Here is a 139,657-nt window from a genome sequence, read left to right on the forward strand (position 1 = left end):
ACCAGGTCTTGCTAAATAATCCTTAATCTGCCTAGCTCCAGGCCGTACCTTGAAGCAGAACAAAAAAAACCCCAGTTTAACCTCACAGACAGTTATGTTCCAACTTCTCCCCAGCACCACATCTCTTTTAAGCAACTAAGTAGGCAGGTTGAGCAAACTCAGGAAATGCTTTGAAACTTATTCAGAGCCATCTTCTGTGAGGTTCTCTCTACGTTTGGGAACCGTCACGGTTTCTGCTTTCTACGGGAGAGGCCTCCGACCCTGAGCGCCGATTACAAAAACAGCTTCCCACTTTATTATATTCCATTGTACAGCTTTACAAGGCAGGATTTTTTTTTTGGGGGGGGTGTCCCGTGTTCAGGGAGACAGCAGAGTCCCATCAACGCTTTCGAGGTACATTCAGCACTACGCAACGAAGGAAGGTAGAAAAGAGAGGCAGGAGGCACTTTCCCGGTTCAAATAAGTACCCTGTGAGGAAGAAGGATGGGGAGATCCCCACCCCCGGTTAGGCATTGGAGGTTCCCCGGTTTCAGGCAGCATTCAGAATATTCCTGAGAAAGGCCTGGCAAGTGTCCAGAGGTTCTCCTGGTCCCTTCCTGAAGCTCCAGGTAGGTTTCAGAAGGAGCCGTATCTTTCCCCAGAAGTCCCGCTAATGGCACAGAAGACGTGAAGGGTGTTGGGCAACCAGGACGGATGCCCGGAGTCTTCTTGGTAGATCTGAAACGGAGAGATGGGTTAGCATGGGCTTCTGCATCTGCGAGAAGGAGAGAAATATTTGCTCAACCAAAATGAAAAACGGCACGGTGTTACCCAACCTGGTCTTCAGAGCTGTTGTGGCAAGGGCAGCATGGAGGAGGAAAGAAAGACAAGGAAAGAGAAGTTACTGAAGGCACGAGACAGACTCTTCAAGGCCCGGGAGTTGGCTTTCCAAATCCAAAAGAAGAAAAGAGAGAAGTTTCGGCTCGGGTCGCTTTGGGATCCAAAGGAAGGAAAGCCGCCAAACGGAGGTCTCTCCCGGAGGAGCAACCCAGAAGGAACAGCTGCGTTTCAGCCATGAAGCAGCAGCTTCTCCAAGGCTGATTGGTTCCTTCTGGAGGACGTGGCTCGAAAACACATTTCTGCAAAACGTGGGGCTGAACACAGCCCACTCTCTGATTCATCGTGCCTTCTGCGCGCACATAAACACACAGATGGAAATGGCCTGCTACTCGGAGGCTTTGCGTTGGCTTTCCTCCTGCTTCGTTGTTTTTCAGGGGTGGAGATCTTGCAAGGCCAGGAGGAGAAACCTGGAGAGGTTGCAGTCCAACTTCGGCAGCTTTTAAGATCTGTGGACTTCCAACTCCCGAATTCCCCTTCAAAGGAACCGTGCATTGAAGTCCACAAGTCTTATAACTGTCTGGTTTGGCTCTGCAACCCAACAAGACAGACACGGACTTCAGAGGGTAATTAGAACGGCAGAAAAAACAATGGCTGCCAACCTGCCTTCCATGGAGGTCCTGTAAGCTGCACGAGTCAAAAAGAGGGCTGGGAAAATATCTACAGACTCCTCGCATCCTGGACATCAACTGTTTCAACTCCTACCCTCAAAACGAGGCTATAGAGCACTGCACACCAGAACAACTAGACACAAGGACAGTTTTTTCCCCAACGCCATCATTCTGCTAAACAAATAATTCCCTCAACACTGTCAAACTATTCAATAAGTCTGCATTGCTATTATTCTTCTCATCATTCCTATCACCCATCTCCTCCCACTTATGACTGCATGACTGTAACCTTGTTGTTGGTATCCTTACGATTTACATTGATATTGTTTCCTGATTGCTTATTTGTAACCTATGACTATCATTAAGTGTTGTACCTTAGGATTCTTGATGAACGCATCTTTTCTTTTATGTACATCGAGAGCGTATGCACCAAGACAAATCCCTCGTGTGTCCAATCAGACTTGGCCAATAAAGAATTCTGTTCTGTTCTATTCTATTAAAGTGGCCAAGGTTGGACACTGAGATTGGCAGCTTCCCAGCCCTTAAACGGACAGATCCCCCAAAATTCTCACTTGGGCCATGATCTGCAACCCACTTCCTTCTCCTGGGGGGGGGGATCTGATCCTGGCACGCCTGACTGTCAATCACCTTTTCTGTCTCATGCCACAGTTGCCAGCTGCACCCCAAACCTCCCTCAGAATATCAACCCAGCTTCTTCTCTGGTTTGCGGCTCTGTTAGTTCTTAATCTGGCCATCCTGTTTCTACTCCAGTGCCTCCTCCAGAGACAGGGGAGGGCATTGTGCAGAGCAGTGCCGGATGGGGATTATGGGAGGGGGCGGCCTGCTCTAAAGACCCCTCATCCAAGCCTCTGCACAGGGCAGCCCTCAGTTCAACCATGTCCCATTTGGCACCAAGCGGGTTTTTGCAAGGATGGTGGGGCCTGGTTCCCTGGCAGACTGCCACACGCTGGGGTTCAGTCGTGAAAAACAAGAGCTCCTGCAGCACAAGGTTTATTTCATGTTTTTCTTTTTCTTTTTTTAAAAAAAGGTAGTTTCACAGGCAAGAAAGACCTGAAGTTGGACGGTCAAGGCTGATTTCTGTAGTGGGTAATCCCCGGGTGCGGTTTTACTCTCGTTCCGTTTTTTGTTTTTTGCTTTTAATAACGTTCCGCTCCTTCTTTTCGCTCTGAGGGACGGAAGATCCCTTCTAATTTTGCAACCGAGATTTTAGAACGTGGACTCCACTCCCCGTCACACCTAAATTGTTGCAGGTGGCAAAATGGGGCAGTGGTGAAATGTAAAATTTGTTACTACCGGTCCTGTGGGCGTGGTTTGGTGGTGGGGGAAATGTGACTGGGTGGGCCTGGCCAACTTTTTTTAAAAAAACTTTTAAAAGCATTTTTTCTACAACCTCTTCGGCTGAAGTGGTTGTAGAAAAAATGCTTTTAAAAGTAAAAAAAAACAGCCTCTGATGATCGCATGGCTCAGCTGGGCATGGGGCATGGGGGGGGGGCAGGGATTTTTGCTACCGGTTCTCCGAACCACCCGCCACCATCGCTACCGGATTGGGCGATCCGGTCCGAACCGGGAGCATTTCACCCCTGAAATCGGGACTTAAAGAGAACCTCGGTGGGTTTCCTGTAAAGGCCCACCTGTTTCTCAGCAGCTTTTTCCTAGCTAGGACTTCTTGCTGACCGCAGAAGAGTTTGAAAATTAAAAACTCTGCGTGGTGGTGGGATTTCTCCAGCACTCTTATCACCTCCAGATAGTCAAAAACCAGGTTTACCTTGCCAGGTTTTCTCTGGATTTCAGCCCTAGCATTAATCCAGCAGATCTACACAAGATCCAAGATTCCTGTTATGTAAGGTATACATGGCCTGGGAATCTTCTATTGAGGAATACAGCTGACGGTTTGGTTATTTGTTTCGGCTATTTTAAATCTAGTTGGCATAGGGTAGGATTGTAAGCGACTGACAATCAGTGCAGCTGTAAATAAATAAATAAATGACTTATAGGGTCTGGAAGAGGCTCCATCCTGGGTCCCTACGGCAATATTTCTGAAGCTTGGCAACTTTAAAACCGGTGGACTTCTCCAGTTATGCTGGTGGAGGAATTCTGGGAGTTGAAGTTACTGGTCTTAAATTTGTTGAACTTCATAAACACTCTCTGGGGATTTCCATCATCAACAAATAATTGCACAACTTGTTTTTCTAAACCGCCCAGAGTCACTGAGAGTGAGCAGGCAGCCAGATACGGTTTCTTAACTAAATAAAAAAAGCATATGGGGAAGAAATGGAGGTAGTGGCAGATTTTATTTTCTTGGGCTCCAAGATCACCGCAGATGGGGACTGCAGCCAAGGAATTAAAAGACGCTTGATCCTGGGGAGGAAAGCTATGGCAAATCTAGAAAGCATATTAAAAAGTAGAGACATCACCCTGGCAACAAAAGTGTGTATAGTCAAGGCTATATGGTTTTCCCAGTTGCAATGGATGGCTGTGAAAGTTGGACCATAAGGAAGGCTGAGCACCAAAGAATTGGGGCCTTTGAACTCTGGTGCTGGAGAAGACTCCTGCGAGTCCCTTGGACTACAAGGCGATCCAATCGGTCAGTCCTAGAGGAGATCAACCCTGACTGTTCTTTAGAAGGCCAGATCCTGAAGATGAAACTCAAATCCTTTGGCCACCTAATGAGAAGGAAGGACTCCCTGGGGAAGAGCCTAATGCTGGGAAAGATTGAGGGCAAAAGAAGAAGGGGACGGCAGAGAACGAGGTGGCTGGATGGAGTCACTGAAGCAGTCGGCGGGAGCTTAAATGGACTCTGGGGGATGGTAGAGGACAGGAAGGCCTGGAGAAACATTGTCCATGGGGTCACGATGGGTCAGACACGACTTTGAAACTAACGATAAAAAAGGATGTCCAGGCAACAGCGCCCTCCCTGTGCCCCCTCCCCAGGACTTCATCCCATGGTTTCCAACTCAAGACCTCCAAAAGTTTTCTAAAAATGGAAAAAAAATCAAAGGAAGCGATTCTGGCCCTTTGGGATCCTTGGTCATCCCCGGAGCTGCTGTGTGATACCCCGCTGACTTATCACCCCCCACCCCCACCCTTAAGAAAAAAGTGCAAAAGGAAGAAGAGTAGAATTGAAAAACTGTCAACTGTCTTTTCCATTTGAATACGAAGCTGTGGCAGACGGACCTTTGCCCTTTCTGTGCAAATCCAGCTGCAAGGACACAGCTGGCATGTCAATGGGAAGGATTTGGAGGTTCTTCCCCCGCCCCCTTGCAACAGAGAGATAAACTATCCTTGTTTTGATCTATCACCAATGACCTCAAACCCGGCGGCTGTCTGCACAGCACTAAATTCTGAATCCCAGTTTCGTAAGCAGCCGAGTCCTTGACTTACAACGGTGCATATAACATTGTTAGTTGCTAATAAATTTTATAAGCAAACAAATCAACATATTTAGCAACTTTAAATGGCTCTCAGGGATACCCCACCTGGCTCTTACCTGTTCGTGCAGGATTTCTGACAGCTCTTTCACCATCTCCCTGAAGTTGGACTTTAGCTCCTCGTGATATTCAACTTGGTCTTCCTTGATCAGCCTTTCGTTGAACTCCAGGCCAATTCCGCAGGCTTGGATAAATTTCCTGGGGGAAGAAAAATTGACCCCAGCATTTAGCCCATCCTTGGATTTGGTGGAGGGAGGGGGGGAAAGGGGGGAAGTGAAGTTTAAAACCCAGTTTTTTTGTTTTTTTAATTTGATTTATATGCCGCCCTTCTCCGGAGACTCAGGGCGGCTTACAATACGCTAAGCAATAGCCTTCATACTTTTGTATATTTATACAAAGTCAGCTTATTGCCCCCACAAACTGGGTCCTCATTTCACCTACCTTAGAAAGGATGGAAGGCTGAGTCAACCTTGAGCCTGGTCCTCTAATTTAGAAAGAATTCACATCCTTTTTGGTTATCAGTGACATTCCAGGCCCTAGTTCAGTGATGGCTAACCTTTTCGGCACTGAGAGCCAAAAGCGCGCTCATTTGCACGTGCCCCCCCATAATGCAATGTGTGTGCACCTCCTCGCATGCCCGTGCAACACCCTGCGTGCATCCTGTGCATGCCCATGCGCCTACTGCCCACCCCCATGTTCATTTTCTGTCTAGAGTGGCGAGATTGCAGAGGAAGGGATTACAAGAGAATAAGCAGGCATGTAACATCAAAAGGAATGTGCTGAAGGCCACGGAATTCTGGGAGTTGGTCCACCTAATTTCAAGCGGTCAAGGATGAGGAACACTGGTCTATTGACAGGTTGGCAGTCCAAGGGTCTTGAGGAGGGGCCTCGTAGGGTTCCTCGTAGTTGGGTGTGCGCACTTGGCGTCCTGCCTTTCCACGCTCTGTTTTCCTTTGACAAGCACAGTTCTGGGAAGACTGCGGCTCCGTGTTTACCTAATTTGCCTGAGCAAAGTGCAGAAGGGCACTAATGCAGCTGGGTTGATTAGAAGCAAAGGAGAGAGGGGTTTGCTCAGCTGGACAAGAAGTGGCACTTTCTCCTTTCAATTTTCCCTTCCCAGTTTTAAAAATTATGGAGGAACCCAAAAGGGATTTGGCTTGTATGGGTTATATCTATCAATACTTACCATATTAAAAATTAAAATGTGTGCCTTTGTAGAACATTGTTAAAATAATCATAGGAGATTAACATAAGTAAAGTACATTTTGTGGGGGGAAAAAACACCCTACTTCTTTAACAAATAAAAAAATAACGGGAAGAGTGACAGAGGTTTAAAATTTGGCAAATCTCTTCAAAATCTGGCAAATAATTTTGGTTTTGTGGATCCCTGAGAGAATCTCGGGGAGACCTCCAGAGGTCCTGAGACACTCTTGAAGCAATACTGAACCCAAGAAAAGTTTGACCTCCATTCAGCTCCTGTAGTGAAGTTATGTTAGTTTCCTTATCACCGACAGTTCCGGTAGAATCATAAAATTCAAACTTGGCTCATATAAATAATCAACTACATGCAGGGGGTTGCACGGGCATGCGAGGGGGGGAAGGGGGCACGCATGCATTGCATTATGAGTGGGCGTGTGCACATGTGTGCACTTTCGGCACTCAGTGCCGAAAAGTTTAGCCATCACTGATCTAACCAGAGCCAGGAAGGACTTGATTGATGAAGTCCAGCATTTGGATCAGTATCCAGAGATTCAAGGGTTCCCCAGTGCAGCTGGCCTGCTTTTGGTCAGTGCCTGGATGGAAGACCACCTGAGGTTCCATCATACAAGAAAATGGTAAGGCACCCAAGTCCATGATACCAACCTGAACATGTCCTTGAGTTCGGCCACCTTCTTTGCGGGATATTTGCCGGAGAGCTTGTCATCCAAGAAGGCTCGGGCGTAGGCCAGGGGGCCAGCGTTGACCTAATGCCATGTCCCCCACAACAGAGGCACAGTGACAAAGAGATCAGCCAAACAGAGAGAGACAAATTCAGAAGATCTTGGAAGCTGGATCCCAGCACAACGCCCAGGTGACTCTGCACTGCTGGTCATGCTTCAAGGAACCACATCAGTGGTCTTCAAAGCAACCAGGAATTTGAGGAGCACCAGAGCTTAAACATAAGCCACTGGGAACAGAATGCTTAGCTTTGAAAGGCTAAAAGGTAAAGGTAAAGGTTCCCCTTGCACATATGTGTTAGTCGTTCCTGACTCTAAGGGGCGGTGCTCATCTCTGTTTCAAAGCCGAAGAGCCAGCGCTGTCCGAAGACGTCTCCGTGGTCATGTGGCCGGCATGACTCAATGCCAAAGGCGCATGGAACGCTGTTGCCTTCCCACCAAAGGTGGTCCCTATTTTTCTACTTGCCTTTTTTACCTGCTTTCGAACTGCTAGGTTGGCAGAAGCTGGGACAAGTCACAGGAGCTCATCCTGTTACGCGGCACTAGGGATTCGAACGGATGAACTGCCGACCTTTCGATCGAGAAGCTCAGCATCTTAGCCACTGAGCCACCGCGTCCCTCTTGAAAGGCTACATCTAACCTATTTTAGGCCTGACCTTCAAATGGTAGGAATTGACCCTGATTTTAGGCAGCCAAGGAGCTTCCTGCCCATGCAAAGGACAGTTGGGGTTTCATCTAACCTCCTTGCGTCAAACGCATAAAACACCGACACGCAGGGCAAACACCCACAGCTCAACAGATCTGCTACGATTTCTGGAATATCTGGGGAGGGATCCTAGGCCTTTCGGAGGAATGAAAATTATACGGTGGGCTTCTTGCCCATGAAAACCAGAAAGGAAGCTGTTGTACCCCACGATTTATGGCTGTGTGAATCCTTTGTGGCTTATTCAGCAATTGAAGTGTTTCAATTGTTGGTAGAGTTGGTAGAGCAGAACCAGAAGGAGCATTCCAACTAAAATTCCCCTCCCCATTTCCAGCCAGGAAAACATTGACTTGTGGGGCAGATGTGCCCAGCTGCTTACTTGCACCGAAACGGCGCCCTGAAGTTTCAACTGCAGCTGGATCATGTCCACATCCGGCGAAGCACAAAGCTGCTGCAACTCGGAAGTCTTCTCTCTGATTTCGTCTGTTGCCACGTCAATCGGCTTCAGGTTGACCTGCTGTTCGCATCTGACGAGGATCCTTTTCTTAACATACGGGAAAGAGTGGCAGGCTAGGAGAAAAAGAAGGAAGCCGCAGAAGCGCTCATCAAGAGAACGAAGCGTTCCCCACCTACAAGCTCTACCTCAAAATAAATCTCTGCTTCTGAGGAAGGAAGCCCCCCTGAAGTTCTAATCAGCCTCTTCGCTCTATTTTACTCTCGTTTTGTCTTGAAGCAAAGAAGAAAAAAAAAAGCCTGTGTCGACAAGCCACAAATATCACAACAATGCAGACTGGGAAATTCAAAGTCCATGCAAACTTTCCCACAGGGTGCATGAAATGCCTGTAGGAGGTCAAGATTAGGCAACGTTTTGAGCAACAGCTCTCTTTGAGCGTGCAAGATTGCTAAATCTCCTAATTTGGGGGAATCTCACACTCTGGTGTCCAAGATGATGGAAGCCTTGAGAATTTGTGTGAGGGCTTGCTGGGTGTTTACAAAAAATCCTGGGACTATGAGTGATATAAGGGGAAACAAGATCCCAAGAGAGGAGCATGGGAGATTTGTCAAAAAGTCAATAAGAGTTGAGATACTAAAAAGGACAAGAGATGACGGATAGATACAGAATACTTCTTAATATAGGATTTGCTTTATTAAGAGTTAGAAAATAGAGGTAGAAATTCGAAATATACTGCTATATAATATATTACAATTACTATGTAGATGTAAATTTTAGAAGTTGAAAGAGCTTTATCATGTATACCTGAATAGTATTACTATTGTTATTAGTATGGTGTATAAAGTACATTGACCCAGACAACTGTTCACTAAGCACTAAGCACTTACATATGTCAAAGAAAAAACTATAAATAAAATTATTTTTTTTAAAAAGGCTTGGGACGTGACCTCAGTCATGGTCCAAACGGGTCTGTAAGGAGGACTGTTAGTGGTTAGGGTGCCTCCTCTCACATGGGGTCAGAATACCTAGGGGCCAATCAAGGCAGAGGTCTCATTAGAGCAGAAATGACCAGGTTCTAATTGTCCTCCTTTGGAGACATTATATGAAGGCCCAGCTCTGTGGAATAGACTCCAGTGCTGGAAAAGGTAGAAAGAAAGAAGAGGACGACCAGTAGTTGAAGATTGCAGTAGATAAATCTTCATCTTCATCTATTTCCAATGGATCCATTGCAATGGTGGGTTTCCATTTTTTTTACTACCGGTTCTGTGGGTGTGGCTTGGTGGGCGTGGCAGGGGAAGGATACTGTAAAATCTCCATTCCCACCCCACTCCAGGGGAAGGTTACTGCAAAATCCCCATTTCCTCCCGATCAGCTGGGACTTGGGAGGCAGAGAATAGATGAGAGTGGCGCCAGTCAGAATTTTTACTACCAGTTCTCCAAACTACTCAAAATTTCCGCTACCGGTTCTCCAGAACTGGTCAGAACCTGCTGAAACCCACCTCTGATCCATTGTTGGAAGACGTGAAGGGCCAGATTAGGGACAAATCTTCCTGGAGGAAGTCTCTGTAGGTGGACACTAAGAGTTGACAACAACTTGATGATGGACTACAATGAATTTGTAGATTACTGGCTTTGAGATGAAATAAGGACCACCTCTTCTTAAGAAGAGATTGTCTTCTTCTAGATCTGAGTGTTTATCTCTCTTGAGAGAAATAATTTATTTGTTGGCCTCCATTTCAATAAATGGCAGGCGGTCCTTGCCGTTGAGTTTCATCAGTTGCAGATTCTGTTTTTGTATTTGTATAACTAGATGGAGTCTTTATTTTCCTTAAATCAGCCAAAGAATTTGTGAGATGCGCAATCTGTCTCTGAGTTACTTAACATAAAAAATACACACGTACACACACACACTCACTAGTGAGGATAGTCCGTCTCTTGCACTGCTCCTCCACGTTTCCATGTTTCTTGCCAGACAAGGTGTAGGGCGTCTCGAAGACAAACTGGTTGATGTTGTGGTTTCTTTCGAATCCTGTCTTCCTCTCCGAAAGCTCCTTCTCGTCAAAAAATGGCTTCAGGTAAGTCACCTGAATGTGAGCGTACTTGGCGTCTAGATCTTTCGGGTTCACCTGGAGTAAGAAAATGGAAAGTTCTGAATGGCACCAAAAGAAGACCAGCCCAGTTGGATTATTCAGGGACCTCCGGCCAAGAGACCAACTTTTCAGGATCCCAAGCCTACGATGGCCAATTGAGAAGCTCTGGAGATGATGACAACTGAAAGGAAGTTCCCCACCATGACCCTGCAGTAAGGAGGGAGGGGTGTCTCTTTGACTCTACAGGCACCCCAAAGCCAGTCCAATGTTCAGCAGCATCTTCTGAGCAAAATGGACCTTTTATGGATGACAGCTAATGAGAAGGAAGGACTCCCTGGAGAAGAGCCTAATGCTGGGAACGATTGAGGGCAAAAGAAGAAGGGGACGGCAGAGAACGAGGTGGCTGGATGGAGTCACTGAAGCAGTCGGCCTGAGCTTAAATGGACTCCAGAGGATGGTAGAGGACAGGAAGGCCTGGAGGAACGTTGTCCATGGGGTCGCGATGGGTCAGACACGACTTCACAACTAACAACAACAACAGTGGATGACAGCAAGTCAAGAACTCCTTCTAAGCCAAACAGTTTGCCCAGTAAATTTCTTAGATCGAGACTAACCAGATTGTTATTTCACTTTGATCAGATCATGAATAAATTAGAGCGCAGAAGCCCTGGGTTGGAAGTGCCACCTGAGGCCATCTAGTCCAACCCCAGGATAGGAGCCCTGATTAAGCCTCCCAGGCCAATGGCTCTCCAGCTTCTCTTTGAGTACATGAAGCAAGGACTCCTCTTGGTATTGCGGCTCTATTGATCAGAGCTATGCTTTCACATTACCTTGTTGGAATCCTGGATAATTTTGACATTTTCGGCTCCAAATTTCTCTCCATAGAGTTTCAGCAGCCGGAAGGATATCTCCGAGAGGCCAGTTAATTTGGGCTCCTTGTAGATGTACTCTTTCCCATCCTCTTCTTCAAAGAAAGCCTGCAATGAGCCAAGCAGCTGGTTTTTAGAAAAGATTTTGGGGGGGCGAGAACGGCTCACTTCCACGGGGACACATCAGAAGCAGCGAACAAGGAACTCGGTGCAGGAGATTAGCTTTTCTTTTGGGAGAGAGGGGAGGAAAGGGGAAGGGAAATGGGAGGAAAGGAAAGGAAGAAAGGGGAAGGGAAGGAAAGGAAAAGAAAGGAAGAAGGAGAAGAGAAGGAGAAGGAAGGAAAGGAAAAAAGTAAAGTAAATATAAAAGGAAGTAAAGTAAAAGTAGCAATAATAGTAAGTACAGCTCCTATTTTAAGACCAACAAAACACAAGATATCCTCAAGGGAAAAGGCCCTTCAGAATAAAACATTGATCAATGATGCCTCTCAAGAAAATCACCATTTTTGTCTCTCTTACACACATTCAGTCTCAGAAGATGAGAAACATCTGGGAAAGTAGGAGGCACACAGAAATTGCCAGGAAGCTGAAGAATCGGAATGTCCTAACCTCAAGGGAAATGGATTTAAGGCTAAAGAATTATGTCTGGTCCAATGTCATTTCTAATTATGAAACATGAATAATATCCAAGGAGGCTGAGAATGTGGAGTTTTGAGGGTCCTTTGGAGCCACAAAAGATTAAAACCTGAGAACTTCACTGGGGAAACCTCTCCTAGAGGTAGCCCAGAAGGAAAACCTCATACCATTGTTTTTCAGCCTTGAGAACTTGCTTAAGACTTGTGGACTTCAACACCCAGAATTCCCCAGCCAGCAGGAATTCTGGGAATTGAAGTCCACATTTCTCAAAGTTGCCATGTTTGAAAAACCGCTGCCTTAGACAGACCCTCCAACAAAGAAAACAGAGCTGATTGAGCCACACATTCAAGACTGTTGCTCCAGAGAAAGGATGATGCTAGAAGAAAGAGGGGGAGGGAAAGGAACCGGAAGCGTCATGGCGATACTGGCTGGAAAATAGTGAGCTCCGACGAGCTTCGCAAAAATCCAGCCAGACAAACCGCTGTCAGGGGTGGGTGGGTGGTCTCTGGACCGGAACTGTCATGGAGGGACGGGGAAAAAAGAGAGGCACCTCGGAAGATCAAGAGGAACAGGCAAGTTCCTTGAAGGGTCGGAGGCAGCTCTTTGATCCGGCGACAGGGGCGGCGGCCATTAAAATGACTGCTCTAAGCTGGGGCAACCGAAATAAGATTTGTGCAGGAGCAGTGATTGAATGGAGTATTGTTACCAGGTGAGTGATTGGCCAACTCATAGGTAAGAAGAAACATTTTGAAAGCTTAAAAGAGGTCCCAATGTGAAATAAGCGGCTAATTGGCATTTCGGAATTCAAAGTGAAGAGAAAAATAAAAAGGAACCTAAAAGACTAAAGCCCAAAAAGGAAAACTTTCTACCTGGATTTAAAATTGGATTTGCGGAAATTAAAAACAAAATGAGAAAAAAAAAAGAAAAAAGAAAAAAAAAGAGGGAGAGGAAGGAGAAATTAGAAATGCCCCAAAAATGCCCTTGGAGGAGCAACAGACAAAGCAGTACCTGCATAAAGGTGGCAAGGAAGTGGATGCCAACTGAAGCGAATTGAAGAAGAAACCAGGACACATAAAAAGGCTAATTTAAACCAAGACTCCACAGTGGTTTGACTCTCTGTGTCCATCACCCCAGCAATCCGTGGGCTCACCTGTCCGTAGAACGCGACTCGGAAGTAGGTACCCAGGAGTCTCCTTTTGCTCTGCATCACTTCCAGGATTTTACTGTATGCGCCATGGAGCGTTCGGTACACCTGGGTCAGTTTCTGTAATGGGAAAAGGGAATAACCTTGAGGAACAGGAGGAAGAGCGGCGAGCAAGGCCATAGCCAGATAAAAGAAAGTTGAGTCTGGAGCAAATGTGTAATATGAGGAAGTGTCTCAGAACAGACCTAGCACTGATGAGGTTACCTAGGTTGGTAATGAAAAGTCTGCAAGAAAACAAGCAAGTTCAGAGAGCACCAAGGAGCCCTCATTTCAACCCTGAGCTACAAATATTTGCCTTTATTGAGACCTGCTCTAATTCTTGTGAAGATAAAGGCCAAGAGGGGGGAAGCATATTCAGGTTGCAAAATTTTGTTATCATAATCTTATAAAAGTAGGATTGGCATGCATGACTTGGGTTTCCTACTCTGGTCTACCTTAAAAGGCTGACAATTTCTGAAAATAAAAAGAAGGCCGGAATGTTTTGGGGGAACTGGAGGCTGGAAAAGACCCACCCCTGCTGCCCCCAAGCCCCCATGCCTGTCTTCTCTGAGCCTGCTTCGGTGTCTTTGGATCTGGACTGACAACTTTTCCCTTGCTGGCTAATTTGGTTTTGGCTCTTTCTCCCTGCAAGACGTAGCAGAATTGCTGGCGCTTCCAATCGGCTACCTCAAACTCGCGCCGCTTCTCGTAGATGGGGATCATCATCTTGGCCACCTCGGCAATGACCTCGTATCGCTCAGCTTTCCACAAGCCATCGACGCATTGCTCCAGCAGCTCCACCAGCACCTCCTGTGAGTTGCATGGGAAAAAAAGGGGTTCATGAGAACGCCAGTTGGGTCTGGAAGTTGAGGCACCAGGCTAGAGAGCAGAAGACTGTAAGTTCTGGTCCTGCCTTGGCCACGAAAGCCATCTGGGTGACTTTGGGCCAATCACCAGGAGACTGGGAGTTCTAGTCCCGCCTTAGAGTCCCCATCATGGGTACCAAGATGCAGAAGGCTGCCAGAAACAGGTGAAGGGCACATGTCAGAAGCAGTTACAGGAGTTGGGAAGGAAGGAAGGAAGGAAAGAAGATAGAGAAGGAAGCTGATAGAGAAAGAAGGAAGGAAGGAAAAGAAGGGAGGAAGGAAGGGAGGGAGGGAAGGAAGGAAGGAAGGAGATAGAGAAGGAAGCTGATAGAGAAAGAAGGAAAAGATGGAAGGAAGGAAAGATAATGGAGAGCCTCCCCTTCAGGATCTGCCAGAGTGGCTCTTGATCCTTTTATCTCCTCTTTGGACACCTGAACAGCCTTGGATCCACCTGGGCTGGGCGATCCATGAGCTTGCCAAAGAAAAACCGGTTAGGCCGGTTGAGCCCTTTCACCATATTTGTTTACTTAGTAAAATACTGGCTCAGGGCTTTCCCAGCTGCTCAACGCCGCTTATCACAATGGGAAAGTATTCAAGGAAGTCAGGCCTTCGCTTGAATAATGAGTCTGGAGAGATACAGAAGACCTCAAGCAAAAGCCAATTTTTTTTAAAAAAAATGGTTGATATTTCCACTCCCAAAGGAAATGATGAAGCAGCTTTCCATTTTTTTTGAGCCTGTCTCATCCTGACATGGTTTGGTAGAATTCCAGCTCTCCAAGGGTCATGCTTCTGACGTCTACTCCGGCCCTTCAGTAGCTGCCCTTTACCTCAGTGTAATGAACGTCCATCATCCCTGCATCTTCCTTCATGGCACCTTCTTCGTCAATGTTGGGTGTGATTTTCCTGAAAGATGAGCATCCAGTAGGGAATAACTCTACAGACGGGAGCCAAGAAAGAGAAAAGGCCTTGGAGATCAGTTGGCGGTTGAAACGGCTACACACTTTCATTGTTAATCCTTGACAGATTAAACCACTTTATGTCTCCTACGCAATCTTATTCTTTGGGACAGAACCCATGCTAAGGTTTTTTTTACATTCCAAAACTGAGTTCTGGCCCTTATTAGGATGGGAAAATACCACGTAAAACGAGAAGTAGGCATCACCCTAAGGTTTTGGAGACCAGGTTCTAACACCATGGGCAGGCGGTACCTCAACCGAAGGGCGGGCTAAGCTTGGGTTGAGCTTCCTTCAACTCTTGCCTTCTGAATTTCAGCAAGTAGCTTCCCCTTTTGTGCGAACTGTAATGTGCTTGCATTTTTGAGGTGGAAAGTCCTTCCAACTCAATCTGAGGCTTGGGTGAGTGCCTGCCGAAGCAAAACAGACGAGGTGGAAGAGAGAAGGGAGGAGGAGAACTTGAGCGTAAAACTCATCTCCATCTGTTGAACCTCCGTGGAGATTATCTCCCGTTGATAAAACAGCCAGTCTTGCCTCCAGTTGACAGCCCAAGGTTCTCACTTTCTGAGAAAATACCCTGATGTTCAAGAATTCCCAGGCTAATGACTGGGTACATTCAGGAACCTGAACTCCAACTCAATGGTTTGATGCAATCAGATTTCAGCTTATCCGAAAGCTTCTTGGAAGGCAGGAAAATAAACACATAAAAAATGAAGGATGATCGGAGGGTGAAAAATCCAGGTTTCTCTGAACAAAATGAAGCTCGGTTGAAACGAAGCCAGGCTCGGACTTTCTAAGAAGTGGCTTGAAGTTCTTTTATCCACCATCAACAAAAACTTGCTGTCAGATTAAACTGTCCTTGGAAATCCATCTAAATGCAGCATAGCAACCGACCACAAACCACAGCAGGATTTTAGTTCCTTTTTTCAGTTCAGATCTTTGACAAATTGGGCCAGGTCAGCTGATACCAACAAATTCCCACTTCTGGGTTTTAAAAATAAATGCAAAAGATATGAACAATGCTCCCAAAACTGAAATCCCAAGCAAACAACTGGAATAGCCTAATAAATTTCGTACCACGTTCCCATTTCAGTGGTTTCTCTCATTCCTTGGGTCCATAACCTGTGACAACCCCTCCCCTAAAATGTATCAGAATTGTAACTCCCAGTATCCCCATTCAGCCGGTGACCCCATGGACTGGGAATTCTGGTTGTCAAAGAACTTTTGAAAAACCATACCAAGATAGTAAGGCTTAAGTAAGATTTTCTCCTGGTCTCGTGCTGCTCTCTGCAGATAAATTAATTGGTGCAGCTAAATTGTTTCCTGCACATTCTGCCCAAGTTCCTGCTTCCAAGCTACTCAACATGCCTGGTGGCTCAGCAGACTGATAGCATTGTGATTAACACCAGCTGTCTGCAATTACTGTAAGTTCAAATCTCACCAGGCTCAAGGTTGACTCAGCCTTCCATCCTTTCTAAGGTAGGTAAATTGAGGACCCACCCTCAATTTACTAAATAAATAAACTAACTTTGGTGAGCTACCCAAAGGGTTGCGGCATCAGGCCACCGAGACATTTCCCATCAGACAAGCTTTGCAGAACAGGAAGGAAGACTTTCAAAATGAGTTCTCTGCCCCCCCCATCCCGTCTCTCTCCCCCACACCCCCCAGCCTTCCCCACGTCAAACACTCACTTTTTCTGTGAAGAAACTCTGCCACTAACGCTGCAACATGAACGTAGCACATGGCTGCCTGGGAAACGAGAGGAAAGGTGAGCACAAGGCAATTGAGACCTCCTGGAAGTGGTCAAAGGGCCTGGCGTTGGCCAAGGTCATTACCTCCGAGAAATCCCCATTTTTGACGTGGATCTTGGCCATGCTGTCCAGCCAGGTCTTCCGCAGCTCCGGAGTGCTGGCGTAAGACTTGGCTAAGCTGAAGTGCAGATCAACCAACATCTCAGGGTCCTTCTCGTGTTCTTTCATCTGGGCAGTGGCCATTAACACCGTGCGGATCCTCTTGGTCAGATCTTTGACTTCGGAAGGGAACGTGGTTGCCTGTCATAGAAGAGAACATCCTTCTGAAGGCCTTAGAAGAAGACCCCAAGGTCCCTTTCTCCCATCTCCCATCTCCCTTCCCCAAGCTGTTCCTCCAGCAGTTGAACCAGAGAGGAGGGACAACTGGGGGAAGATGAGGCCCAGGTGCTCTTCCCAATGAGCCTTTGTTGGAGTGGGCCATTTGGCAGACCTTCTATCACATCCCAAAGACCATCCTGGACAATTCCAGAAGATGCTGGCCAAGCCAGAAAGCACATAAAAATACAGAAGAGAGGGAGGAATGCCACAAGGGCAGATTCCCTGGTGGCAATCAGGTTGGAAGCCACCTCTGAAGTGCTGGCTGTGGTTGCCAGAGCTCCACAAAAGATGCTATCAAACGGCAACTTCTAATGCTACCCAAGGAGAAAATCAGTAAATGTGGGACTGAGAAGTCTCCATGGGGAATGTAAAGAACACATTTCTGATTCCAGGAGATCTCCGAAGATTCCTCTATATTAAGGCTTCCAAGCAGAACAAGGAGATCTCTTGACAGCTGGGGTCATTGGCATCATGAAACAGATCACAAACTGCAACCTTAGGGAAAGGTGCCAGTGGATCTCACAACATCCTTTACACCTGTTTCCTCTGTCATCTCTTTTGAGCCACAAGGAAGTGGGGAGACATTCCCAAACCCCAGGTGGAATTTGGCTGTGTATCCCTCACTTTGCATCTCAAAGTTGCAATCCAACATGAGCACTGATGTTCTGCACTGAGGGCCTCTCGGCTGCCCTGCCTTTTGTTTATTAATATGATTCCCCCAGCTCCCCCGACAGGTTTCCATTCCTGGAACAGTTCCTTCCAGGTTCTCCTTTTGGCCTGAGCTGCAGAGGCATCTCTGAGCAGGGTGGGCACCCCAACTCACTTCCAGGAGCTTTCCGGGATTCGTGCATGGCTGGCAAGGGCCCCTTTGGACAAAAGAGCCCTTATAAAGAAGCCTCTTCCTTCTCACAGGGAAGCAAGTGTGGCCTTCAACCATCAGGAGCTAAAAAAGTTTCTTCCGCTAAACCAAACCTACCTTCACCGGCCGGTCGCTGTTGGCAAAATTATTGATAATTGAGAGCGATTCCTGGAAACGTGAGCTGCCACTAAGCGCCACGTCGGCTATCAACTGGCTCACCGCAATAATGATCTAGCAGAGAAAGAGAGACATGATTCAGAGTTAGGGAAGTGACTAGCTGGGCTCTGGAAATCCAAAGGATTCTGGTTGACTCATATGGGAACAACTTCGGATACCAAACCTCCTGGGAACCCAAATATTGGTCCACAACCCCTTGTCTGCTGATTGCATCGCCCCACAAACAGTCTCCGATGGAAATCAGACGAACTCAGGGGTGAAATCCACCAGGTTCTGACAGGTTCTGGAGAACCGGTAGCAGAAATTTTGAGTTGTTTGGAGAACCAGCAAATACCACCTCTGGCTGGCCCCAGAGTGGGGTGGAAATGGGGACTTTGCAATATTCTTCCCCCAGGAGTGGGGAGGGAATGGGGATTTTGCAGTATCCTTCCCCTGCCACGCCCACCAAGCCTCACCCACAGAACCGGTAGTAAAAAAATTTGAATTCCACCACTGGACGATCTGATTGGGTTTTGATTCCACAGGGAATCAACTTCAGGGAAGAATCGTTCTTTGTCCCAAGAGGGTCTCACTTGCTTCTGAATGTCTCTGCCTGAGTTGGTGTCCTGGGCTGAACCTGCATTTAGTAAGCATCCCCAAAATACAGTCTTGGTGAAAACTGGCAGTTAAGTTTGGTCCCAGGCAAGAGACGGAAATTCCCATGGACCCATGGCATTTCCTCAGTGATCTCAGCCACCAGTTTTCTTGCTCCCAAATCACAAGGGAGGCATGAAATGAGCCAACTGATGCAGCCCTCAACACTAGAGAAACACCAGGATGAATTCAGAACCCGAGTGAATTCTCAGATCTAGGACATCATTGAAGATGTTTTCAAAAAAAAAAGGAGCCATGTTTCTCAAGAGGATGCAAATTCGGTGAGGTCATATAGACATCACAGGAATAGAAGCAGGATTGTCCAACTTCCCCCCCCCCCCCACTTCCTTATTTCAAAAGATAGGGTGCATTCTGGTGTGTTTTCCCACCAAAAGCAGGGGCGGGGGAAGATCCTGTGCAGTGGGCTTTTAAAGAGGCTGCAAACTGGGTTCAGAGGATTAAATTCAGCCCTGCAGTCTTGTCCTGCATTGTAACGGCATGTGAGAATGACCTTGGGAGAGATGCTGCCTAAAGAATGGTCAGATAAGAGACAGCGTAGCCCAGGGCTGCACACCGAGTGGGGAAGAAACTCAATAGAGACCTTCCCTAGTTTCTCAGGCTGTATAGGAGACAGAAGGAGGTCATGTACTTTCAGACTTGCAAGATTCTGTTACTTAGCCTTACGAGAAAGTGGAATTTGCTCAATGTTTCCTGTCTGATCCACCAGGTAAGGTTGGTGTGCAATCTCTGGGGTCAAGCAGGGGATCCAAGTGAAATTCAGACAATGCCGGGCTCAAGAACCAAATTTCTCCCAACAAAACTTCTGCTTTTCTTCTTCCTCACAATTTCAACCTTCCTCACGTCACAAGTGCGCATTTCCCAGGAAGTTGAAGGTAACACATCCAGCGTCTCTTGAAATAGCTATCCTTACAAACCAGCCTGATCTGATATTTATTAAATCTTTCAGGTAGAGGTCTTCAAACTTGACAGCTTTAAGACTTGTGGATTTCAACTCCCAGAATTCTCCAGCCAGCTATGAAGTCCACAAGTCTTAAAGCTGCCAAGTTTGAAGACCTCTGCTTTAAGGGCATAAGAGAACATGTTTCCCAGTTTCTTTCACTGCGCAAAGGGTTAGGGACAAAGGGAGAAATATTTCTAAGCGCCCCTCTTAGAGTGAGGAAGGAGATTGTGAAGAAACAGGGGCCAAGAGAGCCAGCGAAGGTCTTACAGTTGGGCAAAGCCAACTTCTTTTCTTCCACTTTCACTGACCTGGAGGTGAGTTCTTAAGAAGGTCTTCCGCTTGGTGAACTCAAAGTTGTTCCTCATGAGGAGGTAGAGGAGGGCGGAGGCCTCGCTCCGCGTGGAGCTGAGCTTGGACGTGCAACACTTCAGGACTTCATAGCAGAAGGCAGAACACATGGTCACCCTTCCCTTGAAGAAGGCCGCCGGGAACTGGAAGAGCAAGAGGAGAAGAAGGAAGTGCCACCTGGGGAAGAGGAGGCCCTGCACCATCTTGGAAGGACCTCTCCTTCATGGCCTCATCTTCAGACCTGCATCAGTTACCATCTTCTTGCCATCATGCAAAATGAGGCCTAGAGACCCTGAGAAGCTTCAGGTTTGCAGGATCCAATCTGGGTCGGTCGCCTGGACCAGAGGTTTGGTCTTCTGAATTCTGGACTTGTGCTGGATCCCATCCTCAGGGAAGTTCTTTCTAGCCGAGTCGGCTAAAGAGAAGTAACCTGAAGATGAGCTCCCACACAAGTCCAAAATCTTGGAAGTCCAAGCTTTTGGTGACCGATCAATAATCCTGCAATATTATCTTGGGACACGTAGATTGGCCTGCGTTCGTGAGTGTCAGACTTCACTAAATTGACAAGCTTAATTAATAGCCTCCCAGCCGTAAACAAGGGCAAAAGGGCAGAAGTTGTGGAAGGGAATCAGTTGAACATTTATTTTATTTATTTTATTTTAAATTTGATTTATATGCCGCCCTTCTCCGGAGACTCAGAGCGGCTTACAATGCGTTACAGAGGCATTTTCATAGGCCGGGCCCGGCCTTGCGGTGTGCATCACGAGGAATTAGTAGTCCTCGATTTTCGACCGCAATTGAGGCCAAAACTCCTGTTGCTAAGTGAGAGATTTGTTAAGTGAGTTTGGCCCCATTTTATGAACTTTCTCGCCAAAGTTGTTAAGTGAATCCCTGCAATTATTAAGTTAGTAACACACAGGGGTGAAATCTACTTACCCTCTTTTCCCGTTTGGAAGTGCACGCGCCACGCACACGCGTCTGCTTCACTCACATGCGTGCGCGCATCATGTGCACGCGCTGACCCTCTGTGCATGCACAAACCCTTCTGCGCATGTGCAGAGGGTAAAAAACACGTTACTTCCTGGTTAAAACCAGGAAGTAACGGCGACCGGGCGGGTGGGCGGAGCCTCAAGCTGCCATCGCTACCGGTTCTCCGAATCCCCGGCCGTCATCGCTACCATTTTGGCCGAACCGGGCCAAACCGGGAGCATTTCACCCCTGGTAACACGGTTGTTAAGAGAATCTGACTTCCCCACTGAGTTTGCTAAAAGGGCATCACACAATCCCCAGGATACAACCGTCATCAATATTGCCAAGCATCTGAATTTTGATCAGAAGACCATGGGGATGCTTCAACGGTCGTAAGTGTGAAAAACGGTCATAACGGTCGCTTTTTTCAGTGCCATGGTAACTTTGAATGGTCACTAAATGAGCTGTTGTAAGTCCAGGACTACCATCTGGGAGTCTGTTTTTGGGAAAACAGACGATAAGGACAATTTAAACCAGGATTTTGCGATCTCAGAATGGAGCTATTTGACTCTTCTCCTGTTCTGCTCCCTGGGGTAGAAGGACCCCCCCCCCAAACCCCCAGTGAAAGCACAGAAAAGACCCTGCAGGCGGGACAGAGAGACCAAGCAAAATCAGCTCGGTTGAAATTAGTTTTCTGCACAGTATACAGAACAGTATCTTACGAAGCCAGGCCCAAAATAAATATTTTGCTATCGCTGTTAATAGAGCGGAACGAAGCATCTTTGTCGGGGTGCTTGGAGACTTCCTGCCCCTTTTTCCTACCCTCCGATATGCTTGGTAAAAATCCAGGACATATATATATATATTTAAAAAATGAATAAATAAACCTGACCATAAAGAGGAAACAGGTGCCTCTTGGTTCTTTCCCTAGAATTGGGGAAGTGATTTATTTTGATCCGAGCAGGATGAATGGGGCAGCCATGAGTGACTCTTGAGTTATTCCGCCTCTCGAATTCACTCACCTTGTTGATAAAAGCTCTCAGAGAGGTGAAAATGTGTTTCAGGGCCGCCTCCGACTGCCCGTTCTTGAGGAAGGCGAGATGGACATCAAACACCTTTTTCATCAGCGGGTTATGTCCGTCGTTGTTCGAAAGCTGGTTCTAGGGAGAAATAGATCTAAGTGAACTTTGGCTTGGAAATCCCCAAAGGGGCTCAAGAGACAAGATAATTTGCTGTTTTTTTTTTTTTTTAAATGGTGGGCAAACCGCAAAGCTGGAATGGCCCCATCCAAGCAACCCCAAACAATTGAAGAACGTTTGGGATAGGTAGTCCTCGTTGAGTGACAATTGGGACCGGCAACTCGGTCGTTAAACTGGCCTTACGGTCTGACTGCAGCTCTCAGACCAACAAACATCATAAATGCAAGGATGGCTTGCAAGCAGTGGTGAAATCCTGCTGATTCTGTCCGGCTCGCGGAAACCGGCAGTGGTGGCAGCGCGTGGTTTGGTGAATTTGTAGCGGCGAGAGTGCAAGGCTCCGCCCACCCACCCGGACATCGTTACTTCCTGGTTTTAACTAGGAAGTAGCCCATTTTTGACCCTCTGTGCATGTGCAGAGAGTCAAAAATCGGACGTGACGATGGCGTGCACACTTCCGAACCGGTAGGGAAGGTAAGTAAATTTCACCCCTGCTCGCAAGGTTATACTTTTAATCACCAAAGTAACTGCAAATGGTTGTTAAATGAGGCAGTCGCTGAACAAGGACTAAGACCTCAGGAATAAGAGGGCAAATTCAAATGAAGGTCACAAAGGTGGGTCAAAAGAAAATTCAAAGCTGAAGGCTCGGCTAGCTGAGAATCCAGAAGCATCCAAGCTCAGCTCTTACAAGGAGGAACTTCAACGGAGACGGACCTTGAAGCACTGGGTGAAGAAGGCGATGGTGTCCAGCACCGTCAAGGTCACTTCCGTGGTCAGGTTGCCTTCCAGCAAGGCCTGATGGACAATGTCTGCCTCCGATGTGCCGGCACCTGAGATTAGAAAGCCGAGACTGAGCTCTCTCACCCTCCTCTGATGGACAAGGAAGGGACGGCCAGGCAGAGCTCGTTCAGGGCCTGCAAACTCCCAGGCCATCCCTGCTCGATCGGCCTTGAGCTCCTGTCTGCAAGAGCAGAAGACCATCCATGGAGGCCTTCTGCTGGCCACCTACTGTGATTCAGCGTGAAAGAGCTGTCCAGGCTGCTCAGGTGCTGAAGCCGGGCCTGCATGGTGCTCGCTCGATTACGGAGGACGGGCATCGTTTGGGATTTCCGGTCAATGCTTGCGTGTTTGGAGAGCCACCCATCCTGGACCCTGCAGCGGAGAGATTCAGAGCTCAGTCCCCCATGCACCGGTCCAAATGCACCCCAAACCACGCTGGGGGCCACTGTACCACGCCTAAACGCAGAACCACCCGTGGCCTGCAATTTGGTGGCAGGGCAGCCTCTCCGGTCTCCCTGCTCCTTAGAGGTCTGGGGTCCTGAAGGAGAAGCTGTGGCTGGAGGGGGTTGGTACCCTAACAGAGAAGGCACCCCCCCCCCGGTCCCCTCCAAACCCTTTTTGTAATTTTAATCCATGCTTATGTTTAGAACAGTTGAATGTTTGTTTTATCTTGAGGAAAGCCACTCAGATTCGCTTGGACCATGAGATGGGCAGCAAATAAATTTGATAAATAAATTGGCCAACACTGCCAAATAGGTCCAGCTGCTATATGCACCCCACCCCCCTTTCTCCCCCTCCCCCACCCAAATTCCCCACGGTACCTGGCAATGTTCCTTTTCCCCACATATCGGAAGTGGAAGAGACAGACTCTGCAGCGAGAGAGAGAGAGAGAAAGAAATTCAGGTAATCAAAATTGCGAAAACATCTAGATCTGTGTTTCTCAAACTTGGCAACTTTGAAGATGGGTGGATTCAGTTCCCAGAATTCCCATGTGTGACTGGCTGGGGAGTTCTGGGAGTTGAAGTCCATTCACCTTGTCGAGGTTGAGAAGCACTGATCTGATATTATCTCTTCCCTTGAGCTGTGGCCATCCCACAAACTGGCGAATGCTTAGTGGACATCTGTGGCCCACTAAATCTAGACTTCTTCCTAGAAGTTTCAACAGGTGATCAATCTCTTAAAAAAGTGTAGATGTGCGCAGGTAATCTTACTCTAGCAGAACCAAGACATTCATCAGCTCCTGGGGAGATATTTTGTTCCAGTAGGACAACAAGGTATCTGCAATTTAAAGAAAACTGCTTTAAGACGTCTCTCGTCATCCCTCGAGCTGCCCCAGCCCAGGAAACAGGAACGGAGATGGCTGACCTTCAGACAGCATCTTGACGACGTAAAGGTAGCAGACAAGCAGGCTGCGGATCTCGTACTGGTCCAGCCGCCCAAAATGGGAGAGGCTGCTGCGCGTGGAACTTTTCCGCATCTGTGTTGACCGAGAGGGGGCAAGAGAAGTAAGGAAGGGAGGGGGTCCAGGAAAATAAGCTAATACCCTGATTAAGGTATCTTTACCCTTATTACCCTTTAAATAAAGATATCTAATACTATTATTAAGCTACCTTTAAATATGGCCAGCCAATTCTTTCCCCAGACTAGCTCAGGTAGTCCTTGAGTTATGACTGATCGCTTAATGACCGTTCAAAGTTAAGAAAAAGAGCCTTGGTAGTACAGGGGTTTAAGGCACCCTGTTATTAAGCTGGTTATTAAGACCAGCTGCCTGCAATTACTGCAGGGTTCGAATCTCGCCAAGGCTCAAGGTTGACTCAGCCTTCCATCCTTTCTAAGGTAGGTGAAATGAGGACCCAGTTTGTGGGGGCAATAAGCTGACTTTGTATAAATATACAAAAGGATGAAGGCTATTGCTGAGCACATTGTAAGCCGCCCTGAGTCTCCGGAGAAGGGCGGCATATAAATCAAATTAAAAAAAAAAAAAAAGACAGACACCCTCCCAAAGGTACTTATGACCTGATTCTGAAGTTCTGACAGCTGCCCCTCCTCCCTGTGGTCAAAGGATCACAAGTTGGGTGCTCAACAACTGGCCATGTGTGGCATCCTATAGTCATGTGACCGTGTTTTATGACGTGTTGGCAGAAAACCGACATTTGCTTCCAGTTTTTGGCAAAACCCGCCGCACAGCGAGCGATGGGACTCTCTAGAGCAGTGTTTCTCAACCTTGGTAGCTTGAAGATGGGTGGACTTCAAGTCCACCCATCTTCAAGCTTCCAAGGTTGAGAAACACTGCTCTAGAGCTTATAGAGTTGCGCTCTCTGTTCCCCAATCTCCCTCTCTGGAAATCTGAAAGAGCGACTTTACGTTTTCGCCGGAGGAAGGCTGATCGGGAGAGCCGGCCGTTCCCTCCGAAGCGAGGGACCCCCGCGAATCTTCCCTCTTCATGAAAAGTCCATTCTGGAAGCTGGCGCCATAAACTGCAAGAAAAGAGGCAAGGGCTTGCAACCAGTTGCACCAGGATGGGGGTCCCTGGCCACACCTTGACCCGGAACAGGGACTGCCCCAGTGGTGGGTTTCAAATTTTTTTACTACTGGTTCTGGTGGGCGTGGCATGGCTTGGTGGGCATGGCAGGGGAAGGTTACTGCAAAATTTCCTCCTGATCAGCTGAAACTCGGGAGGCAGAGAATAGATGGGGGCAGGGCCAGCCAGAGGTGGTATTTACCGGTTCTCCGAACAACTCAAAATTTCCGCTACCGGTTCACCAGAACTGGTCAGAACCTGCTAAAACCCACCTCTGGACTGCCCCAATAAGGAGAATCTGTGGGACTCCCTACTGGTCAGTGGGGTCAGCCTTGAGAGCTACCAGCTCTGAATCCCAGTAAGGTCTCCTTCCGGACTCAAATCCCTTCCTGTCAGAGTATGAATACTCATGGACTGGACTAGATCAGCCAATGGGGACTGAATGGAGACATGGTAACAAGGTCAGCCAATGAAGGTTGTTTAGAAACAGAAATTTAAGCTAGAAGTCTGGGCGTGGCTTAGGCAACTGAGTCTGTGCAGAAGCTTAACTGCCCTGTATAGAGGAGGCTCTCTTTGTATTAAGCTCTGTGCTCAGCTCTGAAATGAAACAAGCCTGGGCTTGTCTGCTCTGCTGAAATGAAACTAACTGTTCTCTCCTGCTTTGCGTTTTGCTTGTAACTGCTACTATGTTGAAGAAGAATCTATATGGGTATTGTACATTTATCTTCATGTATTATTATGTATATAAAGAAGTTAATGAATATTGCTACATCAGTCTGCCTGTGTGTGCTTTCTGGATTTGATGTTGCAACAAACTCTGACACTTCCGCTAGATTAGAAGACCTCCAAGGTCCCTTCCGACTCTGTTATTCACCCCTAACCCATGGGCCAAGGTTAGGGAATGGGGGAAGGGGTTTAAACCCAGCATTCCTTACGTGAGTCTTTATCCACAATGAGGCTGGACCTGTTGGAAGGGGAGGCAAAGCTGCACAGGAACTCATCGCGGGAGGCCTGCAGAGAAGATGAAGAAAAGGGTTCAGCAACTTGGCTCAAAGTCAAGTTCAGGAGGATAACTAGAAGACAAGACAAGCTGAAAATCTTGCAGTACTTGGCCTCTGGGGAGTTAAAATCCACCCAGTTTTAAATTCCTTAGCGTGAGAAACATTGGATTAGAACCAAAAGTCTCCAAACTTGCCAACTTTTAAGACTTGTGGATTTCAGCTCCCGGAATTCCCCAGCCAGCAACACCAGTCTTAAAGGTTGCCAAGTTTGGAGGCCCCCTGGACTAGACTAGATGACCTCTCTGGTACTATTGGCCTCATGGGGCAAACCAGATAGGAATCACAACTTGATGAGTTAATTCTGTTTTATTGTGAGGCCACCTGGGCTGAATCTTTGCAGTCTGAGAGAGACGGTTCCTTCTGAGCCTCTTGTCTGGCCTATTATGGATCTATGGCCTCTGACCGTTCCCTTGGCTGCGTCTCTTGGCCCCGTCTCCCAATATGTGTGATCACGTATCATCACAGGCGCGTTCCAGCTTTATGATCCAAGGCTCATTATTTTTCTAAAGTTTTCTCACCCAGCAGGCTCTCTCTCTCCCTCTCTCTCCCTCCCTCCCCCCCCCCCTCTCTCTCTCTCTCTCTGTGTGTGTGTGTGTGTGTGTGTGTGTGTGAACTGAGCTGGGGAGCCTGCCCCACATCTGGAACGATCCAAGTCTCCGCTTCAAAATTACTCACAGAGGTGGACATTGGGGTGCACAAATACAAGTTGTCCTGGCCGGCCAATCGCTGGACATTTTCCAAAAGGATTCCGGCAAGAGGTAAATACAGCTGGGCTATTTTGGCTTGCTGGTTCTGCAAGAGAGGAGAGGGTGGTGGGAGGGGGGGATTGAAGTGAAACTCCCCCCCCCCAGATAGGAGATGATCAGAGGAAAAGGAAGTTTTGAAACAATGGGGGCACCGAGACCAAAGAGGGAGAAATCTGGTCCTTTTCTTCTGCCAGAAAAATCAAACCCCTTCTGGTTTGGCACAGCAAATAACTGCAAAAATAACACCAAGGAAAACAGGGCACACTCCCGAAGGGCACACCTTAAAAGAGAGAAGAATGAAGCACGGTTTTCAAAGCTTCAGTCCTGCCTGGCACTTCCCCAACTCTCGGCCAAGGGAATTTCATCAGAAACCCTTCAAGCAGAGGAAAACCAGGCTTTGGAATGTAATGGACCCCGGGAAGAGGGAGGAGGGGGTGAAAGAAGTTCCCAGAAGTTCAGCTCCACAACGGATGATGAGTCGGATACGTGCAGAACGGCAGGATAACAGCGGAGCCTCAAAGGAGCTGGCCTGGCCTGCAGCCGATCTGTATTAGCCGGCTCCCGACTCTGGTAGTCATGAAAAGGGATCCCAAAATACATTAAAGAATCAAACGAAGAGGATGTTCCAGCTGACCAAGAGGAAGGCCAGATGTTGGCTAAGCAACTGTCGAGCAGAAAGAAGGTCCAGAGCATGAAACCCCGTGGTTATGCTGTCCTCCTCATCAGCCACATTCAGCAAATCCATGGGCAAAAATCAATCAACGTACATCCTATGACTGTTGTGGTCTGCCAGCAGCCCACGGAGCTGGCAGCAGAGTCGGACAGTGAGGAGGCTGGGGAGGATCATGGGTCAGTCCTGGAGTCTGGGGAAGGCCTGGACGAGGGCTCTGCGTCGGAGGCAGAGATGGGGCCATCTGGGAGTGATGTACGGACTCTGGAGCTTCCAGAGTCGGACAGCAAAGAGGCAGAGGAACAGGAGGAGCCCATTCCTAGTGCATGCATGTGCAGAGCTGCCAGAAGGCAAGAGCAGCTAAAGCAAAAAGGACGACTCGGGAGTAAGGCCAGGAGATGGTTGGCCTCTCCCATAAGGCATAAAAGAGCAGCAATGGCACTTGGGCTCTTTGTAGGAAAGCAACGTTGCTAAATCTGTTTTCCAGTTGGCGTCTCTTGTTTCTGAACGTCATGGGGCTTTGCCAAGAAAGGCCTTTGGCAGGGTGTCAAAGAAGATAAAGGTTTGTGATAAGCCCGAAGGACTTATTCTGAAGGACTTGTTTTGCAATTAATTTGGATTAAGCTGGGAATGAAGTAATTCTTAGCTGTTATAATAAAATAGTTTTGTTTGAGATTAATTGTGTCCTGTAATGACTAAGTGAGCCTAGGTCACAACAATGACTTCTAACCCACTGGTCAATTGGTTGAGGGACAAGTTACATAACCATCATGTCATTTTGAACCAAACCCATATCTGTGGCCACACTAATTCAGCTGAGCTAAACCATCATGCGGTTTGCTTCGTTTTGGCTTAGCGTGTGATGGGAACTATCCAACAAGCAAATCCAAGCCAGTCATGCTTGAGTGCAATCTACGACCCAAGTCAATGTTGGCTCAAGTCCTCCTACCTTGTGCTGGTATCTGTTATCAAAGGCATGCTTGATGAGAAGGCTTTTCAAGATGCTGATGGCCAAGTATCGGACGTCAGAGTTGTCCTTCAGGGCGGCGGACGTCTCTCGTAGGAGCACCCCCACTAAGAAGTGGTGGCGGCAATACTCATCGCTTAGACTGTACTCAAGGTTGACATCTGTGGAGGAAAAGGTTGAAAAGGAATCTTCTGATAGGATCACAGGGGCATCCGGTGAGTCTTCACCAAAGAGAAGAAGATGCAGGAGAACTGGCCAACACCATTGGCTGATTTATTTGGTCCTGCTAAATTGGGAGTGGGGGGTTGGGGGGGAGTCAAGGGAATTGAGAAAGGACAGAGGTTTGCAGGAGGGGGCAGAGAGTTGGAGGAAATCTGAAGATACTGGAATAAAACAGAAATCCTAGAGCCGCAGCCCTATATTATTTATATTAACTGTTCAAGACAGTCAAGTATAATTTACTGCTGAGGCTAAATTTCTGCTTCTGGGGATGCCAAACTATTATAAACAGATCAAGATCTTGCAGGGTCAATGGGACATTTTTAGAAACAGAAGGTTTGCAGATGTTCCAAATCAAATCTGTTTGCCTTTTCGGATGGAACAACTGCTAACCTCTGCTGGTCTCAGAAGCAGATCCAGATCAAAGCCCCGGGTGCTGATTTGATGAATGATTCATAGATTGGGAAGCCTTGCGAGAAGCGGTTGGATGGACATCTGAGGCCAAATCCTTGCCTCTTTTAAGAGCCTTTGATTTGGCTCAAAGCATCTTCCAGGCTTTATTCAGAAGAAGAATAGGAATAACTTTATTGTCACTTTGAATGTACCCTGATTGGCATACATTAAAAATGAAATTTCGTTGCATATAGCTGTTAAAGGGTCACCGCGTGTAAACAGAACAAGATACATAAACAAACAAACAAATTTATACCAAATTTATACCCTCCATCTAGCAAACCCTTGCAGAGACATAGAAAAGACGTCTAATTGATGGACCACCATTTGTCTGGAATAGTCTAGGCCAGTGATGGCTAACCTTTTGGCCATCGCGTGCCCACACCCATAATTCTATGCACCCCACCCCGGCGCATGTGCGTGTGACACCCCCCCCCACTCCCGGCATGCAATGGCCCGGTGGGTCCATTTTTCTCTCTCCCCAGGCTCCAGAGCCTTTCTAGGGCCTCTCGGGGAGGGGGGGGAGGCCATTTTTGCCCTCCCCAGGTTCCTAGAAAGGCTCTGGAGCCTGGGGAGAGCAAAAAAAGGGCCATCCAGTCCTACCGGAAGTTGGCAAACGGACTGTTTTCGGCCTTCGGAGGGCCTCCATATGGGTGGGGAAGGCTGTTTTCACCCTCCCCAGACTCTTAGAAAGGCTCTGGAGCCTGGGGAGAGAGAAAAATGGGCCCACCGGGCCATCACGTGCCAGGAGCGGGGGGAGTGGGAGGGGTCACACGCCCAACGGGCACATTTCTGCTTTAAGTGAAGCCAATGCTAAATTATAAAAACTATCTGCTGTACTTAATCCTGCAAATTCTATTTGCAGGCTTTGCTGAATTTCTCAGGAAGTTTTAAAAGGGTGATTGATTCTCTGTTTCGGGCATCGGCTCCAGAAACAGACGGAGAAATAATCGGTCGTTAGGAATAGCCTATGAATCACGGAGCCCCTGAAACAGACCTTGCGTTCGCTGAAACTTTGGCTTGGCAAAATTCATCGGCAAGTTCAGCGGAATGTAGTGCTCGTGGTTACAGATGGTCTGCAGAAATTCAAACTTGTATTCCACCAGGAGCTGGATGTGGAGAAGGAGAAATAAAATAGGATATATAAGAGAGGATATATAAGGATATTCTGCTTTCTATCTTCTGCGGTGGCTCCAGGAAGCTTCATATTTTACCTTTGGGTCTTTGTGACTGAACCCAGAAATGTAGTCGTTGATGAGGTTGAAGATAAACCCTCGGTCCATGAAGGTCAAACATCGCTGTGGAAGAGGATAAAAAGTAAACCAGGGGTGAATAGCAGGTTCTGACAGGTTCTGGAGAACCGGTAGCGGAAATTTTGAGCAGTTCGGAGAACCAGCAAATACCACCTCTGGCTGGCCCCAGAGTGGGGAGGGAATGGGGATTTTGCAGTATCCTTCCCCTGGACTGGACTGGGAATGGAGATTTTGCAGTATCCTTCTCCTGCCACACCCACCAAGCCACACCATGCCCTCCAAGCCACGCCCACAGAACCAGTAGTAGAAAAATTTGGATTTCACCACTGAAGTGAACCTCTTACATCACATTGACTGAGTGCATTTCTGGTGTGTATAAATGCTATTTATGGGGTAACCTTTAGGTATTTGGGGGCTCCCATCAACAGAGTTTCAATCCTAGAAGTGGTTCCCAATGCCGGCAGTCTAAGCCATTCCAAGAGGATGAAATGCTTGGCCTTATTTGCTTTCCCCCCCCGTAAACTAAAGATGGGGAAGAGAGGAGAGAAAGAGGCCAAAGTCTACACCAACCTTCAAGAAGTTGGCCAAGGAGAAGTTGACATTCCTTGACTCTTCTGGGATTTCGCTGTAGCGAATGTTCACGTGTGGAATGATGGAGAGCAGCAAAGAATGCAGTGCGTGACCGTAGGACTCTGGAAACCTCTGTGGCCTGGGAAGCTGAAAGGACGAGGTGTGAAGTCCAGCTCAAGCTCCTTGCATTCCCACAAGATCCACATGGCTTGTCTGTAAAAGCTTCCCCAGGGTGTGCTTCCACCCTTACCTTAATCTTGTTCTCATCCAGAAGATAAAGAGCCATGGACTTCACCAGAATTTCAAAGAAAAACCACGAATACTGCAAGCAAGAGGAAGGAGGAGAGAGATGTGTCCCAGCCAGGACAAAGTCTCCACCTGTTCCCATCTTACAGAAGAAACCAATGAGCAGTGTGTAGCCTTTCTCAACACTCTTGGCTTGATGGGCTTCAAACTCTGCAAGGAGAGGTGGCCTCAAAGGACTTGAGTTTCCATGTTTGGTCTCACCTTCAGCATCTTATTGATGGCCAAGAAATCTGCGGATTGCTTGAGGATTGTTGATATGGCTCCTGCCAAGATTTCGTGCGTCATCTTAGCCTGGGGCCCTCTGGGCTTCTCAGGCTGAAAGCAGAACTGGGGGGAGAAGAGACATTTAGTACTATTGATGTTGGACTCCCTGGATCCAGAGCCTATGACCTAGAATGGAGTCCTTTCTCCAGCTCACCTTGATGAATGTCCGCAAATAGTGGTCAAGATTCTCCTCATGGCATCTGGACACGATGTAGAGAAGAACCCTGCAGGAAGGGGTGGAAAAGAAAGACAGTGAGAGAACACATATTGTTGTTACACCGAAGAGTAATCCCATTTCTAGGATAGCAACTCGCTTTCCTATCAGGGGCCGACTGGCTTGGTGGACATGGAAGGATGCTCTGTTGGGAATGTCACCCGTTTCCTCCTGCCCATCTTGAGTTGCTTCACTCAAGAGTAGCCACCTGGCCTGGTCATGATGGAATCACACAAAGTTACGACTGTGCTGAAAAAAAGTGGCCTTTTTTCCCCCCCAAAGGTTTTTATTTTTATTTCTCATAAACATATTTAAATGTACAATCTTTTAGCCATCATTTTCCATTCATCTTATCTTTTAACTTTCATTTTTAGTTGTTTGGGGCTGCTCCTTTACCATTTACCCTCCTTTATTTTACCACAACCTTTCCTCTTCTCCCCTTCTCTTCCTTTCTCCATCTCTTCCTACTTTCTTCGTTCTTCCTCTCCTTCTTTTGCATCTGAAAAGCCCTCCTGCTTGAGTAGACAGTTGGACTAGAAGACCTCCAAGGTCCCTTCCAACTCTGTTATCCTGTTACTCTGAGCTCACCAGGCGTGTTAGCTTCCGTAACTGACCTGGTTATGCCACTGTGCTGCATTAGTTTGCTAGTGTACTGAAAATATTCCCAAGGCAGAGAGGAAGTCAACCTGGAACAGGTCGCTTGTCTGTGGCCCAAACTCACATAGTACTGTTGATGGCCACCTCTTCCTCTTCTGGGTGGCTGGTGAGGACTCGGAAGAGTTGCGTAAGAATCACCGGCAAAAACTGTATAATGACCTGGATCTCCATGGCGTGCAAACACTGAAACCAAGATAGGTGGTTAGACTTCAAGAGGGTGCAAAGAAGAAGGTCTGGTGGCCTTTCCTTGGTCCTTCTTTCCATAAAGGTGACCGCATTTGCGTTCTCTCCAAAAGATTCCCCCCCTCCCCCCCACCGGTTGTTCAGACTCAGCTCACCTTCAGATATTTCACAAGTTCTCCTGGCACTCCTTTGGCACCACCCTGAATCGTCTGGCAATACTGGAAGAATTTATGCAAGTGACGATCCTGAAATGACAGAACAACAAAATTCAGCAGTCCTTAAGAACAGAGTGAGCTGTTTCCACTCGTGAGTCAGCTGTGTGCGGCGGCAGCAAAAAAAGCCAACACAATCCTAAATTGCATTAACAATCAAGATCAAGGGAGGTACTACTACCACTCTATAAAACCAATTTTGGTCACCATACTATGAAAAAAAAATGTTGAGACTCTAGAAAGAGCAACCAGGATGATGAGGGGACTGGAGGCTAAAACATACGAAGAACGGTTGCAGGAACTGGGCATGGCTAGTCTAGGGAAGAGAAGGACCAGGGGAGACAGGATAGCAGTCTTCCGATATTTGAGGGGCTGCCCCAGAGAGGAGAAAGGGGGTCAAGCTATTTTCCAAGGCACTCGAAGGCCAGACAAGGAATAATAGATGGAAACTGATCAAGGAGAGATTCAACCTGGAAATAAGGAGAAATTTTCTGACAGTGAGAACCATCAACGATGGAACAGAAGTTGCCTTCGGAAGTTGTTGGAGCTTCATCACTGGAAGCTTTCCAGAAGAGACTGGACTGCCATTTGTCAGAAATGGTGTAGGGTCTCCTGCTTGGACTAGATGACCTACAAGGTCCCTTCCAACTCTGTTAATCTAATCATCTAATCTAATCTAATCTAATCTAATCTAATCTAATCTAATCTAATCTAATCTAATCTAATCGTGCCTCATCTGAGTTTATTGAAATCTGAGAGATCCTCAGTGGGAGGAGTTTCGTTTTTGTAAGGAACCAGTTTGGGGTGATGGGGAGAGTCATGGCTGCCCTGTTTTAAAGACTTATTTCTATGGGGGTTGCAAAAGGGCCCCTCTGAAGGCTGGTCGTCCATCCGTGTTTGTTTATTTAAGAAAATGTATATGGTTCCCAACTTATTCTCAATGACCCCAGGTGACTTACAAGGATAAAAGCCCAATGCAAGAACAATAGAACAGCAATAACCTTCCACCCCCTTGGTGACAACAGTCAAAGGAGCCACTTGATGGTCTCCAGCCCACTCTGGGGATCTAGAGGCCCGTTGGCAGAACCAGGTCTTCTGGGCCTAGGGAAAGAGGGTGAAAGTGGGGGACAGTCTTATCTCCTTGGGGATGAGGAGGAGCCACCACGGAAGAGGCCCTTCTTCTGATGGACCTCCTTAGGAGAGGGGATGCGTAACGTACCTGCGTATATATGGTGGACTCCAAGTGCAGCTTCAGCTTGAAGAGGGCCTTGGCTCCATCCACCCACTTGATGTCGCTATTTGGCTGGAGATCCGGAAGAAGAAAAGAGACATTTTTGAAGCTTGGGGGTTTGCCCTAAACTAGTCTGGGCTACCTGACCAGGCAGTTTGACCCAACCGGCGATGAAAAGAGCCATTTAAGTTGACCCCAGAAATGGGCCCATGCAAGAGAGAGAAAACGTTTCTGTCTTACGTGGAGAGAAAAGTATTTCTTTTTTTTTTTAAATAATATTTATTAAATTTCCAAAGATTAAAATACACAGTACAAGAAGAAACATAACACACACACAAAACAGCAAGAAAAACACACACCCAAAACAAAAAATACAAACAACCAAAAACAAACATATAAAAATGTCAATACTAATAACAACCGAGAAAAGTATTTCTAAGTATAGAAAAATCCCAGTTCCTCCAATTCTGCAACCAAGAAGCCATCAGAACAATATCAAGAAAGCTGGCCGGATCTTTGTGGGTTTTGCAAAGCACAACTTGTTTACACAAACCCAGTTTTCCAGCAACTGAGAAAAGGCATGGCCGCCTGGGCATTTGCAACAGGAGGGGCAGTTATACTCCTTGATAATGTGCCAATGGGGCAGGGGCTGGAAACTTGGCTAAGAAACTCTGAAATACCTGCCTGCCTCTGTCAATTTTCTCCGCACTCTGTCTGAAAAATGTACTATCCCAAACCATGCATGGATTGTCCTTCTTATGAGAAACCCACCTCAGAATCCCCTTACCTTTCGTGCCTCGGTATCTCCGGCGCTCAGGTAGCCAGCTGGCAAGTTGGCCGAGACTGGGAGCTGCTGCTCAGAGGTGATAATCAGCCCGTCTTTCAGCAAAGGAAGCCAGGAAAAGCCAACTGTGGGGACAGAAGAGACACGGTGGATCAGCCAAGGCTGGTCTGAAGAGCTGCAGAAGGTTTAGGTGGCACCTGCAGCTCATATGCCCAGCTGAGTCTGCAAGAATCTTAAGTTACGAACGAAGGCCAATCAACGTGTCCCAGGATAATAATGTTGCAGGAGCCAATCTGGGTCAGTCAGCGGGACCTGAAGTTTAGTCTTCTGAGCTTTTGGACTCGTGCTGGAGCCCATCTTCAGGAAACTTCTGGAACATTCCAGCAGAGAGAGGTTCGCTAAGGATGAGTTCCAGCACGAGTCCAAAAGATCAGAAGACTAAACCGCTGGTCCCGCTGACCGACCCAGATTGGATCCTGCAGTCTTGAGTTAGAACCCCAGAGGATAATTCATAGATGTGCCCTAAATCAGTGTTTCTCAACCTTGGAAGCTTGAAGATGCGTGGACTTCAACTCCCAGAATCCCCCAGCCAGCACTGCTGGCTGGGGGATTCTGGGAGTTGAAGTCCATCCATCTTCAAGCTTCCAAGGTTGAGAAACACTGCCCTAAATGATCATTCATTTAGGAACCCAGGCAGTTGGGCAAGTCCAGAACCCTGGGGAAGGAGGGGCTTTGGGTACCTGTGGTCTCCACGGTGTCCTGTTTCTTCGCCGTCCCCTTTGTGTTGATTTCGCAGCTGATGTGATAGAAGGTGAACAGCAAGTGGTGCTTCTGGTGAAGATGGATCGGAAGCTGGATTTTGATCTACGCAACAGGAGGAGAAGGGAGGCTGAATTCTCGCATGATTTCATTTTTTAAAAGAGGATCATCATTTTGTCTTGTCCAGCTGGGGAATTCTGGGAGCCGAAGTCCACCCGTCTTAAAGTTGCCAAGTTTGAAAAACTTGGATCAAAAAATCAAAGGAGGATCCTAAGTTCTATACATAGAAAATAATCTATTCTCTCCTTATTTCCTTGAAACCTCAAGAGAATCCACCAGCTCCTTCTCCTCTGCTGGTTATTTTTTTTTTCTCACCTCATCGTAAAACTCGGGGCTCTGATTGTGGTGCAAGACACAAGCGTAGGCATGCGAGGTGAACAGAGGCCCTCCGGGTTTGCCGTAGAAGCACTGCAAGGACGTAACAAGTGAGGTTGAGAGGAAGAAGAAGACTCAAAAGGCATGATTAACTCCTTGGACCATCAAAAGTCCTTCCCTCACTTCCTCTGCAACGCTGCTCAGTTCAGCCTTATCAGAATTGGGCCCCAAGAAGGGGAGATCTTGTCACACCAAATCCCACTGCCAGATGTTGGTGGAAAAGATCTGATTCCAGGCTGGCCAGGTCTAAGGTTGAAGAGCTCCAACTGGGTCAACTAGCTCCCTCTAGTGGGAACTCTGGACCAGCCGATGGACCTTCTGTCTTCATTCATATGGAACGGAGACCCAATTGGGCCTCTTGACAAAGATCTGAGCCCCCTCTGTGCCAAGCACATGGAAAACTCAAGAAGCCCACCGATCGCCCTGACTAGAGATCAATGGCAGGTGGACAGGACCTTCCAAGGGGAAGGAGATCACTCATCTGGCCCAGAGGTTGGAGCATAAAGGACAGGGAAGTTCTGAAGATGGAATGAACACCAGGTGGCAGCATGAGGAGAAGGGTATCCCAGAACATAGGCCATCAGGAGGCACAAGAGGCTAGAAGAGGAGGATCATCTTGTGAGACAACCTCTTCCTTAGACAGGGCTCTGGAGTACCTTTAAGGCTTTGGTGTCTCCTTCATCAGAGTCCTTGAACTCCACCCGGATGGCGATGTTCCTTGCCTGGAAGAGTAACCCGCAGTGGGCACAAGGGAACATTCAGGCCTCCATTTTTGCCAGAAGGAAGCTCTCCTCGCCCTCCTGTGTGTCTCTGTCAGGTGAGGTCTCCTTACTCACCTTGGCGAAGGTCTTCTGGCCATCGTACTTCAGATGCAAAGGGTAGACGTAGAGCCGGTTTCTGTAGGTGGTGAACGGGCAGCAGTACTTGGCCACCTCGGGCACAAATTCATCGACCTCGAGAGCCACACCGTCACGCCGCTCCTGTCCCTCAAAGGGCTTGATGGGGATGAAAGCAGCCGTGACGCAGTCTGGCAGAGGACAAGAGCCAGAGGCAGCACATGGTGACGGTGCTCCCTCTTTGGACAGGCAAAGCCGATGGGAGAAGTTGGGTTGTCTTAACAACTGGGGCATCAAGGTTGTAAACTATGACACCACTCGCTTAATAACTGCATCACTTAGCGACAGGAGTTCTGGACACAACTGTGATCATAACTTGAGGACTATCTGTATATTGGTTTGATAGCCTGAAGGAGACTGACATCTGTCCCATCTCCAGAATAGGTAACGTGAATTTTATTTCAAACCATCATTTTTGTTCACAACTATGGTTAAGGCCAAAGTGATGGGTGATTTGGTACCTTTCTCTGTCTTTCAGAGCAACCAACCAACCAACCAACAGCTCAGAAACAAGGTTAGACAAGGGAAACTCAAGTTGATGAATGCCAGAAAATAATAGTCTCATGTTCCACCACCTTTCTCCTCTCTCCTTACTTGAGAGCTCCAAGGGGACGCACTCCAACGTCACATTCAGTTGGCCAGGTATCACTTGCAGTTTTGTCTTCTCTGGTCTGCACAGGAAACAAAGAACAACTCAGAAGACCAAGCAGGTAGCCCAACTTAACAATGCTGGGATGAAAAAATCTGGGACATCTATTTTCTCTACACTTTCTGCAGGCCAAAGTTTCTCTTTGGACCCCGTTGGGCAGAAGAACACCTCTCTCCCAGCAGCCTTACTTCTTATACTCAGCCAAGAACTTCAGGAGGTCCTCTGTGGAGAGTTTGCTGCTCTCTTGCTTATAGAGGGGAGAGAACTTCCCATCCAGGTCCAAGGTGCCTTGGGAGTCTTTGAAGACAGACCTGGAAAGAGAAAAGGGTGGACATTTGAGCAACGTTCCCACCTGCTCATGGAAACCTCACAGCCTGCCAGGTAAATATCCAACATTAGAATTTATGGAGCTCCAGGAGTTTTGGCCAGGAAGCAGGCCCTGAAACACAACCAGGAAACAGAATGCAAAGAGTTGGTTGGTACAAAGTGGCTCGGTGCTCTTTACATATAAGCCACCTTCCACCCTTCTTAGCCAGGTTCTTTCATTTTAACAGTTCAAGTCAAAAGATCAAATCAAGTTTGAAGGAGATGCAGCCAAGGAGTGGCATTTTTCATACAACTGCCCTGACAAAATGAATCAAAGATGAATCAAAGTCTTGGACAATCTCAAGATGAATGTGCATTCAACTTTCCGGAGAACATAAAACTAAAAAGGGAGAGATGTTTCCTGGGGAGTCTTCTGGTGTGTCTTTAGATGTGCTGACCAAAGAAAGTTGGTTTATCAAATACCAGTCACAGAGAAAATATTTCTCCAGCATTGTTCAGGGCTATTTCACCCAACCTTGTATCTGGAGATGTATTTGGATGGCAAAAGAAGCCTTACTGGCCTCCTAAAGGCCAGCAAATTTCCAGGGACGGAGTTTTCAACCAGGAAATGTCTTTCTGAGGAAGAGTAGAAGAAACAGACTCCTGGAAGAACAAAGTCAAAATAGAAGGTCTCCCCCCCCCCCCCCATGAAGAACCTTCAAATGCCATCTTCAGATGGCAGGTAGTCCTGGTAGCTGTGGGCAAGCGGCTTGGCTCCTGGCCTCTTCCACTCATGGGAAGGGTGACATGTTGGCATTGGCCTCAGCACAAGAGGCAGCCTCACCTGACCGCCCAAGCAAAGGGCATCCGGTACTGTCCAAGACGGCTGCACACCACCTTCGCCAACTTGTGGACCTTCTGTGCTGTCTGTGGAGGAAGGAAAACAGAGCAGATGTGCACAGCTGGTTGAAGCTGGAAGATGAAAGAGATGCAGGAGTGGGGGCACGAAGGGCAGGCGGAGCAGCCAATCTCAGAGAAGTCAGGTAAGGCAAGTTCTGAGAAAGGGGGAAGTGAGGTTCCCCCACCAGGGTAAGTCCATAAATGCTCTCAGTGAGCATCGAAAACATCTGAAACACCTGCAATTGTTCACCATCATCTTTGACTATTCAGGAAGAGTATACATGGGCCAAAGATGACATATGAAGCTCAGTAAATAAATTCTGCCCCCCGCCCCCCTCTCTATCCCCAATCCAAGAGATGCTGCATGCCTTGTCCATGTCCAACTCTCAATCTCTTCATAACTTGACCTAGGAGTCACATTATTTAGGTGGCACATTCATAACATGCATTCACACACTGTGTTAAGATATGGCTTGTTGTGTTCTGGGTACATCAGCTCAATCACTCTGATTTGTAAACCATAGATGGGTACAACCTCAGAATCCAGCCAGCTATTAGTGCCTCTTATGTGCTCAACCACTCAGCAGGATGTTTCATGATGTAACGTAAACTGGAGGAGCTTTATGAGATGGGAGGCCGCGCCTTAAGACATTCATTGCCTTCTTTCTCATCCCAAAGCACGGTGAATCCATCCCATGAAACCAAATGTACCTTTGCAGGATCTGAATTCTTGACGTACGGCTCCACGCTGTGGGCGATGCTTCCTTGAAGCACCTTCTCCACCCGGGCAACGAGAAAAATTTCCGGGTGTGGGTTGGTCACAGAGAAGACCCCCTTTGTGTCAAAAGAGAAGCAGAGCATCAGACCCTACAAAGCCCCTAAAGACAAGACAATGTCTGAGTCTCAACTAGAAGCTTAGGCCTACACCAAAAGTATTTTAAGCCACATGGGCCTGTCCTTACTTAAGAGAGAATTCCGACTTCAACCAACTCTCTCTTAAAGAAGGACAGAAGGGCTCCCAACAGGTGGGTGCGCTCACCAACAAAGCTGTTGAGCTGTGAAATAGTTCCCTCAACTCTGGCTGACATTATCTGTGTTTCCAAGATGTAATTCACAATCTGCTTCCTGCTGGTTAATCAGGTGTAGAAGTATCCACTGTAACAACCATCCTTGCCCTGCCTTTGCAATAGGATGCCATTATCCTAACGAGCTCAGCATCTGGATCCACCACCCCAAAACATAGACCAGTCGTTGGGGAGCAAGAATAAATCTGTGCTTCAACCTCGTGTTCTGCTGGAAGACTTTCCTCTGGCATGAAGTTGACTATGGAGAACTAAATAGTAGGTTGCTCCATGTTAGGTTTAATCCAGTTCCTATTTCCTTTGGAGGCTTCCTTCCTGTTCCATCTGAGGTCGGGTGGACTCCACAGAATCTCTCACCTGCTTCATGTAGCGCAAACTGGATTCAGCCATGCCGTGGCTGTTGATGGGGCTGTTTCCAGGTTGCTGGTCGGAAGAGTCATGCAGCATCTCCCGCACGGGGCCAGAATTTAAGTCCACGTGGAAATCCGCTGAGATCTTGCAACCGTTTTTCAGATCAAAGAGAGCCAGGCTGAGGAAGAACGGCTCTACCTGGGAACACAAAGAAGACCCTGAGGTTGACATTAACTGGACGTTCTACGGAAGGGAACGTTGGATTTTAAAGGAAAATGATGGTTTGCTTTGAACTTTGGCATTGGAAGAGGCTCCTGAGAAGACCAAGGCAGGGTTGACCAGACTCAAATGATCCTACTTTGGACACATGATGTGTGAAGACCCAGCTCAGTGGAGAAGGCTGTTATGCTGGGAAAGGTAGAAGGAAAGAAATGGAAGACTAGCAGCAAGGTGGAGGGACTGAGTTGCAACACTGATGAGTGCATTGGAAGATCTGAAGGACCAAGTTGGGGCCAGATCATCTGGGTGAAAATCTATCTGTTTGGTTGTTAAGAGTCAACAATGATGGCATATAGTCAATTGAAGTGCCAAAAGTGGGACTGCCTGGGAGGGGGGATCTTCTAGGAGACTGGTGGGCTTCCCCATGCTGTCGGTTGGCCCCTAGGAGAACATCTGGGGCTTGATCCAGCAGGACGTGACTTATGTTCTTATGACAAGTTGTAAGGGTCAGGAAACTGGGAGAGAGTAAATAAAAATTTGGAGAAGGCTCTAGCAACAAAAACATATATGGGCGGCTGCCTACATTGGAAGGGGGGTCCTTGGAGCTGTCATTCAGCTGGGCCAGGAGGTTGAAGGTCAGGGTGTGGCAGTTGAGCAGGAAACGTGGCCGGCCCCTTTCCTCAAAGGGTTGGATGTCCACCTCAAGTCCGGAGAAATCGAGTCTCTAGAAGAGAAAAAGGGGAAGGGGTTTTTCCTCCTCTGGATCAGGTGGAGAGAGGTTGAAGAAAGCCTTTGCGATGATCATGTTTGGAAAGGAAGGGCAGATGGCATATATTTCAAAAGTATCTTCCTTCCTTCCTCCCTCTTTGCTTCTGCTTCTCCTTCCTTCCCTTCTTCTTTCTTTCCTTCCTTCCTTCCCTCTCTCCTTCCTTCTTTCCTTCCTCCCTCCCTCCCTTTGCTTCTGCTTCTCCTTCCTTCCTTCCTTCCTTCCTTCCTTCCTTCCTTCCTTCCTTCCCTCTTTCCTTTTCTTTCCTTCCTTCCTCCCTCCCTCCCTCTTTGCTTCTGCTTCTCCTTCCTTCCTCCCTTCCTCCCTTCCTCCCTACCTACCTACCTACCTACCTGTCAGCCATGCTTTTCCCCTCAGCCAAGCACCTCCATCCACCCCCAGAAGGATTACCTGGACTTCTGGATCAAAGGAGAAGAGATTCTGCCTGCCTTCGCTGCGGCTGAGTTTGCTCAGCTGCTCCGTTTCTCGGCCGTACTGAAAGAGAGCAGAGCCCGTCAGAAGTGAGGCCGAGATCGGTGGAAACCGGGGGAAGCCAAATATTCAGGTACAGGGCAAAGAAGACAGTGAAAACTCTGACAGAGAGAAGCTGGGAAGTGTTGTTGTCCACCAGCAGCCTGCGGAGCTGGCAGCGGAGTTGGACAGTGAGGAGCTGGGGAGGACAATGGGCCAATCCTGGAGGCTGTGGAAGGCTTGGATAAGGGCTCTGCATCGGAGGCAGAAATGGGGCCAGGGCTATCTGGGAGTGATGTGCGGACTCCAGAGCCTCTAGAGGCAGATAGCAGAGAGGCAGAGGAACAGGAGGAGCCAGCTCCTAGTGCACGCATGCGAAGAACTGCCAGAAGGCAAGAGCAGCTGAAGCAAAAAGGATGACTCAGGAGTAAGGCCAGGAGATGATTGGCCCCTCCCAGAAGGCTTAAAAGAGCAGCAACGGCTCTTGGGATCTTTGTAGGAAAGCAACGTTGCTACATTTGTTTCTTGTCAGCATCTCTTGCTTCTGAACCTTTGCCAAGAAAAGCCTTTGGCAGGGTGCCAAAGGAGACAAAGGTTGGTGATAAGGCCGAAGGACTGTTTATAAAGAATTTGTTTTGGAATTAATTTGGACTAAACTGAGAATGAAGTAATTCTCAGCTGTTCTAATAAAATATGTTTGTCTAGGACTGTTTGTGTCTGGTAATAACTACTTGGGCCTAGGTCACAACAGGAAGGAGGGGAGGGTGCACCTGTGTCAGGACTGCCTGATATGAATGCAGAAACAATTTTCTCTCCTTGCAGTTTGAGCCTAAAACAGACCTCGGATTTAGCTCTTACTGCTCAAATGTGCAGTAAGGGAGAGTTTTGCAAAGAGTGAGATGGGCTGATCCAAAATTTGCCCAATCCGGCTGTTTCCCTGCTGAAAAAGCCAAAGTTACCTTCATCAACTCTGGATGCAGGCTTCTTCCTAAGCTTTCCAAGATGTTCTCCAACTTTCCATGGCTGCTGGAGTCATCATCTGCAAAGGCACAAAAAGCAGATGTGGCAGAAGCACCTGGCCAGAAGAGGCGATGGCTTCATCTGGAAGACCTGGGAGGTTGGGATGAAGGGCAGGGAAGCTGGCCAGGAATTTTCTGTCCCACCAGCAAGGCCAGAATTCCAGCCACTCACAGATGCCACGTGGCAACCTGGCTTTTTCCTTCAGCTTCGCCCTTCTCTGTTCCGGGAACTGCTTTGGATGTAGCCCAGCAACGCAACCCCCAAAGAGGATGAGAGCGTGTGTGTATGGGTAGTGGGGAGGGGGAGGACTGATGCCAAAGCAAACCACTTTAAGTCCGGGAGGGGGAACGGTGTGGTTTTTGACACGGTGACTCTGCTGAACTTGAAAGGGTCTTGAGAAAAGCTTGTCTTAAGCAAGCCATAGAGGTGGGGGATTGAAAATAGAACGTGTGTACAAACAGTATCAGATCTGAACCAGCAACGGTGCCTTGGATCCATCAAGAGATCCATCCACCACCATCTTCCTCTCTACTCTGTGTGTGTTGTGTGTGTGTGTCTGTCTGTCTGTGTGTCTGTGGCTGTCTCAAGACCTGTCTCTATCCACCACCATCTCCCTCTCTACTCTGTGTGTGTTGTGTGTGTTTGCATCAAGACTGTCTCCATCGCGGTTCTCACCAGGCATGAACTCCGCCGCCTCCTTCTTCTCCGGCCCCAAGCCTTCCGTGTTGGCCTGTATGACCTTCCGCAGAGTGGCCAGCCAGTCTCCCATCTCCGACTCCGTTTCCGCGGCCAGGTAGTGGCTGTACTTATCCAGCATCTTCAGCTCAAAGGCATTTCGGCGCATCTTGGGGCACTTGGGGAAGAAAGGCAGGGGAGCTTTTGAGGCTGGGGGGTGGGTGACCCATCCCTGCAGCCCACATTCCCCTGAGGTGCTCAGGCAGGGATAAACGTCCTTTTTTATCCCTGCCTGAAGTGCTTAAGTGTGAAAACGATTGTGTCATTTTTTTCAGTGCCGTTGTAACTTCGAACGGGGACGAAATGAACTTTTGTAAAATGAGGACCACCTGTGCTATGCTACTTCCCTCCTGAAAAGTTTTGGGAGCACCAGTGGTGCAGAGGAATCCTGAGCCAGGCTGCAAGGCTGAATGCTGGAAGGCCCCTCAGAAGATCTTGGCTTCGATTCCTGCTTCCCCCAGCAGGGACGTCTCCTTCAGCTCCTCTGGGGCCTGTCCTGCCTTTTCTCTTGGAACAGCTTCCAAGGAGATGAACGTGGAAAGAGGAAAAACATTCGAGATATTCAGGGCAGAGCTGCTTTGAGTTTTGGTCAAGTGGCTGAGCTTATTTTTCAAAATATAAACTTTACAAGCAAAACCCTTTGGTGATTCACAGTCCGAAGTAAAATAAAATTTAAAAAAAATTGAGAAAGGAGAAACAAGTAGCTATACTTTGGGGAAGCCGAGAAGCTACATGATATGGTTCATAAAACCAGCTCAGCGTTGCCAGTATTTTGTTCTTGCTTTCCTTTGCTTGAACTTTGCTTAAAAATATTTCCCAATAACCAGGGAGAAATAAACTGACTGACAGGAGGCAGGCAGGCAGGCAGGCAGGCAGGCAGAGAGTAGATCCATACCAGATCCTCTCTAGCATGAATCTGCCTCTGGCATTACAAAATCTCTAGCAAAACCTTTTGCAAGTCCTTGCACGTACCTGCACAACATCTATGCAAGAATCCAGGAAGATGCATCCTTTGGATTCCTTGGAAATCTTCTCATCTTTATAGGAGTTGAGGATGTAAGAGCCATCTGGAAGTTGTGTCAGGTAGAAGTACCTTCTCTTGAACACCTACTCAGAAAAAGAAGGGGCAAAAAAGCTCACTTGTTGATCGTCCAGTATGAATTCTACTCCATTCTGCTCATTTTTTACTTGAGATACAATTCCAAAATCTTGAACATCATCCAAAGTAAAGTAGGTTAAAATCAGAAACGGTGGCATTTTCTAGACAGTGGGTACAGAAGCAAAACAGCCACAGCTGGTATACAGACCATCAACGATCCACGTCAGTGGTGAAATCCAATTTTTTACTACCAGTTCTGTGGGCGTGGCTTGGTGGGCGTGGCTTGGTGGGCATGGCAAGGGAAGGATACTGCAAAATCTCCATTCCCACCCCACTCTGGGGCCAGCCAAAGTGTTATTTGCCAGTTCTCCGAACTACTCAAAATTTCTGCTACCAATTCTCCAGAACCTGCTGGATTTCACCCCTGATTTATTTATTTATTTATTTATTGGTTCGATTTATATGCCGCCCTTCTCCGGAGACTCAGGGTGGCTTACAATGTGTTAAGCAATAGCCTTCATACTTTTTGTATATATCTGCTTAGTAGGGCTTTCGGGCCCCCCAATCGGTGTTCTTTTTTATACAAAGTCAGCTTATTGCCCCCACAATCCGGGTCCTCATTTTACCTACCTCGGAAGGATGGAAGGCTGAGTCAACCTTGAGCCTGGTGAGATTCGAACTCGCAGTAATTGCAGGCAGCTGGCAGCTAAGTGCTACTTTAACAGCACTTTAGTCCGCTGCTCCACCAAGGCTCTCTTTTTTTTTTTGGTCCATGTTCTGTGCCTCCAACTTCGTCCATTCTCAAGCAGGCAAGCTCCTCCAGGAATTATTGAGGCATCTCTTCCACCCAAAAGAAACCTAGTTCCTTAGAACCCATTTCTCTCTTCTCCCTGCAAAATGAAACCCAAGTGCTCCCTTCTTACTTTCATGGTCACCGTGATGGTGCTGTTGACATTGGCCTTGTACAACCAGCCTTGCCTGATCACACCACCCTTTTGGGAGCAGAGCGAGGAAGTGTCCTGGAAGACAGAAGAGATAAAATTAGGGCAAAGATGGGGTACCAAAGGGAGGGGGGGCCCCGGGGAGGCACTCTCAGGAAGGCTCCAGGGTTCTGGGCAGCAAGGGAGAAAGCAGAGCTGTCTCAAGGAACAGAGCTTTGGGGGTGGCGGTGGTGATCCCCAGAAGAGGAAGGGTTAGGACGTGAATAGAGGGGTGAAGGGGAGGTAGAGCGAATGGAAGGAGCTTCAGCTTCATTCAGGAATGCAGGAAAAGCCAGAGGGAGGACACGTGCCTCACAATCAGGAGAGAATCAGGCGGCTTCAAGAACAGGAGGCAGCAAGGAAGAAAGAACGGTCACGCGGAAGGAAGTTAAGAGGTGGGTTGGACTAGAAGACCTCCAAGGTCCCTTCCAACTCTTCTATTATTCTATTCTATTCTATTCTATTCTATTCTATTCTATTCTATTCTATTCTATTCTATTCTATTCTATTCTATTCTATTCTATTCTCTATTTATTCCAATCTCTCTTCTCTTGTCTTGTCTTCGCCTCTCCTCTATTCTATTCTATTCTATTCTATTCTATTCTATTCTATTCTATTCTATTCTATTCTATTCTATTCCCATTCCTACCCCACTCCTGGGGGAAGGATACTGCAAAATCCCCATTTCCCCCCCCCCACTCCTGGGGGAAGGATACTGCAAAATCCCCATTCCCTCCCCACTCCTGGCAGGAGGATATTGCAAAATCCCCATTCCCTCTCCACTCCAGGGGAAGGATACTGCAAAATCCCCATTCCCTCCCCACTCCTGGGGGGAAGGACATTGCAAAATCTCCATTCCCACCCCACTCCTGGGGCCAGCCAGAGGTGGTATTTGCTGGTTCTCCGAACTACTCAAAATTTCCGCTACCGGTTCTCCAGAACCTGTCAGAACTTGCTGGATTTCACCCCTGGTTAAAACTAAACTTAAGACCAAACAGCAATGCTATTTTCAGGTTTGACTAACTGCCTCTCCTTCTTTCACCACCTCTGCAGGTGAGCTCCATCTTCTCAATGAGGCTCTACATGTATTCTATGCTACAAACATGTAGGAAGAAGGTGGGGGGGACCCCCAAATTAAATGAAGGTAATCGCAATCGCGTGAAGGAGGCTGCGTTGTATCTCCTTGTGGCACCCCGTGGGAGCTCGTGCTGCACCCGGTGGGAATCTCTAGCGTGTCCTCTCACCTCGTCTTTATCAAAGTCTTCATCAGTTTCAAAGACGTGGCTGGGAACCTTCTCTGGCCTGAAGGATTTGCTAAAGTAAAAACAACAAGTTTTACTCAAGTTACACCATAATTTAAAAAAAAAAAAAAGAACACATGATACTAATAATTAACTAACGAAGGGATCCCTGAAGGCTATTCTTAGGGGCCAACTCACTCACAGGGTACCATGACTTTGCCCAAAGTTTCCTCCCCCAAGCTCAATTGTTGGGTGGTCCTCACATTATACGAAACCCTTAATTGTTTAATTAAACCGCTCAGATCCTCAGAGGCCGAGGCAAAACACGCAAGTTTGGCCCTGCAAAACGCGGCGTGGTAAGACGCCGTCCAGGGTTCAAGCCTGGGCATGCCAGAAACACCCATCCCGGGAGGAAGAAAGGAAGGCTTACCATGGTAACATTCGGAAATCGCCAGAATATTCGTCGTATTTGTAGTTCACGACGTGCCAGTCTGAGCTGTAGGCTTTAATGCACTGAAAAGAAAATCAAAGCCCAGCTTAATTGCGTTCCGTGCAAATAGGAGCAGCAGAGAGAGTCAGCCCAAGGGGGAACCAGGAGCAGCTAGGAAATTAGACACATAAAGACTGGCGGGGGGGGAGGGTGGGTTTGGCATTCTCCCTCCCTCGAAGCCCCCTTGCCCAGCCTCTTCAGATGTGGCTGTTTGGGCAGACAATGGCTGGGTCTCTGGGGAAGGGGAGGCAGCTGCCTTGGGTGCCCCCACGGCAAGAGAGGCTCTACTGAGATGGGGGATTCAGCTGGAAGACTTTGCCAAGCTCTGTCCTCTGGTTTATAACCAGTCCTCGATTTACAACAGTCCGTTTAGTGACCGAAGTTACAATGGCACTGAGAGAAGTGGCTTAGGAGCGTTTTTCGCACTTATGACCGTCGCAGCATCCCATGGGCCACATGGCCAGAATTCGGACTCTTGGCCACTGACTCCTCACGTGATTCCTTTTGGTGACATTCTAACAAGCAAAGTCTATGGGGAAGCCAAACTCACTTAACAACCGTGTGACTAACTTAACGACGTTGTCCACAAAGGTTGTAAAATGTGGGAAAAGTCACTTAGCAACTGTCTCACTTAGCAACAGAAATGTTGGGCTCAATTGTTGTCGTAAGTCGGGGACCCCCTAGACCAGGGATGGGTTTCAAATTTTTTTACTACCGGTTCTGTGGGTGTGGCTGGGGAAGGATACTGCAAAATCTCCATTCCCACCTCACTCCAGGGGAAGGTTACTGCAAAATCCTCATTTCCTCCCGATCAGCTGCGACTCGGGAGGCAGAGAATAGATGGGGGGAGGGGGGGCAGTCAGAGATGGTATTTGGTGGTTCTCCGAACTACTCAAAATTTCCGCTACCGGTTCTCCAGAACTGGTCACAACCTGCTGAAACCCAGCTCTGCCCTGGACTATCTTGGGACTTGCAGAAATGATTTAAAACTCTGGATCCCTCCCTATTTATGGGCAGGATTTCCCCCGGCATTTGAATATTCAAGTCTCTTAAATGGGGCAGATTATAAGAATCACTTAAAACGGTAAAAATGACAAGATGCCTTTAAAAGTCGCACAGAAAAGATGATCCTACGATGGTGTAAAAATGCTGCCACACAGAATAGTGGTGGTTATTTGGGTTTGCTTTTGCCTTTAAGGAGTTATGCAAGGAAGGAAGTTTTTAAAGAAATGTGTGACTTGCTTCCTCTTTTGACAATGCTGAAGAGTGGAAGCTGCCCCACCAAAGCTGGTGCTTCCTCTAGAGAGACGGACTACAACTCCCATCATCCTTCTCTAGCCAGGATGGCTGGTAGTTGATGGGAGATTTCAAGCATCACTTCAGGGGGCTCAGGAGTGGAAAGAACCACACAGGAAATGGACTCTAAAACGTACAAGAAGGGCTGTGGATGAAAAAGCTCCTTTATTATTGCTCTGGTCTCATCTCTAACAATTATTTTGGAGACCTCCATCTGAAAATTGCTGGAAGGAGGCTTAACGTAGTCTTGAAAAAAGCAAATAAAATCTCTTCTCAGAAATCAGAATAAAGGAAAACTCTCCACCTCACCCGCAAATTAGAGATGAACCTGCTGATTTAATGTTATTTATTTATCTGATTTAGCTACCGACCATCTCACTCTCAGAGAGCCTCTCATTGTCCCAAGGCCAGCGGTCCTTCTTCCACTCTTCTGGCCATGACCAATGGCTCAATCTAGATTCCCCTCCCCTCCAAGAAGAGAGTCGGGGTCTCACCTCTTGGACAAAGAGACTCTGGGCCTTCTTCAAAGCATCTTCTGGCACTGAGGAACGGAGAGTTCTCCTCTGGCGATTGATAACCGAGAGCTGGAAGGAAAGTTGGTTGGTGATTCCAGAGTGATTGAAGATCCACTGGGTGGAAGGAAAGTTGGGGAGAGGGGGGTCTTCCTTTCCTGCTTGAGCTGGATTATTTTCAGAAGCATCTAACTAGGCTTGGAGGGAGGGCAGATCCAGCTCCTGAACTCGTCTTAGGTTTTGACTGGACAGGGCCTCCTTGGGGGTGGCCCCAAGGCACGAGAACACCTTGTAAAGAAAGGCTGTTGAGAAAAACATCTCTACCCCAAGAGCCTCCTGGGGTTTATCTGTGGGATCCTTCTGAGCTGGTATCTCCACAGCCAAATATGGAACCAAACATGGTCCCAGAACCACCATGTTCCTCCTGGCCCATTTCTTTGGCAGAGGAGGCAAGGTGAGAAGATCACAGCCTGATAGGGCCTCCCAGAAAGGAACTGGGTGGGGAACACATCCCTGACACCCCACAGCGATGGGGAACAACTCACTGAGGCATCTTCCATGGGAAACATGAGCAGGTCCCGGAAGGGATCGCTGTAGATCTGTGCTTTCCGTTGGCTGATCACATTCTCGTAGTCCAAAGGTTGGCTCACCTTCGTTTTTTCCTGGTGGGATAGAAGGAAGACCACGTGCCTTGTTAGACTCACGGGAAAAGCCCAGAGGTGGGCTTCAAAAATTTTAGCAAGGGGTTCTCTGCCCGGTTGCTGGGTGGGCATGGCCATGGTGGGCATGGTCTAGCTGGTCTCCTGCACCATTTTTGCCCTCCTCGGGCTCCGGAGGCTTTCCTTGAGCCTTCGGGAGGGTGAAAACGGCCTCCCCAGGCTCCGGAGGCTGGTCCCAAACTTCCACGTAGGCCCATTTTTCACACTCCCCGAGCCCCTGTGTGCACCCTGCACTTACCTGCATCCAAAATGGGCCGCATGGCGACTCCTGGGAGGGGAGGGGAGGGGTGGGCAGGGCCAGCCAAGAGTGGGATTTGGGGGTTCTCCGAACTGCACAGAATCTTAGCTAGAGGTTCTTCCGAATCCCTGCGAACCCCCAGCAGCCCACCCCTGGAAAGGCCCCTGTGTTGGACGGCACCAACGCCATGAGAGGAGAAAGCAGAAAAGGAGCCAACCCAAAACTATGAGAAGAAATATGAGCTGCACCCAAAGGCCACCAAGGACCATGGGATGCCGTCTTGGTCTGATGAAGCAGGTCCCCAGTCACCTCACCTGATGTAGGAGATGGGAATTGTAGTCCAAACCTTGGGCCAGGAAGCTACAACGGTGGCTACGTTTTCTTTAATTCGATGCCAGGAAGCCCCTTGGTGTCTACTCCAAGTAAATACACATTCTGTCTATAATTGCCCTGCCTCCTTCTACTTTCTTTTCTTCCCTGGTTTCGGCAACTGGATCTTCCTTTGGGCAGAGAGTCCTGCCCTCTTTTCTGTTTTCTGCAAAGTGCCAGGCACTCTGATTAATCCGTGTTAAACCAACAAAGTGCACAGCAATACTATGACACTCAGATGCCTACAATTAAAATTATCTCCCATGGAAAAGAAGGCGGTGTCTTTGGTCTGAAGGTTGCGATGCCAGGCGCAACCCAGGAAGAGGCCACCCCTTTACCACCCGGCTGGTGCCCCTTCTGCTTTTTCCTTCTTGGATGATAAATTTGCCAAAAAGCAGTGGATTTGCCCATCCCGTGCCAACTGCAAGCCAATCCTCTTTCCCTGTTTTTGGGCAGGTGCCAACACCCCTGGCTGCTGTCCACTCCTGGCAAAAGAACAGAGCTGACCATGAGATAAACACGCGCTATTTTAGCCAGAATGTCTTATATGTATTAGCAGTAAAAAGCAAAGGAAAATCTAGAGATAAACAAGAAGGTTTGAAGAAAAGCCATGCTTTTTGCAGCTGGGAGATTTTTGAAAGTCTAGACTGGCGTTTCTCAACCATGGCAACTTTAAGAAAGATGGACTTCAACTCCCAGAATTCCCTATTTCTTAAAGTTCCCAAGGTTGAGAAACACTGGTTCCACCATCACCAGTTACGGTGGCTACTGGTGAAGCTTAAGGTCATCTATTCCAGGGGTCTCCAACCTTGGCAACTTTAAGCCTGGAGGACTTCAACTCCCAGTTTTGCTGGCTGGGAAATTCTGGGAGTTGAAGTCCACCAGGCTTAAAGTTGCCAAGGTTGGAGACCCCTGATCTATTCAACATCCAAGAAATGAGAGCAACCAGATCCCTGTGGATCTTAGCAATAATCCTTGACAGATGATGATTATGCAGGTGTTTTGAAAAGGCTCCCTCCAGATTTGCTCCTGGAACCTTTCACAGTGAGGACTTTTGGGCTTGTCCTGGAGAACTCTCAGCCTGCGGGGACGCCTGCCAGGATCATCTGCAGAGTTGCCTGCTTTCCATTCTCCACACAGCTCTTTGGGAGCCTTCAGGTCCCCTCCCAGGACTAAACCCGTGTTGGTCTAAACCCGTGTTTTTCAACCTGGGCAGCTTTTAAGACGGGTGGATTTCAACTCCCAGAATCCAATTAAAGTGGGCCAGGCTGAAAATACTAACTGGAAATAATAATGATTTCGCTAACCTCCATTTTTCTTGCTCTTGACTGCAAGAAAAACAAAGCGGAAATGCTTCAGGAAGTGGCCAATGACAAAACATCTTCTGTGCCACCAGGAACTGCAGCTCCTCGTTTTTTTCGGCTACAGCTTTGCTTGCATCTGATGCCCCTTCTGAGAGCATCAGCACCGAAAGGTATTTTTAGTTGCCGAACCAAAAGCTTTCCAGCAGCCACTTAGTTCCTATTGGCTGGGGCACGACCCGACGGATCCAATTGCAGACTTCTGAGACAAGAATGCTTTTACCGATCCATAAATGCATCTTTTTTTCCCTTTAAGGAAAGGAAGTTAGCTGATGCATCTGGATCCGAAGAGGGCACCTTCCATTTAATTTTGCAAGGAAGGCTCATCGGTGGCCATTAAGGTGAATCTTAATTAGCCCTTGTGCTGTTATGGAAATCAACTCGCCTCTTCCCCCTGCATCAAAAGTGGCGCCCATCCAAACTCTAAGTGGTGCTTAAGCACCTGAAAAAGGCTCCTTTTGGATGCCTTTTGAGGCCAGGCAAACTTTAAAAAAAAGAAAACAGGTTGCATAGCGAAGTCTCACTTCCATATTTTGCAAAGCTGCTTTGGGTGGGTGGGTAGGTGGGTGGGTAAAGTAGTAGAAATGCAATGTAGAAATAATATACGTATACATAAATAGGGAGGCGCTTTTAGCAGACAATCATTCTCCATAAAAAGGATGCAACTCTGGTTCTTGAGGGGGGCTCAACTAAGTTTCTTTCGCTGCGGTTTAATCCTTGCTACCCTCAAAAGATATTTTTCACGAAGCAGCCTGAAAGGTGGATTACCCCAAAAAACAACAACAGCTGAACAGGTCATCTTCTGTCTCACTTAGCGACTTTGGGCTCAATTGTGGTCGTAAGTCAAGGAGTATCTCTAGACTGAACCTAGCTGGTTCCTACATGAGAGGAGCCATGTGGGCTCCATAGTCTGGGTCAAAAGAACGGCAGCCAGGCAACAGCCAGTGCCCTCCCCACAAATCTTGGGTGGGTCGATCTCCGGAGCCCCTCCAAACCGAGACATTTGGCATGACCAAAAAAGCCGCTTCTTAAATTCCACCGAGAGTTCATCCCATCAACTGCATCTCATGAACTGAACAGTTTCAGTTCGCCTAAATTCACACCTGTTTTGCCATCCCTGTTTGGAACAATTATCCTCTCCCTGAGCCCCAGTCTTCAAAGAACATGAAAGGAGATTCCACCCCGAAGTCATCATGCAGAGGCTCAGGCACCATCCCCACTTCCTGCTCCCCAGACTTTAATTAAAGCAGAGACCAAGCTGAAATTAAAGCGATTAGCAGGCAATGTGGATTTCTCTCCAGAAACAGGGCGGAGAAGGATATTCGAACCAGGGATGAGCAAAAAGGAAACCGGGATCACCAGAGATCCACAACAGTCTCAGTAATTCTGGTCTTCCCCCTTTTTAATAAGGCGTTATATGGGTCACAGCCAAGATTTGAGAGGTTTTGTAAACAGAAAGTCTTGGAGAGCCCAGAAAGCAGGCAGAGCAACTGTTTCTTCTAAAGGGGAGGTGGAAAAGGTGGCCTCAATTTCCCAGGCCTAAAAAAAATATATAAAAAGAGGTTCTTTATGCTGGAAAACCCCAGAAAAGTTTTGATCCTCTGCTCCCGTCTCCAGGGACGGCGTTGTGCAAAGGAGGAAAGCTTTTCATTCAAAAGGCTAATTCCAGGTCAGAAGCGAAAGTTGCAGAGGGATATTCAGGAAGGGCACCGAGCCAGAGAAAGAGAGTCATGGAACGGAAACGTGGGCGTTTTCTTCCTGTTCTAGAAGTACGGTAATGCCAGAAAATGTAATTATTATTTCTGATTTATACAGCTGCCCCTCTCAACAGAACGACTCTCGCTGGCTTACAACACTTAAAAACCGCAAAAAGGAGCAAAAAAACACCTTAAAACACATAAAACCATATAAAAAAGCTAGCAATAAAACCCAAAGCCAAGTATCTACACTCCACACAACTATTGTATAAACTTGATTACACATTCAGGTCCTTGAAACTCTGTCTATAGACATGTGTTGTGTGTGTAAGCTCATCCTAATGTTAACTGTGGCTAATACGGTGCCAACATCTGTTTTCAAACCCTACCACATCTGTTTCACAAGAGGTTATGGGAAAGCAAGACAAACTGCACCCCACATAGGATCTGCCTCCCTGATTCCTCTCCCAAACAAAGCAATGCTTCCCTCCAGCTGCTGGTTATTTCCAAAGGACTCCAAAGCCCATCATTTAAGGCGGAGAAAAGAGCCTAAGGACCTCCCATATCATTCTGGCCTGGGGAGTTCTGCAAGGTTTGAAACACAAAGTTTTAAGGTTGTGCTTTGATTTGATTTCAACTGACTGGCATCCATTCTAAAAAGACCCCCCCTTTTTTTTAAAAAAAAGAAGCATTTTATGCCGCATTGGTGCAAGCAAGCAAGATCCCTCTCTTCATCTGAGTTGCTTTCAGTTTGTTTAAATAAACAACGTTTGAAACCCATCCTCTCTCTTAGGACCGTGCTAGACAGTTCATCTAAAAATACTTGATTCTCTTTGGAAAAGTTGCCCAAAAGACAGATTTATCGATTGCAACTCTCAAGCAGGTAGCTAGCTTGCTTGCTTGGCTACGTTCTTGGCGAGCCATCTGCTGTTTTTAAATGATTTTATCGGAAGGGGAGGGGGAGAGTGACTGAGCGCAAGGCCAAAGGAGCGCCATCTGACCCCCAAGTCAGGTGGAGCAAGCGGCTGCCCCATCAAGACAAGAAACTGGGGTGAAACCTAAGTTTAGCTTTGCTCAAATCCCATTAAATGAAGCCCAAATTTATACAAGCATCCTTCAAGAGGAGTTTCTTTCATAGCATCTGCTGGGCACCCCAGGGGCATGTTACCATCTGCCTCTTGGCTCCTCGGAGCTGAGCCAGGGCCTGACTCTGCCAGACGAAGATGCTAAACCGGGGGGGTCAGCAACCCGCGGCTCTGGAGCCGCATGTGGCTCTTTCATCCCTCTGCTGCGGCTCCCTGTCTCTGGTCGGCTCCACAATTGATAGGACTTTCGGTTAGGATAGGTAGAGGAAAAAGGACGCCGCACTAGGAGGAGACTCTGTGGTGGGAGAACTGCACTTCCGGTCAGCTCCAGAATTGAACGGGGGGGCTTCCGGTTAGGACCTTTGTGGCTCTTTGAGTGTTTAAGGTTGCCGACCCCTGTGCTAAACGCTCTCTGCACATGGTCCCTAGTAGGCTCTCTGGCCCTGAATTTGCACGATCGGAAAAGCTGGCTCTTTCAGAGCAGAAAAAACTGGGGGAGCGCCCAATCCTTGCAGCCACCCAGACTAAGAGCAGAAGCGTCTCTTCCCTGGTTCTTCTGGCAAAGGAAAACAACCACCATCACCACGGCTAGAAAGCGCCAAGACTTCCCCACCCACCTCCTGGCATCCCTATTAGAAAATATTTCCCTGCTGTTCCTGCTCTGAATTCCGCTCTGGATATTTTGGAAAAAAAAGAACCTGCCGCCCTTCCCAAGTGCTTCAGAAGACGGCCGTGGCGATGCCAGCATTGCCAAAAACCAACCCCCGGGGCAGCTGCGGGCTACGTTTTTCATTTCCTGCCTGGCAGAACTGCAGGAGGCTTCGCTTTCGCAGGAGCTCAGCCTAAAGGGAGCCTCGTGACTGGGCCTCCCCTGGCAGCCCTGCAGCTTTGTCGTCTCTGCTCTTAAGGGCCCTTCCAGACAGTTGGCTTAACTGTATATTTGCGGGTTGGGGGCTGCCTCCCCTCCCCAAACCTGCCACGTGTCAGTGAGGAGCGGATGTCCTTCCGGGGTTGAGCTGGTGGCCAAGCCCAGGGCAAGGGGGGGGGGAGGCAGAAGGGGGGGGGGAAGCATGGAGGAAACTGGGCATCCTTGGAAGGACCAGCAGCATCACCTGAGCATTTCTTTGGCCGGCTTCCCAAATGCCTTTTCCCCCCTACTGGAGAGGAAGGTCAGGGGTGGGGAGGCTGCAGGTAGGAGCGAAAGGGAGGGGGGGATTAGCAGGTGCATGAAAGGGATGCCCCGCTGGACCACTCCCCCATCAACTGGGAGGCCAGGATGCTGGGTCCAGCCAGCGGGAGGGCTGGGCTTGCTCCACATTGCCAACCGCTTCCAGGAAAAGTGCGTGTCTGTCTGTCTGTCTGTCTGTCTGTGGGGAGGGGGACCAGTTTCCAGACCCCTCTTGGATGCTCAGCCCTTCCGATCGATGCCAGGCAGGGATCCAACAGCCCGGATGCGGAGGTGGGGCTGGGTGGGCGGAGGCGCTTGGGGGAAGGAGGGAGCCCCGTGGCGGGGAGGGCCGGGGGGCTTCCAACCCGGGGGCGGGAGAGCTGGGGAGGGGACGAAGGGAGCATCCGTGGCTGCCCCTCCCTCCTCCCCGGCTGCGGCGCCTTCCTGGGTCGGGGGGTGGTCACGAGAGGCGGGCAGCCCCCTCCCTCCCTCCCTCCGTCGAGGGCGCCCCTGGGCACGTCCAGAGCGCCGCCTCTCCTGCCTCACCTGCGCCGGGGAGCTCCGCACCGCCTCGGAGACGCTGTGCCGCAGCTCGGCCGCCGTGCCGGGCTTGCTCAGCCGCTTGGTGAACTTGCGCACCTCCGCCGCGGCCATGGCCGGCCAGCCCGCGGGACAAAGGCGGCGGCGGAGAGCCGGGCGGGGCGCGGCGGGGCCGGGAAGCGGCGCGGCTGCTGCGGCCGGAGGGCTCCGAGCGCCCCCTGCCTGCCTGCCTGCCGCCTCGCCCGGCCGGAGCTCCGCTCGCAGCTCGCCCTACTCCGCCCCGCTTGGCGGCTGGGCTCCAGCGGGGCGGGGACGATGGGCGTTGCAGTCCCCGCGGCAGGGCGGGGGTCCCGCGGGGAGGGAGAGGGGAAGGGGCGCCCGGCCAGGGGAGGCTCCGCTCTCTCTCTCTCTCTCTCTCTCTCCGCCGGGGGTCCCGCGCTCAGCCGCCTTGCGGGGTTCGGGAGACCCCCGCCTCGCAGTTAGACGCTCCGCCTCCCCCCCGACGCCCCCAGCCCTCCAAAGCGGGCCGCGCGAAGAGGGTCTCCAAGTGGGAGCGCAGCTTTCGGGGAAGAGCCCGAAAGACCCCCCTCCCCCGCCCGAAAGAGGCTGTCAAGGGGCAGGGGGCTCGACACCCCCGCCCCCCCAAAACGAGGTCTTTCTGCCCAGAGGCCGGAGGGGCTCCTGTTGGGACGACTCTCGCCCTGGTCATCGCTGCTTGACCCCCCTACCCATCGGGAAGGAGGTATAGAAGCCGAGCCAGCCGCACAGACAGGCTGGAGAAGTTTTTTTATCCCTGGGCTGTCAGGCTCCCGAGTGAGAAATAACATCTTCACTACATAGTAAGATGGATTGCAGGGCAACTGGTAACGTCTTCACACTGGTGCAATAGGCCAATAAATCCTATTTGTTAATAGGATTTATTGGGTTGGGGATTTTCTGCCTTCACTGAGTTGCATTGTGTTGGGGGGGGGGTGCACCGAGGGAGCTCAACCAATCTCATTGTACATGTTGTGCACTGACAAGAAATAATAGTAATAATAGTAGTAATAATAAAGCTTCCTGCAATAACACCAGCGGAACTGCAAAAGACTGCGCTACTTGGAACATCGTACATCTTAAGAAGGTCCTTGGTTGATCCCTAGGACGCTGGCAGCAACCCCTATCAACCATTAGCACCAGTCCATGGTATTTGTGGTGCATTTTTGAATGTTCAGTTGACTGAGTTTCATGTTTAATGAATAAAGATAATAATAATATAATAATAATAATGAAGAAGAAAAGAAGAGAAAGAGGAGGAGGAGGAGGAGGAGGAGTAGTAGTAGTAGTTTGGCAGAAAGCAGTGAGGGGCACAAAAAATTCAGGACCAAGCAGGGCATCCCTTCTACTGACACTGGACCACTTAATGCTTCTGGAAAAACTGGCCCCTCCAAAGTTGGGGGGGGGATGGAAAACGCGGGACAAAATGGACCAACTTGGGGCCAAGCAACAACCTTCGTATCGCTCTGTTGTGTGTGTGAGATTAAAAAAAAATAAAATACAAACACCAACATTTCTCAGTGTGACCCATTTTTAATAACACATCCTTTGTTTTCTTAAGCAGCTGCCACCCTCAACAACCTTTCTTGCGGGTTTCACCCCTGCGAAAGGGTTGCGTCATTGGTTACTGTTTTACAAATATTTACAAAGCCTTTTAAATTCAGTTTTTAACTCTAAACAAGGATAACAAAACAAAACAAAACAAAAAACTTAAAACTACAATATTTTTAAAAATATGTAAACAGTTTTATTTTACATCGTTTGTAAAATATAAGAATTGTTCCTAATGCAGCTTAAGTTGCTTTAAAGTGAGCGTAGTATCCCTGTGCCTGGGATTAAGGAATGAGAAACTCTCTTCGTAGAAATATTGTGCTCCAGTGTGCAAAAAAGGGAACAGAACAGAATCGAGTGCACAACAGTGAGAAGATCACAGAAGTCCACGTTATAAAACACCGAAACGAGGTTGCCGCTAATCCATCTGCGGGGTTATGATTTGAAAGGAGGATCAATCTCACGGAACTTAAAAGGTCTGGCCAGAAATGCAGCTCGGTTACGGGAAATTAAAAAATAGATCCGCTTTTGCAGGGGGCAGGATTCTGGGGGCAGAGGGGGCATCGACTTTGTGCAATTGCAAAGAATCGGGCGCCACTGAATCAACTATATTTTCACCTGTGCAAAACCGTTCCTGGGTGACCCCCGAAAGGAACATCTCTGCGCGTGGATATCTCACTGTACTTTTTGTGCAGGATTATTCTGCATCCGGGGCATTACGAAGCAGCAGAATTATTTGGAAATCGCAAAGGCTCATTTTTCTCGTTTTGAGCAAGGCTGCTGGCCGCTCTTCCCTTTCTAATCTAAAAAGCAGTGGGGAAGGGGCGTTACGGGGGGGAGGGGAGAGAGAGAGAGAGACGCTGCTTTTTTGGGAGCTCGAAGTGCAGCAGCCTTAAACGAAGGAATTTAACGATAAGACAACCTCCAGCGCCAGATTATACGCCGCGTCACCAAGCACAAGATTCACACCCGGGTACCATGATCGCCAGGCTACGGAGTTACTGGCGACTTTTCAAGAGAGGTTTTTCTTTTTGTTGATAAAGACTTTGATGGCTCCAGTGAAATCGGCCGAGAGAAGCACCTCGGTGTGGTCTGCCTTCAAGGCTCCTGAAAAGACAGAAGCCGCGGTTTTAGAAAAGAGGAAGGGAGGGGGGCGCTTGCAAAAGACCCTCATTCGGAAGCCTCTACCCCAGTGTTTCTCAACCTTGGCGGCTGGATGATGTGTGGACTTCAACTCCCAGAATTCCCCAGCCAGCAGAGCTTCTGGGAATTGCTGAATTCTGGGAGTCGAAGTCCACACATCATTCAGCGGCCAAGGTTGAGAAACACTGCTCTACCCGAAATCCCTTAATTCTGCTCGGGATCAGAGACGAGGAAAAGGATTTAGGAGAGGAATCCCCCCCTTCCACAGACACTGCAAACCCAGAGAATGGAGGGGATTGTCTAAAAATTCGGGGTGTGTGTGTCTACGTGTGGCCAGGTTTTCTATTTTTCTCCCTGGATTTTGGAGAAGTATTTTGAGATTTTTGTGTTGAATTTATATTTTACCGACAAAGAAATAAAGGGAGACTAGTATAGATCTATTTAAAGCTATTTAACTCTCGTCAGCTAGCCGTACCCTTTCTGGGATTCGAACCCTGGCTACTCCCTTTATTTATTTGTCAGTAAAATATAAATTCAACACAAAAATAGTTTGTCGCGGAAGCGGCTGCCTGCAGAGGCTCCTGGATTGGGGCTGAAAAGCGAAAGCGGAAGCAGTATGCTCTGTCCCATAGTTGGGTAGACCAGGTTGCCCCGATAGACTGAGCCCACCGGGGAGGCCCTGAGCTGTGCTGGTTCTCCTCCTTCCTTTGGGGTCAGTTCCAGTCGGTGTTGAAGGGGGGTTTGGGTTCAGGCTGGGGGGTTCTTTTTGGGGTGCCACAGGACCTGGTCCTCTCCCCTGCCTTGTTTAACATCTCCTGCCCCAGCAGCTAGGAGAGGAGATCAGAAGCTGCAGGGGCTAAAAAAACTGGGGCTCAGTGGCCCTTGTGGGCCCAGATTGTGTTTGTGGGAGCCTCTTCAGGGACTGGGAAGTTGGGGGAAGCTGGAGGAGACCCCAGGCCAGAGAAGGCCACCCTGGACACCTACCAGAAGGAATGGGGTCTGCAGCCTCTGAATCTTCGCTTTTGGTTTCTCCTGGGGGCTTCTCAGCTGTTTCGGAGGAGACCATCAGGCCAGGGTTCGGGGCGAAAATGGCGGAGGTGACCACAGCGTTGTGCGCTAGAAAGAGAAGGAAGCTCGTGAGGCGTATTCTCTGAGGGAAAGCAGGAGAAGAGAGAGAGAGGGTTCTTCCTGCCCAATTGTGCCGTGCGCAGACCAGATCCAAGGTAAGAGGTTTCGGCTGTGTTATTCTTCTGTACGGGGATTTTATTCTGTATTATATCCTCTGGGAAAGCTTTTGACCTTGAGGGCAACTCAAGAGGCGTTTTAAGTGACTATTTAGCTTCTCCAGAAAATTCACAAACATACGGAATAACACTGCAGAGCCTCTTTTCCCAAATATGCCCCCTCTCCCCCCACCAGCTGGTTCCACCTCTGGATTTTACAAGCCGATAGTTGAAACCTGTTTCTTGAGGCTCCTGGACACTCATCGGCCAGCTGCCTCCCGCTGCCCTAGACCAACACCCAGGACACCTAAAACCCACTCTCTTCAGAGCGATTTCAGGGGCCTGAGGGGTGGGCACCTCTGCTTTACCTTTGACCCCCTCCCAGAAGTCATTGCGATCTCTCCTGACGGAGGAGAATTTGCTCAAGTCGTGGTAGGTGCTCCAGATGTAGACGTACTTGTCTTCCGAGCCGCTGACGATGTAGGTGAAGTCGTGGCTGGAGAGGGAGAGAGGAGCCCCCTTTCGCTTCCAGATCAGGTTCACCTATCCGAACCGCCCCCCCCTCAGGGGAAGCCCTGTCAAGGTGAGCAGGTCCCGAGCTCCGAATTTAGGACATGTCTGTCCTGCCCTTCAGCCGGGAGCTCTGAGCCTCCTTTTCTTCCTGGTCCCTCTCCCTCACCTGAAGCTGGCTTTGATCTGGCTGCTGCTGTTGACGTAGCCCTTGTACTTCATGGAAAGGGACAGGTCCCGCAGGTCGTAGAGCCTGATGCGCGAATCGTTAGAGGTTACCAGGATCTAGTGAGGCAAGGAGGTGCTTTCGTTCAAGGGCTGGCCTCTTTTGACCCTGAGTGGCAGATGCTCTCCTGTGCCTCCCCCGGGATTAGCTGTCCATTCTGCTGCTTGCTTCGCACTGCAACTTTTGCCAGCTTGACATCGGCGACGGTGGGAGCGGGAAGAGATTGGAATGAGGGGGATCCAGGGGGCGCTGGGCTTGGCCCTGACTGCGAGGAGCACCCGTCAAGCACGAGGTCCGCAAAAGGCACGCGGGCGGAGATGGGAAAGGCGCGAAGGCAGGGTCCCTTTTCGAAACAACCGGAGGGCTTTTAATTGGGCACTGGCCGATAGCATGGAGGGTGGGGTGGCCAGGGGAAAAGTGGGGAAGTCAATTGCATCGTTTTCGTGCCAAGCCAACAGATTCTGCCTGCTCTAATCTGTAACTGCTTTGATCTCAATATACTCTTTGGGGGGGGGGGGGGGAAATGAACCAGGAGTCTTTCTTAGCTAATTCAACAAGTGAGATGATGCCTTCAGATTGACCTGTGTTTTCAATGCTGGAATGTGTGTCCTCAGATTTATGGCCCAAATTCCTTTGGGAAGTCATGGGCTTTGGTGACTCCCGCTGGTGGCGGTGGGCATATGAGCTGAAATGTGGGCATATGGGCCTGGGCAACTGCATGTGAAGCCCCCCAATCCCCAAGAGGTCAGTGGGCACGCGAAATTGGCAAACGGGCCGTTTTCAGCCTCCACAGGGCTGCCGGGGAGGGGCGGGAGAGGCCGTTTTCACCCTCCCCAGACTCCTAAAGAGGCTCTGGAGGCTTGGGACAGCAAAAAACGGGCCTTCCGGTCCCACTGGAAGTTGGCAAACAGGCCGTTTCTGGCCTCCGGAGGGCCTCCAGAGAGGGGGTGGAACAGGCTGTTTTCGCCCTCCCCAGACTCCTAGAAAGGCTCTGGAGCCAGGTGAGAGAGAGAAAAACGGACCTACTGGGCCATCACGTGCCAGGAATGGGGTGGGGTGGGGGTGTTTGTGAGCGCATGTGCGGGGCGCATAGAATTATGGGTGTGGGCACACATGTGTGCGACCCCCCCTCCCCTGGCCTGGCACGCGATGGCAAAAAGGTTAGCCATCACTGCCCTACCCTGTCGCTACCTTGTTTTCACCCGGCAGGGGCTCGATCCCCGTGATCTTCCTCCCCACTCGATTCCGTCCTCTGGTCGACCGCACGTGGATCTGAGTATGATACTTGAGATGCTAAAGAGAAACACAGGAAAAGAAGGGAGGTTTCACGGGCGCCCCGAGATACAGAAAAGGGGCCACGGCAGACACAGAGGTGGGCCCTGCGGAGACCCCAAGGGGAAAGCCACGGGGTCAGCAGCGGCTCCCGGAGGCTGAAAGTTGGGGTCCCAGGGGCTCACCTCCGTGTCGTAGAAAATACACCGGCCGTCGTAAGTGCCAATCACGGCGTATTTGCCATTTTGGCAAAAGTTTGCAGCGGTGATCAGCTTGGTCTGTCCGTCCACCTCGTTCCAAAGGGCCACTTTTTTGTCAGGGATGTTCCAGAGCCGAAGCTTGCCGTCCAGCGAGCCGCTTAAGAAGTATCTGTCATCCTAAAAAAGGGGCCAAGACGAGCCCTTTCAACTCAGAAACCGGGATATCGACCCAGGGAGAGGCATCGGGGCAGCCTCACCTGGCAGCTGCCAGAGGACAATCCCGGGCCTGTCTGCTCAAAGGCGATGCCCGAAGTGTCCTTCCTCTGCCGTGATTGGATATGCTGGATCTCCCTCCCTCCCTCTCAGGGCGCGCAAACCCGCTTTCCGCACAAAGTAGGGAGCCCAAAATTAAAGACAGGGGCCGCCGCCACTGACCCTGGGATGGAAGGCGATGGCAGTGACAAAGTCGATGTGCTGGAAGCAGCAGAGGCACTCCCGCCGGGATATGTGCCAGAGCCGCACGGTCTTATCCATGGACGAGGAGAGCAGGAAGTAATTCTGCGGAACAGGAAGCAAACGGGGGGTTCGATTTCTGGGGTGCCCCAAACTTTATTTATGCGTTTATCAAACTTCTCCCTCAAAGGAGGAGTGGAGGACTTTTACGGCTCCGGCCAAAGAAATGCAGGAGCGAAATAAGATTTCATCTGCATGAATAACGGGTGACAGATAACTGAGGAAGGGAATATTCAAATCCGGTTTTGGAATCTCCAAATTAATCAGGGTTGGTTGGAGGTAAACCACAGAACATTTTTGATCTCTCCTCCCCCCTTGTTTGGCGAAAAGGGAGGGTGCCTGGTTAGGATTTTATGGCTGTCCAAGCTCTTTGCTGGTTATCTTCAGGAAGGAGCAGGCAATACCTAAGTGCCATTTCCCAGCACACGAGAGATCACAACTGCTTTAAAATGTACCGTATTTTTCGGAGTATAAGACGCACCTACCTTTTTTGGTGAGGAAAAGAAGAAAAAGAAATCTCCCTCTGCCTCTGAGCAATTTTGCCTCATTGCAGCAAACAGCATTTTCGTTTTCAGCATAGCTTGATTAGCACCAAGGGAAAAAAAAATTTGCTCCAGCAATTTTCCTCCTTGCAGCAAGCAGCAGAGCCCTGTGCAAAACAGCTGAGAGCAAATCAGCTGAGAGTCGGGAGGCTGATCCAATCAACTTGTGCTAATTAGGCTGTGCTGAAGCTGAAAGGAGCTGTTTTTTCTTGCTGTTTGCTCGCAAGGAGGTAACTGCTGCGAAGCAGAGGCCAAAGGGTGGGCGGGGCTACATTTGGTGTATAAGACGCAGCTAAATTTTCACCCCCTTTTAGGGGGGGAAAAAGGTGCGTCTTATACTCCAAAAAATACGGTAAACAGAATTTTATTTTTTTAATTGGCCAAGTGTGATTGGACACACAGAGAATTTGTCTTGGTGCATAAGCTCTCAGTGTACATAAAAGAAAAGATTCATTCATCAAGAATCATAAGGTACAACACTTAATGGCAGTCATAGGGTACAAACAAGCAATCAGGAAACAATATCCATATAGCAATATAAAACGTAAACAGCCAGAGGAAATGGGATCCCTTACTTTGGACCAAGACAAATCCAGGAGATCGGCTGTGTGCCCTTTGTATTTGCAGAAGGGCCGCTGCCGAAACGGTGTGCTCTTGTCATCGGGGTCCTCGTCGGTCCCGCTGCACACCTGGAAAGCAGATTTAAAAGGATGACAGGCAGCCCTCCCAACCGGGGTGACATCCCACCTCCGCTTCCTGGATGCAGGCAGGGGGAGCAGCCCCCCCCCCACCTCCAATTCCTGGTCGTTCCCACCAAGGAAAACTGATTTGAGCCCTTTAACAACTAGACGAGGAAAAGCGGTGATGCCTTTTGAAGCCATTCCTCTCTGCAACCCTGTGTTTTCTCAGCCTTGGCCACTTTTAAAGAGGCGTGGACTTCAACTCCCAGAATTCCCCAGCCAGCCTAGCCAAGCTGGCTACTGTGGGGGCTGCAAAGAGCTCTTTTCAAGGGTGAAGGAGAAACACTGAAGGATAGAAAACTCCAGGGAGGCCCCCCCCCCCCCCCCCCGCAACTTTGTAGGCACAGCCGCCCGACTCACCCCCGTATCGTTATCCGACTTGGCCGAGTTCAAACTCTCTTGAGACGGGGAGGGGGAGACGCGGCCTGGAAGGCAAGACAGGACACCAGCTGAAAGGGGCTTCTCTGAAGGACCACCCCCGCTCCCTGCTCCAGGTGAGGTCGGCTGCCCGGCTGCCCAAGCAGAAGGTGGCGTCACCTTCCGAGTTGTACTTCATCCTCATGTTGTTGAAATAATCAAACGCCGTCTTCAGCACCCAGATCCGCACGAGGTTGTCCTGGCCCGCAGAGGCCAGCAGCCGGCCGCAGTGCGAAAACTTCATGGTCCAGACGGCCCCCTGTCCGAAACGGCAGACTTGGTTTAATGAGCCCTGCGCTCAAAGGATGGCACACACACGCAAAGCCCCTCCGGCCGGACCACGGGGGCCGCAGCTCACCATGTGCTCCCCGCTGAGATCCTGCACCACTTTCACTTGCTCGAAGTCGTACGGCCCCTTGAAGCCGTGGGCGGCTTTGAATTTCACCGGGCGCGTGTAGGGCATCCCCTCGTCATCACTGGAAGACGGGTCGTCTTGATCTGTGTGGAAGACTGAGAAGAGAGGGCAGGTGAGGTTCGGAGGCCGTTCCTTCTGGGCTTCTCGCAATGACACGCTCCAGAGGTTGCCAGAAGGCCGACAAGAATGGAACCCCAAACCCTTCCACCGAAAAAAATCTCCACCCCATAAGTCTGCCTTTAAGACAGCACTTTTGGATGCAAAAAAAAAAAATGGCATGGAGATGGGCATGGAAGCTGTTCTGTGCCAAGGAGGGTTTTCCCCTGTCTTGACCCAGGAATGCCAAGGGTGGAACCCAGGGGGAGGTTGGCTTGCAAAACTAGCAGTGGGCTCTTCTGGCAACATTTCAGTCATTCCTACAGACTTTGGGTAAGATGGTCCCATCTGTGCAGCCACTGGAAGTGGTGGGGTCCGCATCACAGCGAGCAAAGGCAGCGGAGCTCATCAATTCAGCCACGCCCCCCCCTTTTAGGATTCAGAAGCCCCCTCCCTCTGAGTGCCTGCCTCACCCACCTTCGTCTCGGACGCTCTTCACTTTGTTGACGGCCCGTTCTCCGTACTCTTCAGCCAGATGCCGAGCCCTCTTGACCGATTTGCCCAAGAATTTTTTCAGCTGCGTCCTTCGAAAGACAAAGAAAAACTCTTTCGCCAACCCGTTTTCGTCAGCAAACATCTCTTGACAGGTATACTAATTTCAGAGACACCCGTGCAGCATTCCCTGCTCAGAACGTTTTATGGACGGGCTCATGGGGCAAAGCTAAATTTGGAGGGATTCGGACTGAAAACCTTGACGTCCGGCTTCTCTGCGCCATGGGACGAGTCCGTGATTGCTTTGAAACCCTGGCCTGTTCGGCTGTTTTGGAAAATGTGGTGTGTGCAGGGAGGGGGAGGCAGGGTTTGGGGAGAGCTCTAGTGGTAGGTCAGACAGGACTCCTTGCATCCTTGAGAAAGTTGGGGGACCTTCCAAAAATCCCTTGGTAGTACAGGGGTTTAAGGCACCCTGTTATTAAGCTGGTTATTAAGACCAGCTGCCTGCAATTACTGCAGGTTCGAATCTCGCCAAGGCTCAAGGTTGACTCAGCCTTCCATCCTTTCTAAGGTAGGTAAATTGAGGACCCAGATTGTGGGGGCAATAAGCTGACTTTGTATAAATATACAAAAGGATGAAGGCTATTGCTTAGCGCCCTGAGTCTCCGGAGAAGGGCGGCATATAAATCAAATTAAAAAAAAAAATCCCTTGAGAAAGACGAAACGGGAGGAGCAAAACATCCCTGAAAACAGATATCCTGGCTTGCAGGCTGAAGCCATTTCGATCAGTCCTGATTTCCCCCCAAACCCCACTATAAATAAAAAGGAAAGAGCAGACACCCCTCCCCCTCACACACACACACTTCACCCTAAGAGCCTCACGTTTTCTGTTTCAAGCGGCCCCCGTCGGTGTCGCTCTGCTGCAGCTGCATTTTGTCTTCATCATCCGACTGGGCCCCGTCGTTACTGTGCAAGGCAACCAGGGAGGAAGTTCAGTGTTAGTGACCGAGGACCCAAATCTCCAGGGCATCAAAGAGGACGACTGCCCTGTAGTGTGCCAGGCTCAGCCTTTGGAGGCACAGATGGCACCAGGGGCTGCAGGAGAGACACTGCTGCGGTAAACGGTACCGGGAGCTCCGAAGAGCACCTCTGGGGCTCAGGCGCCTCCTTGCAGCCTCATTTACGCTTGGGGGGCAGCTGCTGAGTGGCGCAAGCAAGAGAAATGGGCAGGTCTCAGAAGTGGCGTGAGAGCCCCGCGCTGGGCTCCGTACCTGACGTATTCCTTCGTCCGCCGCATGATATGCAACGTCAGGGGATTGATGCCCGTGGGCAGCTTCTCCTCCGCCAAGCTCAGGGGTATCTCCTCGCCCGTGTCCAGGTTCTTGATCATGACGCTGGCCAGGATCTCCTACAGGGAAGGGCGGGAGAGACAGCGGTGAGCTTCATCTTTTTGGATCCTTCCAGGCTGGCAGTCGAGGGCCAGAGACGGAGTCGGCTCAAGATGCATCGAAGGTGCAAACCGGAGGGGCCACTTTGCAGGGGAAGGGCCCCTTCTTCTGCAACCACAAAGAGCCGCTCTCGTTTGCCTAGAGGGGCTCCCAGCTGCTCGGATGACAAACCTCCCAATGGGACACAGCTCTGCAGGAAGCACGGCTGGAAAGAGCTTTGCCTGAAGTTCAGCACCAGCCACCTCCACTCCGCAAAGGCCTACCTCGTCTGTGAGTTCTCGGCCCGAGTTCGATCTGGGTCTCTGGGGTCCGATCACTTCACTTAACACCACCTGACCGTCTGCCGATTTCCCGTTCTCCTGCAACGACAGGAGGCGTGTGAAATGCAAATCAGAAAGAGGCGGAAGACCCCCAGCCCACCCGTCCTGCGGTGCTGCAAACAGGTTGGGGGCAGATCCCAGACTAGAAAACTAGAAAAGGGGCTTCCCTTTTGATGCTTGGGATATGATGGCTACCTATTTTTGCAACCCTTGCTGGGGAGTGAGCACCCTGACCAGATTACAGATTATTAATTAGAGTTGGAAGGGACCTTGTAGGTCATCTAGTCCAACCCTCCACCCAAGCAGGAGACCCCACACCATTTCTGACAAATGGCAGCCCAGTCTCTTCTTGAAAGCCTCCAGTGATGAAGCTCCCACAACTTCTGAAGGCAACTTCTGTTCCATGGGTTGATTGCTCTCACAGTCAGAAAATTCCTCCTTATTTCCAGGTTGAATCTCTCCTTGGTCAGCTTCCATCCATTATTCCTTCTCTGGCCTTCGGGTGCTTTGGAAAACAGCTTGACCCCCTTCCTCCTCTCTCTGGCAGCCCCTCAAATATTGGAAGATGCTCTCCTGTCTCCCCCGGTCCTTCTCTTCACTAGACTAGCCATGTCCAGTTCCTGCAACCGTTTGTCGTACGATTTATCCTCCAGTCCCCTCATCATCCTGGTTGCTCTTCTCTGCAGTCTTTCTAGAGCAGGGGTCTGCAACCTTCAACACTGAAAGAGCCATTTGGACCCGTTTCCCACAGAAAAGAAAACACCGGGAGCCACAAAACCCTTTCCGTGCCTGACTATTTCTTGAGCGACCACAAAACAAGCATATGTAATCGAATTAAACGTTCTGTTTTCTTCTGAAACTTTTCTTTTCTTGGATTTATCCATGGTTGGCCTACTGGAGGGTTGAAAAGCTCAATAAATCGTGCACCGGCAGGTGTCGCACATTGGCGGTTGTGACGCATATTTTGAGTGACAGGGAGCCACAGCAGAGGGTGAAAGAGCCACATGCGGCTCCAGAGCCGCAGGTTGCTGACCCGTTCTAGAGTCTCAACCACCTGACCTCTGACCTGAGAGAGAGCATGTACAGGACTGCAAGACATGACTCTAGATTAGGACCCTGGGGGGGAGGAGGGGGGAGAGAGACCAAGCATGCTGGCCTTCTCACCTCCCTGCCAATCAAATGCAGCCTTTTCCAAACAGCAGCTTCAGCTAGACTGTGGCCAGTTTTTCTCTCTGGAATGCCGGCTTTGTACATGCAAAGAACATCTAATGTTTTTTAAGAGCCCCCCCCCTCCCCTGGGTGTTTGGCGACCTCTCCTAAGCCCACTCTCTGAGGCTGCAGCACATCCGTTTTCCTCAATCCCAACCAGTGTGCTCTGGCCAACCTCCACTCCCCATTTGCTCACCTGAGCGGTCACCACTTTGTCGCCGCTGGTGGCGCTCGCCAAGTCCAGGGAAGGCTGAGAGTCTTTGGCCATGGAATCCAGGGAGGTGTTGGGCGAGAGGAGGCCACCCAGGGAAAAAGGCTCCCGAGGAACTACGGAAGAAACATGGGAGTTGAAAGGGGGGCCGGAGCGACAGGGACCCCTCAGGGAGGATTTGGCTAAGAAAATAAAGACTTGCCTTCCAGGCCGGGAATCTTGCCGGTCTCGATTTCCGAGTCGCTCTTTTTCTTCCTCGGTGGGGGGGCCGGACGGGCAGGGGGTGGTGGCCTGGGGGGCGGGAGTGCCACGGGAGGTGGGGGCCGGGCAGGGCCAGACTTCTTGGTGCTGGCCACGATATCTGGCTCCATGGTCAGCTGTCGGGGGGGGTTTGGCCGGAGGCGGCTCATCGGCGGCCGAGGAGCCTTGGGGGAGTGGGGGATCCGAGGACGGTGCCTGGTCGGAGCCATCTGGCTGCTTCAGGTCGGCGGTCTGGCAGCCTTCCTCCTCCTCCGTCGGGTCTCCTCCATCTGCTTTCCGCTCTCGGCTCTTGCTAGGGCTTCCTGCGGAGGTGACCGCGTCTTCCCCTCTGAGGTGATCTGCTCCCTCCTTGCTGGAAGGCGGTGAGGCCTCCTCCTGGGATGCCACCCCGTTGGCCAGGCCCTCAGGGGCTTCGTGGGGCCCTTGCGGAGTGGCTTCCGCGATGAAGAGTTCGGGAATGTGGTGGTGGAGATCTGCTCCCGAGATCCAAGTGTTTGATTGAGACGAGGGGTTGGTCAGTTCCTTTTCGGGAGGGGCCAAGGGGTCATCCTCAAGCCGGTGGGCTTTCTGGCTTTCTTCTATGATGTTGTCAATGATCTAAAGAGCAAATAAAGGCGTAGCTGCAATTAGACCAGAGTTACCGTATTTTTCGGAGTATAAGACGCACCTATCTTTTGTTGGTGAGGAAAACAGGAAAAAGAAATCTCCCTCTGCCTCTGAGCAATTTTGCCTCCTTGCAGCAAACAGCCTGCTTTACTTTCATTTTTGTTTTCAGCATAGCTTGATTAGCAGCAAGGGAAAAAAAAAACCTGCTCCAGCAATTTACCTCCTTGCAGCAAGTAGCAGAGCTCTGCGCAAAACAGCTGAGAGCAAATCAGCTGAGAGTCGGGAGGCCCATCCAATCAACGTGTGCTAATTAGGCTGTGCTGAAGCTGAAAGGAGCTGTTTTTTTCTTGCTGTTTGCTTGCAAGGAGGTAACTGCTGGGAGGCAGAGGCCAAAGGGTGGGGGCCGGTGGGTGGGCAGGGCTACATTCGGTGTATAAGATGCACTTAAATTTTCATCCCCTTTTAGGAGGGAAAAAGGTGTGTCTTATACTCTGAAAAATATGGTAGCTTAATAACCACTGGGGGGAAAAAAAAGAATGTATAATCCAACCTGTCACATGGGCAGTCCATTTTATCATCATGATTTAGGATGATAATGAGCAGGCTCTAAAATGGCTGTAAGCTGAGGGCTACTTGCGTTGGCTTATAGCAAAGGACTCCAAACTTGCCAACTTTAAGACTTGTGGACTTCAACTCCCAGAATTCCTCAGCTAGCTGGCTAGGGAATTCTGGGAGTTGAAGTCCACAAGTCTTAAAAGCTGCCAAGTTTGGAGAGTCCTAGCATTGGATTTAACCTTGAAAGAAACCGATTATCACGAAGATCCAGTATTGGGGGAAATACAGGAACTTTTCTCTAAATCAGGGGTCTGCAACCTTAAATACTCAAAGAGCCATTTGGACCCGTTTCCCACAGAAAACCAAAAAATCCTTTTCACATATCTCTCTCTCCCCTCCCTCCCTCTCTCCTTCTCTCTCTGTATCTCTCTCTCTCTCTCCCCCTCTCTCTGTATCTCTCTGTCTCTGCCCTGGCTGCTTCTCCATCCCCCACTGTCGCCCTTACCTTCTCAGGCCAGGTGAGGAGTGACTGGGAGGGGAGGGCGAGGGGTGGGGCCAGCCAGTGGTGAGATCACCTGACAGGGAGCCACAGCAGAGGGTCCAAAGAGCCACATGCGGCTCCGGAGCCGCAGGTTGCTGACCCCTGCTCTAAATAGAGCAAATTGTCTTTTTAAAAAACAAATAACCCAAGAGGCACAGTAAGCATAGCCACCGCAGGCTGCAGTCCCTGCTAGCTTTGATCTTGTCACAGGTAAGCAGAATCAGAGCTGTTTGGGACTTGGATGGGGACCACCCTGAAAATGCAGGAGCGCAACGCACCCTTGCTCTAATTCTTTGCTGCTGTTATGCTTGTGTTTTATTCTGCCGATTCCGTTTTGAATGAGGGGCCTCAGGTTTACCTGTCAATATTTATAGGGGAATAATACAGGCACAAAAAGCACAGGCTGCAAACGACGCACTCTGGAGACGTTAAAATCCGAAGAAATCTTGAGCGTTAACAACTGTGCATTGCATAACATCAGCAGCGTAATGATTTTGATCTCCGTACCCATTTCGCAGGCCTCAAAATAAGACACAGATTTAGTCTCCCTAAACACAACCCCCCTTTTTAATCTTTTCTCTCTCTAGCACATCCTATCCTGGAAAAAAAAGATACCGTAAAACTAAAGCACTTCAATCTTGAGGATTAAGAGGTGGTGAAAGCGAGACAGAGCTTTCCCATAAGTTGCTTACGAGAAAAGCCACCCAACAGCACATTTGTCATCCTTTCACTGCCAGTTTTAAGTCGTGTAGAACAAACCTTTTTGGGGTCATCTTGCTTGATGTCCATGTCTTTCCCTCCTTCATGCTCTTCCACCAGAGAACCTCCGTCCGGCTCCTGGAAAACAGGATCGCAGGTAATCAGCCTCGCCATATGAAGGTGGAAGAGTCCAGCGGTTGGGCTTCCACAGGCGAGTGGGAACTGTTGCCTCCGGCCAGATGGAAGGACGAGTTGGAGAAAACTGACCTTGATAATGCTGATATCCAGTGGCAACTAAAATACCTTGGCACTGGCCAGCATTTTCTCACAAAGTTAAGAGCAGCGTCGTGTCTGGGATCCAAGGGCAGATAAGAACGGCGGCACTATAAACGTCTTTCTTAATCTTGGCCGCTTTGCGTCAGGTGGACTTCAACTCCCAGAATTCCCCAGCCAGCATGATGGCTGGGGATTTCTGGGAGTTGAAGTCCACTGGTCTTAAAGCTGGCAACATCGAAGGGAGAGACAACACCCTCGCCCAGCTCTTTTCTCTCTCCATCCCCCCCACATCCCCAGTCAGCAGGCTAGAGGGCATGAATTATATATGCTTTAAGAGAGGGAAGCCCAGGCGTTGCCCTGCCTAGCTAGGTGCTGCAGTTCCTGAGGCCTTCGAAGGGAAAGGACAGGCTTGGTCCTGCATGGCACAAATATTGACACAAAGAGACACACCTTCAGTGCTGACGTCCCCGTGACTTTCGTTGGCGACCTGGTGGAGAAAAACAAAGACACGGACCAGATAAGACCAGGAGGAGGGAACGCCCACCAGCCATTTAAGAATTCTTCTTAAAGAAGAATTCGTTCTTCAGCTCAAGGGAAACGGGCTCCTGCTTGCTCAGCCCCTCTGGAAGATTAATGCAGTGTCCGGTCCATGACATGCCCTCTGTGGTGACCACAAGCCCAAACGTCCCTCGTTAGTCAGTGGATTTTTTTCGGTAAGGGTTTCTCCACTTCAACCAGCTGAAATGGCAATTTCCCACTGGGCCAGTTTTGAATGCCATTTTATTTGCTTCCCTCTTTGGTCTCAAACACTGATTGTGTGAACAGAAGCCCCTGGCTTCCCCAAGTCCCCTGCTGTGTCCATCCCAGTTGGCTGTCACCTCCCAGGCTCACAGACAGAGCCGGCCCCATTGCTTCTGTTGTGGTCCACCAGCAGCCTGCGGAGCTAGCAGCGGAGTCGGACAGTGAGGAGGCTGGGGAGGAACATGGACCAGTCCTGGAGTCCAGGGAAGGCCGGGATGAGGGCTCTGCATCGGAGGCAGAGATGGGGCCAGGGCCATCTGGGAGTGATGTGCGGACTCCGGAGCCCCCAGAGTCAGACAGCAGAGAGGCAGAGGAACAGGAGGAGCCTGTTCTCAGTGTGCGCATGCGCAGAGCTGCCAGAAGGCAAGAGCACCTAAAGCAAAAGGGACGACTCGGGAGTAAGGCCAGGAGATGATTGGCCCCTCCCATAAGGCTTAAAAGATTAGCAAAGGCACTTGGGCTCTCTGTAGGAAAACAACATTGCTAAATCTGTTTCCAGTCGGTGTCTCGTTTCTGAACTTCATGGGGCTTTGCCAAGAAAGGCCTTTGGCAAGGTGCCAAAGAAGATAAAGGTTTGTGCTAAGCCTGAAGGACTTCTTCTGAAGGACTTGTTTTGCAATTAATTTGGACAAAGCTGGGAATGAAGTAATTCTCAGCTGTTACAATAAAACAGATTTGTTTGGGACTAAACGTGTCTTGTAATGACTAAGTGAGCCTAGGTGATAACAGCTTCCTTCCCCTGTTGGGGATAGAACGGTGTGGCCTCCGAAAGTAAAATTTCTACCTTCCTCTGCACTGCATTAAAGAGGACGCGAGACCAGGACTGACTTCTGACCGCCCAATACTGCCGGACCCAAGAGTGACCAGGCCTAATGCCATCCCAGCCTCTGGCAAGAGGCGATGTGGAATAATGCGGTGTTCTGTGAATCACGGATCTCATCTTTGGCATGGATGGATGAAGGCAAAAAGCTATTTCAGAGATTAGATTTCTCTCAGCCTCTTTGGCAAAAACAGCGGTAGGTCATAAAAGCAGCCATAAACCACCCTGGGGGTTTAATTGTGCGCAAGGAGAGGGAAGGGCTACATCTTCCTCCTTTTTTTTCCGGCAGAGAGCACAGCCAAGAGAGGGGAGTTTCTCTGAGAAACGAGGGGGAGCATTGCTGCAGAGCAAGGCAGACAAGTGAGCTGACTTCCTTGTCATCACACAAGGGAAAATCCCCTTCGTCAGATTTATTCTTCAGCTGGCTAAAACTGCAGAAATTAGCCAAGGGACTCCTTCCAAAGACAACAAGGAGGGATGCAGAACGTGCAATTGGAAAAGACACAACCTTGTTGTGAGGAAGGTTGAGCCAGAGACAGACTCAAAAGTTACCTTTTGCATCCATGCATCGGAGTAGACTTAAACCAGAGGCCCTCAATTCCTTGCTCAAGGCTGTCACCATTACACTATAAAGGCTTGTCCGACGAGGAGCTTCTTTAGCAAAACAATACAGCAGTCCAGCCTGCCCACTGTTTTACAAAGCTCTCTTCAACCAAAAACTATCTTGCAAAGGAATCATAAGAATAGTAAAACCTCATCCAACATGGCTTCTCTCTCTCTGCCCATTTCTGAATGTGGGAACATTCAAAAGCTGAATCTGCCTCCTTAACCGCATCTGTTTTTTTATGGTCCAGAGAATTTGTTCTTCAGAGACCGGCCAACTGTGAAAAAGACATCCTGAGAGCTGCTTTTCTGAGTTACAACTGCAGAGGTAGCTCCCCTAAGAAATATACACCCAGCCTGAGATTCCTTCCTCTGGACAAAGTATGAGAGCATATCTCAGCTGAAGATGGAGCCCCAATTGGACTCCATATATAGAATAGAATAACAGAGTGGGAAGGGACCTTGGAGGTCATCTAGTCCAACCCTGTTTAGGCAGGAAACCCTACACCACTTCAGACAAAGGGTTATCCAACATCTTCTTAAAAACCTCCAGTGTTGGAGCATTCATTGCATAAATGAACCCTATTTCTATGGGAGCTTAAGATGCTTTATAAAGTGACGGCCACAAAGAGCCTTGCCCCTCAAGCTCATGATATCATCCGTGATTTTACCCTGTTTTCCTGAAAATAAGACCTCCCCTGATAAGAAGCCCAATTGGGCTTTTGAGCACATGCGCTTATAAGCCCCCCCCCCCCGAAAATAAGACCTCCCCGAAAATAAAGCCAAGTGCTTATTTCGAGGTTCAAAAAAATATGAGACAGGGTCTTATTTTCGAGGAAACACACTATCATTCAGAATTGTAAAGCCAGGGAAGCATGTGTCACGCAAGGGCCATGCATTCGTTCATCCAAAATGTATCCCACCTATTCCAATTAAACACTGAACTCTCTTCACAAGTGACCCATAAAGTTTCTGAATACGTTACCGTACACAAATTCAGCTTTAACAAAAGAAGCCGAAGAGTTTGAAAGAGAGGGTTAAACTGAAGTTACAAGCTATACACCATAAACACACTCCGACATTTTGTAAAACAGTGCTTTCAAGAAAAAAAAAACCCAAGTCTTTTGTTTGTTTTTTGCACCAATGTAGAACCTCCTTCACAAGATCGCAGAAAGGTGGAAATGCTTTCTCGTGTCCTTCCTTTTTCTCTTTGTGCTGTTGGTTTGGATGAGAGAGAAAGAGAGAGAGAGACGTGGCCAGAAATGAGTGGGGCGACTTCTAGAAGGAAGGCAATCAGCAACGCATTAGGTTACAGGTTCCGAAGTCTAAGATAAGGGAAGTCTCGCGAAAGAACCAGCCAGAGCAAAATTGCTTGCAGTTTTTAAAGAAAGGTGCATTTAGCTGCTGCTCTAATTTGGTTGAAGAGCTCTTTGAGAGAGAGAAAACCGCTGACTTCAAATGTGGTTCATGAAAGCAAATATGAATCATCCCTCATCTCCTGCACCCTGGAATTGTTGAGGCTGAAAGCAACAATTGTGTATGGAAGAGGCTTATTCAGCACCTATTCAGCACCATGGGACTTTCCTTTGGACAAGGGCCCGTCTCTGAGCTACCCACATGGGACTTTCCTTTGACAGTCTGGTGATAGAGAAGGGTCCATCTCTGAGCTACCCATAGCTACTCCCTCCACGACTCTTCCAGCAGCAGAGAAAGACTAATTCACTCATCCAAGTCAGGTGACGTGAAGTGTTAATACCACTTTATAATGCCTTGGTAAGGCCACACTTGGAATATTGCATTCAGTTTTGGTCGCCACAATGTAAAAAAGATGTGGAGACTCTAGAAAGAGTGCAGAGAAGAGCAACAAAGAGGATTAGGGGACTGGAGGTTAAAACATATGAGGAACGGTTGCAGGAACTGAGTATTTCTAGTCTTATGAAAAGAAGGACTAGGGGAGACATGATAGCAGTCTTCCAATATCTCAGGGGTTGACACAAAGAAGAGGGAGTCAAGCTATTCTCCAAAGCACCTGAGGGCAGGACAAGAAGCAACGAATCAGGCCTGCCGCAGCCATCTTTCCATGTCTCAGGTTGCCACCCAGTGTGGGAGGGGGGGCAGTCTGGAATGTCAGACGAGACAACAGCAGACCATCCTGTGGGAACCAAGATCATCTCAACAGGTGCTGGCCAGAGACGGAGGGGGATTGCCGAGGAGATGCCAGAACACCTAATTGGACAATATGACCTGTGACCACAAGAGAGGGAGTTATCTTTTCTTTTAACTATATGGAAATATTTAGGGCTGGTTTTATTTCCATCCGTGCAGATATGATGTACTCAATAAAACAGTCCTTGGAGAAAGCCGAAAGTCTCGGAGTGCCGGCTCCTTTCGCGGAGGGAGCTTTGGGGAGGCTGCTGCCAAGTTGGACCCCGAAGGAGAAACAGGGGGAGGGGGCAGAATATCAGTGTGAGCATTCCCCCCCCCCCGGTTTTGAGAGAGGCCAAGAAGAGACGGCCAAGGGCAGCCACAGGTTGAGACCCCCTTGGCAGAGGTGGGGCGGGGGTCAGATGGGGGTGCTACAGATGTGGAGGGTCAGGTGGGCCTGCCAAAGAGGGGGTGTGTGATATGGGGGGGGTACCAAAGATGCAGGAGGTGCCAAAGATGCAGGGGGACGGGACATGAGGGGTGATATGGGGGATGCCAAAGACAGGGTGGTGGTGGCAAAGATGCGGGGGGAGGACGACACATGAGGGGTGATATGGGGGATGTTAAAGATGCGGGGGGGGGAATACATGAGGGGTGATATGGGGGGGTACCAAAGATGCGGGTGGTGCCAAAGATATGGGGGGTCAGATGAGGGGATGCCAAAGATGGGGTGGTGGTGGCAAAGATGCGGGGGGGGGGGGGACGACACATGAGGGGTGATATGGGGGATGTTAAAGATGCGGGGGGGGGGGAATACATGAGGGGTGATATGGGGGGGTACCAAAGATGCGGGTGGTGCCAAAGATATGGGGGGGGTCAGATGAGGGGATGCCAAAGATGGGGTGGTGGTGGCAAAGATGGGGGTGATATGGGGGATGCCAAAGATGCGGGGGGGTCAGATGGGGGGTGCCAATGTTGGAGGAGGCCCCGACCTGCCCCCACCCTTTGCCCGGGGAGGGGTCTCACGGGGGGGGAGGGGCTGCCTTGGGAGATCCAGGAGAGAACCAATAGGAAAGGGGCAGAAAGGGGACCGGGGGGGGGATGGGTGAGAGGCGAGGAGATTCGGGGCCAGGAAAGCTAATAGGAGCCTGTGGGGGGAGAGAGCCGGGAGAGCCTCCCTCCCCCAATTCCTCGAGACTTCCAGGCTCAGCCCCCCCACCCACCCCCCCACCCCCTCCGGGCGGACTCACGCCAAGGGGCTCCCGCCGTGCTGGGCGACGTCCTCGGAGGCGTCGTAGAAGAGCTCCTCGGTATCCGAGTCGGACGCCATGGCGGCGGCGGCGGCGCCGTCGGGGCAGCAGCGGCGGTGGAGCAGCGGAGCGGGCTGGGCCGCGCGGAACTCTCGCGAGACTTTCCCCCGGGAGGGGGGCGTGGCCGGAACCAGCTGGGCAGGCGGAAGGCGGAAGCGCCCCGCCCACTTCCGGGTGTGTGTGTGTGTCAGGGAGAGTCCGGAAAAGCCGGCCGGCGGGGCTCGGGTGCCGCTTGCCGCTCTTGCCCAGGCGGGAACTCGGTGGCCGTCGAACCGGGGTGGGAATTGCTGTCCCGATGTGACGCTCAACAGACTTGAATGCGTCTCGAGGGAATTCAAAAGCGAATGGAAGAAATTGAGCTCAGGTCTTGGTGGCCAAGAGGCATCATCTACTCTGGTCTCCCTTGAATTCCCCCGATTCCCTTGAGTTTTCCCATGACCTCAGGCTCTCCCGCTTGAGCAGGGGGGTGGGCTAGATGGCCTCCAAGGTCCCTTCCAGGTCTATTCCGATGGACTGATTTGAATTGTCCACCTCTTTTAACTCTCATATTTTTGTATCTTATCTATCTATCTATCCTATCATCTACAGTATCTATCTGCCTATCTATCAATATCTGTATCTATATCTATCTATATCATCTACAGCAATGTTTCTCAACCTTTGTAGCTTGAAGATGGATGGACTTCAACTCCCAGAATCCCCCAGCCAGCAGCGCTGGCTGGGAGATTCTGGGAGTTGAAGTCCACCCATCTTCAAGCTTCCAAGGTTGAGAAACACTGATCTACAGTATCTATCTACTTATCTATCTATATCTATCTATCTATCTATCTATCTATCTATCTATCTATCTATCTATCTATCCTATCATCTACAGTATCTATCTACCTATCTATATCTGTATCTATATCTATCTATGTATCTATGTATCTATGTATCTATCTATCTATCTATCTATCTATCATCTATCTATCATCTATTATTGTAATTTTCCTTTCCAAAAATCTAATACATAATCAAACAGTGTCATTTTTATAGACGTTGGATTAACAGTTCATATGATTTCCCCCCCCCTCATTTTTCCCATTCTCCAACCATTCATTGGAGGAAAAATGGGGTAGGGGGGGAGAAATGAGAAAGAGGAACAAAGGGGAGAGGGGAGAAAAAATGTTGAAGGTCAAAGTACAATCTAGACGAAAGAAAGAATGATGGAAAATAAATGGTTGAATAAGATAAAAGTTAAAATGTGTGTGAATAGATGTAAATAGTAAGGAAGGATCGCTTCGAAGTAGCTGTAGGGAAAAGTGATATGTATATAAATGTTGTGTGTTTGTGTCTTGTTTTTAATGTTTTCAAAATAAAAAAAAAACAGTTCATATGAAATCTACATGATATACATATATATACATAATCTTCAACTTCCTTATAAACATTACCTATTTTTATTTCTCTTATCTAGTATCCACCCCCCCCATTTTCCTTTTAACTCTTTTCACTCTTCCTGCTGGCCACCTGACCGCGGAAGCGTCTTCGGACAGCGCCGGCCTTTGAAAGGGAGATTTGCAGCGCCCCCTAGAGAGTCGGCAACGACTAGCGGAGTCAAATCCTTCTTTCCCTTTTCCCTTTTAATTTCTAAATTCTGAATCCCGCGATTAGACAGCGTTTGAAGTCTCCCCCTGGTTACCTTTCATTTGATTTCCCGTCAATTCTCCTCCTCTGGGGGCGTCTTTAGATTCTGCAATTCAATGAAGACTTGGCTGTTCCTAACAAATGGGCTGACTATGATTCTGGGTTTTATTACTTATTTGGGTTTTAAGGGGATTTTATTGTTGCGTGCTTTTTAACTTGTGTTCGCCGCCCTTCGGGAGAAAGGCGGCATATAAATACATGAAATAAATAAATAAATAAATAAATAAATAAATAAATAAATAAATAAATAAATAAATAAATAAATTGACTTCGAGGGAAACGTCGGGATTCGAACCCCGAACCCCCCAGTGATGCTCCTCCCTCCCTCCCTCCCTCCTCATTCCTCTTGCGGACCGCGCAGGCGCGGCGCTGCACCGGAGCTCGCCATCTTGGTGACGTAAGGGGGCGGGGCCCTGACGGAGGGGGCGGGGCTCCCGATTCCGGCCTCGGGAGGACTTTTGAAAAGCTCCCGCAGCCGCCGCCGAGCAGAGGAGCGGCTGGCGGGCGCCCTGCCTTCGGGTCGCGCCACTCCCGGGGGCCCTGGGACACGTACCGGCCGACGCGGCGGCTGCAGGTGAGGAGCGGCCGAAGGAGCACCGGGGGGGTATGTGTGTGTGTGTGGGGGGGGGGAATTGCCCGCCGTGAGGTAAAAAGGTGGGGGGGGGCGGCGGCGGCGGCTTTGTGCTCCCTCAGTGGCCGCCTGGGGGCGGGATCGCTGGCGCGGGGAGGGAGGAGCCGCGCGCGCGCAGCCTCGCTGATTGGCTGCCGGGAGCGCTGCGGCGACACCATTGGCTGGCGCGCGAGCATCGGGCGGGGTCAGAGGGCGATGTGGAGGCAGGGTGCTCGCGCGCCTCTGGCTTCGGCGCCGGGACTACAAAGCCCAGCACTCGCAGCCCAGGCGGCCTTGGCAGTTTAGGACATGTTGTCCCAACCGGCTTAAGGGTCCAGGTAGGGATTCCCCAGGGACTGGGCTTCCTTGGGGAGGGGGGGTTTGCATTAGGGGGGCTTGCGGCCGTTATAACTGATACCTTATAGGGGGGGGTCTTCGTGAGGCCTGGGGGCGGGGGAGGGGCACTGCCAGGGGGAGGAGGGACTCTGGTTCCAAGAGACTACGTGGACCATGCTGCTGGGCCGGAGTCTGAGAGCGGCTGAGAGGCAGGAACAGAAAGTTCGCCCCCTCCCCAAAATAGGCCTCAGTTTGAAGAGGGGTTTCTCAACTGAGGAGGAAGAGAAGCCCCGCAGCTGAATATGGGAAGTCCTCGACTTATGACCACAATGGAGCCCAAAATTTAGTGAGAAATTTGTTAAGCGGGTTTTGCCCCACTTTATGACTTTTCCTGCCCCGTTTGTTAAGTGAATCGCTTGCAGTTCTTCCATTGGCCACACGGTCGCTAAGCAAATCTGGCTTCCCCACTGACTTGGCTTGCCAGTAGGTCACAAAAGGGGATTGCATGACCCTGGGATGCTATGACCGTCATAAATGCAAGTCGGTTGTTCAGCGTCCAGATGTAAATCTTGTGACCATGGTGGGGGGAATGCTGCAGTGGTCGTAAGTGTGAAAAATGGTCCTAAGTCACTTTTTTAGGGCCGTTGTAACTGAATGGTCACTAAATGAACTTGTATGTCGAGGACCACCTGTATTATGGGGGCGAAGCATGCCTGTCCCTTCCCACCGACCCCAAATAAAGTTAAAACGCAACTGAGAAATCCAGTGTGGAAGGTGGTTATTCTCAAGCCTCTAGCCAGGTTTAAAAACCTTCTGTGACGGTGCAGCAAAGACAATGAATGTAAATAAACTGATGGTAATTGTAAGCAAACCTCTCAGCTGCTCCATAGGACTAAAGTCAGTTGCAAAGTTTAATTTATTTGATCCTTTGGAGAAAGGAAAAAAGGGCTTTGCTATTATTAACGAATGTTACTGTTGCCGTGACTAATTGTCTTACTTTATAATCCGTGCTCTACATTCTGGATTTGGGGTGAGGGGATTATGGCTGGGAGAATGATTTTCAAAAAGCCAGGCTGTGGGTGAATCACATATTTGATAAGAGATTTTTTGGGTTATCCAAAGGTCTGTTTTGTCTGTAAACCTTGGTTGGATTATAACTTGTATCAGGCAGTCCATTCTGGCTTGTTCAGTAAATTAAGGTCAAAACAAACTAACTTTAGCTAATGTGTTAATGGAAACTTGCTTATTCTATTAAACCAAAGTGTGTGTATAACAGAATATACCAGAATTGTGCATAGTAATTAAGCAACAAAAAGTATTAAATGGAGCTGTGGCCCTTTTGCCAAGTTCTGAAAAGTTGCTCAGCCACTTTTCTCTGCCCCCCTCCCTCTCTCCCTCCCCCCTTTCGGGGGTGGAGATAAAACTTTCTCATTCAGTCTGCACTGGGGAATGTAATTCCTTCCTGACATTCATTGCTAGTCTGTTTACCTATGGGAGGGAGGGAGGGGAGAGAGCTGCGTTTTGAACTTTCTTTCATGAGAGAAAATCTGGAGTCTTTCAAAGTCGGCTCTGGTGGCTTCTTTTGTGGCAGACTGCTCTGCTAGCCAGGATCGACATCCTTACAGAGTTTTCACACACACACACGCCTACCTTATCACAGTTGGGCGCTACATGCAATCACAAATAAAGTAAATAAGGCAAGTAAATAAAATACATACATAGGATAAGTAAGTATAAAAGCAGTTGCCAAAGGCAGATAATGAAATGAACAAACACACACTATCGAAATGAAAACAGAAAAAGAAGATTCTGTTTTGCTAACTCATTATGAGCACCAGCGTCTTCCTGATTTTACATGCTGTCCCACAGAATGTTGCCTCAGGGTCTGTTATGTAGGAATCTTGCCAGGCAATAGAAATGCACGGGTGACCTGGAAAATCTACTAGCAAGGGTGTGCTATAAATGCTGCGTACATGGCTGTAATATTGGCGAATCAGAAGTACGTACCTCTGCCCCTTCTCCAGGAGGGCCCAATCGTTCTGAATGGGGGGAGGGATTAAGTATCTCCCTCCTAGGGCTGGCTAAGGGAAAGGCCCCAACTTTGTCAAACTGAAAGCTTTTCTATGACCCACATAAACCAGTTATGTAAGGTCCTAGCAAATACCATCAAAGCATAGGAATTGTGTAAAGGGAACTTCTTAGAGGTAGTGGACACCAGCACCACAAGCGGGCTTTTAACATTTAAGAGGAAAGAGTAGGCTTGTGGTTCATTACAGATGATGACGGTATTGTCTTATGATTGCTCAGTATATTTGGTAGATTCCATAGTGCAGTAATTTCTTAGAATCACCCTTCCTTCTCCTCCTCCTCCCCCTTCTGAAGCAGAAGACTTGTGCAATTAAAAGACTTTTTCTTTTTTGGAAGAGAGAATTTTTTTTTTCTGGTGGTATTGCACTGCCAGTTTCTGAGTGGGCACAGGTGTTTGGGGCCCAGGAGGAAGACTCAAATATAGGTCTTTTTTGGCATCCCAGCAACACAGAGCATTTCTGCTAGAGCTGATGCTTGCTGGCTTGTAGATCTTCTACAGCCAGAAATAAGAGCTTAAATGTTCAAGTGCTAGTGTGAAGTGATCCTAGAATGTAATAGTGGGAAGGGAACAGCTACTCCAACCTCTGCCCAGCACAGCTGATAAGGTGACAGAATCTGGATGAGTTTTCTGGTCTGGTCTGGGCGGTCAGTGCTGCGCTGGGCCACTCTTAGGCATCCAGCTGTAAGATCCTTGCACGGATAATTGTGCCTTGTACGAGCAGGGAGAGGTTCTGCACATTGTACAGCCAGCTCTCCCATCCTGGTGTTTCAGAGGTACCACACTGGGAGCAAAGGCCAGCAGAGTGGCGCTCGGAGGTTCTGAAGGTGGCAGCAGAGAATTCCTTTCGTCCTGTCTTGCTGGCATCCTTCACTGCTTGCTACATGCGGCTCCTTTGAGGTGCAGGAGGCCATCTATATTGTTCCTTTTAAAATGAGGGATGGTAAATCAATTGGCGGGCATCCCCTTACAAGCGGTAAGCACGCTTGGAGGAATGAGTTACAGCCTGAAATAAGGGGCTAGCAGTTTCCTGTGGATTTCAGTGGAGACTCACATCTCTTGCGCTGTTGTTTTTGGTGCGTTTATTGCCGTCGGCAGGACAGCAGGATTGGGAATGAGAAGGCGAGGTGCCCAAAAGATGAAATATGGGGCTTAAGCCCCGTTTTGTGATTCTGTGAGTTCTGCCTCTCTTTTCTTCCTGAATCCCTTGCAGGGTCAAATCATTTCTCTTACGAAAGCTGCTTGACTGGGAAAACATAACCAATGTATATACATAATGCATACTGCTGTGCGATATTTTAGGATTGCATGTCTGGATGCCTAGCCAGCTTGTTCAGTCCTTATTTTGGAAGTACGTATATGGAAGCATTGTTTATGGTAGAGTCTATTCCTCAGGGGTCTTTCCTGCAAAATCTGTTACCTTTTGCGAGACAGCTATGTTTTTAGCTGCAATAGATTTCTCTGGATAGTTTCCTCCCCTGTATGCAGTGCTTCCAGCACTAAAGGGGTGTCTTTAATTGGCACACAGGCCGGCTTCTGTTGCTGTGAGGCAGCTTGGGAGCTGGGCTTGTAACACAGCCCATAAACAGTTAGGGAAAAGGTAGAATTATGTTTGGAGCTGGAAATGTTTGTTTGGGGCCAAGGGGAGGATTTCCTCTCTAGCCAAATAACTAGTCAGTATTGGAGGCAGTGGGTGGGTATTAGTGTTGTACCTGAGCAAAGAAAAGCTGGCTGTTGGTTGGCATTAAGCTGTGCATCTGGCAATGGTAAAACATCGTTACTCCAAAGCCTGTAATAATAATCTTCTGTCTTGGCCTGAAGCTAGCTAGACTTGGGTAAAATCCTGTGCTCGTCTTTCTCTCTTCCTCTGTGGATCTTTTCCTAGTAGAAAAGATGATCTTTTGTGCCTGGACTCAGTCTAATACCTGATTTTGCAGATGGTGTGTTCTTGGGCGCCTTATTAAGATGCTTGCAAGTTCGGAGCTCAAAAATCTAAATTACGCCAGCCTGTTCTGATTAGGAGGAACAATTACAGCCAAACTATAAAGGACCCATTCCTGTCCTGATTGCAAGAAGAGCCTTTGTTGTGAGAAATTAATGAATCAGCCACATGTTTGCATTTTTAAAATACTGCTCTGTGTGTGTGTGTGTGTGTGTGTGTGTGTCTTTAGGCCATGATCTGGTAGCCTACTGATTCTTTAGAAAGCCACTGAGTGTTCTTTAATGATCAGCAAATATGCATTACTCCTCTTCAGTTTTCTGGAGGGTAGAGTATTTGAGAGGGAAAGAGGGAAGAGCCTTGGTGGTGCAGCGGACTAAGTGCTGTTATGTAGCACTTAGCTGCCAGCTGCCTGCAATTACTGCGAGTTCAAATCTCACCAGGCTCAAGGTTGACTCAGCCTTCCATCCTTCCGAGGTAGGTAAATTGAGGACCCGGATTGTGGGGGCAATAAGCTGACTTTGTAGAAACACCGCTTATGGGGGGCCAAAAGCCCTAATAAGCAGGTATATACAAAAGAATGAAGGCTATTGCTATAAGTGCATTGTAAGCCGCCGTGAGTCTTCGGAGAAGGGCGGCATATGAATTGAACTAATAAATAAATAAATAAGTGTCACCAGCAGATTGTCCCTTTACTTTTTGGGAACGATGGAAGCCCAGAGCTAGAACACTGTTGGCAAACAAGGACAGCCGACTTTCACAAAACTGGACCATCCAAGGCTGCCCTGGAGTCTTTTTTCCCCCCTATTATTTGTTTCTAGTATCCCATTCTGTATAAATTAACTGTATTAAAAGGCACACCGTCACTTAGGCAAATGGAGGGTGTTTTGGCAGATCCAATGAGATTGTAGAGGCTGACATGCTGTTCTTTAGAGTGCCTGCAGCTAACTTGTTTCAGGAAGAAGTGCTTGTGAAATAATTGAAATGGCTGGCTAAAACTGTCCAGACCTGTTTTCTTTTGCCTTCACACTTGACTGTAAAAACTTGCTGTGCATGGAAGAGTTTGTTTCAGTTTTAGGATGATGCGGTTGGTGTCCTGACGAGTGGGGCTGTTTGGGGAGTTTTACCAAAGCCCTTCTTCACACACACAAACCCATCAAGCTGCCTAGAGTGGCTCTCTGTGCATCCAAAATTGGTGGAACATTTGTGAAACGTGCCATTCATCCCGTAGTTAACGGCTCAACTGATCCCTTAAAAGGAAGATCCAGATTCATTCTTTGGCTAGAAAATATCCAAGGAATATTTGCAAAAAACCTTTCAATTACCCAGAAGGATTGGCTTAGAGGAAGCTGTGCCCGCAACTCAGCTACCATGTTCAGTATCTGTGCCGGTTAGTGTGATCCAAGACAACCAAGAGGGTTTTAGATGGGAAAAACAGATTTTGAACTCTTTTGGTTTCTACCAATGGAGATATCGTCTCTGGATTTTCTCTCCTTCTCTGCGTTTTGGGGGCTTTCTAGTCAATCTGGATTCTTGACGACTACACTGGCAAATCCATGGAGATTCGTTGGCAACTTTTGGGGAAATGACTTGCCGTTGCCATCTTCTAGGGCTTAAGAGAACGTGACTGGTCAAGGCAGAATTAGATCTCCCAACTTCTAGTCAGCTGCCTTCAACCACAGTGCTAGACTGGCTTTCTTTCATTTCATCTCTTAATTGATGGTGTAGCAGAAGTAGCTTTGAAAAGATCACTGTGATAAAGCAGCTCCTTTAGTTCAGACCCCAGTGACACTTGCATAGACCCTTCTGGGTACAGATTTATTTGGACTTGGGTTAAAATGTAGAAGGGGATCCCATATCAATCTTTGCTCAAAGGGAAGAAGCTCCATGTGACAGAAAGGGAAGGGGAAGGGCTTATTGGCCCCAGTTCTGGGGCAGAGCAGTGTGATTCCAAAGAGCTTGAACTACCTACAACTTCCCACTTGGGTTGGCTGGCGGCCATTACATTCCTGCTGGCCCCAATCTCGTGTAATACCCCAGCCTCCCCCGAAAGATGCCTCCCCAGTGTGCTACTGGAGACGCCTAGGAGTTGAGGTTGGGTGCTCCTGGAGGATGGCAGGTTCAGAAAAGCCAAGAGAGGGCTCAAGGCAGTTTTCCAAAGAAAGCCATTAATGAGAGTTTCTATTTTTTGGTTTGTTTTTTTTTTTCTCTTCAACTTGCAGGTGCGCAGAGAGCCGGGAAGGCATTGTATATTTGTCAAAGATGATGTGGAGAGACAGTCTGTGAGTAACCATTTGAGTATTACATAAAACGGTGACGGTGTGAAACTGAAGTGCTTGGCTTTATTCTTCCACTGCTAAGAAATCGCATGCATGGATTTTATTTATTTACAAAATTTATGTGCTGCCTGCTCTCAACCGCTTTAAGCTAATGGCAGAGCGAGCCTGGATTTGATTATATAAAACAGTAGGCTTTAATTCTGCCTGTCTCATTCCAGGGTAACCCATTTTAAGGTGAAGATGGGACCTTTTGATGTTAGATTCATTTTATATAATGCTACGCAGCAAACTGCTCAACCCCGTTCAAAATACCCAGAATAATAACAATGCATTTCATTCCATATCAGCACATTAGTAAGAAATTTTCAGCTACAAAACATTTTAGCAGAGTTTTGGGTGAACTCGAGGAGAAGGTCAGCGGAAGATTTTTAGCATTGAAGGTATTCAATTAAGTGTTCCTCCAGGGTAATTTTCTCAGCACAAATGCATGCCCAGCACAGCAGTACTGACCCCATGGCTTGTCTTGTGTATCTTTGCTGCTTTTAATGACACATAATATGGTTTTGTATTTTTATTGCCTATTTTTACCATCCACAATATCCTCCTTTGGTAACAGCTGTTCAGGGCGACTTTCGGTAACAAAGCAACCATTGGAATTTAGTAACATGCACTGATAACTGTAAAAAAATCTCTTAAGTGCTCTCTGAGCTTGGTTGTTTGCTCACAGACATTTTATTACCCAACTAAGGAACATCATCAGTGTGAGGGTGTGTGGGGTTTGTCCCATGTTTATATACAGTCACTTGCTCCACCAGTATATTTTTTCTCCTTAGTGGTTCCTTGATTAGGATATTGTTTTCTGCTTGATAGTTTGTCTGGTGTTAATCCCTGCTTATCTGGGTGTTGGCTGCTGGAGGGGATGTCTTCTGGTCTTAAACAGGGAAGCAAACCCGACATTCACTAGCACTCATGATTTCCCTATAGCTTATGTAATAAAACATCTGCAAGCAAACAACTCGGCTTAGACGGCAGCGAGAACTTCGCAGTTCCACTCCGAGCTCCAGATAGTCCCTTTTCTTTAGACTCTTGGAGTGAAGCCAACAGTAGTTCTGAAGATGAAAGAAAAGCAGCAGGCAGATAAAGGCATTTGAGAATGACTGCACTTAGAAAATCTAACTTTTATCATTCCAGTACATCTTGCACTTCACAAAATATAACCACAGCCAGCCCGGAGGCAAATCCCATTGAACTCAGTGGGACTTCCTCTGAAGAGACGTGCCGTGGTTTGTTCAGTAAATAAACTGTCCCCTCTTATGTGCGTTGCTCCTCGCTGAATTGCTTTTCCTTCATATCAGACGGATTGTTTGGGGGATTGATTATGTCATTCCTAAGTTTTGGCAATGAAACGAGTGAAATTTTTGCCCAGTGAACTTGCCCCGGTAAGGTCTGTGGCTGAGACACGTGGAAGAACCTCTTCCTGTAAGAGGGCAGATCTCTCTCCTGTTTAAGCAATGAAATAACTCTGTTTTAGCTCAGCCCTGGAAATGTTGTGGCAGACTAAATGCAAATTGCTCTGCAGCAGCTGGGTTTGTCAAGAGCAATTTGGAGATTAGAAGTTCCAGGGGGAGGAGAGAAGAGAGGAGGAGGAGAGGGCAGCCTTGTTCTCCTTCCTTTGTTCTCAAAAGCTTCTGAATATTCGCTGTTGCCGGAAGCATTCCCTTACTTTACATACTCCACGGCTGATGGAGTTGCCCTGGAAGGGCATTCATGGCAGACCTTGAAGGGCTTTGTTTTATAAACAGGCAGCAAGTACAAAAAGCAGGAGCAAAGGAATTGCAGGAGCTTTATGTCCAATTTCTGCTTTCTGTCTTTATACCTTGTCTTCTAACAATTGAAGGTGTGCTTCCTCCAATATTACCTCCGCTGAACTCCTTAAATTTGTAATCCTATTCGTAAAGGGTGGGGCTGTGTTATTACAGCTCTCTTTTTCCCTTTGCTGTGTGTGTGTGTGTGTGTGTGTGTGTGTAGGTGTTTTTTCTAAAAAAAAACAAAACAGAACAATTCGCAAACTGGTGGCTGTACCTTGGTGCCATTTTGCATGAAGCTTCAAATAATACCGAAATGCATTGTTTTGCCCTTGCTGGATAGGAGCACTTTGCAAAATGAGGTGGCATATATTTATCCTGGGTGCTGCTTATGGTCGTAAGAATTGCATGTGGTTTTATGATGGGATGTGCCAAATTTGGCTTCCCCCTCCTTAGCTGACCGGTTCAGATGTCGGTGCAACCTGCATCCGGGGTTCTATGCATCCGTTTGCTTAGTTATCATTTTCTTCCCTGCCTGGAGGTCAGCCTTGGATGGAAGAGTCATTGATCACATGTGATCCTTCTAGGTGAATCTGCTGCCTCCTGAAGCTTTTTGGGTAGCATAGATTATCACACAATAGTGAATTAAAGGGTTCCATCCCCCCCATTAAGAATGTTTTATATAAAAGAAAAGCAGGTCAAGGGGCAGAAAAGGAATGTTTTGCCCTTGTTTAGAGCTACATTTTCTACTCTGTCTCTGCCTTTTGGCGATCTGATCTCTGCCAACTGAAAAGAGGCCACCATTTCTGGTGCTTCTCCTGCAGTTTGTACTGGCCAGCAAAGACCTTTTCTCTAAGCGTGCCTTCTTTTGGAAGGAGAAGGGAAATGGAGAGGCAGTGACACCCTCATCCTCCCTCCCTCTTTGTAATTCAGATCCACTCACTAATCAGATTACAGCAGCCAGCTATGAAAAGCGGCTTCAGTTCTGCATGGACTGCCTCCCAATTGCTGGTGGATAAAAGTGGGGTTCTTGGGTTTGGTGCAGAGTGCCTAGCCAAAGGGATGCGTCCTGGCAGGATAGAAGCCATCCTAAAGAATAAATATGGTGCTAGCTAGAGGGTCTCTGTTCACAATGCTTTTCCAAAAACAAAAGCTGGCAACCATCCCAGGGGTCACCGCAGGAGAACTGGGAGTCTAAGCAATGCTCCTTAAGCTGCTTTGTCATGTGGAAGTTCAACGCTGGCCAGAAAACTCTTCAGGGATGACAGTTTTTCTGCTAAGTGGCTCCCCACCCCCCACCTCCCCAGGAAGATCTGTTCTTGGAAATCTGTTCATGTGCAGGGCTCCCATAATGCAGAGGGGAGCCTTTGCCCTTTTTAGTGGCTGGAGCTCATGCGAGCATGTCAGGAGGAGGAGGAGGAGCAGAGAAGGAGACACAATCATGGCTTCCCAGCACCCTAGTGAATAGAGCATCTTCTGCCCTGCGCCTCCTTGTCCAGAAACAAAGGCCTCATTTTTCCATCACAGAGGAGAGGAGGTGACTGGCTCCGCCGCTGAATTGTTATCCTCTTCCAATCGGCTCCGCTCGCTCATGTGACCGGTTAAAATGCGGTGGTGCTTTGGGGTACCAGGCTTCCTTTCTTTTTTTTCCTTCTTTTTTTTTTTTAAGGGAAAGCTTTAAAGTCTTCCTTTGATTAAGAGGGGAGTCATAACATTGACAGCATGGATCATTCTGTTCTCAGAAGGGAGAGGCCCCCAGTGCTTCATGACAGGTACGTGTTCCCCCCACCCCACCCCCGCCCCCCAAGTTTGCTTTTCAAGCTTTCCTGCCCTTGTTGGAGGGCCAATTGACTTTCCTTCCAGAACAAATAAGTTGAATTATTTCCCCTTTAGCTAGAATAAATGCGGCAGAAGAATTTGGCCACTCGCTGATCAGGCTGTTGGACTCTATAGCTGAAATCTGGAGATTTAGACCTGATGTGACCTTAATGCAACTAGACTAAATAGAAATCAGTCCATGGGTTTGGTTGATCTTAAAGGCATGTGATTCCAGAAAGGCTGGCATTTGTCTGCCACCCTCTAGCAGAGGGAGAGACCTAAAAGACACTTTCGGCTAAAATATAGGATGGCTTTTTGTATGCCAACCAGCACCGAGCCAGTCACTGGCACGTTTGATCCCTAATCATCTGTGATTTTCTTGCCAAATCAATTATACTTGGTGTGATGTTTGTTAAAGCCTGGTCTTGAAAGGGGAGGTGAAATGCGGTGAGCCGATGAGGGGCTCCCGAGTGTGAGAACCAAGGCACATGCTTGTGATTTATATAGGTCACCGGAGGCTGAAGGCTGTCCATCTATCCCTTTTGGCCTTTTTCGGCTGTGTTGCCATAGTACTTAATATCAGTAATTTTGGCAGCCTTGTTGGGAAAGGTTCCACTTTCTCTCTCCCTTGATTGCAGTTTGATTGTCTTTGTTGAAAATACAGCTCTTATTTGCCAATTATTTCAACTTAGAATGTCACTGGAATTGCAGCTGCCTCCCGATTATAAAATGGTTAAAGTCCTCTAAATGGCCTCATTTGTTCTAATCATAGCCTGCAGAGGCCCACGTGGCTTAACTCCCTGCTCTGTTTTTTGGCCCCTGCCTCTAAAATCGGAGCCTCTAGTCAAGTGGCCATAAAGCTGCTTCCGTGTAAAAATGCAAGAATTTTAAAAGAGGTTTTCTTAACAAAGGAGCATGAAGTCAGAACTGGAGTGACCCAATTAAGCTGATCCAGTTGCACCTTTGAATACTGTTTTCTCCGCAAAGCTGAAATCTGTCCATTATTTGCACCGATGGGAGCGTGCACTCATGGGACCTTCCTGCATTGGTGGCAGGGGCAATCCTACCATGAAAGCCACAAAGATTGTTCATTCCTCACATCTCTGGACACAATGCCGGTTGAACTTTCTAACATTGTGGTGGTGGTGGGCATAAAATCAGCCAAGAGACAATGTGTGAATTAGTTTCAAAGCATCATCAGTATAAACGTCACTCCAAACCCCATGTTTTACCATGAATCTCTCTTTAATCCAGTGCTTCTGAACTCAGCAACTTTTAAGATGAGTGGACTTCAACTCCCAGAATTCCCCAGCCAGCCATGTCTTGGGCCTTCTTCCTTCTTTGATTTCAATGTAGGACAGTTGTGGCTTCCTTGTGGTTATCTGTGCAGCTAATCAGGTTAAGGTGTTCCCAGTTAAGGTTTAATAAGAAATTGGGATTTATTTCTCCTACTTATTAGATTTGCAGCACTCCTTGTTTCTATGCATAGCTTATCCTCCTTGAATTTTCTCCCTCCCATTGAAGTCTCTTGTCCTGGAAAGAAGAGAGTGGGCCATGTGTCCTAGCCAGCTTTCAGGGTTGTGGAGGAACTTGAATTTTGAATCTTTAAATTAACCAAGATGAATTGCAAAGGTTGGCCACTGGGCTAGGCGGAAGCCGTATGGGTCCAGTGCTTCTTTGCAGGTTGTTACACTAGACCACCTGTGTTTCTTGACCGTGGCATGTTTAAGACGAGTAGTCTTCAACTCCCAGAAATCCCCAGTTACCCATGCTGGGCGGGAAATGGCGGGAGTTGAAGTTCATCTTTATAATAAACTTGCCAAGGTTGAGAAATACAGCATTAGGCCGGGATAATTGAGTGTGAATTGGCCAATAGGACATTAAACTTAACCATGGTCTCTGTTTCAATTGAACCCTCAAGTCCAGAAGTCTCCCTGTCGAAAATAACTTTCCAGAGGAGGTGCATTGTTCCTAATCTTGTGTGTAGTAAGGGAAAACGTTGGAAGCTTTCCTTGGTTTGTTTGGAAAATCAACCGCTTTGAAGACGCTGAAGATTACAAGACAATAGATAAAAAGCAGGAACAGATCCCTGCAAAACAAAACAAAATAAAACATAAGCTGGTTGGAAAAGAGAGTTTATCCCTCTGCACTGTTAGGAATGCAAATATTAAGAAGGTTAAAGCTCTTATCCCCAGAAAGACCGGGGGAAAAGGCAGAGGAAGGAACCCGGGCTCTTTTGCAGCTCCAACTCCAGTCGGTGGTTGACAAGAACTGAAACCACTTTGCATTTGGTCTTTTCTTTGTCCCACTGGAGATTTGGAGACCCTCTTACAGGAGCCCGTGCTGTGGCAAGGGCCTTATTCTCTGTTGCCCTGTTGATTTCATAAAGTATTTATATCCCATCACTTCACTGCAGGCGGTCTGGGCACAGTTCTTAGAAATGTTTGAGTGACAAATGTTTAAACGGCCAAAATTAAATCTGAGGTGCGGTGAATAGATTGAATCCAAGCCAGTTTGCTGCAAGCTGAACCACACGGTAGCACATGCACGCAGGCACGCTCTTTGGGGAGAAGATTGGACCTTCTTGTCTAGATTTTTAATTGAAAGGTCTCTGTCTGGGTTGATATTTTTGCTAAATTGGAGTTTGCATTGCCCTGGTTTGTTGAACCAGCCACAATTAGTTCACAATATGTGGTGTTCTCTCTCCCCCCCTAGCTCTGAAAGACGGGTGCATATAAATGTAGCTGCCTTGGAGGCTTCCAGATGTCATTTTTCCTCTCTTCTTTCTTCTTTATTTATTTATCAAGTTTGGGTACCACCCATCTCGCTCTGAGAGAGACGCTGCTTCCTGGCTGTTGCTGCCATCTGCTCTGTGGTTGGGTTATTTTTAAGTTGTTGACACTTTTATTGACCATAGTTTAAGAAGCGGAATTAAACTACTTTGGGAGGAATTGCTCTTTCTCTCTTGGGAGGGGGCTCCCTGCAAGCTTGAAACTTTCTAGGAAACAGGGATTTAAGCTCATTGGCGGCTGGCTTGTTTTAGCCTAAGGATTTGAAAAGCAAGGGGCGAACTCTTTAGAACACTTCTGACGTACCGTTTACTAGCGTTGCACAATCGATGCTTAGTATTACATGGATAAAAGATACCAAACGAAGTACACTGAGTTGTTTTCATAATAATAAAAAGGATACTTGGAGCTTAGTTACAAAGTTTGTTCTTCTGCATCTGCTACTATTTGATTGTTTATAAACATTAAAAAAAAAAACTTCCCTGTAAACAGCACAGATAAATATTTCATTTTTGACTCGCCCCTTCTCGGTTTTTCACTGGTTTGCATTATCTGTTGGGGGTAATTTACTTCCGGCTCATTTGATTACTGCATTAGCATTTAATACATGGAAACACCGGTCTGTCGAAATAAAGTTTATGGTTAGCAGGTTTGAAGATTCTCTGAAACTGAGTAAAACACTGAAAGTACCTGCTGCTCTCTTCCATGGGGGTCCCTGGAAAAGAGGTTCTGAACGCTTCCCCAAATAATTGGGGAGAAAAGGAGGGCGAAGAAAGAGCTTAATCCAGGCGCCCCGTCTTGCTTTTCTCCTCCTGGCCCTGGCCCGGCTGCTGCCTCTTGCAGCCTGCCTGTGAAAAGGGAGCCCGAAACTTCCGTTTTAAGTTCCTTCTGTTAATCTCTTCATATCATCGCCAGAAGGTGGCATGACTGATTCGGAACAAGCATTACCTCACTTCTAAGTCTTTCAAAAACTTCATTGTGTAATAAACGTTGCCCCCATGGGTGTTGCAGGGCTCCTGGCTGACATGCAGAGAGCGGCCAGATTGATGAGTTTTAATTCAAGTTGCCGTGTTATTAATTAGTGCTCAGCGTGTAGCCTTCAAGGGAACTACAGCCACCGGGGGGGGGGGGGGGAGTAAGCAGTGGGATACCCCAAGGTTCTGTTTGGGGCCCAGTACTCTTCAATATCTTCATAGACGATCTATTCTAGGCAAAGGGGGGAACTTTGCAGACGACACTAAGCTGGCAGGAATAGCCAACACCCCAGAAGACAAGCTCAAGATCCAGAGGGATCGGGACAGGCTTGAACACTGGGCCCTGTCTAACAAAATGAAATTCAGGGTAGAGAAAAGTAATGTTTTACTTAGGCAAGAAAAACCAACTGAATGAAGAGGTGCAAGCTAGGTGAAACCTGGCTTAATGCCAGTAACTGTGAGAGAGAGCTTGGCATCCTAGTGGACAATCACTTAAACATGAGCCAATGGTGTGTGGCAGCAGCCAAAAAAGCCAATGCACTCCCAGGCTGCATTAATAGAGGGATAGAATCAAGATCACGTGAGGTTCTAATACTGCTTTACGAAGCCTTACTAAGACCACTTTGGAATCCTGCATCCAGTTCTGGTCAACACAATATAAGAAAGATGTTGAGACATTGGAAAAAGTGCAGAGGAGAGCAGCAAGAAGATTAGGGGGCCGGAGGCTAAAACATATGAAGAAAAGTTCCAGGAATTGGGTATGTATAATCTAATGAAAAGAAGGACTAGAGGAGATCTGATAGCAGAGTTCCAATATTTGATTTTCCTAAGCACCAAAAGGCCAGACAAGAAACGATGGAAACTGATCAAGGAGAGAAGTAACTTAAAACCAAGGAGAAATTTCCTAACAGTTAAAGCAATCTACCAATGGAAGAGTTTGCCTCCAGAGGTTGTGGGCGCTGTAGCACTGGAGGCTTTCAAAAAGAAACAGGGCAACCATTTATTTGAAATGAAAGGCACCCCTTTCTTTTGGAGTTCTGGGGTCCCTAATGGCAAATGGTGGCTTTAGTAAAGTGTTGATTATAATGGACTCTCAGATTGTTGTCAACTCTTAGCAACCTCCTAGAGCAGGGATCTCCAGCCTTGGCAACTTGTGGACTCCCAGAATTCCAGCAAAGCTGGCTGAGGAACTCTGGGAGTTGAAGTCCACAAGTCTTAAAGTTGCCAAGGCTGGAGACCCCTATCCTAGAGAGATTCTCTGTGGGATGATCTGTCCCTGACCTGGTCCTTCAGGTCCCCCAAGGGTGCACCCATCACCCCCTTGCCCGAGTCCCTTCCCCTTGCTGCTGATCATCCTCTTTCCTTTCGCTCCTGCAGTCAGTTCTCTGTGTGTGGCAGAAGAGGATGTGGTGCCATGTAGGAAATGCAACGCACCGCCTGTTCCAATCACTTCCCAGAGCAAGATGAGCCAGCAGCTGTCTGAACCGAGGCATGTCGTGTTCTCCTTTCTATTTAGAGCTGTAGAATGGAGAGGTAAAGGGAGGCCATTTAGATTGGCCTCCTCCAGAAGACAGGATCCAGCGGTGTTTCCTTCACCCGTACTCTGTGAATGGCTGTTTTTCTGGGGTAGAACTCACCACCCCGAACCGTAATGTGCTTGCGTTGGGTCTTGCCTTCTTTCTAAGGACTTCCAGTGATCTCCCCCTCGAAACAAAAAAGTCCAAAATATTTTGATAAATCATTTTAGATAGCTGGGACCAAACATGCACGGCGTTTCTTCAGTTACCACATTTGGCTAATTGTCTGGCAAAATAATTTGAATGGCTCGGAGGACTGAGCCAGATGTCCTACCAAATTATCTCCAATAGTCCAAACACAAGAAATCGTCTTCAGCTCTCGATCCTCCCCAGTTGAATGTTAGTCTTGTATGCTTCTTTCTTCCTGAACAATACAGTTGAGAAACTGCTGTTCCAGAAATGCTTGATCAATGTGTTTCCTTGATTACTTCTAGAACAGCGAGAAAGATGACCGGCCTTCTTCCATCCTTGGTGGTTGTCAACAAAGGTTGTTGATCTTTGGTTCTGAAATCACTTTCTTCCAAACCTCTGTTCAAACCACTTTGCTGCACAGATTCCTTCAGTGGTAGTTTTCAAAAGGTAACGTTCATTTAGAGCGGTAAGACCCAGGATGCTCTTGTGGCTCAGATTGAAGGATTTGGCAGCTGTTTGAGCCTATAGCAGTTGAGACTCGTGAAAAGAAAAGACACCCTTGGCATCAAGCTTGGTTCCAGCTGGGCTACTTGGGCACATCCAAGCCAGTTGGGCGTTGCCTCCTCCTTCTGTCTGCTCAGGAGCATCTGAGACCAGAAGAAACTCAACTTGAGGGCTCTAAGCCACACTTTCAAGGATTCAGAGCTGATAAAGGGGAGCCTTCGTCTGCTTGGTTGGGCAATGCGGACCCAAATTGAGGACGGACAAGATGCTGACTCTGTAAACCCCTTCGAGAGGGCTGTAAAGCAGTATATAAGCCTCGGGGCTATTGCTGTTATCTGGGTCTCCCCAGCCTTTTCTAGTGGCCAAGAGTCGGCTGGGAGCTTTAAGCAGCCTAAGGTGGCTCCGACCTTGATGGAGGCTTGAGTGCTGCTCCTTCCACCCTCTGTTCCCTCTCCCTGCCAGCTGATCCTGGGTAGCACTAGCTTGTTCTCTTTCCCCCCCAAGCAGGCAGTCCGAGGTCTGCCGTGAGTGGCAGGCGGTGCATTCAGCTTGAACAGCGGGTGACTCCCATTGTCCTCCAGCCTCTGTGCTGTGTGTGCCACGGGAGCAGAGGCACCCATTGACTGTTAATGATGCCCCGTTTGCTTTGGTGGTTCTGGGGCTCACGCAGGAGACGGGTGTGTGGCTGAGCCCACGTTTTCCCCAGGGCCTGATGGGGCTCCTGGAAGGCGGCAGCCTCCGTCCTTTGTCAGCAGCCCGGCTCCGCCAGAGAAACCCAGCTCTCTGCAAAGACTCTTTCCCTGGCGGCTCTCGGGCAGAGCTGCGCTTGGCATTGGCTCACGGTCCTCCCCCGGATTTGTCTATTTCTTCTTCTCGCTTAAAGGCCGGCAACAAGTGAGTTTGGGGCCATCCATATTGGGTGCATCTGCTCTCGTTTCCCCCCTCCCCCCCTCCCCAGCCATTGGCACTGGGATATATGGCTAGGACTGGGTCAACGTGCCTGCAGCATCAAACTGCATTGTCCTCCCACCCTCAGTCGCCAGAAGAGAGCTGCTTGGAGGCCGGGCAGATAGTCCTCTGTGCTCCCCGAGTTAGGATGGCTTTCTTTGTGTGATTAATCGCCCACCCTCCCACCCTGCATCAGTCTGGAGGGACTTTAGGCAATGATTAGGTGAATGGCCAGGCATTTGGGGGTTCAGGGCTGACTATTCCCCTATTCTATGACTGTAGAGTTTTCAGCACCGCTGGGAACTTGACAATTTGGAAGCTGCTCTTTCTCCTTACCTGAATTACAAATGAAGGCGGATCTGTTAAAAATTCAATAAAAAAGGTTTGTTTTGCCTTTAAAGAGAGGGTCATTCGAGGGCCCAGAGCCACAGGGAAAGTGGGAGGGGGTGTTTTCAAGTCCCTGGAAACCCTCTGATGACTCCCCCTCCCTCCCTCCCTCCCTCCCTTTCCAGCAGGAGAAGCTTTGTTCTGCCACATGGCAGCCGTGCCTTGGTGCTCCTTCGCACCGATCGAGGCCCCTCCCGGCTCAAGATTAAACTGCCGGAATAACATTTCCACAAAGTCTTGCCTTCCTTAAGTTGGCCCATCGTGTGCTGCTTCAGGGGCGCTTTGGGGAAGGGGCGCCCCTGCCTGCCCCTCAGGACACCCCTGGAGAGGCCATAGAATTCTGTGTCACCTGCAAACCGGCTGCTTCGTCGAGGCTTCGGGCAGTTTATGAGCTGGGGAGGGCGAGGGGGGGGTCTGCTCTGTCTGAGTGTTGATTGCATCCCTGTGCAAGGACAGATATTAGCGGCACGTTGCTCTCCAATTCCCAGCTGCAAACCGAAGGCGAAGGACGGCATTCGTGTTCGCAGAAGGTGTTGTAAAATGCATGAGGCTTTTTTCCTCACCACGTCTTGGAAGCCGAGGGCAGGGAAAACCGAGAGCGCCTTGAATCCCAAAGCAGGCAGGAATCTGCCCTCCCGTATTCCTTGGGTCGCTCTGACTACGGATTAGCAAAGGCTGGCCCCGTCTTTCCCTCTCTCTTCTTTCCAAAATCTGTTTTTGTTGTTGTTGTTGTTGTTTGCAAGTAGCCTTTTTTCCCCCCTCCCATAATGGCCTTCTTGCCTTGTTTGATTTGCACGGAAGGAAAAGAGGCGGCTGCTGCGGCTGCTGCCCCGTTCGGTCACTGATCTCTCCTTCCTTCCCCGCCTGGCCTAAGGCTATGCTGAGATTTCTCGCCCGCTTGTACTGTTGCAGCAGCTCCAGCGAAGAATATCCCGAGGATGACAAATGTATTCTGAGTCGGTACGTGTCTTTTGTTTTCTTTATGGCATCCATCTCATTGCCTCCCTCTCCGCACACCCCTTTCTTTCCTCTTGTCATTTCGGGGCTTTTTTTTCCTGCTACTATTGGCCAGAAACCAGGTTAATAGGTATTGAATGTAGCTCAGTGCTGCAGTGTGACTGTGGGGAAGGTGGAACAATAGTAGTGCCAGCTCAGTCTCGGGGTGGGGAAGACCGAGGCGGTCTTTTTATAGACCAAAGCTGCATTGTGGTGCCTGGTGGTGTGCAGCCTCTCCCCCTTCCTTCCTCCCTCGCCCTCTCGCGCTTTTTTTTTTTAATGTACACTGCAGTCAGCCCTTCTCTAATGAGGCGGTGGCACCATCGGCCAGCCCGAGCCCTAGCAGCGCCCGCCTGCCCGCTTTAGGGGACGGCGGGGGTCAGGAGGAGAAGCCCGGCGGCCCCCTTGGCAGCTTGGAAACGCCGGCTTCACATCCTTGGCAAGCTGGCTTGGCTGGTTCCCAGCCGGAGCAGCAGCAGCCTCCGCCGCCGCCACCATCCTGCCTGGGAGAGTGCGTGCGTCTGGAATGGAAGCCCGAGCCGGCCGTCTGTTATGGAAACGCTGTTTGCTGTTATTGTAGTATCGCGGTGACCAACATGCCATTGAAATGGAAAACGAGCTCGCCTGCTAGCTGGAAGTTCCCCGTGCCTGTGCTTAAAACCTCCCGGTCATCGCCGCTTTCTCCAGCGTACATGTAAGTGAGAGGACGGGAGGGCATCTTGAGGTGGGCATGCCTTTGCAAGATTGCATCCCCTACCACCACCACCCCCGGCAGGGTTTGGCTCTGTGCAGTTTTAACACCCTTCTTTCTCCTCCCCCCCCTTCCTTTATTTGTGGTTCTGTATTCTCTGATTGTGACATTGGTCTCAGAATTTCCATTGTGAACATCCCATTCTCCCTCCTTTCCCGGAATGTCGGCTTTTCCTTCCTCTTGTCAGTTCTGTTCCTTCTCCACCCCCCCCCCCCGGTGGAGACAGGTGTTGTGTTTCCTTTGTTGGGTAAAGCAGGGGAGAACAGAGCAGATTCGCACCCTTCCTTTTCAGTGCCCCTTTTGGAAGTTTTGAAGTGGGGCCCTTGGTCTACAGTGCAGATCTGAGAGGAGCAACTGCAAAGCTCTTCCTTCCTCTAGTTGCTTTTCATCATGAGAGAACGCTAAAAACGCCCACCCACCACCCAGGTGTCTTTTTCGGGACTCGATGTGATGTGTGGGTTTTCCCGTGGTGAAATACTGGCTGTCAGAAGTCCAATTCTTTAATCCAAGTAATTGTTTCTGTGGTTAGATTCCCTTTCGTCTCTCAGAGTCAGAATTCAAACCATGGGCTTTGCAAAAGAGCTGCAGCTCAAGATTTTAGGTTTGTAAAAGGACAGGCTCACGTTTTTCATAGACAAGGGATGTATTTCTGGCTGAGGTTGAGCAAACCGCCTGGCATGGTAAAATGAAAAAGAAAGAAAGAAAGAAAGAAAGAAAGAAAGAAAGAAAGAAAGAAAGAAAGAAAGAAAGTAAGTCAACTTGATTTTGGTGGTTTTGCTCGTTATTTCCACAAATACTCTGATATAAAAAAGCTTTTATAGCTTTTATGTCTGAAAAACATGAAATATATCTCCACAGCTTTGAATTTGGTTTCCTTGGGTCTTGCGTGAATGAAATGGGATATTTCAGATGTTTTGGCTTTTATATTAGTTCGCTCATAGACAAGTCATCCCCTCATCTAAGATTTTGGTAGAGACTTCTACCTGTCTCTTTGTTTTTATTTCACATTTTGTATTATGAGACACACAGTATCTTTTTGCTGCGAATTGCTTTTATTTTTTTTAAACCATCTCACTAACTGTCAGCATTTAACAGTTAAGAGCATTTTTCCTAGATCTGAAACATGAAAGGAAATTTTACACTAGCGGGTTGAAAGAGAAAGGACAGAAGCATTTGTCCATCTGAGTTAGGAACGGAACATTTCTGTTAATTCAATATACGTTAGACCAGGAATTAGAAGGAGTCTTGGAAACAAGTATAGAAATATGTGTCTTAAAATATATTTGTTAAATGAGTAAATCATTTTTTTTAAAAAAGCCCTTTCATGTGCAGTTCAGGGTATGTATTTCATAATGATTTATGTAATTGCAGAGCTCAAACATACTCATCAAGTTCATTTGTTTTCCTTAGTAAAATATATGTTGTACTTAATGTTTAGACCAAAAAGGTTTTAAAATCTTAAGGAAGAGGCTTTATTGGTAATTATAGCTTCGGCACAGTTTATCCTTAAGAAGACTCAAATATTTTTAGTCTTTATGAATATGAAGTGCTTTATGATCCATTGTCCCAAGCACTACAGGTCCTGTTTTCTATTGCTCCTTCTCTACCACCCCCCACCTCCATTTCACCCACTTTGCCTCAAGCAGGTGAATCCCTCTCCCAGGTATGCTTCTGTGAACCTTTAAACCTAAAAGTCAAGAAAGAAGCCACCTGAAGTCTTGTTTTCACGTTATACGTTTGAGTAAACGAACAAAAAGTTTCCCGCATCTGTTTTGTTGATAAGTTGTTTGCCCACCTATAGATAGAAGACCTGCAATTGGTGAGTGATCTGTGGGCCTCAGGGTCCATGCTTGTATCAAAAGATGGATGTTGAATGGATGACCCTAATGTCATTTGATCAGGGCAAGTAGGGCCTTGTGGCTGTCCGGAATTCTCACCTGTGAAACTGGCCTTACATCTCTGTCCGTCTCTCATGGTTTCCTTACTTCAACTGTGGAATTGAAGACTTTGCATTCAAGCCTCTGGTGTGTGCAAAGATCAAGGATGAGTTAGTGGCCATAGAAAACAAGAGGTCATCAAAATGTCACCTGGCGCAATTCACTTCTAATTTAGGTCACAACGAGTATTCGAATCAAGTGCGGTTTCAGACAGAGGTGGGTGACCAGACTATCTAGTACATTAAGGGAATTTGCTTCTCAGATTTTATTCTGGAGCTGTGAAATGCACATGGAGAGGCATTTCCCTCTTCTGAAGAGTGCTTGACTCCTGTCTGTCTGGAACGGGGTATGTCTAGTCTGATGAAAAGAAGGACCAGGGGAGACACGATAGCAGTGTTCCAATATCTCAGGGGCTGCCCCAAAGAAGAGTCGGTCAAGCTATTCTCCAAAGCACCTGAGGGTAGGACAAGAAGCAATGGGTGGAAACTAATCAAGGAGAGAAGGGGAGGGGGAGAGATTTGGGTGACTGGGTGAAGCTACAAGATGGCATTTTAACATTTTTTTTCAGCCAGGCAAAACGACAGAAAAACAAGACTAAAATACCCCTCTGGGGTTTTGCAGTTGGAACAAATGAAGCCACCTTCTTAACTCTACTGAGAGCGAAAAGCAAGCTTTGGGCTTAAGCCTGTGGCTTGAGTTGACACGGAGGGCTTCTGAAAAGGACCCGGGTACCTTTTATTATCCACCTGAAACACGGATGGACAAAAATAACCCAAGCGTCTCATGTTTCAAACAAAGGGGGGGGGGAAACGGGGCATGGGAGGGTGGAGCAGAGCAGTGAAATATAGGATCACTAAACTGAACACCGGTTTTATTTATATACCTCTATATAAAAAATTGGATCAGCAAGATAAAGAGACAAGCAGTTGCTAAAAAAAGTTTCAAGGAGCTAGAAATGTGTACTCAAGCTTTTGTGCAGCTTTGGAGCTGAATATTTGTGATGAATTGCTTTTTGAGAGTTCCCAAAATATTTGCGCGAGTGATTTATCTTTCAAAGAAAACTCCTCCATGTTTGTTCTCCACTCTCTCCCTGTCCAAGTAGTTATTTGGATCCTCATTTCTTTGCTGGTCCCCCCCCCCCCTTCTGATTCTTGTAAAGGGTAGTCCTGATTCCTACAGAATTTAATGTGGATTAAAAGTCCAACTAGTCCTCTCTTTTTTTTTAATATAATGCCATCTATTCGTCATAGCTATGGGAATAATTAGAAGGTTAATTAACTTTATGAGGAATTCTTGGAAGCAATAGCGATTCAGCATTATCCCCGAAAAGCCTAATCAATATATTTACTCTCCTTATTAACTAATTATTTATAAGGGTTGGTGTGTTAGCTTTAATGAGTGTATATAAAACACCCTTGGTAAATATGTCTAAACTGAATATCTCTTCATTAAAACTTTTGGGGGTCTTTTGGGCCCCCAAAAGTTGACATAATGAGATGGCTCAGGGACTTGTGGGTTTTGGGTCTTTGGGTTCCGCAGCTCTTCAAGGGGGAGTTGCTGGTATTAGAAAGCAACATGGAAGAAGGTTAAAAAAAAAAACTAGATATTTTTTTCCAGAAATGTAAGCCCCCACATTTTTCAAACCCTACTTGTGGTCTGGAAACTACTGTTTATCACAAGTATGTCCAATCTTGGCAACATTAAAACTTGTGGACTTCAACTCCCACAAGTCCTAAAGTTGCCAAGATTGGACATCCCTGGTTTATCAGATCTGATCTAATCCAATATTCTGGCCCAGCAATATATGTCTTTATGACCTCATGAAACTGGACTTCAGTAACATCTTGCAGTAATTCTGAAGGGAATACTTAGTTCGTGTCGAGCTAATTTTCTTGCAATGCACTCAGAGAGATGCTTTGGTCCATATTTTATATTTAGCCATAATTGTGCGAAGGAACCTTCAGGAGAGCTGAGGTTCAACCTGTAGATGAGAAAGTGGATGATTTCTGTCCAGCTCGGACCACAAGAACGCAAGCTGATTTTACTCAACCAAAATGTGATTTAATCTATCAGAAATTCTTTGTTGTCGCTGCTGGTATCAAAGACAAGTCTGAGCACTGTAATAAAACAATAAATAATAAAATAAAATAACAGGCATCCATCCTGTTTGGAAGACTTTCCCCTTCAATTGTTGCACCAACATCTGCCATCTGTGATTTGTTTAATTTTTTTCCCTACCTCTTGTGGTCTGAATGCACTAAAAGAAACAGATTTGGGTTTTGGGGCTGGGTAAAGATTTATGCAATTAATCAGGATGTGACACGAGACATTTCAGGTTATTTATGGGTTGCTAATTGTGGTGCACAGCAGCATATTCAGAAAGAAGCTTTAATCTTCACAAATCCTTGTGGTGAGGAACCACCTGGTCACATTTGAAATAGAAACTTGCTAAATGTGTTCTGCATTTCCACACTGCGTGTATTTCCATGTATTTCACACCCATGCATCAAACCGCCATTTCTGTGTAGTCCGCAATACTTGTTTAGAGTTCTTTTTTATGGCTGATCTCCAAACAATTTGTGTTTTCACCCCCAAATGTTCAAGTTTCAGAAATTCCTTTATATAACCCCAGTTTCCCTACTTGGTGCAAATAAATAGCAGCTGCAAGCATAACCTGACAGAATTTATATTAAACCAACTCTGTTTTTAATTAGGTTTTTTTTTTTTTTTTTGTAATGTAGGCAGGAGACAATTGGTTTGCTCATATTTGGGGGAGCAGTTATCCTGCTGAAGTAATTTCTGAAACTCCTTTTGAGGCCAATGTTTTACCTGCATGCTCAGAGATGTTTTCTAAAGAGGCTGCAAGTTATATTTAAACATTATGAAGAAGAGCGGATACTTTCATGTCAGCACGTGCACGGAAGGCACACAAATTACTGTATGTAATGCGATATCCCTGAGCTTTTTATGGACACAGGTGCCATAAAGGCATCAGCATGTCATACATAGAGTATTTAAGATCTGGACAGACAGAACTTTTGCTTGTAAACCCTCCACCCCCCCCCTTTCTACCCCTCAGTTTCCTATTCAGCTGCAATGAAGGTTTTTAGCTTCCTAAAAAGTGGAAGGCTTTTGAACCCCCAAATCTTGAAAAACGGGATCAAAAATTGCCACCTATCTTAATTACAGGAAAAATGAAAGAAAGTTGTTAGCTTCTTGCAGTAAATGCTGAATTCAGAAGGAGAAACTGCCCCGTCACTTTTTAATATTTAATAACAACATATATAATAGCAACACAAACCGGGTTAGGTTCCCTTTGAGATTGGCTTACAGATTCCTGCATGTTCCTGCATTGGTGGTGGTGATGGTGGCAGGAGGAACAAGCAAGCTCTGACCGGAAGCCGTTGTCTTCTTCTCTTCCTTCTTTTTCCCCAGATCTTTGGTTGAAGAGGAAGAGCCTCACATGAAAGTCACTCTGGGGAGCAGCGATATGGGCTTGTCTGCTCACCTGCAGGCATCGAAGGCAGGAACCACCCGATTCTTCACCAGCAATACTCACAGTTCTGTGGTCCTCCAGGTGAGTGAACGCCTGGAACAGAGCCACCTGCCAGGCAAACTTCTTTGGGAGCACGTTCTTCTCTTCCGGGGGAGAGTTTCCTCCAAAGACTCATCTCTTTGGCAATGTCATTGCAGCCCAGGTCAGCAAGTGGCTGGGAAGGAAGAACAGAACGGGCTCCCCTCCTTGGTCTCGAAGGACTTCCTCTCCCTTGCTAATTAAACATGGCGGTCAGATTGGAGCGTGGCTGCTTTTCCCTGTGATTGAAGGAGACCCGAGCTTGACATGGTTCAAGAAAGAAGGGGGAGGCCTTTGGCCTGCGAATTATGTCCGACCGCCTTCAAGGGAATTTGTCAGGCGAAACAGCCTTTCAGTGTGAATGTTTTGCTCTTCCTATCTTTTTTTGCTTCCATTGGCCTGGAGCGTGAAAAAAATTCAGTTTCATTATCTAGCAGCGGGCTGTGCAGAAGTCCAGGCCCGTCCTCTGACTTCGGCTCTTGGAAGCAGCCCCATTGCCCCCCTTGCTGATGCTTTGTGTTTGCAATGGCCGTGAAATGAGGCCAAACCCCGTGCCTGGCATTGTTTGCTGCCACCAACTAGGTGGCAAAGTAGGCTGCACACGGCTCTCTTCCCAGGAGCATTTTAAAGAGTGGGAAATTGCTGGGTGGGCCGGCCTGGGGAAGAGCTGCAGCCAATGTAAAAACGAGCCCGAAAGCTTTCGGAAGTGGATGGCCGGGCAGAGCTGATGCCCCAGGATCCTTCCTGTATTCTGGGAATGCCAGAAGCCTTTTGTTCAGTGGGGGTAACCTAATAACCCTCTGGCTGGCAGGAGCAGAGCAGCCTCCCCCCCTCCCCCGGGGTTCCCCAGTGACGCTGAGCCTGGACTGCTTCTGCAGCCCCAGGAACGAGCTCCAATTGTGTGGGGCTCCCCGTGGGCCAGCGCCTCATTCGAGGGGGAGTGGAGCTGACGTCGCCGGTTCTTTCTTGCAGGGTTTCGACCAGCTGCGCGTAGAAGGGTTGCTTTGTGATGTGACCTTAGTGCCAGGCGATGGAGACGAAGTGTTCCCTGTGCACAGGGCTATGATGGCGTCTGCTAGTGATTACTTCAAGGCCATGTTCACAGGTAGGGTTCCCTGCTGGTGGATCAGGTGCCGCGCCTGGAGGCCAGTGGACACCCCCTCCCTATGTGTTTCTTTCGGGGGTTCGGTTAACGTCAGGGATGAAATGCCGTTCTCTCTGGTTTGGAAGAAACGTCCTGAGGAGGCTCTGACTGGCTGTAACCCTTTTGTGTCTAAATTTTGTTCCCAGGCGGGATGAAAGAGCAAGACCTAATGTGCATCAAGCTGCATGGTGTGAACAAAATAGGTTTAAAGAAGATCATTGATTTTATTTATACGGCGAAACTTTCCCTCAACATGGACAACCTGCAGGACACTCTCGAAGCGGCCAGTTTTTTGCAGATCTTGCCCGTGCTGGACTTCTGTAAAGTGTTTCTTATATCCGGGGTAAGAGAAATGAAGGTCGTGGCTTGGAGGCTCCTCTCTTCAGCTACCCTTGTTTTAACCGCAGGGGGTTGACCTTGCAAAGGGTTTTTCCCCAAAAGAGACGGTCCACGTTGCTCGAATTAGAGCAGGAGCAGTTCTTCTGCAAGGCAGCTCCCCACTAAACGCAATTAGTTCTCGACCTGTGTGCATGCAGTATCACACAATTAAATTCACCTTTTGGTCAACGTGCTTCGTAGGAAAAATGGTGAACGCCGTCTATAAACTCTTTTGGAATAGTTCTGCCAATGGGACTCCTGGAAGCAGAACCATTTATTGAAAAAAATAAATCTTCTCTGCCAAGTGGGAGGTTCTCAGCTGTGGGAGATCAGAAGGCACACATTGTAAATTGCTTTTGACCACAAAGGAAAGCTGCTATTTTCAGTTTCGGTGTATAACAGCTGGGTTCTTCTGGAGAAGGTGCCGCTACACAGGCCTCACTTGCAGCCTGGGTTGGGTGACTCCGTAAGATGGAAATAGGGGTATGTATTTTGATGGATGCTCAAGGATTAAAGGAAAGACAGAGACAGCTGAGCTATTCCGCAACTTGCATGCAAATAGATCTTAAACAGATTTTTTAAAAATAATGCGACATCTAACATCCAGCTTTTCAAAAAGTGGGTTTTTAAAAATACAGTACCATCCAAGTCACAAATAACGGAAATACCAGCCATTTATACCAACAAGGGAGGGAAAAGGGAGACTTTCTAAACACGATGGGATTTTCAAGATCCATCAGTTTTAGCGTCCGTGGCCGAGAGCTGGGGAAGATGGGATGGAGCCATTAACTCAGAGAGGAAGACATTTCCTGTACCTTTCCTTAAAAACGTGTCCTTTTTCTTTCTCAGGTATGCGATCCTAGAATCTGTGTTAAGTCCTGATGGAATAAGAGTTGTGACTTTCTCAACCTCAGCAACTTTAGGACGTCGAGCATGCTGACTGGAGGATTCTGGGAGCTGAAGTCCACACATCTTAAATCTGCCGAGGTTGAGAAACACTGATGTGGAGTAAGGAAATTCAGATCCCCCAAACAGTCTTAAGATGTCTAAATTATGGGCATCCAAACATGGGCCACCAGGGGAAACTCTAGCAGAGGAACCTCTGTGTCTTTTATCCCTGGATTTAGCTGCAGGGCTGCAAAATAAAGAGCCTGTAGTACAGTGGACTAAAGCACTGTTATTAACATCTGCTGGTTGCAATTACTGTAAGTTCGAATCTCACCAGGCTCAAGGTTGACTCAGCCTTCCATCCTTTCAAAGGTAGGTAAAATGAGGACCCAGATTGTGGGGGCAATAAGCTGACTTTGTAAAAAATATACAAAAGTATGAAGGCTATTGCTTAACGCCTTGTAAGCCGCCCTGAGTCTCCGGAGAAGGGCGGCATATACATTAAAAAGCAAAGCAAAAGCAAAGCAAAATCTGTAGTCTGTTGGCCCTCCTGGCAAACCTATCAACTGTCGGTGTCTTGCAAAGCATCTCCTTTCTCTTTTCTGCTGCTGCTGTTTCAGTTTCCTGTCTTCAGCTGGAGTCCTTGCAACTGATTCCACCTCTTGCTTTTCAATTTTAGCTGCCTCCGACGCCCCTTCACCCCTTGTCTAAATTTTGCAACTCAGAATTTTCAACCCCCTTTCAAGGAAAAACCGGTTTGGGTTTTTCTAGCCTTTTGTTTCCCTCCTGCAATTTCAGCGTTAAGAGTGAAAATCTTAAAAAGAGTCTGCTCCCTTGATCCAGTCCAGGTGTGGTTCTCCAAGGTAGCACCCCCTGATGGAAACGGATGCAGTCTTACTGATAACAAGAGGCAGGAGAAGGCTGGAGAAGGGCACCAGCAGCTAATAGACCTATTAGATGCTAATAGGTCGTCTCTTACCTTCGCAGGTGTCCTTGGAGAACTGCGTTGAGGTGGGGAGGATTGCCAACACGTACAACCTCACCGAAGTGGATAAATACGTGAACAATTTCATCCTCAAGAACTTCCCAGCCTTGCTAAGTACGGGGGAGTTTGTGAAGCTCCCCTTCGAGCGCCTTGCCTTCGTCCTCTCCAGTAACAGCCTTAAGCACTGCACCGAGCTGGAACTCTTCAAGGCCGCCTGCCGGTGGCTGCGGTACGAGGAGCCTCGCATGGAATGCGCCGCGAAGCTCATGAAAAACATCCGTTTCCCTCTGATGACGCCCCAGGATCTCATCAACTTCGTCCAGACGGTGGATTTCATGAGGACCGATAACACTTGCGTCAATTTGCTCTTGGAAGCCAGTAACTATCAAATGATGCCCTACATGCAGCCGGTGATGCAGTCAGAGAGAACGGCCATCCGCTCGGACAGCACCCACCTGGTGACCTTGGGAGGGGTCCTCCGGCAGCAGCTAGTCGTGAGTAAGGAACTGCGGATGTACGACGAGAAAGCGCACGAGTGGAGGTCCCTGGCCCCCATGGACGCACCCCGATACCAGCATGGCATCGCGGTGATCGGGAACTTCCTCTACGTGGTTGGCGGGCAGAGCAATTACGACACGAAAGGGAAGACGGCTGTGGACACGGTTTTCAGGTTTGACCCTCGCTACAATAAGTGGATGCAAGTGGCTTCCTTAAATGAAAAGCGGACTTTCTTCCACCTAAGTGCCCTCAAAGGACATCTCTATGCCGTCGGTGGTCGCAATGCAGCCGGGGAATTAGGTAAGTTCCATCTCAGGCGGAGAAGCTTAAATCGCCGGCTAATCAGGATGTCGCGATTCACTGTCAGATGGTTTTTCCGGCATCAAGATATATTATGCCAGAACGTTTCCACCATCTACGAAGGCAATTCGACCCATTCGGAAAAAGGAGCGAAGCTTTGGTCAAGCTGTCACTGGCTCTGTGGGGATTTAGTAACCACGGTATTGCACGCTAACCTGTATCGTATTTTTAAAAGGAGTGTTTGGAAATAATAACGGTGCCGCTGTATATTATTATGGTAATGCGGGGTTTAATTGTCTATCTTCCCACATGCCAAGGGGAATAATGAATGGGCCTGTTTTCTTCTGAGCAAATGAATTGTGTATTGATTTTATGCAGGTAGCGCTGATCTGAATTTATTTTAAGCTTCTTTTGTCTGACGTGTGAAGAATTAAGTGTTGGTGGCTGGCTCTCTTAGTCTGGCCTGAGTATACGGGCTCACTTCCTGCCCCCGCCCCCTTGTGAGCCAGGCAGTGAGCAGAGCAAGTGAGCTGTGCATATTCCACTTAGGACCCTCTTAAGGGCCTTCCTCCTGATAATTTAGCATCTTCCTCTTCCTCCGCCGAAACTCCCTAGGCGAGCAGCATCGTTGCTGCCTGACAGTCCCTTTCTAATTTCTTCCCTCTTGATACGATCTGTCACTTTTTAGTACTTGTCTTCAGGGTTACCTTGAACAATCTGTGGGCTGTTAAATAGTTTGCATCGATTTCCATAATGAGCTGGATCCATTTGTATGGAAGTCAGACTCTGGCTTGGCGGTCCTGTCGATTCTTAGATCAAAATATTCTCTTCTCTTTCCGTTGAGTTGCGTCGCAAGTCATTTTTTTTCCCACTTTCACTGCAGCTTTTGAAGGCCCCCCCCCCCTTTTTTTTTGCAACAAAACGTAGAAAGAATCCTTGTAACTTTTCCCTCTTTCCTGTGAAAGGCAAGAAAGGAAGGAAGATGAATAATGTTTATTCTTTATTAATCATGTTTAGATGGCAGGGAATCGGATGTAGCGTTCTTGGCGCAGAAACATCTCCAATGAAGCGTCATGTGGCCCTCTGACCCTATTGGGCTCCACGCTGGGAATTTGGCAAGAAGCGTTTTTTTTGATTGCCGTCTGTGGTTGAAGATAAGCCCCACCTACATCACTGCTGACATGCAATTCTTATTTGCTTAAAATTGAAATAATAAGAAACACAGACGCGGCAGTTCAAAATCCAACAGACAGTTCTACAAAAGTTGATCCTTGGGAATAATCCCCAAAGGCAGGAATGATTAAGGCTACTAAAAACTCCGTCTAGGAAGAGATGAAGCAGAAATGAAATGCTGGAGTTTGCTAGCATCCCCCAAATTTAAACTAATGATCTGCTATTGCCCAGAAGATCTTGTTTTAACGTGGAAAAATCTCAGCGCCATAAAAATGGTGTAAAAAGTATTATAATAACAATAACTGTAGAGATTTGCCTGACCAATGGAATATGGAGATGTTTTTTTCTGGTTGTGCTAAGGTTGTGATGATGGCCAAGATCTTGTCTAATGCTCATCCTCTAATTAATAAGATCATTCCTAACTGAAGTAGTGAACTCTTGGAGTCTGTAGAGATTCTCAGTCCTCCAGGTCATGGTTGTCCCAAAGGTGCTTTTTCAGGAGGCAACTGGACTTTCTGGTTTTTCTCTGAAGATGTTTCGCTTCTCATCCAAGAAGCTTCTTCAGCTCTGACGGGATAGTGGACAATGGAAGGATTTATATTCCTTGCAGACAGTTGGTCATTTGCATCCTTTTAGAGGGCCCTTGAAGCACTTCCTCAGGGTCACCTGAATTGTGCTCCTGGTTCCCGTAGTCTGCAATTCTTTTCCTCTGGAAACCCATTCCTACCTCCCACTCCATTCCAAGGGTCTTCATCCCAAATTGTAATTGGATAAAAGTCTGTAGAGATTCTCAGTCCTCCAGGTCATGGTTATCCCGAAGGTGCTTTTTCAGGAGGCAACTGGACTTTCTGGGTTTTCTTTTGAAGGCGTTTTGAAGACTACTTCAGCTTCTTGGATGTGAAGTGAAACATCCTCAAAAGAAAAATCAGAAAGTCCAGTTGCCTCCTGAAAAAGCGCCTTCGGGATAGTGAACTCTTGGCTTCCTAGGGAGCTGACAGCAGCAAAGTAAGCGTGTGAGTGGTCAACTAAAGGGCAAATGGAGAGATTTCAGAATGGGTCAGAAGTCTTGATGATGATGTTATCCATCCAGTCATGTCCCATTCTCAGTGGTTCTATGGACCAGTCTCTCCACATCTTCCACTCTTTCACTCTTTCTTTGAGCTTTTGTGTGGTGTGGTCTGATCTCGATGCTTCACCTGGGGTCAACTCTTGATGGCCTCACAGAAGTTTTAGTCTGGAGCAGCGAAAAGAATTTTGTTCTCGGCCGTTGAGAAATCCATCCAGATTTTGCCCTGTTTCACCTCTGCTGAGAAGAGTGGCCAGAAAACGGGGGGCCTTACATCTCCAGACATGACGTCTTGATTACGTGGACCTCTCTCAATTCGGGTTTTGGGTAGGATATCATACGGAGGTAGCCTTGGAGCATGGCCTGAATCGGAGCCTGAATGGGGAAACCGAGGCCTTCCTTTGTTTCCACAGTCCCAGCTAGAACATTTACAGTGGAGGTTCTTTGCTATTCCCAGACGCCCAAGTCCCCCCTTTCCCTGTGTCATAAGCTTGGTGTTTTTGTGTATAGGCTCATATTTTTATTTTTAGAAGCTTGGAAGGTGTGAAGTCACTGCATCTGACTGCAACGGAGGCCTCAGGCCGCTCTGGTTCCAGGGGGATGCTGCCCTGGGGAGGGAACGGATCGAAAAGGGTGGGGGGGGGGCAGAGGAGCGTTTCCAACCATCATGGCCGCCCTGAGTAGCTTGGGGAAGCAGCCACAAGAATCCTTGTGGGACGCGGAAGCTGCCTCTGCTCACAAGCGTAGAAATCCTGCTTGTACATTCAGACCATGACCTGCTCCCACCTCCCATGGCCAGGTCTCTCTGAATCCTTCCATTCCTGGTTCCTCCCGCACAGAACCTTTGCGTTAGAAGAGCTGCAGGCTATGCGCTCCCTTGGAATCTTTCTAAAGGCTGTTTTTTTTTAAAGCACATGAGATTTATTTTAATGCCGGTTAATGTTTACCACGGTAGAGGCTTCGTGCTTTTCTGCTCTGCACCTGAAGAGCCTAGCTTTTTCGTCTGTGGTACGTGGAAAGGTTATTAATCCGGTTAAAGCCCGCTTCTTGGAAAGCTTTCATTCTTCCTGGCTGGTCTTTCTGAGAAAAAAAAGCAAGGAAGAAGATCATTCACAGACATGAATGTAAAAAAAAGCAACATGTTTAGAAAGCGGGGGAGCGTTGTTGGGTTTTTCGACCGATACGACCGTCCCACAGGTGCCCTGTTCCCATGGCACGTGCTTTCTTTAAAAAGAGGCAACTAAAACTTTGCTCCGTGTCTATTCTCACATCAGGGGACTGAAAATAAAACGGACACCCGGTCAGAAACATGAAACCAGCAGACAGACAGAGAGAGAGAGGAAGAGAGCGAGAGAGAGAGCCTTGTTTCCGACACTGGTGGCCAGATCATCTGCAAAACGGTTTTGTTCATGAGGTTGTGGAAAATAAATCCACGAAGGCGGAGAGCCGCTGCAGTTGATAAATTAGTAACATGGTGGTTAAGTGAATCCGTCTCCCCCACTGACTTTGCTTGTCAGAAGGTCGCAGAAGGGGACCACATGACTCCCAGGGGCGCTGCAGCCGTCATAAGTACGAGTCAGTTGCCAAGCATCTGAATTCTGATCCTCTTTTTCCAACAGCTACGGTGGAGTGTTACAATCCCAGAATGAACGAATGGAGCTACGTGGCGAAGATGAACGAGCCCCATTATGGCCACGCGGGGACTGTCTATGGGGGCCTGATGTACATTTCAGGTGAGCCGGCCCGGCGTCCATCCTTTCCCCTCCCAAACCACACCTGCAGACCTCCAGTGCCAGGTATCTTTCGCCCTCAAAGAGACCTGTGTTCTCTTTCACTCCTCTCGAGTTTCTCCCCCAGACGCTTCAGACGAGACACGCTGTTAAATCTCGGACTTTCCTCTTGGATATAGTTATTCCAGCCAGCTGGCTGCCTTCCATGATAGCCACACCTTTAAAAAGGGGGATCCAGCTGTTTGTTTATTTATGATGCTCATTCCTGATCAGACTTGGAATAACAGAGTTGAAGGGACCTTGTAGGTCATTTAGCTGGGTGGCTGATCTTATCAATGTCCCGTTTGAAGAAATGGCTTCTTTTTACTGGGATAAGAGGGGCCTCTGTATAGCCTAACAAATCCCACCAATACTTGAAATCCCTGGGCTAAAGAGTTGAACCTTATGCGTAGAGCTGGGGATCTTTGGAACTCAATACCATGTACCCAGAGAGTGGGACACTGGGGAAAAGGGGGGGATGAGGAGCCAGAAAAGCTTCCTGGGAGACTTGGAGCTGCCCCCCCCACCCCCCAACAGCTCCAGAGCCCACGGAGCAGTGATGAAGTCAGGTGACCCCCCCCCCTTTTGCGACCTTCTGATAAGCAGAATCCATGGGGAAGCCAGGTCCACTTAACAGCTGTGGCAAGGAAGGTCACAAAATGGGGCAAAGTCATGTTAACAAGCGTCTCGCTTAGCAACAGAAATGTCGGGCTCGATTGCGGTCATCCGTCGAGAACTACCTGTAGACTTGATAAAGTGAGAAACTAGCGTACTAGCAAAGGTTTTGGTCGGTTTTGGGGCTCCCCCACTGGCTCTTGACGGAGTGTCTGCCTTTCCCCTCCCCCCAGGTGGCATCACCCACGACACTTTCCAGAAGGAGCTCATGTGCTTTGACCCCGACACGGACAAATGGACGCAGAAGGCCCCCATGACCACGGTGAGAGGCCTCCACTGCATGTGCACGGTGGGCGATAAGCTCTACGTCATCGGGGGCAACCATTTCCGGGGCACCAGCGATTACGACGACGTGCTCAGCTGCGAATATTACTCCCCCACGTTGGACCAGTGGACTCCCATCGCGGCCATGCTGCGTGGCCAGAGTGACGTCGGGGTGGCTGTCTTCGAGAATAAGATCTACGTGGTCGGGGGCTACTCCTGGAACAACCGTTGTATGGTGGAGATCGTTCAAAAGTACGACCCGGAGAAGGACGAGTGGCACAAGGTCTTTGACCTGCCGGAGTCCCTGGGGGGCATCCGGGCCTGCACACTGACAGTCTTCCCCCCCGAGGACAATCTAGCTTCACCTTCACGGGAGTCGCCTCTTTCGGCGCCTTGAGAGTGGTCCCGGGGGGGGGCTCGTGGGACCCTTGTTCTCCTGTTGCACCGCGTCATGGGTCCTCTCCTCGTCTCCAGTAGTTTCTATGGGGTTTGCACTGAAGCTGTTGGCAAATAACGGGTGGGGGGGAAAGGCATGACGGTCCACGGGGTGTTTGGTGTGGGGAGTTTCTCGCGGTGGGCCTGGGAAATGCTGGACTCCAAAGGCTCAACGAAGGAGGAGGAAACGGTGGCGCCTCCTGTCGGTTTTTAACTTGCAGGAGAGCGAAGGCAGAAGATGGGCTGAATGGCATCTGCAGAGCCCCTTGGCCAAGCCTGGAGGAAAGCTTCCTCATGGGTGGGGAGAGGGACACCCCCCCTCTGGCCCCGGCTGCCTCCCCCCCGCCCCCTCCCCCGAATGAATGGAGCGTTTTAGACTCAGCATGAAAAGGCCCTGCAGGAGTTTGGAAGAGGTAAAGGAGGAAGGGGCACCTGAGGTGACCTTGGATCTGTACATCGGTGGGGGGGGGAGGGGGCTTCCCCTCCCTTGCCGCCCCCTCCCCCCAATTAAAAAAAATGAAGCATTAACTGAGGGTTTTGTTCTTTTTCTCTTTGCCTTCTCACTCCTCCCCCTCCCTGGCCCTCCCCCCCCCTCGGTGATTTGGGGCCTAGGTGGCCTAGTGAGATCTCTACACTGGATTTCAAAAGAGACAAGGGCTAGAACTCTCTCTGGTTGAGCCGCTCAACGTTTGACCCAAACCGTTTCCTCCGGATGAAAACTTGCACCTGTGGGTCTCGTGCCCCCCCCCTCCCGGGGGCTCCTTTGCCTCTGACCCCTCAGTATAAAATCTCAGTTCAGACGGTTATTTAGCACAAACACAGCTTGGACAAAGCTGCTTTTTTGCTCAGAGAATTCAGACTCTGCCCTGTTTTCTTTTGTTCAATAAAATCTTTAACTGCAATTAGTTGGGAGTTTGTTCTTGAAAGAAAGGGCTCCTTTCTCTTCTTCGCCTCCCGTTGCCAGGTAACTCTTTTATGTGTATGTTGTGTGGTGTGTGGGAAGCACAACTAGCTGGGCTCCGGTTCTGCAGGAGCTTCCAAAGGGGGAGGCTTGACCTACTTTTCCCCCAAACTCCCCCCACCCACCCCCGGGACACCCAAGCAGAGCCTGTGGGGGAGTCGGTCTTTGCACGGGACAGGCACCGCCTACGAGGAGGGCTTTGCCAGGCTGAGCGGAAGAGGCTGGTGGGGGGGGTCTGTGGTTGGCTTGCATTGCGGGGGGGCTGTGTGGGGAAAAAGAGGCCTGGTGCCCCAAGCTCACCGAGAACTCCTTAGCAAAAGCTCTACTCAAAGCAACAGGCTTGTGGTGTGATGGGCGGCAAACTAACTTAATAAAATACATCAATAAACATTACGTCTTCCCATCCTTGCTCGTTCCTTTCAGAGCCAGCCTTCCTCCCCTTCTCAAAACGTGGAAGCTAATTTTTTCTCCCGAGTCCTTTGGGAGAAGGGCGGTATATAAATAAAATAATAATTATAATAATTATAATAATATAATAATAATAATAAAGTATTGAAGGCAAAGCTGACCAGAAACTAACTTGGAACTGGTTAAGATCAGGAGTACTGAAAAAAGAAACAGAAAGCTTTATTTTGGCAGCTCAAGAACAAGCCCTAGCCACAAACTGCATGAAGGCAAAAATTCAACATGTTACCACCAACAGCAAATGCCGCCTCTGCAGTGAGAAAGATGAGACAGTCGACCACCTGATCAGTGGGTGCAGCAAAATTTCACAAACTGACTACCTACAACGCCATGACTGTGTTGCTAAGATCATTCACTGGAAATTGTGCCAGAAGTTTGGATTTGAGTACAGCAAAAACCATTGGGAATATCAGGTTGAGAAAGTTTTAGAGAATGAGAAACTCAAGATCTTGTGGGACTTTAGGATTCAGACTGACAGGCACTTGGTCCACAACACACCTGACATAACAATAGTTGAAAAGAAAAAAGTATGGTCATTGACATTGCAATACCTGGTGATGCACGAATTGAAGATAAGCAGCAAGAAAAAATCACAAAGTACCGGGACCTGCAAATTGAAGTTGAGCGACTGTGGAAAAAGAAATTGTGTGTTGTCCCGATTGTAATTGGAGCCCTCGGAGCAATACCCGAAGGGCTACCCCGCTATTTAGAAATTCTAAATTTGCCAGACTTGAACATTTTGACTCTACAAAAAACCACCTTACTCGGAACAGCTTACATCCTCCAACGATACCTTAACAGTTCCTAGGTTCTTGGTTAGGAGTCGAGCTGCTGAGCTATTAACCAGCCTCAAAGGGCTGTGAATCTCACTAAAGATTAACCAATAATAATAATAATAATGAGGAGAAGGAGAAGGAGGAGGAGGGAGGAGGGAGGGAGGAGGAGGAGGAGGAGGAGGAGAAGGAGAAGGAGAAGGAGAAGAAGAAGAAGAAAAGAAAGAAGAAGAAGAAGAAGAAAGAGAGAAGAAGGAGGAGGAGGAGGAGGAGGATGAAGAAGAAAGAAAGAAGAAGAAGAAGAAGAAGAGAAAGAAGAAGAAGAAGAAGAAGAAGAAGAAGAAGAAGAAGAAGAAGAAGAAGAAGAAGAAGAAGAAGAGAAGAAGAAGAAGAAGAAGAAGAAGAAATGAAGAAGAAGAAGAAGAAGAAGAAGAAGAAGAAGAAGAAGAAGAAGAAGGGAGGATTAACCTGTGGAATTCATGACAGTTGTATGTCCTGTCATCTCTTAAGGCCAGGTGAGGTGGGGATATTCTCAGCCTCCAGTCACCTTTGTGTAGTTGGGAGGCTTAGCTATTTTTTGCAGATGTTCAGACCTGGAGTCCTCAAAATTTGGCAATTTTAAGACCCTGAATTCTGGGAGTTGGTCCGCAGGTTTGAAAAACCCCTGGCTCAGGCCCAGGGCCCTGCTTGGGTGCAGCCTGTCCTCCCTCTCTCTTTTCAACGTTGGCTCTGCCTTCTCTTTCTCACTCCACTCATTCCTGGCATGCTCAGCTGCTTTGGGAGGGTCCCGTGTTGAGGAAGGGGCTTCTGCACTCCTTATATATTTAAGCCCTTCCACAGTGGCAGCTGTTTCACACTGGGGAAGGGCGGACAGGACTGAGCGCAGCTGCAGGAAAAGCTGTTGGTCCAGCTGTCGACACCCGATCTCTTGGAACTGTGCAGGGTCTCCCTGGCGTTCGGTCTGATGCGGTGCATTCTCGACCGTTCCCCGGGGGCTAAAGTTTTATTTACTTCGCAAATTGGGCTTCCCTCCCAGGAGCTCCGCCTTGCCAGAAGGCCTGGGTGAAATGGCAAGAGCAGCCCTTTGGGTGCTTTGAGGTTCCTCTCCCAAGTTGAGTGTGGCCCACGAGAACTTTGCCTCTTATTCTGAAGGCAACACTGTTCCGCCTCTTAATCTAGATGTGGAACAGGGAAGGAGGAGATTGTGGTGGAACGTTTATGGATGACCCCCCCCCACACACACACACACAACCCACATTCAAGGGCATTCAGGCAGCTTCTATTTCTCTTTTGCCTGGGGGCTTTCCAGAATCCAGGTAGTCCTCAACGTACGGCCACAACTGAGCCCAAAACTTCCATTGCTAAGCGAGACCGTCGTTAAGTTGACTTTTGCCCCATCTGACAACCTTTTTTGCCACCGTTGTGATTTGCTAAGTTAGGGAACATGGTGGTTAAGTGAATCTGGCTTGTCAGAAGGACGCAAAAGGGGAATCACGTGGACCCCCCCGTCATAAACGTGAGCCAGCTGCTAAGAAGTGAACATTGGTCACGAGGGTGTTAAAAAACGGTCGCAAGTGTGAAAAGCGGTCATAAGTCGCTTGCGTCAGTGCCGTTGTAACGTCGAACGGTCTCTAAATGAACTGTTGTTAAGTGGGTTAGTTAAGAAATTCAAAGACGCCAAGAATAAGCCTTGATTAAGCCTGCAATTTTTAGCTCCCTTTCCGCTGGAGTGACAGCCTTCAGCTGCCCCTGTTGTTGTCCAGGGTTTTGGTTCTCCCCCCTGAATCTTGATGCTGCTGAGCTTCATGCAACTTGGTTTCCCAGCCTGGTGTTAACTCTGGTGCCCATCATCTTGCCAGCCATCTATCTCCGGCTCTCGCTCTTGACAGCCAGGAGCCAAAAACAGCTGGATGCCAAGAGGGAATTCTGCATTCCCTCTGCGACAGGAGCCAGAAATGTTGCACAAAGTCATTGAGGCGGAGAGAGTTGGGATCTAATTTAAACACTGTGTGTGTGTGTGTGTGTGTGTGTGTGTGTGTGTGTGTGTCTGGAGGGGGGGGGCAACCACGCTGGTGGGAGAGGATCTGAGAAGCCCTTGTTTCTGTTAAATGTCAGTCTAATGTTCTGCTTTGTGGGAGCAAGGGAGAGTCAGCTCATGAAAAAACGCCTTTCTTTCTACCAACTCCCCATCTCTTCCCCCTTGCCCCCCCCAGCAGGAAAAACAGCAGTTTGGGTGGGGGTGTCCCTCTCCCCATAATTTGTGAGTTTTGCTGGGAAGGGAAGGCTGCCAAGAGCAGGGGCAATGGGCACCCTCCAGAGGGCATCAGCCGGGAACTTGGCAGCCACAAGAAAGTGACAGGTCATTCCAGATGGTTCACGCTCAGCCAAAAGGGGAACCGATTCCCTAGTTGGCAAGCCGGAGTTTCAGGAAGAGAAAGGAGAAATGGCGTTTTTTTAACAGGCACCAAGCTCCGGAGTTAAAACTAGATTTGTGAGAGGAAAGTGGCATTCTGGTTTTTCAAGTCCCTTTTCGAAAGAGGGACAGAAAATGGGACAGAGCAGTACCGGCTCAATCCGTGCGAGACCCACCAGGAACTGGGCTGAGTCCAACTCACACGCATCTCCAGCCAACATTTTGCTGAATCCAAATAAGCTGCATGAAGATTTGTGGAAATGGCCGGCTGATGCTCTCGTCCAGCTGCCTAGAGATGCACCATTTTTGTACAAACTATTTTTTTCATCCTGAACAGATGGTACCGAAGCTTTATTTTGGGTTACAGGCCTTGGAAGGGTGTTCTTCCTTCTTCCACCACTGAAGCCCCTTGTGATGAGTTTGCCTTGACCTCTCCAACTCTTGTTGGAGATGTTCCTAGGCTTCTCTCTCATCCCTTCCCATCGGTTCTCGTCCTCCTTCTCAGTTGTCCATCTTTCTCCTCTGATCCAGCCCTAAAGCAACCAAAAATACCATGCATTTGAAGAAGAAACAGATTCTCTGAGGGAGCATCAGCATTTCCAGGAACTGAGATCCAAGGTGTAGGATCAGTTGGATTCCTGAAGGTCTGGATGACTTTCAAAGGGAAGACTGGTGATGTTCCAGTGTAAGTTGATCGTTGTGTTCCAGAAGAACCGTTCTTCTCTTGAGGGTGAAGGTCCAGAACTCTTCGTAGCAGTAGAAGAGCCTCAAGGGACCATCTGCTGGAAGACTGGTAGACTTCCTTCTGCAGTTGGTGGCCACTGGGAGACAAAATCCAATCTTGGCTTCTTATGTTCTTCGGCTGTGAGCGGCTAACTCTCGGCTGTCCAGAAAGGCCGTTGGGAGCCAGGACTGATCCGTGTGTCTGATTCCTGAACCAGCTTTTGTTCCTTGCTGGTTCTTTCCTGTTGGGAGCTAATGCCAGTGTCTGAACTTGGGCTTCCGAAGGCAAAACCAGCCTTTCAATTCATAATCTTATATTGCCTGTAGCCTTTATTTATACCCCAAAGGTCTCAAAAGCGACCAATAAAATGGGTTCCGAATGATGCCAAGTCCGAGCTCTGCAGGCATTTGCATAGTTCTTCATGCCAGTTTATTATTAAAAGGCTGGAACAGCTCAAGATTGAAGTTTGGCCCTGATGCCGGGATGATTTAATACACTTAATGGAGTCTCATGGCCACCGGAAAAAAATGCTAACTAAAACTTTGGAGATTAAATTCCTGTAAGATATTTGGAGCAAGTTGGTGTGGATGAGCTCAGGGAAAGGGGAGCCGGGCGTGGAAAGGGGGCGACAAGGGGCCTTTGAGCTTTCCCTTGCTGGAAAGGAAACCACCAGTTGCAATTCCCTTTTCTTTCCGTTTCTATTCCATGGGATAAATAAAAATTGTACATTAAATAGGCTAATGACAATAAAGGAGGGGAGGGATCTATGGGCATGCACGTTTTGGTGCTCTGTCCTTTGTCCTGGGACACACCTGGTACCAAATCCATCACTTGCGGCGTGTATATATTTTGGGATTGGGAAGGCTGTCTTTGAAAAGGCATCCAAAGGTGATTTTCTCTGTTTATTTTTGTAACTCTCCTCAGATTGTAGGCAGAGGTGGAGAGAGGCCATACCAGCTTGTTGTATGCCAGATGCTGTAGCAGATGGCAGCATTTAGCTGACCTTGGCTGATACCAGAGCTAAGCAGTGCCAGCAAGCGGAAGGGACACCACTAGGAAATCCCAGGAGAAGACAGAAGTCCCTGCTGGAAAAAGACAGGGGCAAAATGGCAAAGCCTTATTGCCAAAATCAAGTACTGGAGTCTGAGACTCCTAAAGTCCACAATCCAAAGCCTGCAAGTTGCCCTATTTCTATGAAATAGAAGATTTTTGTCTGCAGCTCAGCTTGTCTCTGCTCCATCCACCCACCCCTTCTTCCTCCCCACTCCCCCTCCGCTGAGATTCAGAGAGAGTGGGGAAAAAAGAGCAATGGCCACCGTCTTCTATCCGGCAGATCCGGATCTAACCAGCCCCTCTGGGTCAGAGGTTAATAGGATCGCCAATCCTGACGTCATTCTCCATCAACCCACAATAAAAAGTGGCCGCCTTCCAGTTTCAAATGTCAGCTTTTATGGCTGGGGGGGGGGGGGCGCTGCTTGTCAGCAGAGGCCAAAAGAGAGGAAGGCGAAAAGGAAGAGGGGTTTGGGGGATGAGTCCTGGCCCTCCGGCAAGGGGAGGAGGGAGGAAGGAAAGGGGCAACCTTTCCGTGAATGGCTCGGCTGGCATTTGCTGACGTGGGTTTGCATCATGAATGAAAAGCCCGTTGGGAGACCCAAAGACACCCAGGGCTTTGTTGGGCAGACGGAGGGGGGGGGGCTGTATGGGTGTGGGTATGTGTGTGTGGTGGGGAGCGCCAAGAGGACTCGTCTCTCTTGTAGGCAGACATTGTTGTCGCCTCCTCTGTGTTCTTGCTCTGGAAAGGGGCCTGTCTGTGCCCCCACTGAACGCCGAGAAGGAGGCCACCTCGTCTCATTCAAGTGTGGACTGCATCAAAACATCGTGGCACGAAAAGCCAATGCCACCATTGTTCGTTGTGCGTGCCAGTTCATCGCTGAAAATCGCACTTCCTCCCCCCCCCGCACGCACACACACCCTCCGTGCACTATTGACATAGACTGCATGCGATGGGGACCCAAAAATGCGCCTCCCGTGTTAGGGCGGCATCTCTGGGAGACGAAGGAGGTCTTGACAGATGCTCTGCTAACCAGGCAGCCGCCTCCGTGGTACTTGGGGGCTGGCCTGGCCTTGGGAAGTGTTTGCACACCTGAAGGACGCAAATATCCCCTCACCGCGCCCTGCTTCTACGTGATGCTCTCCCAGTTTGGCCAAAGGTGAGCATGGACTGAAGGACACGTCGAATTAAAGCGACAGGATCAGGGCCCGTTTTTGCATAAATGTCTGGCTGTGTGTTTTCAGGTGGGTGCCGCAGGGCTGGGGAGAGAACAGGAAAGGGATTTCATGCTTCCCTTTGCCTGTTGTATTGTCTGGGCCAGCTGCTTGATATTTAAGATGGTCCTGATTTCCATCCCAATTTTCCTTTTGAAGGGTACTTGAGCTAGTGAGATCTGACATTTACTTCGGCACTGGCATTTATCATGCGATGAGAGACCTACAGTATATCAGCAGGATGGGATAAAATTCAACCTGTATTTCATGATGTCTTCATCACCCTTTAATCTACGCAAGGATGGCCAAAGGCTACCTTTGGAAGCACCTCGGAGCACCGACATTTTCAAGCTAGCAAGTTAGGTGAAGACGGCAGGAGTGCCTCAGAGCCGAGAGCAGCTGGCAGCCTTGGAGAAAGCAGAGTTGTGACAAACTCTTTTACATAACTGTGAAATGTGAAAACACTTCTGGGCGTGAAGCTTCCTGCAAGGTTGATTGTGGCTTGGAGATAAGGCACAGAATCTCTGGCTGACCTTTCGACTTAAAAGCGTTTCCGGCGGGTTGGATCAAAGGACACTTTCTCATCACCCTTCCGATCATGTAGGACTGAACTGGAGATGCCCTTTCTGGGTGTGCGACAGGAGTACAGCTTCCTCTGGGGCACGCACGTGACTTCAGCTTCTCTGTAACCCGATTGTCCAAATGGCCCATCCAAAGTCCCATCATCCCAAATTGACCTTGACCAACTGGACTGTCAGTGGTTCCATTGTCCTAAAATGGATAGGACCATCAGTGGCCTCACCATCCCAAGATGTTCTTGAGTAACATGACTATCCGTATGGCCCCATCATCCCAAGACTGACTTCCTCTTGTGGGATGGTCCAACTAATTTTCAGGAGCTGCTGCTCTTTGGAGCCGTCCTTCCAAGTGAAGGGAAGAAGAGCTTGCCCTTCCTCCGTGGCGCTTCCTGCTTATTCAAGAACAACAAAGCACACAAGGTTTAAGATGTACCTCCATCCCTGCCTCTTCCTTTCTTTCATTAGCAACTCCACCTGCCTGACATTTCATGGGAATGATGGCCTGTTTACTTTATGCAAATAAGGCCTAAATTATGCATGGGCAGTGATGAATTGGCACATCTATTTCCTGGCTTGGCATAAACCCATCTAGAATTAGCTTCGTTGTGGCAGGAGCACAAAGCACATGGATGGGGGGGGTCGGGGGTGGAAGAGAGATGCTGAGTGAGAAATGGTGAGCTCTGCACTAGGGGGGCAAATCTGCCCACCGAAGACCACCTGATGGGAGCAAACATTGAGGGAATGGATCCTCAATTCTTTCTTTTTGCTGCTGGAATACGGTGCTGTATTATGAAATGCCTGAGAGAAGCAATTAGACGTTGGTTCTCGCGAGTGAAAAAAGTGGAACAACGCCACCGGGGACACACTCTGGTTCTACTGTTAGAGGAAGCATCATTTCTGGTGTGGGGAACTGGAAGCAGAGGAGCCTGGAAGGAAAATGGAAACGAGCCAAGAATGGTTCTCAGATTTTGATCATCTTCTGGCTCAATGAAAACCAGAAAGAGTCAACCATGGAGCTTACCCAAGTCACGGTGGACTGTTTGAAGTTCTACAAATGACACTTTGTGGCATTTCACTCAAGCCAAAAACTGAAATGCCACTTGACAGTTGAGAGCAAGGGATGAACCTATCCTGGAAGTCCCTGTTAAGCAGAGAAGATGAGTCTTCTGGATGAGTCAGTAGATAATAAAAGCTGCCCAGAAATTAGGCTGGTGGTGTAGCTGTGAGATCTGCAACCACATTTGGTCTCCCATCTCCCTCTTGAGGCTGGCTTTGAACTGCAGATTGCGGCCTGGTCAGGTTTTTAAACTTTCTTGCTTCTCTTTCTCTCCCATGTTTTGTCACACTTCCCCCCCCCCCGATGAAGAGTTGGGGGCCTGCCTGCTTCTTTATTCCTACTGAACAGAATCTCACGGAAGTTGTTACTGACTTGCAGAGGTGGTTCTTGTCTCCTTCCACCGTTAAAGCAAAAGGAGTCTTCCCAGAAGGAAAGGGACTGGGAGGAGACTGGAGAGGATGGATGGATGGAAGGAAGGAAGGAAGGAAGGTCCTGGTAAAGGTAAAGATAAAGGTTCCCCTCGTACATATGTGCTAGTCGTTCTTGACTCTAGGGGGCGGTGCTCATCTCCGTTTCAAAGCCGAAGAGCCAGCGCTGTCCGAAGATGTCTCCGTGGTCATGTGGCCGGCATGACTCAATGCCAAAGGCGCACGGAATGCTGTTACCTTCCCACCAAAGGTGGTCCCTATTTTTCTACTTGCATTTTTTACATGCTTTCAAACTGCTAGGTTGACAAGCTCAGCGTCTTAGCCACTGAGCCACCGTGTCTCGAAGGTCCCTGTAGGCAGAGTCAAATGGTCCACCTGATTTCCTAGACAGAAAACTTGAGGCTCCTGAGGTTTTGTCTGCCCAAAACTGCCCAGAATGACTTCTGCTCTCCTCTGTGCCATTCCTGCCTTGTTTTTCTTGCATCTGAAGTCAAGAGATGAGAAGCTGCAAGGAAGCGGGAGATAAATAGAGGCACAGGGAGAACAAAAGCAATATGCCTCTGCTGTGACCAGGACAGCTATTAGCTAGAAGTGCTTTTCCACAGCAGCTGAAGAATGTGGGTGGCTTCTATTAAATTTAATTATGCATTTGCTGTGTGTGGTGGGCAAAACTATCTGGGGGCTGGAAAGAGAGGGAGAAGGGTGTTTTTAATTACAATCTGCACTGATAAAAGACGAGACTCTTCGGACCCAGGTCAAGTTCTCATTCTCCACTCCTAAGAATCCTCCACCCTATCTCTGGGTCTTCCCTGGGGGGCTCTGGGAAGGAAGGGCGATTGCCAACGTTGCAATGCTCGGGAGAGTTCCCGAGGGATGAGGAGCGAGCCAGGGGCTGCACGGCTGCTCAGGAATCGGCCAGATATCATTGCTGGATTAACTGATGCCGTGTTCTACACAGTTCAGATTCACCCACCGAGATTGGTCGTGGCACCTGGCTCTGAGGTTTGCTGACAGGGCACCAACCCTGCACACTTGTGTGTTGAGAGGGACAGGAAAACGACACCCAACTGTTTCAAAGTCCTCTTCAATTCTGTTGAGGGTCTGCTATGGGGCTGGAGTTGTGCTGTTTTGTCCTTCTAGAAGACATTTCTTGGAGAAAGCCTTGGTGGGCAGGAAAGGCTTTGTTGGTCCCACCATTAGGCAGAACAGAGCATCAGCCATTGGCCACAGAAGCTGGAGGACAGAATGAACCTCTATGTGCGCAACAAAGGACTCCTAGATAGGTCTCCTAGATGATAGGTCTCCTAGATGATAGGTCTTCTAGATCAGGGGTCTCCAATCTTGGCAACTTCGAGACTTGTGAACTTCAAATCTACAAGTCTTCAAGTTGCCAAGGTTGGAGACCCCCATCCTAGATAGTTGACTGTACCGGACAGCTGGTTTTTCCACCATCCTCAGTCCATTTCTACCCTCTTTACCTAGCTGCTGTAAAGAAGGCTTCCCATTAGCTGACCACTGAATTTGGCTTCTCTTTGGGCCAACCGTCTCTCTCAAAAGCTCTTTGTCCTTCAGCAAGCAGGCCAGAGCAGTGTCTCCAGGGTCTTCCTAGCGCCAATGGCTTCCAGAGGTGGCAAAATGAGGTAGGACCATTCACAGAGAATCCGAAGGAGGAGAGCCATTCTTTTGGTTGAATCTGATTCAAGGTTTGCTTGAAGGATCTCTAGTTTGGTTGAAAGAACAAAGCCAGGACATTTTTCATCAAGGTGCCCTTGAACCCAATGCTTAAACCATCTTCCTTCAGTCTTCCATTGACGATGGGAACAGGTTTTACTTTAACACCTGGATTTCATATTTCCAAAAACCTGGTAGTGGACCAGGACACCCCTTGTTTGCTTCTTATTTTAAGACAGCTTGGGGCAATCCTTGGCACGGCTTTCTCTACGAGATAGGAATAGACTTGCATGTCTGTAAATTTCTCCCACGCACGACTTGGATTGCGTATTTTATACAATTGCAGCCTTTAAAGCTGTGGTTTATGGCTTAACACTGTACAACAATAACACAAATCTTTCCAGTATCTGTTCTTGAAGATGGGCTATGCTGAGCCTGGCCTATTCCAAAATATTTGCAGCCATTTCTTCCCAGAATTCCCAGCTGGAATGACTTCCAAGTGGCTGGGAACCATCTGGATGGTCCAGGTTTGGCAGTGTCAGCTCAGGTGGGCTTCTGAGTCTAACCTAATTTAGACCATCACCAGACCTTTTCCACGGGATCTTCACTGAAACCTTGCTAAGCTAACTCTGGTGCACCTGCTGATGGTCCCATTCATCCCCGGGCATCTTCCAATGAAACACGCCTTCTTACAAACTGACCAACTGTGGAGGAAAGGTCCCGTGTGCCAAATTAATGAGTCCAGTACAAATCCTGTTGTGACTACAGAATGTCCTCCTTGGAAAATTGCTACGTCCCAAGTAATAAGCACCATTATTTTATCCATCCCAGTTAATGCTTGGCAGAAAACTTCTGGTGTGTGTATATTGTTCTATTTCAGGCTATGGAGTTGAATTCATTTGGGGTTTCTTCCAAAATGAAATCACAGCACTCTTTACCCGAAATAACGTTTAAAAGAGACACAGAGCAGACTGCATCCTTCTACAGCTTCCAGTCCAGTCACTGTTATTCTAACATGATTTTAATGCTACTTTTGGAAGGATCTTAAATCTCGGCTCTAATTCCAACCTCACTCCAGCTCTGTGAGGGTGCTTTAGACTAGAGGAAGAGAGGGCCCTGTTTACATACCACTTTTTATTGGGTCTAAGGAGGAGGGAGGAGGTTACCTTTAGCTACAAAGAGTACAGGGCAGGTGTGAAATCCAGCAGGTTCTGACAGTTCTGGAAAACCGGTAGCGGAAATTTTGAGCAGTTCAGAGAACCTGCAATACCACCTCTGGTTGGTCCCAGAGTGGGGTGGGAATGGAGATTTTGCAGTATCCTTCCCATGCCGCGCTCAACAAGCCACACCACACCCACCAAGCCACACCCACAGAACCGGTAGTAAATAAATTTGGATTTCATCACTGGTACAGGGGCTATGTCTAAACTAACTCACCAGGTGAAAATATTGGCCAGGTATGCACCAAAACATTCCACGTGAGTTTTGTGACTGTCTGCAGAGCTGGACCAGGTTCATCTGGACTTTTCACCACCCCTGTTTGTTTGCTGGTGGGCCGGTGGGCTCCCTTTGCTTGAGAGCCAGAAAGAGGTCTCTCTCTCTCTCTCTCTCCAGTTTTGTCCCAAGGCCTGGGATTCAGACGGACGACCTTGTGTTTCTTCAACCCTACAGATTCCCAACACGTGCAAAAGACCAGCTTCTCCACTGGGCTGCATCAGACTGAAAGCCAGCAAGAAGTTTCCTGTCATACTTTGAAAGGAGCTCATCTTTCATTCTTCCCTTGGGCTGCACGGTTTTTGATCTGTGCCCAAATTGGTTAACAGAGACATTTCATGCATCACAAGGATGAACCCAGAACAAATCAGAAACCTGCTAATGAACAAGAGGAGCTCGCTAATTGCCCAAGCTGTACTCAGCTACATCTCCAGGTGTCTACTGCAACAGAGGCACCTGTGATACCCAGATGCCACGCAAGAGAAACGGGCAGAAGGGCAGTTGGCATAGAAGCCCAACAGACTTTCTCTCCTCAACATTCAAATGTTGCCAGGAAGGATATTCTGCAGCGAAAGGGAGTCGGGTGTTTGGGGAGACAGTCAGGGGTGAAATGCTCCCAGTTTGGACCGGATTGCCACATCTGGTAGCGATTGTGGTGGGTGGTTTGGAGAACCGGTAGCAATCGCGGCGCGAGGCTCCGCCCACCCGCCAGGTTGTTGTTACTTCCTGGTTTTAACCAGGAAGTAATGTGTTTTGTGCCCTCTGCACACGCGCAGACAGGTTTTGCACATGCACAGAGGGTCTGCGCGCATGGCACGTGCACTTTCAAACCAGTAATGAAGATAAGTAGATTTCACCCCTGGAGACAGTAACGATAAAGGTTCCACTTGCATATATGTGTTAGTCGTTCCCGACTCTAGGGGGCGGTGCTCCTCTCCGTTTCAAAGCTGAAGAGCCAGTGCTGACCAAAGACGTCTCTGTGGTCATGTGGCCGGCATGACTAAACACCAAAGGCGCACAGAACACTGTTCCCTTCCCACCAAAGGTGGTCCCTATTTTTCTACTTGCATTTTTTTTAACGTGCTTTCGAACTACTAGGTTGGCAGGAGCTGGGGCAAGTAACAGGAGCTCACCCCGTTACGCAGCACTAGGGACTCGAACCGCTGAACTGCCAACTTTTCGATCGAGAAGCTCAACATCTTAGCTACTGAGCCACCACGTCTTTGGGGAGACAGCAGGGAGTCACAAAAGTCAAGTTGGCTCGCAACACACATGAAAAGGCACAGGGCATTGATTGCATGGTCACAACAACAGAGGTGGGTTCCAGCAGGTTCTGACCAGTTCTGGAGAACCGGTAGCGGAAATTTTGAGTAGTTCGGAGAACCACTAAATCCCACCTCTGACTGGCCCCGCCCCCATCTATTCTCTGCCTACCGAGTCCCAGCTGATTGGGAGGAAATGGGGATTTTGCAGTATCCTTCCCCTGCCATGCCCACCAAGCCATGTCCACAGAACCGGTAGTAAAAAATGTTGAATCCCACCATTGCACAACAACCATTGTTATTTCTTTGTCCCCCACCACTGCCCTGATGTCTCTGCAAGGGTCTTCCTGAGAAGGGAAGGCACGGACTGCAGTTACGGAGAAATGGAAGCTCTACCTCAATTAAGGGAAAAAGTCAATCTAATTGAGGATGGTGGTAGGTTTTGGTGAAAGAGGGGTACTTAATGTTCATAACTTTGTCCATTAAGGAGCCTGGACCAACAACTTGATCCCAAGGTGTTACAATATTCATTCATCTGGGTTGTATTTGTCCGAGCATCTTCCTTCTCTCAACTTTAATTTCAACTCAGTGGGGTGGCTGTTTGCTGGATTGACCAAAGCACCAGAGGGCAGGACAAGAAACAAGGGATGGAAACTAACCAAAGAGAGAAGCAACCGGGAATTAAGGAGAAACTTCCTAACTGTGAGGACAATTAACCGGTGGAAGTGGAACAGAAGTTGCCTTCAGAAATCGTGGGTGCTTCATCATGGGAGGTTTTTAAGAAGAGACTAGACAGTCACTTATCTGGAATAGTGCAAGTTCTCCTGCTTGAGCAGAGGGCTGGACTAGAAGATCTCCAGGGTCCCTTCCAGCTCTCTCCTCCCCTCCCCTCCCCTCCCCTCCCCTCCTCCCCTTTCCTTTCCTCTCCTCTCCCCTCCCCCTCCCCTCCCCTTCTCTCCTCTCCTCTCTAGGCCATTGAAGTCCCCTTTATTTTCTCACTAAGAAAGGCTTTGATCCACAGTGCAGACATTAAAAGCATAAAGGTGCTTGGGGGGGCGAGGGGGGAGGCGTTCCTGTCGTGACCAGTTCTGCGTTTGTTTGTTCCGCTTGCCTTCCACACAGATCGCGGTCTCCCTTCCCACCAAGGCCCATGGTCGCAAATTGAATTTGTCAAGCTGTATTCATCAGATTATGGGGAATGGAAGCACACACTAATATCCAGGCCGTGGCAAAGTGGATGTTTGCGAACCTGGCATTATTAAATGATTTATTTTCTATTATTAGGAAGACAGCAGTATTTATATTTTAATACCACAGGGTGGGAGCCAACCAGATGGTAGTTGGAACAAGCTGTGTGATTTTATAAAAACGGGAAAGGGGAAGATAAGTGGAAGGCTCTAAAGCAGCGTTTCTCCAGCTCAGCAGACTTTTAAGATTGGGGTGGGGGACGTCAACTCCCAGAATTCCCCAGCCAGCACTTCAAACCCCCTGAGCCTGCTCACTTGAGGTTTTTGCTTCTGCTTTATGCTCTAAACCAGGGCCCTCCAAATTTAGCAACTTTAACCTGTGGCTAGTGGTGAAATCCAATTTTTTTTACTACTGGTTCTGTGGGCGTGGCTTGGTGGGCGTGGCAGGGGAAGGATACTGCAAAATCTCCATTCCCATCCCACTCTGGGGCCAGCCAGAGGTGGTATTTCCTGGTTCTCCGAACTGCTCAAAATTTCCGCTACCGGTTCTCCAGAACCTGTCAGAACCTGCTGGATTTCACCCCTGACAACGTTCCTCCAGAGCCCTGCTCTAAACTAGGGCTCTCCAAACTTAGCAACTTTAAGACCTGTGGCTATGGAGATTCAGTCATTCACGTCATGATTGTCCCAAAGATGCTTTTTCAAGAGGCAACTGGACTTTCTGGTTTTTCTTTGAAGACTTTAAAACCTGTGGGCTTCAACTCCCAGAATTCTCTAGCCAGCTGGCTGGGGAATCCTGGGAGTTGAAGTCCACAAGTCTTAGAGTTGCTAAGTTTGGAGACCCCTGCTCTTAAGCTACTCTGTCAAGGAAGAGGTGTTGATGAGGAGAAGACATCCTGACTATCGGTGGCATCAATGTCTCCATTTTTTGGAGTCCATTGTGCCGAAAATGACCGAAGGAAATGAATTTTGTTGGCTTGGAAGGGGGCAGGATGTGGAAAACAGCTGGTGCAGTGACCCACTACCCTATGCTGTGAAGGATGGTCTTCTTATTAGTCTTTAAAGGATCATTTGCATTAGCCTGTCCTTCAGGTTTTCTCTCCAAGGCACCAATCATTTATTTCCTCCTTGTCCAACCACCTCATTGTAAATGTTGTGACCTCTCTCTCTCTCTCTCTCTCCCTCCCTCCCTCTCTCTCCCTCCCCCTCCCTTCCTCCTTCCCCCACCCTTCCCTATGGGGGAAGTCACCAAGGCCATCTGTACCTGTTTGAGGGCCAAGATAAACTAGGCATAGTAAAGCATATTTATTTAGTTATTCGTTTAATTGATTTATACAACCAACCACCTTTCAATCAGCAAAGATAGGATCAAACGAGAACTAATAATCGTCATGAAAACAAAGAGAATAATAGCTAAAGGGCCCCTGAGGACAAACTAACTCAACCACACAATCGCAGGCGTAGCTTGGTGTTGGTCTTCTGAGGTAGTCCAGAATCACACCCAAAAGTACTATTTATAAAAGTACTATTGTAAAGTTTATGAACTGAATCTGGCAAGCCCGAAAGTACTTCTCTCTCCCCCCACCTCACCTTTTACAGTCCAGGAGGGTAACTAGGGAGGGTCCTTTCTGAGACATTTGTCCCCAAAGTACATATATTTAATATAATTTTCTCCTGTTTGCTTAGCAAATTCTTTATCTGTATCTCTTTTCTATCCAATCATAAAATTTCCCCCATATCTTAAAATATTCCGCATCCTCTTTCTCTTTAGTCATTAAGGTTAATCTATTCATCTCTGCACAGTCCAAATTTTTTCTAATGACTTCCCCTTCTACAGGGATTTTCTCTGCTTTCCATTTTTGTGCAAATACTATTCTTGCTGCAGTTATTATATGTATAATCAAATATACATTTTCTTTACTAATTTTCTCTGGTAGGATACCCAGTAGGAACAACTCAGGTTTTAAATCAATATGTTGTTGAGTCATTTCTTCTATCCATGTCTTAATTTTGCTCCAATAATCTTTAGCTTCTGGGAAACCCAATTTCAAAAAAGAACTCAGGGGCTGAACAAATTCTGGCTTGGCCCAAAGTCCCCAGTGTGATGTCTCACAGAGTCCCACAAATTATTTCATTTTGGTATCTTCCTTCAGCGCCTTTGAAGATTTGGGAGTTCCAAGCAGCTTGGATTTTGCAGCTTGTCAATGTTTCGATCTAAGACAATCCTGATTTGAACTGTTGAGACATTTTTGACTCTTTTGGGGTGCTGCAGTGTTAGGGGTGTGTGGATTTTCCAGGTGTGCTGGCCCAGTTTCATATGAACAGAACAAGACTGGAGTCAAACCAAACCAAACCAAACCAAAATCAAAAATGCAATTACCGAAAGAGCGAAGGGCTTTGCTGGTACTCTATGGAGTACTACAATGCTATTGTGTTTTCTTTGCGGTCCTTTTCTGCACGCAGGCAGTGCAAATTCTTTGGACTGAAAAAGATAAATCAAGTCAACATTTGGCTGTGCTTGCAATGCAAATAACAAGTTTGCAGTGTAAACACGCTGAAAGCAAAGCGCTGTTATTTCTGCAAACGTTGCTAAAGCGGGCCATTATTTTGGAGGTTTTGATGTGGCTTGAAGCTTCTTGATCGCTTGTCAGTTGGAATATGTTAAAAGAGAGCTCTCGTGGGTTTGATCATATCGGTCCCACCCACCCCTTCCTCCTTTGCTAGGAGAGCTGGGTTCTAGGAAGCCAAACTTTCTCCTCTCTAAGCTGATTTCTCTGCATCTACCCTGGGGTTGTATTTCTGTTCCTTCGCGGTTTTAAAAAGCCAACTTCTTTTTCGAAGGCAAAAGTTGGGGCTGGGGACAGAAGCCACTAAATGCTTTTAATAAGCGGTTGCCAGCTTCTGTTGTCACATAAATAAATCACTCTTTTGTTCTTGCCTTCAAGGTGATTTGAAGGAGAGCAGTTTTATTGATTTCCTCTCCCCCCCCCAACATTTCCAAAGCTTTTACCTTTAAGATTGTTCTGAACAATCCATCCCTCACTCCACATGTCTCAGTTTTTAACCATCTTCTTATGATCAATCTGAATGAAAGGCCAGTGACGGTTTTTGGGAGGACAGGCGAGGGATATTATCGGATTTGATGGGCCATTATGCACTTGATTCACCATGGCAGTAGAAATGGAGAAAGCTCATTTGGAATGTGGTTAGGGAAAGAATTATCCCGTCATAGAACCAACCGAAAATGATCTAACAAGGAACAACTTGATCCTCCTTTTGCAAAAATATTCTGACTTTTGCTTAGCCACTTGTTAAGACAACAGTCTCTCTCTCTCTCTCCCTCTCCTCTCTCTCTCTCTCTCTCTCTCTCTCTCTCTCTCTCTCTCTCTCTCTTTTGCTAAATCTTTTTTTGCTCAGCAAAACATTTGCTCATCGTAGAAACAACCATTTTTTACATGTCTGGAGTCTGGTGGCATAAAGTATTTTATTGCAGTTAGAGGAATGGAGGGCTCTTCTCGTAAAATATCTCTGGAGCTCTCGATTGTATTTATGTCCGATATGCAGTGCAGGTTCCAGACAGATGAGCTGTATTCGAGAATTGGTCTAGCAAAGGTTTTGTATGCTCTAGTTAGTAGTACAATATTACCAGAGAAGAAGCTACGCAAGATTAGGTTGACAACTCTTAATGCCTTTTTGGCAATGTTGTTACAGGGGGCTCGGGCACTTAGATCTTCCTTCCTTTCAATCCAAAATCAAAGCTCTCCGCCCCCTCCAAGAAACAGTCTGGGTTTCCCTCTCTAGCTCCCCTTCCATAAGGGGTGAACTGGGCAGAGGTGGGTTCTACTTACCTTCACTACCGTTTTGCAATGGGGCTGCGTGCGCGCTCTTCTGCATGCGCAGAAGCATTCTGATGACGTCAGGGCTGGTGGGCGGAGCCTCCCTCCGGTTTTACTACTGGTTCTATAGAACCGGTGTGAACCAGGGGCAACCCACCACTGAAGCTGGGGCTGTGGGGCTCCTTGGTGGGTCTGCAGGATGGAAGCTGGGAAGAAAGGAAGTGGAAGGTTGACTGGGATTGAAAGACCATTCTTGGTCCCATACAATGGAGACCTTGGCAGAAGCAGCCGCCACCGCCACCATGGAGCTGTCTCTTCTCCTCCTGGTTCTCCCCACCCCAAGAGATGCTTTTAATGTCTTTCCTGGCATTTCAGAGGGTGAGAACTCGCCTTGGTTAATTACAAAGGTTTGGGTTGCCAACCGTTTAGTTCCTATGGTTACAGGCTAAGAAACTGTAAAAAAAATCAGGTTCTCCAAACCCAGCGCCCAGTTGCACGCTCTAGGATTCATGAACGCTAATAACTCATTTACTTATCGCACTAATAATTAATTGGGCTCTGATCGGCCCCTGCCAAGCCTTGCGAAGAACGGGGGCATGGCGAGGTCACCGCTGCATCTCACTCTCTGTTAACAGCCCTAATGGGGCGATGATACATCCCGGATATCAATTAGCACAGTCCCAATTACCCATTTAGTTATCCGCTCTTGTCAGTTGTCATCTGCGCAGCGCAGCCGGCCGGCCTGCTGGTTCTGTGTGTTCCTCTTCCATTAAAACCGCAGGCCTCTAACAACCGAGCCATTCTGGGGTCCTGAGGCTTCGCTGGGAAGAACGGCATTGCAGCTTCGGCAACGTTCCTGGGGGAGCTTCTCTAAATTAGGAGAACAGTTGTTTTACAGCCGGCTGTTATGTGCAGTTTAATAAGAAGGAATACAATTGGCACTGACTTTTAATTCATCCCTTCTTCCAACAGAGAGAAGTTATCCGGAGGAAATTTCCCACAGAGCTGGAAAAATGCTGCGTAGCTAGAGGAAATGTCCATCCAGTCAGATGTCAAATGTCAAGACTCAGGAGCGGAGAATCCTAAGGCTAGAAGAGACCATGGAGGTCTTCTAATCCAACCCCCTGTTTAAGGCAAGAGGCCTTGGACCATCCGAGATAAATGGCTGCCCAAAACCTCCAATGATGGAGCACCTGCAACTTCAGGAGGCAAGCTGTAACACTGATTATGTTGTGGCTTGTTGGCTGCTGGCCCCTCCAGCAGCCGAATCAGAGGAGGAGGAGGCTTGGGAGTCAGGATCAGCATCAAGGCAAACTGAGAGCTCCGAGGGGGAAGAGGGAATGGAGCTGGCAGAGAGAGAGGGAGGGAGGGAGAGAGAGAGAGAGAGAGATGAAGCCTGGGCCGTCCGCCAGCCCTCAGATGGAGAGTCAACAGCCCCCAGGTCTGGAGGTGGCTGATGAGGAAGAGGAGGAACAGCTGGGTCCAGTGCCTGACACACTGATGCACAGAAGGCAGAGGAGAGGAGAGCAATGGAAATCTATGGGCCGGTCCTTGGGATGGAAGAGCCACCGCTGCTAGCGAAGCCCCTCCCTAGCTCTGGGTTTAAAAGGCAGGGGGCAGAGATGAATAGATGGGACAGACAACTATTCATCTCCCTGCCAGACAGACTTGTTAGCCTGGGGTGAGAGAGAAACTTTTTGCCGGGGCTGCTGGCGCTCCTAATAAAGGAATCTTTGAGTTCACTTCAGAGGGTTTGTCGTGTTTGGAGAGCTGGGTCAGAACTGTTTGTTCTTATTGTCAGGAAATTCCTCCTTAGTTCCAAGTTGAATCTCTCTTTAATGAACTCCCACCTATTGCTTCTTGTCCTGTCCTCAGGTGCTGCGGGGAATAAGTCAACCCCTCTTTTCGGTTGCAGCCCATCAAGTATTGGAAGACAGTTATTCTGTCTCTCCTAATCCTTCTCTTTGATAAGACTAGAAATACCTACCGTGTTTCCCCGAAAATAAGACCCTGTCTTATATTTTTTTTGAACCCCGAAATAAGCGCTTGGCCTTATTTTGGGGGAGGTCTTATTATTTTGGGGCGCATGGAGCAAGATGGGGCTCCTCTTGCCATCTTACTTGATTTCCGTTCTGCGTTTAAATATTTTCAGGGAGGGCTTATTTTTGGGGGGGAGGCTTATTTTAGCGCATGCGCTCAAAAGCCCGATTGGGCTTATTATCAGGGGATGTCTTATTTTCAGGGAAACAGGGTAGTACTTCACCGTTTATCCTATGGACCCCTGATCGTCTCAGTTACTCTTCCCTGCACTCTTTGACACATGTCAAAAAATGGAGCAGAGCTGCCATGATGGTGACGTCACAACTGCACCTTGACTTTTGGGGTCCTTCCCCCCTTCATTGGACCTCTCCAATGAGCCGATCCTCGCTCCGTAATGGAGAAGCTTTGTAAATAAGGCTAGCTTCGTGTTCCCAGCGCAGCAACTCCTGTTCTCTGCCAGTAATTAAGAACGCTAATTCTCATGATGCTAATTTCTGTCAGATGCTTATGAAAAATGCATTTCCTTCTCCCCAGGAGTTGACAGCCAGCAAGAACTTATCTGGGTGACAAGGCATTAAAAGGAAGGAAAGCGGGACTGGTTACCATGGTTTTGCCCCCGCAGTCTTAAGCCTGCGAGATGAAATCAGGCTCTCCTTAGGAAGGAAGAAGCAGAGAATTGAAGAGAGCCCACCAACAACATGGATGCCCTCGTGCCAAAATGTCATCTGTGGTCTCGCATGGGCTCATAGGAAGGGTCCCCCCTTTGACTATCCGCGGGGCGAGCAAGAGCAATCGATCTAGGTTGGGTCATTTCGCATCACTTCCCAAAACAGCTTTAAAAGGACAAGGGCCTCTTTTTGGTTCATTGTCGATGCTCTATTGTCATGGCAACCTTATCCTTCATCAAGATCTTCGACTTCGGATTTTGACGGGAGGCCAAAAGTGCAAAATGCGGAGTGAAAGGAAGAGAAAGGAGATGTTAATGTTTATCGATGGACGGTATATCAAATGTTTCTATCCTGTCCTAAAAGGCAGCAAGGGAGAACTTCGCCATGAAGAAAAGTCCCCCAAATGTAAGGGGAATCTTTTTTTAAAAATGTTTTCTGATTAAAACCATTCACGCGGCTTCAGATTTAGGCTGCAAAGTTCTGGAACATCTCTGGATAAAGAGACAAAGCGTTTTCTCTGCTGGTTGCTGGGTGCGAGAGCCCTTCCTTGCGTCAATTGAAGCCTGACCTGGTGGCTTTGTGTCAATGCCTCATTTAATAGAATAAGTGGCAGGTTCGCCTTAAAAAGGTAAAGGTTCCCCCCGCACATGCGTGCTACTCATTCCCGAGTAGGGGGCAGTGCTCATCTCCGTTTCAAAGCCAAAAAGCCAGCATTGTCCAAAGACGTCTCTGTGGTCATGTGGCCGGCATGACTCAATGCCAAAAGGTGGTCCCTATTTTTCTACTTGCATTTTTTACCTGCTTTCGAACTGCTAGGTTGGCAGAAGCTGGGACAAGGAACGGGAGCTCATATTGCAAATATGTTGGAATCTGAAAGCGCCTTAATGCTTTTGCAAATATGTTGAAATTTGGGCCTTCACAAATGCTCCTGCCTTTGTTGGTTTTTTTAAAAAGGATGTGGATGTTTGTATTTTTATACTTCGGTGGACAGTTTATAGATGATCTGAAATGCTGTTAAATATTGGGCTTTGGAAAATGAAGACAGACCAGAATCAAGGGGAGAAAGGAAACATAAAGAAGAAATATCTTCCAATACAGGAAGTCCTCGATTTACGAACCACAATTGGGAGAATTTCCATTTCTAAAGCAAAGCGGTTACTAACATCCACTTTTATGAATAATTTTGCATGGTTGCAAAGCAAATTGTTGCAGTTGTTTAGGGAATCAGGCAGTCCTTAAGCAAATCTGGCTCCCCCCCTCCCCAAATTGACTTTTCCTGTTGGGAGCTAACGAGGAAAGTCATGAATGGGACGATGCTGTAAATGTATACTGGTTGCCAAGTGCCCAAATCCTGATCATGTGACTTAGAGAGGCTGCAATGGTCATAAGTGAAAGGACTCGTCGTAAGGGTCCCTTTTTCCCAGTGCCGTAACTTTGAATGTTCACTAAATGAATGGTTATAAGTCAAGAACTACACTTGTAAAGACAATCAAAGGCTTTGGGAATTAATACCGATATGAGGCAGGACTAGAATGTAGTTTCGTGGAGTTCAACCAATTTTTAAGAGTTATTATTCTGGTTTCCGGGCCTTGATTTGCTCCAGTGGCAGTTCGCAGATCTTTTTCGGCTCTTCTGGGTTGATCAGCTACGTATTTCAGAGAAGCTGGAGGAATCTTCCTTTCCTTCCTTTCCTTCCTTTCCTCCTGCTTTTGAAATGCATTCAAAGAACAGTTTTGAAGAAATTCTTCTGAGCGAAGCGCGATGCTAACGCATGGCAGGAATGGTTTTAAAAAAATAATAATAATCGGCTCTTCTGTTGCTCTTTTATGGATGCTGCCCCTCTGCCTCGCTTTGATGCAGAAGATCACAAGATGTTGTGGTGGAGACCATCTTTTGATGCTGTGCTGCTGCCTCCCCCCCCCTCCAGTCCTGATAGCTGGCGGCTGCCCAGAGATCTCGCATGGGGTCGCTTGTACCAATTAATCCCCATTTGAAGGAGCTTCAGGGGTGAGGAAGCAGAGCCAAGAGGGGGCTGAACTGGAAATGAACCCCACTGTGCAGGGGAGGGAGAGGGGTCTCTCTAATCAGGTTGTGTTGCATGCAAATAAAATCCATTTTCTTTCGCTTTGGGACGGGCGGCGCATTCAAGTATTACAAATAGCTCGGAGCAAGTGGCGCTTTCAAGCAGGGAGGGTGAACCCTGAAAGAGGAGGTGGGACCCACGAGAAGCGAGGAGGGGGCTTCAGCACAGACTCTCCGGGTTGTTTTTCTACCCCAAAAGCAGAGGTGGGTTTCAGCAGGTTCTACCCAGTTCTGGAGAACCGATAGTGGAAATTTTGAGTAGTTCGGAGAACTGGTAGTAAAAATTCTGACTGGCCCCACCCCCATCTATTCTCTGCCTCCCAAGTCCCAGCTGATTGGGAGGGAATGGGGATTTTACAGTATCCTTCCCCTGCCCCGCCCACCAAGCCACACCCACAGAACCAGTGGTAAAAATTTTTGAAACCCACCACTGCCCAAAAGGCAACTGGACTTTCTTGGAGGTTTGGTTTTTTTTTCTTTGAAAATTCTTTGCTTCTCATCCAAGGAGCTTCTTCAGTTCTGAGGAATTCTTGAACGAGAAGTGAAATGTTAAAAATAAAATAAGCAAGTCCTTTGGGACAAACATGACCTGGATGGTGGAGACTCTCTGCTAATATTGCTTTTCTACCCCTTCCCCAATTCTCTGTCCTTGCCTGCAAAGGGCATGCAACCAATCAAAAACAACACACTTTCTCTTTCTATTATGGAAATGTTCTCCTTGGCATTTCTTCATTGGGCACTCCCTTCCAAATGGAAGTCATACCTAAGTCAGAAAAGTCTTTGGCTGTTCAGGATTGAAGGCCCATTTCATGTGGTGTAAAGAAAATAATCTTACACTTAACACCAAAAAAAAACTAAAGAACTTATAATTGACTTCAGGAGGAAGAGAGATGTACATTTACCATTGTACATGTCTGAGCTGATTTGAGTTAGGCTGGAGGGCTTCTGTGTCGGAAAGAGAAGGGGTACAGCATCATCAGGATGCAAGGATACTCAGTTATAGGTCTCCGCTCCTAGCTGGACATGTGGTACTATGGTGGTGCTGGCTGAGTCTGGATGGGGAGAGCCCCCCAAATTCCTTGGTTGGCACCCACAAGGGAGCGAGAGATGGAGGAACAAATAAATCCAATCAATTAGCTCCAAATCCAGCTGAAAAGAACGCATTTTCTTAGAGCCTGAAATTACTTTAGAGATGGGAATGGAAATGAACTCATTACCAGGGGTGATAACACTAATAAACTCCCACAGCTGGAAACGCAACCACAAAGGGCCCAAGGGCTGCACTGCCCTGTCAGGGGCCTCTGCCCATTCCAGGATGAAGCAGAGCCTGAACCTCAGTAGAAATTTGGGGTGCCCAAAGGGGGGGAGCCTGAAGAAATGGTCATCATACCAAGTCCATCAATGCATTACGCAGCTTCCTGCACAGTGGAAGTTGCAAACCTTTTCAAAAACCTGGAACTGAGCAGCAATTAATTATACTTTGATCCTCGGGGTT

The 139,657-nt window shown here is 48.3% G+C and overlaps 4 protein-coding genes across 6 annotated transcripts; 1 reads left to right on the top strand and 3 right to left on the bottom strand.

The window, feature by feature from the left end:
- Positions 1-274: 274 nt before the first annotated feature.
- DOCK11 (dedicator of cytokinesis 11) lies at positions 275-40,541 on the bottom strand. Its single transcript, XM_070952025.1, has 42 exons — positions 40,375-40,541; positions 39,647-39,769; positions 38,880-38,962; positions 37,918-38,040; positions 37,675-37,751; positions 37,021-37,211; positions 36,841-36,906; positions 36,125-36,217; positions 35,731-35,854; positions 34,994-35,115; positions 34,195-34,278; positions 32,919-33,008; positions 32,645-32,763; positions 31,864-31,933; positions 31,647-31,772; positions 31,390-31,461; positions 31,140-31,286; positions 30,531-30,614; positions 30,314-30,425; positions 28,627-28,805; positions 26,937-27,053; positions 26,136-26,211; positions 25,044-25,156; positions 24,045-24,156; positions 23,891-23,957; positions 23,501-23,548; positions 22,909-23,051; positions 22,614-22,729; positions 21,726-21,863; positions 19,695-19,877; positions 17,733-17,846; positions 16,463-16,678; positions 16,319-16,376; positions 14,502-14,608; positions 13,496-13,618; positions 12,776-12,889; positions 10,951-11,097; positions 9,946-10,156; positions 7,956-8,146; positions 6,800-6,900; positions 4,996-5,134; positions 275-717 (listed from the first exon to the last, which is right to left on the bottom strand). The coding sequence occupies exons 1-42, from the start codon at positions 40,462-40,464 to the stop codon at positions 616-618; spliced, it is 4,911 nt and encodes a 1,636-aa protein (XP_070808126.1). The 5' UTR covers positions 40,465-40,541; the 3' UTR covers positions 275-615.
- Positions 40,542-41,075: 534 nt separating this feature from the next.
- Positions 41,076-49,845, bottom strand: LOC139322625 (dedicator of cytokinesis protein 11-like). The gene is made up of 11 exons (XM_070951780.1): positions 49,743-49,845; positions 49,180-49,269; positions 47,330-47,412; positions 46,903-46,972; positions 45,602-45,697; positions 44,552-44,686; positions 43,520-43,697; positions 42,784-42,863; positions 41,765-41,848; positions 41,171-41,311; positions 41,076-41,102 (listed from the first exon to the last, which is right to left on the bottom strand). The coding sequence occupies exons 1-11, from the start codon at positions 49,764-49,766 to the stop codon at positions 41,076-41,078; spliced, it is 1,008 nt and encodes a 335-aa protein (XP_070807881.1). The 5' UTR covers positions 49,767-49,845.
- An 8,078-nt stretch (positions 49,846-57,923) lies between these two features.
- WDR44 (WD repeat domain 44) lies at positions 57,924-77,609 on the bottom strand. Its single transcript, XM_070951892.1, is given in 21 exon segments — positions 57,924-59,068; positions 60,089-60,220; positions 60,696-60,823; positions 61,007-61,122; positions 62,255-62,356; positions 62,521-62,712; positions 62,971-63,093; positions 64,166-64,279; positions 64,691-64,755; positions 64,868-65,006; positions 65,106-65,257; positions 65,736-65,842; positions 66,633-66,716; positions 67,022-67,158; positions 67,462-67,557; positions 68,924-69,054; positions 69,141-69,327; positions 69,329-69,796; positions 71,661-71,738; positions 72,327-72,363; positions 77,496-77,609. Coding segments are annotated over 21 exon segments (2,763 nt in total). The 5' UTR covers positions 77,576-77,609; the 3' UTR covers positions 57,924-58,973.
- Positions 77,610-79,733: 2,124 nt separating this feature from the next.
- On the top strand, positions 79,734-115,160 carry LOC139322684 (kelch-like protein 13). 3 transcript variants are annotated; one of them, XM_070951870.1, is made up of 8 exons: positions 79,734-79,815; positions 86,435-86,494; positions 104,545-104,686; positions 105,656-105,788; positions 105,974-106,170; positions 108,081-108,876; positions 112,735-112,848; positions 113,733-115,160. In XM_070951870.1, the coding sequence occupies exons 2-8, from the start codon at positions 86,475-86,477 to the stop codon at positions 114,218-114,220; spliced, it is 1,890 nt and encodes a 629-aa protein (XP_070807971.1). In that variant the 5' UTR covers positions 79,734-79,815; positions 86,435-86,474; the 3' UTR covers positions 114,221-115,160. The 3 variants fall into 3 exon arrangements, with proteins under 3 accessions (XP_070807971.1, XP_070807970.1, XP_070807972.1); XM_070951869.1 differs by lacking the exons at positions 79,734-79,815; positions 86,435-86,494 and adding an exon at positions 98,303-98,385; XM_070951871.1 differs by lacking the exons at positions 79,734-79,815; positions 86,435-86,494; positions 104,545-104,686 and adding an exon at positions 104,892-105,040.
- Positions 115,161-139,657: the final 24,497 nt, after the last annotated feature.

This window comes from Pituophis catenifer, unplaced genomic scaffold, assembly GCF_029215685.1.
Source record: "Pituophis catenifer annectens isolate HBS135680 unplaced genomic scaffold, rPitCat1.0.hap2 SCAF_11, whole genome shotgun sequence".
NCBI lineage: Eukaryota > Metazoa > Chordata > Lepidosauria > Squamata > Colubridae > Pituophis > Pituophis catenifer.

What these genes read in the sequence shown, in the direction of transcription:
- DOCK11 (XM_070952025.1), bottom strand. Translation starts at nt 40,464, where the DNA reads ATGCTGCATGACTCTTCCGACCAGCAACCTGGAAACAGCCCCATCAAC. An exon ending in CCATCAATAAGATGCTGAAG is followed by an intron (nt 31,462 to 31,646) that starts GTGAGACCAAAC and finishes TCTTGCTTGCAG; the next exon opens with TATTCGTGGTTTTTCTTTGA. An exon ending in GAGACGGACTATCCTCACTA is followed by an intron (nt 8,147 to 9,945) that starts GTGAGTGTGTGT and finishes TTTTTCTCCTAG; the next exon opens with CCTGCCACTCTTTCCCGTAT.
- LOC139322684 (XM_070951869.1), top strand. Translation starts at nt 98,303, where the DNA reads ATGCTGAGATTTCTCGCCCGCTTGTACTGTTGCAGCAGCTCCAGCGAA. An exon ending in ACAGTTCTGTGGTCCTCCAG is followed by an intron (nt 104,687 to 105,655) that starts GTGAGTGAACGC and finishes TCTTTCTTGCAG; the next exon opens with GGTTTCGACCAGCTGCGCGT. An exon ending in AAGTGTTTCTTATATCCGGG is followed by an intron (nt 106,171 to 108,080) that starts GTAAGAGAAATG and finishes TTACCTTCGCAG; the next exon opens with GTGTCCTTGGAGAACTGCGT.
- LOC139322625 (XM_070951780.1), bottom strand. Translation starts at nt 49,766, where the DNA reads ATGTTTCCCATGGAAGATGCCTCA. An exon ending in CTTGCATAGATGTTGTGCAG is followed by an intron (nt 43,698 to 44,551) that starts GTACGTGCAAGG and finishes TTCTTCCCCAAG; the next exon opens with TGCCCCAAGATGCGCCGAAA. An exon ending in TGCATCCAGAGTTGATGAAG is followed by an intron (nt 41,849 to 42,783) that starts GTAACTTTGGCT and finishes GCTCTCTTTCAG; the next exon opens with TACGGCCGAGAAACGGAGCA.